This window comes from Achroia grisella, unplaced genomic scaffold (genome assembly GCF_030625045.1).
Source record: "Achroia grisella isolate CSIRO2021 unplaced genomic scaffold, CSIRO_AGI_Agris_v1 utg402, whole genome shotgun sequence".
Taxonomy (NCBI): Eukaryota; Metazoa; Arthropoda; class Insecta; order Lepidoptera; family Pyralidae; genus Achroia; species Achroia grisella.
The window spans coordinates 3,967,378-4,089,607 of NW_026712841.1; the positions used below are offsets into that span (position 1 = coordinate 3,967,378).

The window sequence follows — 122,230 nt, forward strand, 5'->3', positions numbered from 1 at the left end:
TATTTAAATTGCAGCGATGTAGGAAAAATCATGGACAATGTATACAAACATTGTATTATTGCCGTTTCTATTAAGATAACACTAGAGTTTCCTACATACTATAATGAAAATCGAAGTTAATAACTGCTTTGTTTACTATGGCTTAATAGTTAAAATTATAATTAATAGAAATAGATTATCTGTGCTTGTTGTAACAGAAAATCAAATTATCAGATTATCATTAACAGTAACAGTATATATATATATACATATTGTATTGTATGTGGATACTGTTATATTTAATTTAACAGTTATTTTCTAGATTTACGTTGACACTTATAAGAAACATGTTTTTACCCACCCAAGTTTTCACATACCCATTATTTGCATCCTTTGCTGACTACTTAAGGCTGTTCAGTGAGTCCTTCCTTTATTATCTAGAGGCTATAAATAGTTTACCCCAAAATAGAATATACGATATAACCAAAGGTGACCAATAGACATGCAATGATGGATTTCGTTGTCTATTTATAGATCTGAAATTGCATTCACAGCTAATTTACATATTTGAAGACCTGTGGTTAAAACAGTAAATTATAATCTACAGACGTATTGGAATATAATAATGGCAACACTGTATTATAAATTTAGGTAGACGTGCGGTATGAATTACGAGAGTTGTAGTGCAAACACAAAACGCACGGTTCTTACGTGTTATTCCACGGCCAAAACAAACTACTGAACTGATTTTTGCCGGGTTCATTGTTCGATAGTAGACGTTAGATTTACAAAATGAGGTTTTATAACAAGAATTGATAACAAGTCAGCCTAGGTCTAAATTATATTTATATATTAATACGTCAAACAAAAACTTTGTATTCCTTTTTACGAAAATTGCGCGGAACGAGTACAAAATTACGCACAATACAACACATTTCGTACAAAATTTATGTTGAGACGGAGTGCAGAATATTTTTTTTATATGCAAGTAAAATACATTAAATTAATAAGAAAGACATTATACATCATGTATTTGACACACACACGCATAGAAATATACTTAGTTTTTGACAATAAAACCTTAATAAATACAAACTTATAATTTAAATTAATTATGATCGAATTTCGACTATTTGGGCGCCGATTAATTATAGTAGTTTGCCTATTTTTCTTCTAATAATTCTTGGGAATTATTTGAAACTGGAATATTTCACTAAAATTGAAATAAATTCTAAAACCGGATATAAAACACTCACATTTCATAATAATTTTAGTCCACTAGTTTCTTCTCTCAAATTTTCGGAACCGTTGTAATAAGATAAATATTTTAAAATAGATAAATGCTCTTTTTATGTTTCATAATACAGAAAAGATGCTATAAAATTAATAAATTAAAAAAAAGTGCTAAGTTTTAGACTATAATAACATAAATATTAACCTATGAGAATATACTCAATTTTCTCCTACTATAGTTCATAAAGTTAAAGAAATTTATAGACGTTTATAATGCTTGTATGCTGTTAATTATCCATGGTTTTTTGTAAACCGTAATATTGAATGTCCTTCTACTTGAATTCGTCCAATTGAATATTTTGATAACGGTTATTTTGAATGTCACACTAATTTTAAAAATTTAACTGCAATGATAAAACATGCAGTGCCGTACAAAAAAACCGGTCTTTTAAACTTACGTAAGGACATTTTAATGACGTCAATTTACTTCTAATTGCAGTTTTTTCGTTAGCTAGGTAAGTTTGATACAAATTAATTGCTAGATAATTGTATTTAAATGGAACATCATTTGTTGTGTTGTAATTCCTGTAGGTAAAGATGTGTCATTTCTAGCTATAATTTTAACGACTGAGTAATGTAATACCTAAAATGTGTACAATTAAACTGATACCGCAGGAGGTTTACAACGAAATATTCAATTATGTGGAGTTAAGGAAAATTTGTGAAGTTTAACGTGTCTTCATAATGAGTATAGTTACAAAAATAGTCGTCGGGGAGGTACAACAGAATGTTCCTGGCCCCAAAAATGCCGCGTTTCAATGGCCAGGACTTCATTGTCGCTCATGTTTTCCACAATTCACTTTTGTAACTTTCTAACCCTATGCCGTAGGAGAAGAGGCAGGGAGGGGCGCGCGCGGGTGCCAGAGAGAGGGTACCGACCTCATTGCCCATTGCCACTCCTCCCGCCGAGGCGGCAGGCCATTTTTATTAAAAATACTTCCGAGTATTATCAACGCGCGCGGATTTTTTTTGTCACGTCCTGAAACTTTTGTGTTTTATTTAAAACTTTATTTTATTTTATTACAAAGTGGACAAATATATTATAAATAGACTTGTGTATTTTATTTAGACATTCTCTCATGAAAAACTTTGGTGACAGAGCAGTGAATTTTCAAATTTGGAAAATAAACACAAGTGCGCCCCGCGTTCTATTTTCCGTGCAAACTCGGGTCAATTCGGTTGCGAAAAGTGGCGGTGTTCGGACATCTCCGGCGGCGATCGCCGCGAGGAGGGCGTCCAACCAACCCCGCCCGCGAGCAACAGAGACGGCGCGCAGTGCTGACATGGCGACAACACCAATGGATTAATGTTTTTCACGTGGAAAACTCATCCCTTGAACATATTCATGTCAAGGTAGGTTAATAGCGCCGTTTAAGAACTTTTATATATAAAACTTATACCAGGGAACCACAGACGACATTTTTAAACTGTTTTTTTTTTTTATTATAATTGCTACGTAAAAACATTCACATGAAACTGTATAATTTAAGCGCTGTTTAATCAACACCCCAATGAATAACTACATGCGAGTTATTATAGAAAATAGGTAGATAGTTTATACAATTAGCTCATATTACCTAAGTCACCTAGATTTTCTAGAACGGCATACAGAGTACCAAGTTTATAGGTAATCATGTAAACATACTTTATTTTTTCCCACCCTATGCATAATCATGTATGGTCATTGATTATTAGTAAAATATAAAAGCGCATTTTTCTTCTTTTACATTTTAAATTAAGGTTATTTAAATAGTTGTACATAGTTCAAGCTAGTCAGATCGACATATCCACCCCATAAACGGCGTGGTGTTAGAATTGAAGAGAACAGCGGGGGCGATCTCCGTTTTGAGAGAGGAAATCAATAAATTTCAATAAATCAATATTTTACCGTGCACCCTGCGCTGAATATATCCGCTGCCGCCATTTCGATGATGACGGCGTATTTTTTGTGAGAGATATTCGAGTCGCGGTCGCGGAGCGAGTCGGCGTTCGTGGCGCGGCGCGGGGTTGCTGGCGGGCGGGCTGCGGCCGTCAGTCGTCGGGTGAGCGGGGTGCGACGTAAACGCGGACTCGGACTATGGCGGAAGGGCTGATCCTCATTCCCATAAAAGGGTCGAGTTGATTGTGGTGCAGATACGTGCGGTATGTTCTCTTATGTTAGTGCAGTGATATAATTATTCTGAAACGGTGCTTATCTTGACGTATCGGCCGAATTAATGTGAATATCGTCGGTAATAATGCCATTGTGATGACGTAATGTAACGCGCTCGACTGGGTGCGTAGTAATAATTCGAGCGCCCGTTTGTACCGCGATAACGTCTGTGGTCACCAGTCAGCACCTGTGGATGGCCACTCAATAATCGTGTTTCTGTTTAAGATTAAGAAACTAATTATTCCTATTGGAATCCAATAAGAATCTATTAAGTTTTTATTTTGATAGTCGTTTTCAGTGATGAAGGTATTATGTTACTTTAATGTAATAATGTTAGCCAAATAAAGCCGCTTCGTATGCAATAAATAAGTTATAACTTGGCTATGATACGTACTTGTTTTTTACGTGTGGACTGCGCCGTCCGTCGGTGCACGGAGTTGCCTCCCGCCGCTAGAGGCGCCCTCGATTTTTTAACCTTGATTGGATTGGATACTGACTGAATTCATTCACAAACTAGTAAAGCAGTTTATATCGATAATAAATTTATTGTATCTCTTTACTTCGTGTTTCTTTCGTAAACTATAACGTGCAAATATTTACTAACATTTATGTGTACATACAATCATATTTAAAATTTATAAATTTATATTTCTAAATATCTATACATTGTGAATTTTCTTAAGACAATCGTGATTGAACAATTCAATTATTAAAAGCTTAAAATAATATTATTGATGTTATTGATAACATTGGGTGTATTATACATAATTTGTTTTTTTATGTATATTATATGTATTTTTTATGTATCTTCTGTTGTTTTTTATTATCATTTTAATTATTATAGTCACTAGAAAACTCATAACGCTTTTGTAACGGAGAAAATTATTTTAAGGTATTTTCAAGCGGATGTTTATGGAATATTTATTATTTTTGTCTACTCTGCCCTGACAGTAATAATAAGTAGAATAATCATTCCATTTCCATTTCTATTCCACCTGTGCCCGAGATTGAAATTATATTATTTAGATTACCGTGGAGAATTCATCACGACTTAATTATGTTGGAGGATGGCAGGACTTAGGGCGCCTGTTCCAACAAGGAATTAGTTTAATAATTAAATTAAAAAAAATTAAAATAAAGTAATTAAATTAGTTTTTTAAGGACGACCTGCATCTCTTCCCAAAACTATTATAATTAGGCCATGATAGATGAACTAAACCAATATCTTATGCCTCGGCTATACCACAAAAATCCTAATAAACCACGCCAGGTAGGATATGGGCCTCCCTCAGTTAATCGAGCCAACCCACTGACAGAAACACCATTATTACCGCCATATTGCAATGTGGGGGTGGCGAAGGGGGGGGGCGAGGGGGGTTTGAAGTCGCAGTTATCCTTAACCTCAAATACTCGCATGTTGCACATCCTGCTTTAACGCCAGGGTCGTACCAATTGAAAATGGCGTCTAGGATAAACGTTATAGGTAGTCGCGTCCCTTCGTAAATTACATAAATACCTAAGGAGACTGTACAAATTCACATTTATGCTGCTAGGCAGCTTGCATCTTAAATGTGAGATTAGACATTGAATACAGATAAATTACAGGGTACACAGGTATGACACTCAGCCAGTTCTAGTAATGGTGGAATGTATTTCGTGAATATATCCGGTATATCATCTTTACATAGTATAAAACAAAATCGCCACCGCTGTCTGTTCGCTTATATCTTCTAAAATACGCAACAGATTTTAATGCAGCTAATTATATATTAATAGATAAATTGATTCAAGAGGAAGGATTTATATACACATAGAGAATAAAATTATGTATCAATATACATGATATATATAAATATATATATTTAGTGAAATGTTGATAGAAAAAAAAACAAAGGCGAGCACCATATACAATATATTACCAAATATTGATAATACGTGCAATGTGTGCTTGCATAAGCTTAATTCTGCTCGTGGTTGTACTGTGCATATAATAATGTTGGTACACAACTGAAATATTATTTCTGTCACGTGACATGCGCAGTAACATTGTTACAGCGCACGCGGATAGGTATATAAATACATAAGCATAATGTAAATAAAGTATATCAATATATATGCATAATGCCTATAGTAAGTTAACTATTAGGCCCCTCAGAAGAGAATCAGTCATTTAGTACTTATCTTGGGGTAAGTACTAAATAACTCGTTCTCTTCTATTTTACTCATACCTATTAACTCAGTCCAGTAACTATTGTATATGACAACTAAGGCTTTACACAGATAAATTTCTAGCAGTGAAAGAATTTCAAATTTGTCCAATAGTTCCAAAGACTATCAAGAGGTTATATATGACCGAACAATTGGAAATAATTGTAAAATCTATGGATACTGAGGATAAATACAGGCTTATATAAATTTCCAAACTACAGAGGTCCAATAACGTTTATTTGTTTAGTTTTAGCCTACCTACGCTGAATTGTTCCAAAGCTGAATCCTAATTTGATGAATGATTGATTAAATTTATAATTTCGGAAATGATGGAAATAACTAAGTCTAATTGTAGAGCTTAACTCAAAAAGTGCAGACCTTTATTCAAATTTGTATGAAAGTTAAATATCTTATATAATATTTAGATACACTCTTCGCCAGAGAAGTTAAAATAGACCAGTTAAAAGTTAAAGTTTTGACCTTAATTTTGGACATGAATGGCGTGCTAAATCTTGTTGAAATTATTTTAGAATGCATCCGTTGCGTCAAAATATCTTTTCTGCTTTGATTAGTTGAGTCGTTCACCCAATTAGCACATTCTAACTTGAAAATTTGTTTCCTGTAGGTAACTAATGAGTACCTAACATATGAAGTTTAGTATCCTTAGTTAATGTATACAGTTATCGTAAAACAGGTTTACTCGTAAATTGACATAAATGTAGTTGTTTATTATTACAACACAGACGTGTAAAAGGGAAGTGGATTAGAAGGGTAAATATCCCTCATGCTTTCAAGACTTAAGACATTATTCCTCCATTCCCAGTAATTTTCCTATCAAGTGTCATGGCAGCTGAAATATGTGAAACTGCGCATTCACGCAGACGACTTTGTAAAAAGTGTACCTCAGTGAATTAGCTGTAATGTGGACATTAGGATCAAAAAGGATTTTTATTAGATCCTCTCTGTGTGACGTTAAGGTACTATGTATTTAATTAACTACACGACAAAGATAAAAATTTAATGATGTTTACACAACTACGCAACCTTCAGATTTCGGGAGATGTGATCCATCATACACGAAGAAATCTTTGCTATCTACCTATGTGGATCGAAGGAGTATTTCATTATATTTTAAAATGAATTATGCCTAATTTATTTTATATCGACATCAGCTTACCCATACCTATCAAAACATAATTATTATTCATAGGTTACCTACTTGTATACCGGGCCATATAAATCTTTTAAGTTTTATGGTACATTATATATAGCTGTTTTAAGCTATTTACCATACTTGACAAAGTATAAGTATCCATTATTTTTTAATCCTAATATGTAGCTATAATATAGATATAGATATGGGATGAAAGTCTAATCTGGAAAACAATATAAAAATATAAATACACGGTGAAATGTATTTAAAATGTTACAACAAAATCTTAAAATGCCTACATGGAAATTTATTACTCGTGATAGGTACATATATTTGAGAATAAAACAAAATATATCTCTAAATCAAATACATGCTTTTATTTCTTTTACGTAATCTTATTCTACGTTTTGCTAACATATATGTATTTCATTTATGTTTAAAAACCATCGTTTTGTATTATTTGTAGGTACCGAAGCCTTTATTTTTATTTATTTATACACCAACTATAATTTGCATTAATTAGGTGTCTTTTATGGCATATTTACACAATATTACTAATTTAGCTGAGCAAGTTAAACGTTTACTTATTTATTCAGCGGTAAATATTTATTGTATAGGATTTATTATTTAACAAAGGGCGTAATAAGTTTATACGTCGACAAATTAAATAACTACTTGGCTTTAGTTTAGAAATTTTTGTTCCAAAATCTTTACACATATTAAGTTTATTTTTTGGAAAATATTTTAAGGCATTTATATATATATATATATATATAATATATATATATATAATATATATAACTATCACCGTTTTTTGTCTGTATTTTATGTATTTCATAATAATAGTTTATCATCCTTATCCATTATTTCCTTCCATACCTAATCGTACCTATATACATGTGTTAACTACATAAACAATTCACATCTTACAATTTCTATATGTAATAGCAGATTCCAGCAGATCGAAACCTAAATAATTTTTTTTTATGTTAACCTACTTCTTTTAACGTAGGTAGGTATAAGAATAAAAACATTTGAACCCCATGACATATAATCGTAACCTTAAAGAATAATTTTGCCAGGTTGATATTTTCAGATTGCGTGAAGCCCTCAGACGATACATAATAGCGTGACAGAATTAAATAGATTTTTTATCGAGTAAATTGTGTAATCACATAGTGTAATTAATCATTTATAGACTGACACGAGACTGGAGAAATCAACAATCGCAGAGTAACTTTCTGTTGGTTATACCATAAATTTACGAAGAACAATATTTTTTTTACTAATTTTAATTCTGTTAATAATCGCTGTTTAACCAAATTTAGGAGCAGCATTTATTCTTAAAAAGTTAGACAAATAGAGATGACATTGTATGTTACTTGTTGGCTCTCACATCAGAAAATTATAAATTCATCAGTGAAAATTATTATAAAATATTTTTTAGTGCATATCAATCTGTATTTACTTTAGGACTTCAGCGTATAGTTAGTAACTTTCATAATAATAATATCAATATTGTTTGTTTATTTCAGAACCCTGCGCCCATCACCCAAAATGCACTAACAGTATGAAACAAGTTGAAAATGACTTTTAAAAAGTAAACATTATCTATTGTTGACGTTTTATTGTATTGTTCATGGAACAAGAGAGAATACTTATGTATACACTGATAAATTGTTGGTATATTAGCTTTTAAACCTGGACTGGTTAATTCATATCTTCCAAAGAGGAAATAATACGTAATAAAAATGGCGACGCAAAGATTCTGTTTGAGGTGGAACAACCACCAGTCGAATATGTTGTCTGTATTCGACCAATTACTACATGCGGAAACGTTCACGGATGTCACTTTGGCTGTCGATGGCCAACTGCTAAAAGCACATAAAATGGTTTTATCGGCTTGCAGTCCTTATTTCCAAGCTCTTTTCGTCAATCACCAAGAAAAACATCCTATTGTTATACTGAAGGATGTGCCCTACGCAGATATGAAAAGTTTATTAGATTTTATGTACAGAGGAGAAGTGAGCGTAGATCAAGAGCGGTTAACAGCGTTTTTAAAAGTAGCCGAAAGTTTAAGGATAAAGGGACTGACTGAGGTGAACGAGGAGAAGTGTGACATCCCAGCTCTTACGAACTCCTTAATTCAACAGCAGTCTGGTGCGACACACACGCCGCCTCCACAGCTGCACAGAATACATCCGTACATGCATCAAAAGCGGCCTGCTGCTGGTATGCCCAGCGGTGGAGCACCTCCAAATCTACTAATGCCTCTATTGGGCAATGCATTAATGCAACCGAAAAGAAAACGAGGTCGGCCGAGAAAATTAAGCGGAAGTTCTAGTGACGCATTAAACACGGCGGCCAGTCCCCCCGGTGAATTCATTCCGGAGACGGCATCCCACGCTCCATCGAATAGGGCGGGTGATCAATTGATTCGTGGCTCTCCTGAAATGCTGGAAGTTAAAATGTCGATGGACGGCTTTAGCGCTGAAGATGGTGCAACATCCGGTGGCGAGGATGCTGGCGAAGCTCTATTAATAGACGAAGGTGATGATGCTCAGACAGAAGCTCCTACTGGAAAAGACTCCGAATCTGCAGGTACGTGATTATCGCAATTATTGTTAGTTACAATCTGAGCGAAAATCTCATTTTAATTATGTATAATAATGTAAAACGTTAGTTTTATCGTAGATAATACACGTTGTAGCATATCAATATTTAGGTGAATTGTGTACAATATCTCAAATGCGGCTAAGGATTTTGAAGACAATTTTCACATTTGCTTGTCTTTTGTAAATATATTAATCTTCCTTTCCGTCGGTCTAACACTGTTCAATAACAGTAAAAATAAAAAGAAAATAAGGGAAAAGCTAATGGGATATAAGCTTTGATGTTAGGATATCTTATCATTTAAGTGAAAAAGTGAAGTGTATTTTGAATATCTACTTTATGTATAATATTTAAAGATTCTAAAGGGGTAAGTGATAATCTATCAAATTATTTTTGATATATCAAGTAACAGATGCTTATTTCTTCTATAAAACAACAATATAACTATTGCTTGCTTTTGTGCTTTTGGGGAGAGCTATTAGAGGAATGGCCAGGGGCAAGTTCGGTGTGGTACTCAATGGTTTCAGTAATAATTTCTTTCTATTTAAACTTCCTTACAATATACTTTATATAAATGAGAAAAGGGAACACAAACAAGGCTTATTCCCAATAGCTTTCCTACATATAAAGCAATTGGAAATATTATAGTGACTAAACATATCTATACTGATTTCTAAATAAGTATTATCACTTTACTCAAAACTACATCGCTAAAATATTTCCATAAACAGTATTTTTATTCAAATATAATTAAACAAATATTAAATACGCAAAATTGAGACCTGAAATTGTACATTTCAGATCCCGATAAAGTGCCTAAAGAGGAATCACATCAAAACTATCCAACAAACGGGCCCGTTTTATCTATAGAAAATGGATCAATTAAACAAGAGCCTGCTGCTGATGCTACCGATGGCTACAACGAGCCTGTCGAGTACAAATATAATCCGGATAGAAGTCGCGAAAACTCTAATTCGCGAGACGGTTCTATAAAAGATGCAGACGATAAAAGCAGACTAGGTCGTAACTTAAAGCCAAAGAATAATAAAAAACTACTACCCCAAATGTCTAAAATTAGAGCACGAAACTTATTCAATCAGCTCTCTGGTCTATCTAACTTGAATCCCGCACTCAACACTTTTGACAAGTATCCGCCTGAAGCTGTACTCATGCCCGCTCTTGCCACGCAGTTGTTCGCTGCTGAACTAGAACAAAATAATCTTAATTTGGCTAACAACGACGTTTCTGATTTAGCGCAAACTAATTGGGAACATCGCATATTTACATCGCCTATTAGAAAAAATAACATTGGTAACGTAGCCAATTATCACGAGGAAACGAACGAATCTGTAAGGGATTTTTGCATTAAAGAGGGGGAAAATGTGTTCAGATGTAAAATTTGCGCACGAGTGTATACCCATATCAGCAATTTCTGTCGACACTACGTCACTTCTCATAAGAAGGACGTTAAAGTTTTTCCGTGTCCAATTTGTTTCAAAGAATTCACTCGGAAAGATAATATGATTGCGCATCTAAAAATTATTCACAAAAATCAACCTAATGCTAACGAGCAAATGGCCAAACAGGAGTCTTAATTTATATAGTACTCGATTTATGAGCGAAGTAATAAAGATCTGATTATAGTTAAAGGTAGGGTGTAATAAGTATGTCCATCCTAAATGAAAAGCCGACTACATAGTTATTGGTAACCTTTGGTTGCGATTGAATAGGCATTCGAGCTCTTGGTTTCACGAGTATATCAATAAGTTCGTTGATATTTTAAATGATATCGTTTGTTGTTATATTTATTTATTTATTTATGTTGTTCCATTATTTTCTCAAGAGTGCTGATTACAAAGAGATTTATAAATTTTTCTATAATTTACTTGTTATTTTGCACTTACTTGTTACTTAATTTTATTACTTACAAAATTTTCAGGGTACAAAGTAACTACTCATGGTGATCGTTAAATCAAAGTAGTCTTATTCGATTACTTTATGTGCTGATTATTGCATACAATTCTCATTGAACTGAATTAGTTAGTAATAAGTTTAGTAGATATATTTTATGAGTATGACAATGGCGTGGTCTTTTTGTAAAACGAGTAGTAAAGTAGTTGTACTAACTGCAGACGACTTATTAGATTTTCAAATGAGGCTAAACTCTTTGCAAAAAGACAAGATTTCGGTACGCCATTGTGTAGTGGAGTAAAATGCATTTTCATTAACTTGCCTTATTAGTGATCTTAGTTGTAAATGATGATTTGACTTCTTCGAAGTAAAACTCAACACAGGCTATGATTTTATTTTCTAGAACTTGTTAAGGTTAATTTAAAATATTTTATCAATGTTGGAATATTTGTTTGTAAATGTTATGCTATTCAAATACGTGTTTTAAACTACCTACATCATAATATAGAGAAATTATATAAATAGAATTGTTAAAATCTCATTAACAGCGAAAAGCGTAGTAATAATTATCAGTTCCTGATCATTGATGAAAGCCCCAACACGTTGTGACAGTTGTCAGGTAGATATTTTAGTAAATAAAAGTTTTCAATTCCTATCTTATAATATAAATAGATGCATATTTCTTTAGCATATAATAAAAAAAATATTTATGTAGAAAAATAACTGTTATGACAATCTGTCAAAGACAATATAACAATTTATACATTGTAGACCATAATAAAATATATAGAAGAAAAGTTTAATATACATATTCGTGGATTTATATTATTACTACGGTCGTATGACTAGATAAGATAATTTTGGAGGTGTTATAATAACATTAAATTGAAATTTAAGGCATAAATCAAGTCTCCGTTAACTTAAATTAGTGCTATAGTTGGTTCAGTGGGTGCTAAGTATGTTCCAATTATAATGAGCTTTAAATTAAGATACATATATTTACATAAAGCTGCATCATGCCAATAGAGCGAATAGCACACGGTCGTGATTTAAAATCACCACTTGCAAGTATTTTCCAAGAGAGCAGAACCTAAGGTTTTCAAGAAATTATTGTACTCCAAATATAACGTACGAGTATAACTTTATGTTAATTATTCATAATTCGGGTGAATCTGATGATGCTAAGAAGCGTCAGGTATAGGTACACTTATCATTAATTTTATTATAACACAACCATATTTTCTTTATCTTCACCTACCTTATTTATTTACATATTTTAGAAGATCATGTATATATTGTGAACATGTAAGAAATGTTATTAATGTTGACAGTTTTGTAAATAATTCAAATGAGGCAACAAAGCGTTGTTGTCAGAGTGATCTTAGCAAGGTGCTTTGAAAGATGTTATATTGATAACTGGAATCATGAGATGATTTGTAAATTCTATTTTAGTAGAAATCAAAATGCCTTAATTATTAAATAAGGGACGATACTTATAAATTATTTAGTTAAATTTAGAGGCAAAAGTAGTCTTCCATTTATTATTGATAGCGTCACGTTTTCTTTCAATTTCTGTGACAATTTACGAATGTTCACCTAATGTAAGTATCTAAACTGTTGCAAACTATAAAATAATTTGTAGAGTACATTACGTTGTAATCCTTCAATCAAAACTCTCCAATACATTGAAATGTAGGTCCAGGGAACGCTTGCCTATTAGTGTGCCTTTACTTGTATTAATAAGTTAAATATATATCGACTACTAGCAAATTAAGAACTTCAAAGATTGTTATGTATTGTTTATTTTCATTATTCGGAGTTTACATCTACTTTAAGATGCTTCCTTAGGAGTTTAGATACCTTTTAGGCCGAAGTAGTTAAATAAAATTTGTAATTTATAATAAGAATATCATCTCATGGTTTCCCATTACATTTGATAAATGATAAAATAAATGACGCAGCTATGAAATTTATATGACGTGACATGCGTTCGAGGCGATTAAGTCTTGATAATTCATATTAAGACTGTTAAAATTCATAAAATAAACGAATTTATTGTACCTACCTTTCATAATATTTATATGAAATTTACCTTTGAAATTGATAGGTACTTAAATGGAAAAATTAGACTTAATTAAGGTGAGGCTATTATTGAAAGATTAAAATCTCTTAATTGTATAATATAATAGTCAATTTAGCCAGTGCCTAAGCTAATGCGTACGAATAATATTCTTATATTACCTAAGTTTCTTCAATAGTCTTCTACTTAACTATTTTCTTGCTTCAATAAAGTTTTTCCTAAACAAAATATAAACAACTGAAAGTCATTCAAAATTATATTTTATTATATCAATCCAAATATTATTTATTAAAATGTTATATCATCAATTGGTGCTAAATTATACTTAAGAAATGTCACATTTGATGTGGCATTAAGTGGATTGTCTCTGAACAAACTTGTTATATTATTTGTTAATAGTGTTTTGTTACAATTTATATATCTATCAATGAATGAATGTCTCTATAGCATCATTGTAACGATCGTAAATGAAGTATAAATTTTGATATGAGGAAGATACGGATATACGAATAAATATATATATATATATATACCTATATATGCTGTTATTAAATGAGAATTTTGAAATTTAATTACTGTTAAGATACATCAATAGAAATGTTTACATATTTAGCAATAAATCCATAAATTAAACAGTTTTTTTACAATTGTTGTAAAACGTATAGATTTGCGGAATTCTAGAATTGTTTAATACGTATTGCTTTACAATACTAGGATGTTACAGGTACTTATGAATTCTTAAATCTTAATTTGTTTGTAATAACATGAAATAAAAATAATATGTACAATAATTTCGGACCACTTGAATGTGTCGCCTCTGTAGAAAGTTGTCGAGAGTACTATTAATTAATGGATTGAATAATTATTCATAAATCCGTGTACTCATCCATAATATTATATGATAATATGTTGATAAGTACATTTACTTACCATATATTGCTGAAATTATAGTGATTTTATTTGTACACATTCAGGATGGTACGAAAGTATTAAATAATGTAGTACCTGTATAATGCCTTTTATATTTCCATGTCACCGAGACATTGTGCTCCGCAATTTATCATCTCTTATAAATATTTGTATGAACGCAGTTTTATAGATTCTAATTAAGTGCTAAGTATAAACTTCACACGATAAATTACCTACATGAAAAAAAAACAATCTCTAGCCAAAATGTTAAGTGAATCGATATTTTTTCGTTATTTGCACTTAGACAATAGCAAATGCAAAGAGTAATGTTTAGAAACATTTAGTATTGAAAGTTACACGATATAGCATTATTTGTTAATGACAGAAATACATTGGTATACAATAAGGTGTTAATTACTATTTTTAGAATCTTTAAAGAAAATAATAAAAGTTACAGCAAAATAGCAAATCTTATCTATCATTAATGTTACTATTTTGTTTTGTTATTATATTATTTTGAACCCTCTTTTTGTTTTGAATATTTATTAAGATAGAAGTTTATATTTTCACGTGTTCCTTAACCTATTGTCTCACAATGTGTCTGTTTATTGAGTACTTATCGTTGAATAGTCTTAAACACTGTCTTTATTATCTTGATACTTAAATATAGAGAAATTATATTAATATTGAAAACGAATTATCTTGCCAGCAGTTAACTACAACTTTCAACGTAAAGTTACGAGGTGGTGTAAATGTGGCAACTGTAATAGAAATAACCTGTCACTAGTGATATTTGTAGCAACGACAACTGACGGTAATGTTTTCATATAATTAAACAATATTACTTAAATAAAATTTAATTTATAATTGTAGCAAAGTAACAACACGGGTTATTAGTAAAGAATAGTTTAAAAGTTAAGTTATTTATAATATTATTATGTTAGATATAAATAGTGTTGTTATAACAATGGAGTGAATTTTCTAAACTGTAGAATCTTTGTTAGTCACGAAGAGGGGACTGAGCAGGTATGTTCTCCTATGATACTATCACATGTAGATGGTGTGGTTAGCGCTAGATTACGTTTGATTATGCTTTCTATGTTGCTCAAATTGACGATACGCAAACAACAAACTATGTTTTATCCAGTACAAATTGTTGCTTTTTAAATTTTTATTTTTTATTTTAATACAATAGACATATTAACGCAATATTATGATTATGTTCACATTTTATGAGGCTATTCTTTTGTTATTGATTTCTTTTAGAGTACGACGTATCATGTACACTATGGCAGCTATATAACAGTCTGATTGTGTTTACGTCTCAGTTATATATATGTAATTTTTAACTGTTTTCTTTCTATTTTAATACCCACCTTTTGTGATCTTAAGAACTAAGTTAACTGAAGTGTTATTTTTATAATTGTGTACCTATACATAACTTGCCGAAATAGTTCCAAATGCAAACACTCTGAGTCCTATTATATCGTAGTGAAATCTGTTCTTTTTTGTTATATTGTTTTTAATTTATTATTAAATTAATAAATTATGATTACTTTAAATAGTTTATTTAAGCCGTTTAACAAGGTGCAGCTCAAAGTTGTTAATTTATTTGATCCTCAAACACAATTTAGTGGTGTTACAATATATTTTATTTTGACACCAGAAGGTTTTGTGATGTCTATTGAATTGTAACAATGAACGACTGATATTCTCAGTTCATTAGATTCCAAAAGTTATGTTTCTATTTTTCATTTGTTTCTAGTTTTAAATGTTTTATTTTAGGATTTATTACATGGACGAGATTTAATGCACATTTATAATAAATAAGTATATATAAATATCTTAAATTGTATGGTGCTAATGATCATTACCTATTTAACTCTAGTAATGGTACAAAATTACCAAATTTCTAACGACATGTCGCGAGCTGTGTCGACAAACTTGTCCGTGAAGTAATTCCATCATTCGTGGTTTTCTTTTAATCATGGTGTAATCACTTTCGTCATTCAATTTGAACAAATAAAGGTTAATATATTTTCTTTGCTTGTTTTTTTTTTGTTACCGACATTTTAATTTAGATGCCCGTTACATTTATTTATTACGCTAGATGTGTATGTGATCCATTAGACATAATATTGAGATGTTTCTCTAAATTATAATTTCACTTGTTTTATTTTTCAGAACGTGGTACGCCAGATTCTGAAAATAAAGATAAGTATTCACAATCACCATCCAACGATGGAACAGGTAAAATTCGCGTAAACCCGGCAATTCAGGCGTCCACGTCAAATGAATATCAAAATGATTCGATAAACAACAACACGCTTCAAGGTGGCTCCCAAAGGCCAGTCGCAAGGAGAAGGGTACGACGAAGAGCGAACTCCGCCTCCAACGACCCCGCGGAGCAATTAACAGAAATGTCAGTCAGAGGGCTCAATCTATTTAGATACGCCTCGGTCAACGAAGGTGTGTACCAGTGCATAGAATGTGCGAAGGAAAACATACAGAAAACCTTCAAAAACAAGTATTCATTCCAGAGGCATGCGTTTTTATACCACGAGGGCCAACAGAGAAAAGTATTCCCCTGCCCTGTGTGCTGTAAAGAGTTTTCTAGGCCGGACAAAATGAAAAACCACATGAAGACCACGCATGATTGTTATGTACCCAAAGACTGCGTTTATCCAACCAACGCATACTTTATGATACCAGGCATTGAGGGGCAACTGCCGCCGGGCATCAAGATGGAGACGATGGGCTCGGGGTCACCGCGAGGGTCAACGCCCTCTCATTCATCACCAGATCCTACGCAAGTTTGAGTTATACTCTGTGACTAATAAAGCGCAAGTATTATTAATTCCAAGTAAAACATACGAGGACATTTGAATTAGTGCCTTAGAAATCGTCTAATATAAATATCTTCCTATATTATAACTAAAACTTACCCACGTATCTACGAGATCGGACTTTGGCTAATAAATATTCTATTTTTGGAGTTAAATTTTCATGTACACTTTTATATACTACGTACTATATTATGTATATTCCAATGATACTGTTATGCATTTAATATCTAATGTTTGTTACACATAAAAGCTCATTATTATAAAGTTGTTTAAAAAGTATGGTTGTGCAAATATTAGACAATAAATATACTTACAATTTTGAAACATGGCCAGTTACGCAATAAATATGGCGTATTAAATTTAATCTATATATTTTAGAGTTAACGGGTGCTGTACAAGTCTGAATCGTGCCTTCCATTTAGACCTATACAATTCTGATCATATAAATAAAAGTATAGACATAGCACATTGTTGTTGCCGTAATAGAAGCATGAGAATATATATTTATTGAGAAAGCCCGCAAGACACCAACCAAAGAGTTATTCCCTATAATTGTCTTCGCATATATGGTTATATAATATTGTCTATGGATATCAAAAATATTAGTCTGCAGTGTTACGTGCTGTTTTGTTCAGTTGTCAGTAATATTGTAACAATACGGCGACAAGAATGTTGTTCACAATTTATTATTCTGTTTATAAAAATGTCTACACCGAAACTTATTATAATTATATCTAAATGTTAATATTATATTTTCTATTATAAAGACTTATAAGTTTAAATGTTTTAAATTACTATTTGAAATGTTAGTGAGCCTATCGTTATGATATGTACCTATTTGAATCTTTATTATTATCAGAGAGATATAGAAAGTATATTATAGCTCGAGAAATTATCAATTAATATGTTAACGTAAATCCTATAAGTGCCATAGCACGTGTATTAATTATAAACTGTTCCAATTCTTATAACTTCACTTTTAGGTATATGTTTAGTTGGTATGGAAGTGTTCTAGTTGTTCTAGAACCGTAAAACGAAATCAGCAGTTCTTCCATTGATAAGGGAAATCATGTTCGTTGATTGAGAGGCCTTCCTTGCTATGAATCTTAATATTGTGATCTGTTGTCTTATTTTATGGTGTCATTTTTTAAATGTACGATTACAATAAACAACGATATGACGATAATTATTGTAATATGACAATTATAACCTATTTATAAGTCAATAATAAAATATTTTTCAAAAGCCGTAATTATATGCAGTGTGTGGATAAATAATCCAAATCACTATCTTAATACATCTAATGTTTTATTAAAATAGTGATTAATTTTTAATTTCAATAGCTTAGAAGATAATAGTTCAGTTATACAAATTAACTTTCTGGAAGAATTTAACTAAATAGTGATCGTTGCCTGGTTAATTGTTATTATATAGAAGTAAACGGTGAAACGAGCGGTTTTTATACTATAGTAGATAAACCGCTCGTTAAAAAATACTGAGTAGTGTTTTTTTAAATATGGATGATGAAAAATAAAAATATCACATAGTTTATGATTTTAAGTACTATTCTTAGCATGGAGGGCCTGTTAAGATGGCGACTAATCTCCGTGGCGAGTTCATGTTGAGATGATTACTACTAATCTCCACGTAATATTAAGTTCATGTTTGGGATATATCTATAAGTACCTACCTATGTAAGGGCAATTTTTATATATAATTAGATGATTTGACGCCGTAAAAGTATAGATAATAGTTATACTATATCTACTTAAAAGATTTATTGGTTATAAAATGTGTTTTTGTATTTTAAAATTTAGCGCACAATGGTTGATATAGTTTATGTTAAGTTTTATGTAAGATTTTGTTAGATCACATTCTTGTAGATATAATTTTATGGTGGATTACTTGAATCCTTAGATTTAAATGGTCGCCGAGAAGGTATTAACAATTATTACAGTGTGATTTATAATAAATAATTAGTTATTACATCAGAGCCAGTCAATCGCACAAACTAATTCATTTAATATATACTTACCTAACTCATTTCCAAGTTCAATTCTGACATGTTTCATTTTTTATTTCTCTAGTGATTCTTTGAAGTTCACTATTCTTTTTATGAGTGTCTACAAACGGACTATATTTGTTGCCAAAACATTGTCATTTGCAGTTTAATCAACTCCAACGCTATAGTAAGATATCACGCCCAAACAGAGTATATAATAGTATCTACCTACCTAGAGACACAGAATTAGGCATTACTTATTTAATTTTATCCTCATTTAATACACCTTAAAAACATTTTTTAAATGAAAATATATACTCTACATTTCTTTTAGAATCATTACAAGTTGCTACTTAGATTCTATTGGCATTTCGTTCTCATAAGGGCAATGCCGACTCTTATAAAACATGTTAATTGCTCTGTGACGAATATGTCTCTAGTTATTAAGTACAGTGTTTTAACTAAAATTAATAATTTTGGGCTGGCTTAACTAGAGTTGTAATTCCAAAATTAAAACTTGTAATGAGTATCTAGTGCAATACAGAGTACATAAACTGCAAGTACCAAGTGGCATATTATCCAACTGTAAGTATTTCGTTTGTACGTTTAAATATCAATTGGCTTTCCACTCTGTGTGATCACATATACATACCTGAGTATACATAAATAATGCAGTGTATGTTTGTGTATCATATACAATTTAATCATTTATAAATAGAGTAGTGAAATGTTATTTCTGTTTTTTTTTTAATTTCTTCTCTTGTAGTATTTTTATTTTGTGATATTAGTGCTAACTAAGTTGGCAACCATATGTTCATTGTTGAGTTATTATAATTCTTCCTTCTCCTTTCTTAACACGTGCTGCAAGGCAGCGTATTTTTTAAAATAATATGTAAATTAATATCATTTTACATTATAAATAAGTATTATGGGCACAGGACAGGTGCGTGTTGGTGGTAAGTACTAATTGTAACTTGGTTGAACAGTTCAATATATGGTAATACTTATTAGACTGTATTGTAATATTTTATTGCATACAAACAGCTGTTTGTTACTTGACGACTTCTGTATGTAGTTAATCGATATGGGTACTGTTAATTTGATATTGTAATTCTAAATCCTGTCACAAACCATTTCCGGCAAAATGTACAAATATCTATTACATTGTAAAAAATGTCGTATATATAGAAAATTATAGTTTTCATTGAAATATATTTCCTAATTAGTTAGTCAAATACTAAATATAATGTCCTATATTAGTGCGAATTGGGGTGTAACAGAATTTAGCATTATAGTAACATTGTTTCAAGTCGAAACCCGGTAATAGGCATTCGTCAAATTTCAGTAACCGTGAATTTGGTTTCCTCATATAGGTAATAGTTTATTAGAATGGTCTTTTTCTGTACATTATCAGTATTTACAATATATTTTTAATTCATATTAACTAGTTATTTGTGCCGAGAAAGCTATCCTATACATAATACTATTACTGAGTTTCGGATTGGCGTAGAGACCCTTTGAGACTTTATATCTGTAAACTTTAGAATCATCTCACATAATTACAAAAATTACTAATAAATATATTCATATATTCCTTTACAACTCGTCCACCTACCACCCACCTATTTTTGGTCGGGTTTGTTGCAAATTTTAATAATATTTTTAAACATAGTTTTACAAGACCGAAAGACTTTGGGAATGTTGGGATTTGACAATTGAAGTTGGGGCCAAACAAAGCTTGTCTATGGTACCTAACTGCGGCGCCCGGCTCTATGCAGGCACTCATTGCTTTAGGAACAATGTAAGACTGATTGCCCTATATTGTACCTATGGATTGTAAAACTATGGTATAAAGACCTAATTTTAGAATATCATGACAGTTTTGACCTACCAATAAAATCAGAGTTATCGTACTGTGAACCAATCAAGTTGTTACTTTTAATAATAATATAATTATATAATTTTCTCACTAATCTTCTCATATTTTTAAAAGTTACAGAAATCGTCGATCTACCTACATATATTAGATAAATATTTTAGATTACTATGTGCAATCTTTAAGAAAGTGTTGATTTTTTCACTATATTCTATTAATATCATAGTTTACTTGCAACTATTGAAACGTTTAATTACTATTTACATTTGTAATTTGTTCTTGTAGTAGATATCTACCTACGTATTAAGTACATCTTATAATTATTGTTTCCTTTGTATTTGAAAGTTTTAAGAATCTTATTTTCTTTTTATCTCAGAGAATGTCTACATATCACAATAATATTATATGTGGCTCTTTATTATATTAAAAGTGTTTTCTTTTAATTATACATCTAAAAATAGAGACGAGAGCCATATTAAAGGTTATTTTATTCATATATTTCGACTATTCCTGTAATATTTAATGGTGTATGAAAATCTAGAAAATAGGACCATTAGATACTTGATAGTCTTTATTTGTAACGTTTATTAACAAATTTAATAGCACAGTTTTCATATTTGATATGTCTAATTATTATAATTAATAGATATCGTATAGAACATCAAAGCTTTAACAATAAATTGATGTGAACGAGAAATACTTTATTTTTATTGTGACTAAAATAGTGTTATCTCAAAAAAGGAATATACCATCATTTTATGTGAACATACATAATATGTATCCTAAAGTAATCCAAATAAAATATAAAAACTATTATATCTTGATCATTTGTTTTTCACATCTATTTAGGAGTTGTCCTCCTCCTTATAATCCGAGAACCCAGGGTCACCAAAATTCATTTATTGTCTGGTAAATGAATTCATTTATTGTCTGATCGAATGCCTACTTGATAACTTAAACAGGTAGACATTTTCTAGAAATTAAGTAATGAAGGTAGGTAAAAATAGTGGTAAAATCAATAAATTTTCAGACGAAAGTACTCATAGGTATATGTAAATACAGTAACGTTATAAATCAGTCATCTACTAGAAGTATCTAGAACTAATACTTCTAGTATAAAATAAATTACTATTAATTATCTACAAATAATTTACTAAAGGTGTGGGCATAATAAGGACAATACGTAGTAGGTACTTTCATGTTCTTTACACGTTCAAATATAAACTGTGTACTTCATTCCAGTATTCATGTATGATATGACGGAACATATATTGACGGCATCGGTGATCTAGCGCTTTAGCACACCGCCTTACTTCCGATAGTCGCGGGTTCGATTCCTCGCACGGCGCAAACATTTGTATTCTTGAGTATAATTGTCGGTCTGGGTATTTCTCTCGGTAGGTACGTATTTACGAAAAAAAATCTAGGTATTTATCAGTTATCTACCCCTATGGGTATAAGTAAATTAGGACACTTAAAGCTTATGTTATCACAAGCTGTAGGTAGCTTAATTTGGGACTAGATGGCGCTGTGTGAATTGTCCTGAGATTATTATTAGAATTATATTCCTTGTCATTAATGTATTGTCTCATTTTTACTAGTATGTCTGTTATATAGGCGTTGCCCTGTTTATAGCACAGGAAGTGGGGGCCAGGTAACTTAGGTTTTCGGGAGTGGGGGTAACTGTCCTCCCTGCCAATCATCCTTACTTGGTTACGTCATCTCGTACTCTGACTGACGCAGTTTATTGGAACCGTACAACCCAATAAACTGCGCCAGAAACCTGAAACAAATGTACTGTATGTACATACAGTTAACCGAATGCTGAGAATTGTATTATATACAACGGAAAATGCTGAGAATTATTTTAATTATTACAATAGAAAATCTGTTTTAGTTGAGTAGTCTGATTTTTTATTATTGAATTTGAGTATATATACTTACATAATATATATATCTACCACGTGTATATTACAGATTTCCATTTCATATACGAAGACGATGGTGATTACAGTATGCCGGTAATTACACTAGAGGTAATGTCGGATTCGTCCAATGCGGAAAGTCCTCAAAACATCATAATCAATGAAGTTCCAACAGTCAGCGTCATGGAAAATGAAACACACATGGAAGATGTAGTCACTGGCATACATTTTCTCACTGAGAAACCCCAAGAAGAGGCCACTCCGAAAGTCGAAAATGACGTTAAGGAAGAGAACAACGATTTTCCGAAAGTAAGAAACGATTTACTTGAATACATGACAAGGAGTGATGGTAGTGTCATTTGCAAGTTATGCGGCGAAATACTACAAAGTCGAACACATTGGTACCGGCATAAATATAAACTGCACGTTATGCAACCTCTAAATCCCGCCCCTCTCTTCCAGTGCGAACAATGCCTCGTCTATTTCAAGAGTAGAAAAGGTAAATAAATAAAGAATATTACATTTCATACAACAATTACTGATTTGTTTAAGATTTTAGTGGCCTAGTTATTTACTAACCCATCTTCGAATTCTTAGACTTGATTTATTAGACGGTAGGTTAGCTATTCTGAGATTGAACATATATGCAACTAAATGTGAAAATAAGTGTTACGTTCAGCAATTGACATAGTCTCACATTCTAATAAACTACACCCTATCTAAATACATTTAAATATAATTCATATAACTATTTTTGAATTTTTTTTTATGTAATTGGAATGGCAAACGAATTTAGCACTACGCATCACGTTATTCAGTAACGCTGTAAGGCTGAGAAAAGCGGTAAGTATCAGGGACTTACCGCTCAGGCGTTGCTCAGCAAAATGTCATCTTATCTTGTAATGTCGCTGCCTTTTGTCATCCTTCAACAACATACAACAATTGTTAATATACTAGCTGACCCGGCAAATGTTGTTTTGCATATAAATTTAAATCGCTATTAAAAAATAGGGGTTGGTAATAGAAGAGTGAAAATTTAGGGTTATATGTATTTTAATGCCAAATTATAATAAAACAAAAAATAACTACTTAGGGTACTACTAACACTTAGGGTTATAAAAATTAGTTATAAACCTATTCTCAGACCTATAATATACATATAAAATTTCATAAAAATCGGTCAAGCCGTTTTGGAGGAGCATAATCACAAAACCTTGTGACACGGGAATTTTATGTAGATATTAGATATTACAAAACAAGCTGCTTAGAGGCAGAAAAAGGTGAGATTTTATTACCTTAGTCTCACCAATTTCAACGGCTACGGAGACAACGTAGTATAAAGTCTACCTTACGTTTACTTAAATATATTAAATTTAATATTCAATTTAATTAAAAATACCGACATATAAATTGTATGCGTAATTCCAATTCTGAGTCGATAGGTAATATTGATTTAATTTAATATTACAGGTTACATCGGCCATTTAGCTAGCAGACATAGTGAAGTCCTAGCCGATTCCAGTCCAGTGTTAACTAACACACAAGTGGAGGCTATGGCCAAAGAGTTGGCTGCTAATCAGCAACCACCTCCCGAAGTGAAAGTAGAACCTGACCCTGAGCAGTCGATACCAAAATCTAGTGTACCCAACTACCAAACATCTGTTGTCAAGCAAACATGCACAAAGAATGCAGAACCGAAAAAATCATGTCGAAATAAAGGTAATCCATACTATATATAATATTATATATAATAATATTATTAATAAGAAATTATGACAGTGTATTATGATTGTGTCTGTTTGTTACACTACTCTATTGAAATTAAATTAAATACAAAGATAGTTGGTATGGATATTATTGGATCGATGTGGGCTAAGTTTTATGTAAAAAATCAGACGAAATCACGTCTAATTAAATTTGCAAGTTTATGATCAATTACAAATTTATTATTTTGGTTTAGCCTCTACAGATCAACCAGTCAACAAAGCTGATTGGGAGGAAAGGCGTTCAAGAGAAGAAAAGTTGGTCGCAGATATTATAGACCGAGTGCGGAGGGAGTGCGAGGCACAGGGTTCCGGTGGTGCTGCCAGGAGGGGCTACACGAGGCGAACCACAGTCATGAATACATAGTTTTAACACTCAACATTATATTTAATCAAATAAATGTTCCTTTATGTCGGTTCAGTGCAAATTGTGTCAAATCAAAATATCTTTCTTCATATAGGTCTAACAGAGAATTATGATAAGTCTACCGTCAGTGTTTTATGTGTACCATGTTTAAATAATAGCAGTCTAAAACAATGTAGTAGGTGTGTCATTTTAAAACTATAGTAATTATTATTTTTAATTAGACAGTAATACAATTCCGATCATCGTTGTAATAGTAAAAACGCTAATGTAGTGCAGCGTTTTCCTATAGATCAGTGTTGTGTCAATATAAACAATTTTATCTTCTATTTATCTGGTTAGATATCTGATTGTTACGAATATAATAGGATTACCCGAAGTTTATAACGTATAAGTGAGTTTGGTACACCCATACAGTTATTGTAACTCTTAACGGCACTAAAATCGAGGGGAATATTGGAGCAGTTGTTATAGGAAAAAATATTTAGCTACACAGAATCTTGGACGCGAAGAGTTCCCGATACCAATGTTCCGATATTGCCTCTTGTTTTAGTATCGTGTTTAGGCCATTTTGTTAACCATCTGGTTGTTATTGTATTAATAATAGGATTTCCTGGGGTACAATTCACCACCTTATACCTTCTGTCGGCACCCTTTCGCTACAATAATCTAGATGACGTCGAGGCGACTACAACTGTTGCCATTATATTGAACATATCAATTTATCATTGTCGAAAAAGTTCGAGCCTACTTGTATTGTATGGACCAGATATAATCGTCGTCAGCAATGTGTTGGATACAAAGTTTAACCAAAAAATAATTTATTTACTAGTGAAATACTAAAATATATTGATTGATAAGTAATCTACCTTACCTCTACTCTACCGTACCTTTTCCATCCCAAAAAAAGTAGGTAACCTACCTTTTTCATCCCAAACTACTAAGCACATCCCCAATTTCATGACAATTAATTGAGCAGGGAAAGAAAGTACGAATGGCATAATATTATATTAGTATTGAAACATCACGAGTTTTGCAAGTACATCGGAACCGGCATTGAAAATATTTTATTTATCTCAATGAGATATTATGGCCTAATAGTGCAGATTAGGAATGTGCTCATTTTTGTGCCAAATTGTCTGTAAATAGTGCCAATCGATATCGAAATTAAGGTGCCAAAAATTGTCCACGATGTAAATATAATTTTAATTATATACATACATATTTATGTTTTTAAAATATATGTAAATTGAAAAATTGTGCTTCAACGTTGTGAATTAATTAGTAATAAGATATTTTAAGGAATTGTATACCGTCGTCCGTTGAAAATACCCAATCAGCGGGAGATGGTAAAATACTATGATGTCAAAGAGTTGAAGAATCTCCGATGTAAAAAGTACTCCAGTCATGTGCGAATCGGACAAACTCAGAACTTCATCAGTATTTTAAGACTTATAATTACTGATTATCATGAGACATTTTAACGATTATTGAACTATTCGAACTAAACTTTTATTTAATAGTTGTGTATGTAATAGTAACGTAATTGAATAATCCTGGTGTTGTTTAAGTAGTATCTTTGAAATATTTTATTTACTCATAATCCTCCACCAATTTTAAAATGGTCTGTAATCTCTCAACTTATATTTAGTGTCTCCGTGTTTATAATCGAGTACTCTGAAGTCATATATAATGCGCCCAGCAACTGCCCCTTCCCAGCAGTCTCGAAGAGGGATCTTTCATTAGTTTACAGTCTCCGGTCACTTTTCTCTTTGCGAGCTACATTCTTGTCACTTTACCAATGATTCTCTAAGTCTTGAACTTAAAACTCTTTAATTATTTAATCTAATTAAGACATTACTGTCTACTACTGCCTACTATAGATTTTGTCGCTATCTGGTATTTACCTCTTCGAATCTTCACATTTCTTATTATTAGTTCAGTTGAAGTCCAATATACTTACATAAAAGTATAAAATGTCTCAGAACTAATTTTATTAATACTCACAGATTAAAATTATTTTTATATTTAATACCTTACCTTTTTAGAATAAATGTGCAATATTTTCTATTAATATAAATACGGGGGTCGATTCCGAAATGCATTGCGTCTTGTATTATTCATATGGAAAATAGTCAAAATGTACTGCTAAATTACATAGATACGGCAGTATGTAGACTCTACAGGAATATTTGTTTTATTAACTTATCATAGTATAGTCAATGTATACCACTTCACACCAGGTTGCCCTTTAATTTGTTTGCTATTCCTTCATTGTCCATGTTGTTTTATAGGTCACAGTGAACTATTATCGTTATTTCTTTTTCGATTATCGATTTAAATTTTAAGTAATAACTTTTCAAAGTAAAAGAAAAAATTATCATATGGAGATTATAATTTTTATATATAGATTTAGAAGATAGCGTCTCAGAATCGACTCCATGTTATATGCAATATAATGTTAGATACTTTACAATAATTAATAATAAAAATTTTTGAAGGCACTAATTGGTCAAGTGCCATGTTGTAATCAGCAAATTCCTAAAAGTCTTTAGGCCTAAAATCTAATTAGGTCTTGTATCATACTCACTCCGCGAGATGCTTATGAGAGGAAATACCTATATTAAAAAAGATCTAAAACAAAACATCTTAATGACTATATTTATTCCTAGTAAATAAATGGTATCTATATTTTATTGTAAATATCTATGTGTCAAACTTGTAAAATAAAATATACGAAAACTGTGATGAATGTGGCTCAGTAATAAAATATCAATAAGATTGTGCTGATGTATTATTAAATCCTATTAAGTATATATATGTGAAGAACGTCACCGGGTAGGGATATCATGTAAGGAAATTGTTGGATAGCGGTTTACTGCCACGACTTATACCGTAAACGTGAATTAAATCAGACCGACATAAAAAAAACTTTGGCTCAATTTCTGGCCAACTCTACAGATAATAACATACGAAACTATCCGAGAATCAGAGGTACACTTACATATGTACTGACAATGCCAGGAAATATGTGAGATTGTCAAGTGTTGCGTTAAACAACATTACTTTAAAAAAAGTTAAAACATTTTTGAAAGGTAAAGGATAACTGGTAAAGTAAGAAGTGAATGGAATTATCATATACTAGCTGTTACTCGCGACTTCGTAGGCATGGACTTGCACTTTCTTTTTAGTTAAAATAAATAATATTTTATTAGTTAAAATCTGTCTGGCCCGATTTTAACGAGTTAGTTTGTTTTTAACGTCAGTTTATTCTTACTAATCTCTGAACAGCCGACACTACACAGGCAGACTAAATCTTTTTTTTTTATATAAGTACCGTATATATTATTAAAAAGCTATTAATTTCAAATTACAAAAACGAGACGACATAATTTCAAATTAAGAAGACGGAAGTCATTCCCTCCTTATATGTACGTCATGAATGAAATCACATTAAGTTACCTCTGTCATACTTAATTTAGCCCTTCAGGAACTTACTTTATGGTTGCTGTGTCTGGGTTGTACGGTAATATTGAAATTATAGCGTACAGAGACATAACAAATGAATCCTTCGAAACGGCAATGAAAAAAGGGTGGCACAGAGGCCATTCGATGACGTAAAGTAGGTACGTAGTGCTGCTCCTACTAATGGATGGTGACGGTTGGCTTTTAAAATCTCTATACATTTTACGACTATTTCTTAATTTCATTTTTTCTATATTTCATGTATTTTGACAATTTAGTCCTGCTATTTTTCAATCCCGTGCCCTTTGTAAACCAATTAGAAAAGCGTGGATTAACTGTACTAAACGCTAGGGGATTACGATCCCTGATATAAGCTGACAAATCTGAAGGAGATCTTTACTTATTTCAATTCAAAAATTCAATCCTTTATATTACTTTCAGTGAAAAGTAAAGTTTATGGGTTACGCGTAATGAACAATATTGTTTTTGATATTATTCTCTTAACCTCTTCCAGTTATGATGGCAAAGGAAGACTGCGTCCATACAGCCGTCTGTTATCTGACAATATGTCAGTTTTTACAGTTCTCGTTTTCACTGTCACTGATAATCAAGTCATTTCATTTTTTTTTTTTTTTTTCTTCTTTATGGCTTGGCACGTCTGTGCATTTGCCAATATACAAAATTTGGGAAACAGTAGTTCAGGTAAAGGAAATTTTGGACGATAGGTTTAAAGGATCAGGCAAGTTGACAATAGGATTAATTATAAGGATTAGACTAAGGTACTACACTATACATATTAATTATATACAATATGTCATTATACTTATATAAGACCTTAATATATTAACAGACAACTATTTACATATGATATATTTATATAGAGGCAGTCAGTTTTATATTTACAATTTTATATTATTACTACTTAGAAAAATCGAAATACTTTTATACACATCAATATCATTAAGATATAATAAAATTGGAATTGATGTAGGTAAAGGAATTCGGTGAGATAGGAGATCATTAAAAGTCATTTCATAATTTTTATGTCAATTAGAATGTGTCAGTCATAACTTTTATAATATGTAACTGAAAACAATGCTTACTTAATTTATTTTTATTTCAATATTATATAAAATACTTTACTTTAATTTAAAAAAAATATAAATAATAGGAAACGAATAAAAAAGTTATTTAATGATTCGTTATGTTTAAAATTGTTTGCTAGAAATATTATTTATTTGTACATACTGTAGTTTCAGATCTGTTTTGCTAGTTTTACTTTATTTTGTTTACAGAAAATTTAAAATATGCCACAATATTTTCAAGTATTAAAATGTTATAAGTGTTTTGTATTTCAAGTAAGATACATTTAAAATACATATTTTACCTTACGTTCCAACTTTAGTAATAAGTACCCAATTTTTACACACATCTTTCTATTTATATATTTCCTTACTGTTTTGTTGTGCTTTAGTCATACATATGGTATAAGTTTCTATAACTTATATTCTTCATTGAGGTATCCAGGAATTCATATTCTAAATATTATAAATGCGAAAGTAACTCTGTCTGCCTGTCATGCCAAAACTATTAAACTGATTTAAATGATATTTGCTACTCAGGTAGTCTAGATCCTGACAAAGGACATAATATACTTAATGAAAAATGGAACTGTAAGGGGTTGAAAGGAGAAATGGAAGGTTATACTAAGATTATGGAAGTATCATCATTTTTACAGCTACAAGCTTCAAACTTATTTGCTGCAGCTGTTGATTAAATATCAGCAAATATGACTTTCAAAGTTTGTAAAAATTTTACTCTTAAGGAGCTAAAGTAACATAGGGGATCAAAGTTTTTATGGAAATTCCTTATTCATCATCTATTCCATGTGGTTCCATGTGGAAGTTGCGGGCACAGCTAGTAGTTTATTAAAAGAATGTTAATAATATTTGCAGGTACATCAAATGAAAAAATCCAATAAGTTTGAGTGTAAATTATGTGGAGAAAAGCAATCAATCAAGCGCCACTATGGCCTAGGCACTGGTAAAGAATGCAGGGTACACGTACAAAAACTTAATAGTATAAGGGGTGAAATAAATGAACTGAAAGAATTACATACCGAAAATTTCGACAACGATAATGAATTTGAAAATTCAACAACTGTGCATGATAATGATACTGATAATGATGCATCTATAAAAAGAGAAACCAAATGGGCACAATATGTTAATAAAGAACCTGTCGAAGTTAACAGTACTGAACCTATGTATCTTGGTGATACTGAAGTAGTGTTAGAAGTGCCAAAGAATGTTTCCAAAAAGAGAAAAAGAATTCATAATAGAGATAGAATTAGTCCAATAAAGTCACCTTTGAATAATTTTGATGAGATGGATAATGTTGGATCAGGTGCAAATGCATTGTTTAGTATGGAGTCTAATATTAATAGAGATTATATAGAAAGTGATGAAAATAATGTTAATAATGAAAATGAACAGACTACAAAGTTCTTAAGTTCAAAAATCAAACGATCGAAATGGGGTCAGTATAATAATGACAATGCCTTGTTATCATTAGAAAAATATGAAAAACTAAATTATTCTCAAACTGGTGAAAATGTTAATGACATAAATACATGTAGCCAAAATGAGAATTCCTTATTAAAATCAAAAATAAATTCTATGGTAAACAGTGATTGTGCTACTAAAAATGTTCCAGTTATTAATAGGAAATCTAAATGGGCTCAGTATATAGATGAAGAAGCAAAAATATTTGAAAATTCTAACTTGTCTTTATCTGAAAACAGCCAAAACAGAAACCAGGGCCTTTTCTCACTATGTGATGACAATGATTTGGATTTTGTTTTAAATGTTTGATTTCATTATAATAATTTAAATGTTTAATTTCTCTACTATATTCATTCCTAATAATGCATAAATACCTTTTGTTCCACAACAATAATCCTCTTTGTGTTTATTATAATTTAAGCCTTATACATGAACAGATAGTACAAACTTGTTTGAATATCTCATAGATTAGATATTATATAATACAGCAATATTCCTCTGCCAGGGCTGTCAGTAATAATATTTTATATATAGTCAATAAGTCAATATGGTTAATATAAGAAATGGATACCATAAATAATAATTATAAAACATGTAGCTCTTGAATAATTTTATTATTACAACCAGTACACAGTAATCATCACAATGGCAACAGTTTAATATCACTTTGTAACTTCTACTGGATAAATAGTAAGCTACAGACATACTGACATGAGTAAATCTCATATAACCTGACCAGAAATGTATAAAACAAAAATTTCCAAATGCACATTATATTTATAATCGTAAATTTGTTTAAAAATAATATATACTGCATTATTTTATATATAATAAAGTCTATTTTCGAACAAGTATAGTAACTAACTTCAGTAAATATAAATATTCCAAAATATCATAGATACCATAAAATTCATTCGTTGTATTCTAAGGTATTTATATTTTCTTGTGTGCAGGTATTTTTTATATATCCAGTAAAGAATAATTATAGTCTAATTGTTAATTTAACACATTTCTGGACAGGATAACTCTTACATTCAACATCTACCAGAAACTTCGAACTCCGATGAATACAACATCAAGGTTGCACGTCTATTACTATACAAACAATATAATATTTAGAATATTCAATTAAAGCTAGGTATTGTATATAATAATAATTAAAACATAAATATATTGTAGATACTAATAATTAAAACATAAATAGCAGTCCCTTTTCTATTTATAACTCGCCAAAAAGTTAACATTTTTGAAAGTTACGTTGTAGTACTAGTAAATGCTTCTTAAATGTTAAGATTTTGAAGAGACAAGTTTATTAGCAAGCACAAAAGTCAAACAATCACTAATAATAAATAACTATCGTCCAAATCTTACATATTGAAAAAAGGAAATTGGTAGATTATAAATTATGAAACAAAACAGGTAGGTATTAATATGATTTGCTAGTGAAGTAAACAATATTTATTACATTAATATAGAATGAATAGTTAAATAGGTTAAGTATAATTAGAATACGATACTCTGGCAGTGATTTACCTATTGTTAGATAGATATTGATCAAAACTATTTCTATTAGAAAGTTTTAATAGTTATTGTAGGTACTTAGGTTTTAATTAGCATAATTATTACTTTGTCTGGAGAAATAAGTCAGTCCATAATCAGTCATAGACAAAATTATTAATTCATTATTTTACGATGAAGAAGCCTCTAATCTGATTACTTAAGTTTTATAATCTTTCAAAGGGAGGTAAAATCTGTAGGTTCCCTGAAAATTGAATGCGTTACCAATGTAATACGCATTAACGTTTGAAAATCTTCTTTCCCGGTCCGCCCGGATCATAAAGAGTACAACCAGGCCGATTGGTTAAACAATATTACAATTAGTTCAGGGTTATCAAAGATGCGAATAATGACCGATTTTATAATACAGACGATTTTGTTTTGAGAACGTGATCTAATCATATATTCTTATATAGATACTCTAATAACAATTTTATACCTACCTATAGATGGTATACTAAAGAAAACTGGTTTAGCAATCATTAATTTAGGTATATATACTTGGAAAATATACTTGTTATAACTTAACACAAATTACTGACTGTAAACTTTAAAACTATACTTGCTTCCCCAGATCTCTTAATATAGAGTGACATTTATATGTAGGCACAGAAGAAATGAAGTTGTAGTAAACAGCATATTATAATCACACTAGTAACTGTATACATTCTATATATATAGCGAAGATGAAATTATGGGAAGCCCTACATTTCGATGCCTATTTTAAAATTATCTTACACAACTACCTATTTCTGTTACATAGACTTAAATCACATACAATGAGATACCTCTTCCTAATAGGTACATAGATGAAGACTACATTATTTCAATTTTTTAACTCTGACTACTTGAACACGTCTGATATAAGCAGATTCGTGAATAAAATAGATTATTCCAAGAGAATTATATAAAACAGACTAGAAAGCCATCATGTGTCGACGACGATGTAATTCTCTCGCTCTTGCGTACCGGCGGCTATACGTATTCCATCGCCAAGCTCTAAAAACAGAATTAAAAAAAATATTACAATTAATTTCATACGTTGTAAGTAAAATCTTGTATCAAAAGTTATTTTTTTAATTTTGTTGTCAAATAGGCAGACACCAAAGGAAGACTATCGTTTGCGTAGACAGTGGATGTGGACTACCTGTCCAGATTTAGTAGTGAAATTACAGAATAAGAGACGTGACAATATAGATTTATAAGTCAGCCATTGCGATTGAATAAAAAAGTATCATCTAACATCTAAAAGAAACTAAAATATATAACTATTTTATTGTATTTTAATTTAAAATACAAGTAATTCGACGAGCTCGGTGGTCTAGCGGTCTAGCACACTGCTTTACGTCCAATGGTCGCGGGTTCGATTCCTCGCACGGCAGAAAAGTTTTATATTCATGAGTATAATTGTTTGTATCGGTCTGGGTGTTTTCTATGTATAATATATGTATGTATTTACGAAAAAAAAATTATCTATGTATCTGTATCTAGTGCCCATAACACAAGCTTTTAGCTAGCTTAACTTGGGACTAGATGGCGCTGTGTGAATTGTCCTGAGATTATTATTATATAATAAACCGGAACATCTGGTGAAGTATTATTTGATGAAAAAATTACAGAAATTAAATTCAACTTATAATAATAAATCCATACTAAAATAATAGTGTTTATTAGTAATAATTTGTGTGTGTTTGAGTTCTATTTCTCATAGTATAATAACATTTTACTTACCCAATGGGTTCACCCCTGTACATTTGTTCGTCATCAAATCTTCTGCTATAATTCTCTTCGCTGGCTCCTATAAAATTTAAATTATTATTGTTATCATGGATAATACCAATATAGTAGTCATAATAACTTCATTGTTGCAGAACGAAATATTAATGGCCTCAGGTATCTGCAGCTGTTTAGTACACCGTCTTACTTTCTATAACTTCGCGAGTTCGATTCTCACACGAGACAACTGTTTGCAGTTATTAAAGTAGATATTTTAGAAATATTTTTGGGCATTCATTTGTATTGATGAAAATTTTAATAATTACCGAAATTCGAATGTGAGTATCGTCGGCACGACGGGCCGCGGCAACTCAGCAGCTGTTGTAATTGATTGTGGAAATAATCTTTTTCTGCTGCGGTTAGATATTTAACTCTGTTCTGCGTTTCAAACGGATCTGTAATAATGTGAATAAATGTATAATAATACTACCCGGCGGACCTGTCGAAACCTCGTCTGGCCTACTAGGTTCTATTGTATTTTCAAACCATCCAGGAATCCATTGAATACACATACAATGAACATACCGAAATTCATCCAAATATGTATAGGCATTTAGAAGATGTTAGGTGATAAATACACGTATAGAATAATTAACTATATTATGATTTATAATTATATTATTAATATAAAACTTTATGTTTTTTAGTAAAGAAAATTCAAATCATGCGTTAGAATCTGGCAATATATCTGATATTTAATTTATGATCATCATCATCATCATCGCAGCCCGGAAGACGTCCACTGCTGGACATAGGCCTCCCCCAAAGATCTCCACGACGATCGGTCCTGCGCTGCTCGCATCCAATGCCTTCCCGCGATCTTGACCAGATCGTCGGTCCACCTTGCTGGAGGCCTTCCCACGCTGCGTCTTCCGGTCCGTGGTCGCCACTCGAGGACTTTACTGCCCCAACGGCCATCTGTCCTACGAGCTATGTGCCCTGCCCATTGCCACTTCAAAGTCGCAATTCTATTTATGATATTTTGGTCTAAAAAATAAAAAGTCTGGTATCAACAGACCTATTCGCAAGTTGTAATACGTGACGAGACCAGTAACAAACTCGCAGTAGAGTAGGTTATGGGTAGCATTGATGGTCCTCACACAGTTGTACGTGTTGTTAGAGGCGCTCATGCAGAAGCAGAAAGGCCCAGCGGTCCACAGAGGCGCGGTTCGCCAATGTTCGTTGTCATGACGGAAGCAGTTCATTCGCTCCGATTCGCATAGTTTTTCCAACTCGGCCTGCAAAATAGAGAAATATTTTGTAAACTAGCAATGTCCGCGGTTTCATTCGCGTGTTTATAGCATATATGTTATTCTGATGTATAAACCATATTTTTGTAAAATTCCATTAACATATCTGGTGGTAAGGAGTTAGACCGGCTCAAGGCAATAGTCCTGCTGAAATCATGTCATAGTTATGCTTATCGGGTTTCGGTTTTATTTGGTTGATATATAAAGGTATAATAACATTTAATAAACATACCTTCTTTTTTGCTTTTCTCATCTTTTTCCGTAGTTTTTGTGCTTTCAGCTTCCTGCGTAATTCCCTCGCCTTCTGTGCTGCTTCCCAATAACTGTGGCTTGGTCCTCTAGTTTTCCTATAAACATTTATGAAATATTTATTATTATTTAGTATTAATATGCTTTTTTTATTTCTCTAGTCCATTTTTGCGCCATCTACCACTTTCTGTCTTCTCTCCTCTACCCAAAGGTTGTCTGGAAGAGATTGCTTAAGCGATAAGACCGCCTTTTGTACCTTATTACTTATTACTTGTTTGTTCTTTGTTTAATTGTTTGTCTTTCTGGTGCAATAAAGTGTTAATAAATAAATAAATAAAATAAAATATCGTTCCAATAGCCATATTATTTTTATATCAACATAAGACATAAGAGGAGGGGCAATTATCAGTAAGGGCTGTCTATCATTGCTAGAGATATACCATATTATATTAACCTCCAGTATATTTATCCACATCAAAAATAAAATATTAGTCTCACCGATTTTCCTCGCAGTAGCAGACATGTTTATCCTCATTTTCAATATACAACGGGTGTAATCGCCTTTGAAAACTGTCACTACCATTATCTAGAAGCCCTTTTAGTCCAGACATACCTTTATTGGGATTTGTCTGTTCGTATTCGGACGCGTCAAGTCGCGCTGGTCCTAAATTACTACTATTTTGAACTGTTGGAATTGTTACAAATGTAACAGGGGTGGACGGTGTAGTTTCAATTGCTTCAATTTTAGTAGACATTTTTTCAGTGGTCAACATTTTGTCAATTTCCGAAGTGTAGTACTGAGCGTCCTTTGATAAATCTACGTGATATGTAGAATTTTCCTCATCTGGCAAGAGCTTATTCCTATTAGATATTTCGTATAACTTAGTAAATTCTGTTGTAACCATGTCACCGGTTGTCAATATACTGTTATGAACAGTAGTTTTGTCTTTATCCAATTGTTTGCTGTAGTTATCATCTACGGTAATTGTAGTAGTTCGTAGATTTGGTGATTCTGTATGTATATTTAGTTCAGTCGTTGATGTGTCTTGCAGACGAAACGTTGTGCTTATATTTGTTGTATCATTTTTTATTTGTGTATTAAAAATATCATCTTTGGCATTAGTATTAATAGTCGGAATGACATATTCATTTGATTGTCGAAATTTTTTATCATACGATGTGACATTTCTGTGCTTTGTTCTCACTCTATGTAATCTGCCTTTCCTTATATGTTCTTTTGAACTATTGTGATCGTGTGTAATATTCGTGTTGTGTAAATTTACTGTAGTTGGAGGATGTGTCTGTGGTTCAACAATGGGCTTTGCAGTCTTTAAATGCCTTTTTATTTCCTTTAAGTCTTCTAATTTTGTACGTAATTGTCTTATTTGGTCTTCTAAACTTAATCTATTTGTCATCCAAGCTTGTAAATCATTATATATAACTTGTGAACAATTAACTGTACCATCTTTTTCTATTTTACATTCTAATGATGATTCGTTATTATTCGTTATTGCATCATTTCTACGTTTATGTTTATTATGATTAAAATTTTGAGCTCTCCGTTTACTTCTCTTATGATCTAGATTATCTTTGGTACGTTCATAAGCTTTAAGAAACGCTTCAGTTTCCTTTATAAGTTTATCTATTTTTTCGTTTATATCTTTATCTTCTATTTCATCTAAGGGCTCGGTTTTGAAACCCAAATGCCCAATGCTTGGATTTTCATTAAGAATACCTTCTACTGTATTTGGTTCGAAGACATCGTTGTCAATAGATCTGCGAGTTCGTGTACCGTTCTCTTTATTATTTGGGTCAACAGGTCGACGGGCTATAGTTCCATCTGTTTCTAGTCTTGTATAAACAAGTCCACTAGGCGTGAAACATGCGCATTTCTTTGTACTCATTTTTGGTGTTGGTGTGCTAATTTCAGCCTGCAAAAATAATATTTATTAAACATTATATCAATCTACTACTACCATTTATTTATTATTTATTTTTACAATATGTGAAGAATAAGATTGACTGCAAAAAGCGTCGGTATCTCATGCAGTCTCACCTATTTCAGCCGACAAGCGGCTTGCTTTGTAATTTGTAAGCAATGTCGGTTGAAGGGTTGAACAGTCAAATTACAGAACAAGAGTTACTTAATAAGCTATAAAGGACTACTAAACTAAATAATACAAACTTGCTATTTTTATACCAAAACTACAAGTATAAGTACTATAAGTACCTCATATTTGCACTTATGCCTTCGCCATCTTCCATTTACCAGTACGCATTTCCATTTTCTTCTAGAGGAGCACGGGGCACGAAGTTCCGCTTTTGAGCATTCAGCTGCTATCCGTGCTGCTTTGCCATCTACCAAGCCCGTGTCACCATCATCTAAAAATAATACAATATATTGCCAATGTTATCTAACTTTTTTTTATATATTAATAAATAATATTTTTAATGACGAGGACTCGTCAATTTGGCACACCGTCTTACTTCGGATTGGGTTTGATTTCTCGGATGATATAAACATTTATATTCATGAATATGATTGTTTTTAATAGTATCTATGGTTGTTTTCTATGTAGGTATTTAAAAAATAATGTTTTTAAGTATTCTATCAGTAGTTTATTAACGATAGTACAAGTTCAGCGTAGTTTATCACAAAACCGTGCTGTGTGAATTGTTCTGGGTTATTATTATTATATTTGCTCTTATAAGCAACGCGTGTTTACTTACCATCAAAAAACTTCAAGTAATTTTGTTGATTATTTGTACTGCTTTCTGCTAGATCTAGTGCTTTTTCCAGACTCGCTTCTAAGATGGGATTATGGCTCTCGTTGTTTAATAGAGGTTCTGATGACTTCTTTGGTTCACTATCGGTTTCGAAACTTACCTGTAATAAGAAACAAAAATAACGATCAAGCATTACAGGAATGCAATTAACTTTAAAATAATACGGCAAATCACAATCTTGCCAAAATTGTAACTTTTAATTCCCAATGCATTAGGAAAATTTACAAATTCATTCTTATTTCGGCCATAGCCTAGATTACCTTTGATGCGTTCTTCAACTTTAAAAACTCATCAAGTTCCTTTATACATTTATCTACTGTTTTGTTTACATCGTTATTTTCTATTTCATCTAAGGGCTCAGTTCTGAAACTCATATGATGGATACTACTATATCTTCAAATATGGATACCTATATATATGTATAAATTCTTCAAGATAATGTTTTGATTAGCACAGAAACCAATATAATATAGTGACTAGGATCAATCTCACCTCCTCATCATCCTCGTCGTCCAGCTCCAAGAAATCATCATCATCAAGATCATCATCGAAGTCACTGCTTTCTGAAGACAAGTCATGCGGCACCGCTGTAGTTCGCTCATTCATCTCCCGACTGTATTTCTGCCGGAAGACATCCATCGCGTGTGTTTCTCGGCGGCCAGAACTATAATTTAAAATAACAAGATCATGTTACATAAATTATTAAATGTTTAATAACAATAATTACGCTTTTAGAACGTTGTGATGACCTAGTGGTACACTACAAACACAGAAAGGACATGAGTTCGAATCTTGACAAAATCTTTGTAAAAATCCATTTGTTTTCTGACTGACTCATGGTGATTCAAGATACTCAGCAAAATGTGGACATGGTAACACGACAAGTGAGCTGAGTAGAAATTAATAAAAAACAGTGGAATAAACATAGATTCTGTTTAACAAAAGAGTAATAAATTATTGTTAACACTACAATATAATTCATACTAATATAAATTCAAAAAAACTCGTCTAAAACTGTTTCTATTAAATATACCTTGGTATATAAACATAGTCTAGTTAGTATTTGTAATATGCTATTTGAAGTACTAATTCTTCTATTCTTAATTTTTCGGTACAAATAAAGTCTCCATGACAAAAAATAGTAACTGGCCGGCTTGATGAATGCTATAAAAATAAATATAATTTCTCGTACAAGGGAGCCGTTAGTGTGCTTACTATTTATATTAAAGAACCGAAATAGTTTCGCTTATTAGTTTCATATTTTCTAGACATGCAAACTTTTACTTTGATCATTATAAATAAAACAGATTAACTACGACTGTATATTACTGCTAGTAAAATACTATATTCTGAAATAAATCAATATTAAAATTAATATGATCACAGTTTAAAAGAATATTCAACATTGTTATATAAATGTTTTCACTCATAACAACATTACCAACGAATAAATTTTTTTAAAAATAGTTCTCTATAATAATTATACGGGTAGAAGACGGAAGGGTCGCTACTCAAAATAAATCATTTAGGTATATGGAATCTTTGAAATTGTACAAAAGTTGATTCGGCAAAACACACATAAAAACCACTTAGTAGACCTAAGATAAGGCATTACTTGATGTCCTTCCTTACTACTTTTATTGTTGTGTTAAAAACCCAATGTCAGTACTAGGTCAGTGGATATTGTTACAAAAAAAAAACAAAATTAATCTGTTCAAGACGGGTTGTACACTTATCTGTGCTGTTTCTTATAGCATAGCTGACGACCAGACCAGACCTTCGTTACATATAACCTCACCTCCAAATACTTCGTCATATAAAACACAATTCTTACATTTCCTGCCATTCCTTTTAAATAAAATAGCAGGTGAAACCGTGGTATACATCTAGGACATCACAATATAATAAATAATCATACTAAACTATTTATAATTAATGAGCAATTATAATTAACATTCTGAATGTGAAAAATGTAGACAAACATGAATATTAAGTACTGGTAGAGCGGGCAACAAGTTTGTGTCATAAGAAAAGATCCTGACAGCGTACTCAGTCGAATACAAGATGGTGGTCATGAAATGATTACGATTGCAAGTTTAATGGAAATTAAAAATTCCTTTATTTTATAACTGACCCGCGCAAATTTGCGTAACAAACATACTTGAAAATCTAAAGGAGTAAATTGTCACAGTCTGCACCATTTTTCATCGATCCTTCGCTTCTGTCTGCCATACGTAGCGTGGTGTTATATAGCCTATAGCTATTAGATGACAATTGATATTCAACACAAAAATAAATGATAAATTGAAGCGTTTAATCAAACAAACTCTTCTTAGTAGCTAGATAACATACTACGGCTTTAATAGATCCATACCTCTCAACAAGGAACGTGTCCGGCCAGTGTTGGGTTGCCTGCCTTCTGCGTCGCGGCTGCAGCAACGGCAGCAGTGATCTTCCGTCCATGTGAGGTGGTGGATCTACGCCGCCCATGTCCAAAAATGTAGGTGCCAGGTCAATGTTCAAAACAATGTCATCCACACTAAAAATAAGAGGTATACACGGTTAATCATAAAATACGAATACATATATAATAAATAGCTTTATAAACGGGTCTCTGAATACTAATTTCAGTAATATTTATTTTAATTTTTAGTATGCCTTTGAACCAAATCACTATTCTTAATATTATACTAATTATAATTCACGCGCCATGTTCCCTACAGGTATATACGGAAGCATCTCGAGGCGTTTCTCTCCAGCTTACAGTAAGGAACTAGAAATTCTAAGCTTATACTGTTATAACTTATACCACATTTCAGGTATGTATGAAAGTACTTAGGAGATATGACGATCTTCTTCCCCCGTCCCCCTAAATAGGCTTATTTATAAATTATGCCTTGGAGTAGCATCCTATAACCTATAATCCATCCGACAATCCATCTTCTATTCATCACATCACTTACCAGGACGCCTGAAGCCCGCAGTACGAACTAAGCTAATTCTTACTCTAGCATAGCATATTATTAGGTTATTAATGCCAGCATGTTAATTTAAATAAGTACCGATGGAATCGCCAAGTAATGACATGTCTGTTTTTCTAAACTTTAATTTATTAGCGCCATTTCATTAACTCACATTCACGTAATATCATTTCGCAACGACCACTAACTCACTTAATTGAGTAAAGACACAAATTAAACAATTTACAATTATGTTAAAGCATTTTAATAATATAATAGTCCCGATAATTAGGTAGGTATATATATTTTATTGAAACTTCAAAAAGACACAATTTGTATTACGATTTGATACCATGTTTTTGTTTTTGCACTCTACAAGGTAGGTACATATTTTTATAAGAAGTTTAAAAACAATTCTGGCTGAATGAATGTATTTTAATAGAATACTTACACAGTGCCGGGCTCCACACCGGGACCACGTACTAGAAACGGTACTCGAATATCAAACTCAAATGGAAAACTTTTCCCTTTCACTAAGCCAAACTGCCCGAGGTGGTAGCCATGGTCCGATGTGTAAACTAAATACGTATTATCCAACTCCCCCAGCGCTTTTAGCTCTTGATAAACTCGTTCTACAGCCTGGAAAACGTTAATTAACTTTATTAACGTTAAAATTATTACATTAATATTCATGATTACCAACATACAGTACTCGGAAAGCTGCACAATTTTTACCTACATATTAGTTTAAAGCAACATTCAAGTTACAGTTTAGTTTTGGTTTCAGCAGAAAATTTAATATAGCTATAACCAAAAACTTATACCTACGTACGTAAGTTCGTATGAAGTTAACGTATAAATTTAGTAGTGCATAATTAAATCATTCTTAGAACGATTGTTTTATTAGCAAAATCTTTTATTGCACCAAAGTAATTACATTAATAAAATATTAAACAAAAATGTAATATCTACAGAAACCTATAAATGACTGAAGAAGTTCTCTATAACTTTTGTTAGTTTTGTAATATATACACAAAATATATAACCTAGATCACTTTGGAATAATGTATTTCAAACAGCGAAATACTCGTAATTCGATGTCGTAATGCGATGCGAATAGTTAATAATTTTAATAGCTGTATATTATACACAGCGTTGCTATTGTAATATGAATAGATCTCGGGGATCATAATTTTCCCACGAAATATATATATATTATATCACAATGCCTGAACTCAACTATTTCCGACTGCTTAAGCGTTCACTTTAGTCTGTGAAATATTGGTTCCTGGAGCGGCTTGACAGATAAATCTCCAATATGCCGTGAGCTGGCCGTCCTATTTCAACTGCTTGTAGTGAGCGTGTGAAATGATATAAATAGACTGCGAATATTGCCGCCGGCAATAAATTTTTACTTTTTGTTAAATTTGTAAAGGGTTTACAACATTTATGCAATTATTACAAACGCATTAATACTGCTGTAAGTGTTATATTTTTTATGTTTGTGATTTATATATAAATATTATACTTTTAAATTGAAGTAAATTTCTCATATTGTAACTATTACTGTCATATACAATAATCACAAAGATTCATTAAGATTTGTCTTTAACGAATCTTTGTTAATAAAATTAGCCATTGTTTTATAAAGATCTTGAAGTCATAATTAAATCCAATAAGATTTGATTATGATTTAGAGGCTCGTAATTTTTTCAGTTTGTGATAAACTTTAGCACTTAAAGCAATATTATACTTAAAGCAATGTTTCGGAACTAAAACTACTTTTTATTTCACTCGACATCGTGTAAATTTTTTTACTTCAAAAATAGCTTATCCGTTCTCGTGATACAATCTGTCTACACGTCAAATTAATTAAGTTTAATCGTGAAAAGGAAACTGATAACCAAACAGACACACTTTCACATAATAATATATACTGTAAAGCATGGAAGTATGAAATTAATAAACATATTCCCCTATTTTTGTGAGAAAAAGTATTCAAGTATATTACTTAGTTCTATTATAGATTCCACTTGAAATCTTATTCCGAATTCTATGCATAAAGAACTAGCTAACTTAAACACACAAAACAAACATAGCAGTACCTAAGTCTCCTATTCCATCCAATATCAAACATTAAAATTCGAACTTTATAGTTAAGAAAGAAAAGTTAATTTAAAACCAGAACTCGTAAACCGTTATTTCCCGTTCTCCTGGGACTTCCCAAGACTCCTTTGTTCTCGTCGAAATAACTATATTGAAAATGAGTCTACTTATGAAAATATATTAGTTTCTGAGTTTTCGTTAATTATATTAGTAGTCTACAGATTTATATTGTAATTTCCAAGTTTTATAAACATTCAGCAGTTTTATTAATGTGTAACAAAAACTTAGGAATTACAATATAAATTAGTAATTGCGAAATTTTATAACTACGTATAACTATAACACTGCAACGTATACCTATACTTTGATTTATTAATAATAGGATTATGAGATAAATTTATTCTAGTAATGCTATTAGTAACATGTAAATTTATACGTATAATTTTCCTAAAATAAATAAATACCTAATACAAAAAAACAGAAGCTCAGATTCTACCATTGATTCCAACACTGAAGTTTAGTAGAGCCACAGTTAATAGCAAATATTTACACAAAAATCTTACCATATCAACGCTTTGCAGTGTCTGCAAACGCTTAGTCATAAGTAAATCTGTGAATTGTCGATGTATTGGCTTCATCTTCTCAGTCACACGTAATATCCACTGCTTGTCAGGATTCGGGGCCATGTCATATGTGGGTGTACTGTAACAAAACTCTCACATAATTAGGTACTTACAAACACATTTTAATGAAAAAAATACATAGAGTGACACTGAGAGTTTTATAGTCAATTAATCGAACTAATATAATTCTGAAAGCTGAATCGCGAGCTTCGTCAACGATCACATAAGAAACAACGTCTTTGCAATATTTTTCATCGATGCTCCGCTCCTATTAGTTGTAGCGTAATATACTATAGCCATCCTAATATATATACTAAAATCAATTTTCAATTAAAATCAGTGCTTCAATTGTATAACCTTTATAATTTTATTGAGTTTACAACTATAATTTTGTAATAATATAAAATGAATATGATTATTCATTCTAAACATAGTACACCGTCACATACGTAGGTACATCGTACACCGTCTGTTAAATTTGAAATCCATGCTAATATTTATAAATTTGAAGGTGTGTTTAACTGTCCGTTTTAATAAAATTGAAGGCAGAGATAGATTAAATTAGTACAGACATGCGGGCATGGACATCTGTCTTAAAAATATTGCGGAAAACAATAAGTGTGAATAATTCTCCAAAAATCGTTGTTGTAGTCAACTATAACGTTAATCATTCAAACCAATTTAAATTGAAAAATCATATACATTTTTATTATGAAAATTCAGTAATAATTTAATGAAAAACTTATTGCATAATTAACAATATCTAACCTATAACCCATAAACGAACCAACTTTCTATGATGGCATACATAAACTTAAAAACAAGATGACTATAAGTTCAAAGGGATTCAATATATTCTTACATATAAATACTAGGTACCTATATGAATAGTTAACAAATAACACTGAGGAATCTATACCTATTGTAAAAGCGACACCACTGTCGTGAACTCGTGAGTTTCTATCAAGAATAGTTCCAGGGATGCCAACGGTACAAGGATCCTTTTACAAATGCGTAATTTTTCACCATTATTAGCACGAGCACATTTTCTTCGTTGAACAGGTTTGTAAAATTGAATTTTGAGTATTGGTCAAAAAACTGTAATTTGAGATCAAACTGTAATTTAGGATCCAAATGTTTGGAACTTTATCGGATTTTATAAATGTTCGAGGCTAAGTGTTTTAGGTTGGTAACCCTGAATAGCTCCTTTCAAGTTATATATTTATTTATATAGTATATACATATTGCGATGCAAGTTCGCCGGCAAGATGCCCGCCGCCGCACCGCCCCGGTACAGGTTTCCGACCACACAATACGCCGATGGCTGAATATTAAACTTGGTCCCAGATTTGGTTCTCGATGCCGGGTGCATTAGACCAACCGCCGCTTCGCGAAATTTATTCATGTTATCTTCCATAATAAAATGTAAAGACACAGTAGGTATAACATTTTTTTACTTTTAAACGAATACGTATTGGTATTTAATGATTCGTGAAGTTAATTAAAATGTTACTTTTTAAATATTTTAATGGTCGGTTTGGTGATACGGTTTATAATTGTGTGTGTGTGTGTGTGTACTTTGTTGTGTTTAATTCTATGTGTATGTGATATGTGGTGTATCTGAAACTGCAGGTATTTTTGTTAGAATACAACGAAAAGAATATAGATGTTTTTTATTCTTAATTTTTTCCTAAAGACAACCAATAAAAACATTTTAAACAGTACCTAAAAGTACATTTTTGTTTAAAACTTTTATTAGGTACATAGATATTAGTTAAATACTAATTAATATTATAAATTTTTACTTTAGTGTGTCTGTATATTTGTTTGTTACATTTTCACAATAAAACGGCTGAACGGACCTTAATGAAATTTTACGCGATACCTATATATATATATATGAGTGATACAGTTTATTTCAGGAAAACAGTTATAAGCTATCTATTATTAATTTTAATAAAAACAAGACGACATGCCAATTAGTAATAACATACTTATACTGATATCATACATGAGACCAAAGGTTCTGCGGACCATCGTATAAATTACCGGTGGTCAGACAACGCATGTTAATTGTCGGCACGTGAAAGACTCCAACGTCGCAGATTAACGACATTATGTCGATATAAAACTCAGTGATAAATGTGCCTATTCATATTTAAAGAAATCTTTTTTATTGTATTTCATTTCAGTGCACATGTAGTCTTTTTTCGTATAATTTGTACTTCTTTATCCATATATTATAGATACAATGGCCCATTAGTAGGCATGGTATCGTTTTTGTTAATTATATAAATATTGTCGTCGCTTTTATACTTACATGAACAACTCTACTAACATCACGTTATCATGTGTCTGCTATTTTCATCGTAAGCCTTTTCCATTCCAATTGCATAAAATAACCAGCCTTTTTACAGGACAGGTTGAGTACTAAGTATCAAAATATTATATATTCTTGAATCAATTTTACACGCATGCCTATTGAAGAGAACTCTATCAGACAGTAAGAAGGTTTGTATTTATTTTCCAAAGCCTTAGAGATCGCTATATTCATTGCTACCGTCCGAAGTCGGGGCGGATTGCTAGTGCAAAGTAACGTACCGCAAGAAACTGGATATTGAATACATTGACGTCCCACTAGAACCCAGACGACATGTGACGTACAAAAATACCACCGCGCAATCCAAGTCTCGTTGAGAGATTGCTCCATCTACATTATTCTGCGCCTACATCATCCGCTGAATACACAAGTGAGTATGATGCCCCCAAAATCGTAAGAGACCAGAATATAACGGACGAGTCTAAACATTCTTATAAAACATAAATCAGCCCAGCGCGGACCAAAGTGGAGGTAAAATTATTCAGGGCGTCGGTCGTAAGTGTACGTGAAATTTCGGGGCTCTCGCGAAAAAAGGCGAGTACCTTCGTACCTGAGGATGACAGAACACTTTTTAATATTTCAAGGTTCTGTATGTATACTTTTAAATATATACATAAATTAATCGAACTCTCCCAAAGAATACATACTACATGTGTGGTAAAATATAAGATTTTATTTATCGAATTCGCTGTTTTTCTAAAGTCCATTTCAGTACTTAATATATTATTTTATTTTACCGATTGCATGTGTGCATGCACTAATGTAAATCAATTAGCAATAGCAATTTTGACATGTGCTTTTCATTCCAAGTTGGAGTGTGAGTTGTGTGAGATATTGATATCAAATAGTCCGTCAACTTGTTTCCTATTATTCTTTACATAAAAAAGTAAGTTGAATGAAGATTGATTTGATTTAAAATAATACATATATATGTCATATTTATCATATATCAAAAACTACAAGACAGAAATTATTGGGAATGGCTTCATCATTATATTTGAGGACTCCAAAAATCCCGGTCAACTCCTTAAATATTTAAAGAGGAGCAAGATGGCCGCTGCACGCTCTCGAAAACGCCGCACCAATTAGTGTTTTTATAGAAAATATAAAAGAACGTTTATTTTAATCTTATACCTATACTTATTACAAACTTAAAAGTATGTTTAGTGAAATATTCTTGATTCAAGGGCAATTAATTACTTTCATTGTATATAGTGAATAGCTACATATAAACTAGCTTTTAGAAACCAAATCTCTCATATTAAGTTGTATTTAAATACCTTACATAAGATATAATTTTACTACAATAAAACGTTTCCGTTTCATGAATCAATGTGGAAAAAATTATATCAAAAATAACTTTTGTCATGTTACTCTGGCGAGAAACTATTCTTGTTACCACGTTTAAAAATGGGTTAATTATTTAGATAAAGACTTTCATAAGTAAATAATCTATGTATCTAGTATATCTAACCTAAACCTAAGTATTTATCTATTTAAATATTGTACTTACTGATGGGTGGTGACATTAAAGAATAGATGTGAAAACTGCGGCGCAGAATCTTCAGGCCCGTGTGGAGCTGGAAACGACATTACAAGCAACACCGGCTTCCGCGAGAACCGCCTCTTGGACGCACGCAGAAATGCTATTGAGTCGTTAGCAATTAGGTCTGGATAATAATCCTAAAACGAAATATAAATAATAATATTACTATTTATGTCATTAAACTATAATATTTATTTTTAGCTTTAGTTTTGAATTTGCAAATTTGAAATAAGTAATTGAATTTGCCAACAATATTAAACTCGCTATATACCTAGTTCAATTTGAATTTAGAATACCATTTTTTTTATTAACCAGCTACGTACGTATTATATTATCGTTACTATAATTTATAATTAATCTGTAACGCGCGAAAAGTGTAATTCAAATTCAGAACCCAATATTAGTTTTTTCTTGAACAATTAGTTTTTTTTACAAATAAAATAATTTCATTGACAAAATTATTTAATTTATTACTTCATTTCTATTATGTTATCTTAGCATAGCTCCTGCCACAATAACTTATGTCCTTTCTCCTTCTGCTCTCTGTTGTAAGCATTTATTCGAGAATGTTTTAATACTTTATACAGTAGATAATAAAATTAATATATATATATTAACATAATATAATTCCTTCGGAATGAGAGGTAGATTAAAAAAAACACTACTACTCCGAAGTGCTTATATAGTATAAGTTAATTTGAATAATGAATTTTAAATATTGTTCTATTCTATTCTATATATCATAATCGACACTGTAATTGTTTCAACACAGTTATTGGATATGTTTCTCTGTTAAATATGATATCAAAATTAGGCAAAATGTTAAGTATCTTTAAATAAAGCAGATTGGTATTGCAGTAAATTTATAGCTGTATAATTATATTACCCTGTGATAATCATCTCCGTGTTTGATCCTCTTGCCGTTCATATTGACACTATAATTGTAGTACTTGGAGTTCATGATGAGGCCGCCCCACTCACGCCAGCCCGGCGGGATGTACGACCCGTTGTACTTGTTCAGATATTTTCCGAAGTAACCTGAGGGCAACACAGGGAGTCAATTACTGAGCTACATAGTCCACCTGCGTCTAACACTGAAAAGTATTTGAAACGTCGAGATATTATAGGTACATATTTAATTATTCTCGACTAAGTCTTGTTAAATATTTCATTGACTGTTGTATTTTCTTCCATATATCTAACGCTACTTATTACCTATAGTGATGTCTATCTTTCTATATTACCCAAAGGTCAGACAAAGTCGTAGAGAATTGATGGTACCATTCAACTCATAATGGATCATTTCTTGATCAGTAACTAAAATTTAAAAAAAATCAAAGAATTTTTTTTAAAACAGTAGACGATTGCTTCTTGGCGGTGTAAATGAAATATAAGTAGAATGGAATAGAGTAGACTAAGAATATGATAATAAAAATTGCAGTGTAGGCAAATACCCGTAATAAAACAACTTATTTTAAATCTAATAGAATATTATCATTGCTTTCTTGATTCAATTATTTTAGAAATATGAAAGCGTAGCGGGTTTTGTATTAATTGCCGCATGCATTCTTATGTGAAATGTGAATACTATAAACATCAGATGGCAATTGTGAGTAGCTATGACGTGGTCTGGTGTTTTGAGTAGTCATGCTCACTAAAATGTCCAGACTTGTGGCGGCGTGGTGGGCCGGGTCATTGGGCTCCCTAAAATATGGTCGAGCGTAGTGGTGGCTGGCTCATCCGTCATACTCGTGAACGGGTGCTGCTTGTGTGGACTGGTCTGCTCTAATCACTATGACTTATTTTCTCTTATTAATTGTTTAACCAATTGTTGTATATTGAATGTTTTTTTTCTATTTTATTATTTCATTGAATTAGTGCTAATCGGTGGTTTGTATTCACACACTTAAACTTAAATTGTAAGTAAGAATAAATTATTTAAAAAAGCAACACACAAGTTTCTTGCTTGTTCTTCTTGTGATGAGACAGCATTCCGAATGAGCGGTAGATTAAAAAAAAAATGTTATGACTATTCAAAAGTGCTTCAATGTAAGTTTATTTGAATAAATGATTTTCTATTCTATTCTATTCTATTCTATTAAATAACATTGTATATGACATTCAAATTATGATCTTTCAAAATTTCAATTACTGTTCAGGAAAAAGCATTGCCCGGAGTTGAATGGAAGTGCTACCAGGCATGAAATTATTGTTCGCCAGTAGACAATAGTTCTCGAATTTTAATTCCGGTGTCATTTATGCAAATGCAGGGAGGATTTTAATTTTCGCGCGAGGCTTGCCACTGCCAGCCGCCGTCTCTGGCGTCACAGCTCAAATGAAGTGGATATAAAAACGATGATTACTTCAGATGCAAGAACTATATAATGAAAATGTCCTAGCTTCTGAGAGTAACATTTTTTATTAGACTTAAAAGTGATACCCAAGACAAGTTAGTAAAGTAAAGTAAGTAAAATTAAAGTAGTAAGTAGTTACTTGGAGTTAGCAATTTTAGATTAAAGATATATCGTTAATACGATCGAAAATATTTTTACAGTTATGTAACTAGAAAATAATAAAACTTTTTTGCTGACTGTGTGGATATTATAATTTCCAATAAATATATGTATGTATCGACTGTTACACATGAAATAATTTAAAACATATATGAGTAAAACATTATATTATAAATGATCGTTACAATTAGATCATTTAATAAAATGCAATTGAATATATATAATTTTAAGGTAAGGTAAGGTAATTAATTACAAGGACTGTATTGATAGTCTGCTTTATGTCTAATATGTATATATGTAATACAACATGTAATATGATAGTTAAACTAGACAAAATTGTATCTACCATCTAGATAGTATCTATTCTCCAAAATCAATAAAATCCTAACATAATTATTTGTATCAGGCAGATTACAAATATTGAATAATGTTCAGTGTGAATAGTAACTGTTTATTATGGCAATCATCTCACGTTACATACAAGAATAAATCGTTTAATTAACTAATAACTTATGAAATGCAGCGCCATTGTTACGCAAGACACAAGAACGCGCCCGGAAGACGTTAACTGAAGAAAAGACATAACAATTTTCAATTTCGTTACACAACTTCCTTTATTCAAGCATATCTTCTAGTTGAACATTAAAAAACTGTTTAGCTACATGTTTTTCATAAATTAGAAGAAAATAAAATTTCCGTATGAATCTAATTAGTATATTTCGATACATATTTGATGAAGGTTTAGATAGAAATCTATAAATATCTTGAAAGGGGTGCTTTTAATAATAACGCTACCTAGGGCACTCATATTATTACTTAGCTTTTGTATCATGTAAAAAAAGCAATTTTCTCTATATATATATTGTATATACATATTTCTAGGGATTCAAAATTCCTACTCCTACTACATAATCCTACATAAGAATATATATCTTGAAAAATGTTTAGTGTTTATAGATCAACATAAAATATATACATAGGTAGAACCGTTGAATTGAATACTTCCTTCTTTTTTTTCCTTAATCAAGGAGTTTTCTTTAGTTTAGTTTAAAGAAAAACAGATGTTGTTTATAGTACAACTGTACTTATTAGTAGAACGTTAATTATAATTATTTGATTGTATTGACCGATGTCTGTCTGTCGTTGATAACAATGACATGATTGATGTACTCGTATATACAAATAAAAGCATACTAAGAGAATTTTATTCATCTCTAATTAAAATAGACAGTACTGACAGTATTTTACTTTAATAACATCCACTTAGCAATCTATTTTATTATCATGTACTAAATATGACTACATTGTATGAAACATGGACAATTTCTGAATACAAATATAATGATTAGTAATTGTATCGTATTGAAAATTTGCTGTGCCCGCGTTTTTAATAATGGCGTAATAATCTATTCATTGCAAATTCTTCTGAAGCCCGAGTTGTGCTCTAGTTCCTTTTCATATAAAAAAACACCGAAGTTGACTTTGTATATTGTCGAATGTACTGGTTTTTTTGTCTCACGCGTTTTATATCAAGATTGATAAGCTTTGTTTCTATTTAAAGGAAAGATAATGCAGTGAAATTTCAGAACAAGAAGCAAGACATTATAATTCTCCAGATTGGTAACGCATTTTTGATCCCAGCTCATGATAAGGTGACATCTGTACGCTGTTCATGTATATAGGTGACGGTTACCACTTACCATTAGATAGACCGACAGCTTGTTTACCATTCCAATTGGATTAAAACAAAATTTTTAAGAATATTATGTAATAAATTTAAGAATTCTTGTGTTCACGTCCACTTGTGCGCCCTATGTCCTGGCACCCATACTATTATGCCTGCTCTATACTATGTTATGCTATAATCTTGTTACCCTACTGCATATATACAATGTAGCTACTACCTTCCCAACAAAGTAGGTAACTGACTATTCTATATTCCCTTGTTATCTCTGGATGTCTGTCGAGTAGCTGTTATCTGGCATTCTATGCAAACCCTCAAGGAAGATAACTACGTAAAGTATGTTAATATAAATTAATTACTCCTACTTAAATCTTCAACACTGAAGTTTATATTGAAGCTGCAAGAAAAGTATAAGGAGTAGACAAAATAACACCCCGGACAAACGCAATAAGTGGGTTCGAGCTATAACATAATAACTGAGTTAGTTGATTTCGTATGAGTCGGGGTTCAAATAAAGATGTAAATAAATTCAATTAGAACCAGAGAAAACAATAAATTAGAAGTTTGTTATAAACTGGACTCGGTGTAAGACAGTTCTAGGTCGAAAATCCATTATCTTCGAATTTCACGTAAGGAGAGGTAATCTTAGTCGGGATTAGTGTATACGGAACTCGAACATCTGTACAAGAAGTTAAAGGGGATCAGAAGAATTATTACTTATTTACAGATAGAGCTAATTAACATAAAATCTCATACTAAGAAATTGAATGATATAATCAGATTATACCTTCTTCAAAAAGAATAATGATATCTTTCTGTTCTAGTCAAAAGTATAAAGTACGGCTATAAATACAGGATTAGTGCATTACCGCTTAGGGTAGGTATATTGTATTATGTCTGTGGTATACTCCGTATGTTATAAATACTAAGAAAGATTTATGTGATCGTAAGAAATAAAAATGATAAGTAGAAATAGATTTTTAAAACGGTCAATTATATTAACTCACAAACAACAGTTGCACATTACAACCTTAATCATTACCACTTTTAGACCAATTGAGATGTCTGTAAACTTCCAATAGACTCTAAATGAAATTGTCACTCAATGTGAACACAGTAAAGTCTGAAATACTTTATACTGAAAACGTTATTATAAACTCGTGTCATTGGAAGTTGTCTCCCCTTGTCGTTACATTGTAAATTGTCCGCAACATAAACTCAAAAGTTAAAGTGTGTTTGTCAACGTCACTTACTACTGCCTACACATTTCACGTAAACGTTTAACACGTTTTATCATTGTCACCTTTCATTATTGTCACCTTTGTCTCAGCCATAGGGTGACATGTTTAGAATACATATATAAATTACATACATGGACATAGTAAACATATCTTCTATTCCCAAATTAAGTAGAATATTTCACGTGGGTTTCTGACAGACGTACTTGCGTCATGATAAATAGAAAAAAATTAAGAGTACCTCATATATTTAAAGGCCTAAGTAAGCTTAATCTAATAGAAAGTCTTCTAAAATTCCTACGAACTAATTATGACTTAGTTGTGAATGTTTAAATAGTAATAAATACTCACAAATGAAAATGCTGATGACTAGTTTTAAATATAAAAATTATACAACATGTGGTTACTGAAATATCAAACTACTATTACTTTAATGCCAGGTACAATGCCTTTAGTATTCAAAATTACAAAAGCTTACACTTTTTTGCATTTTGAACACTTATAAATTATATTTTATTATAATTTTTTTTATTTTATATTTTATCACACAAACGCAAAAAACACAAAAACAAGCAATAAAAAATTCTAACAATCATTATTTTGTGTTCTATTTCATTGATAAAGTCCCTCAACAAAAGTTTTTCTCATATCCCTTTCAAGTACGGAGAACGATTTGTTTTTATTTTTATTATACATGTGTAGGTAGAAGTGCTTTATAGTACATACAAAATGTGTATTCTAGTATTTTTATTGTGCGACCTGCGAGCTATACATGTGACATGTGACCTCGTCACCCTACGTCACAACACAACTGCGTTTGACTGCGGAATTTCATTTTGTCAACGGCACGGCGACCTTAATCTCTGGCTGACAGGCGTCCACCATCCTCCCACTATTTGCGTAATTACCTTATGCCAAACATTTGCAAACAGCCGACGGGTGCGCCAAATGAAGTTAATTCGTTGAAAGATTCAACTAACATACACTATGACGTTTGATTCACTTGCGTCATATTATTAGGCACACAGAATATACGATGGCACATGCATTAGTGTCGGTAGTTGTGGTTTGATACCAAAATGAATCCTATATGGCCGTTCGAGTTTGGTTATTACCAATATATATGCTATATTTATATAGTTCAATTAATGAATTTATTTATTTTACTGATGATGATATAGTACAATATAAAATTTGTTTTTTCATATATATAATTTTGAATAGTCGATATCAATGTGCAACTAAGTTAGAAAAACTGCTGAAAACTTTACTAAACATAGTTAACATAAAAATAACCACTATAAGTTAGAGAAACTATAATATTATAGTTTAATTAAATATTTCAGAAGGAGCTAGATATAAAATGTAATATAAGCTCTAATTTAGTCTATTTCTAATTTAATTAATACAGTAATTGATAATTTTACGATCATATCAATATCATTTAACTTAATACAACAATTGAATTATAATTAAAAGAAAGTAAATACAGCTAAATTGATAAAATGAATTACTATTACACATATGTCGTATTCCTTCTGGACCTCAAGCATATCACGCATAAGCATCTTCAGATTATCTCAAATCTCAAAGTCAGTATACTAAAAGATTTTTAAAATGTAGAGACCATAAATTTTGAAAATACTATATTGTAGACGTACAAATAGTACCTAATTATATAAATCCTACAAAATAACTAATTATGTTACAACTAGAAAATGTTAACTGCGCCAATCTGGAGTCATTCATAACAGGACGTTTCCTTATTACTAGTATGTAAATAAATTTAGATACGAGAGCTCTTCCTCTATGAGCAAGGAGAGTTAAATTACAAAATCTGTTGCTTAAAATAAACACTTCATCATATTTTATATGATGACATAGTTAGTTTTAAACAAATCCCTGCTTAATCGGTCTATTTAATTCAAAATTTTGCAGTTGTACTGAAAATAATGAGACATTAACTTTAAATACAATAGACGGATTCTATAAGTATGTTTTTAATAACCAATAATAAAAATATTATTGTCCTAACTATGAAACACAGTCAAAGCCACTAAGTTTAGAATTTTAAAATTTTAAACAAAGATTCATATCATTATTATATGAAAAGATTTTTGAAAATAACTACACCATGTGGACAATGCCGCGGGCAATAACTGGCTTATTGTAACATATTCTACTTTTTCTTATATTCAACTAGTAGGTATACGAAGATAAGTGTACCTGTAATGCCTTATTTAAAGTCAGCTCGCTTCCCTACCTTAATAAGGGAGGAAATGAGCCTGGAAATGGGCATAGAGATTAATGTGAACACATCACTCGCCCTGATACTCCTCTTCCCGCTACTATTAGTGCCGACTGGCAGTATTCTACTTAATATAAAAAAACATTCACAACCTTTACCCGAGACGGGGTAACCTGGGACATTATCAACATTATGATATACCGACACTTTAGTATCAGATAGGTATATTTGAATTCAACGTGATAGAGGACTAGCCTATCGTAATCTTTCCGATTAGTAACGTGGATTGTTATCGGTGTTTCCATTATTAGAAAGGTAGAAATACAAATAGACACACAAAGTTACAGTTCACATTTTACTTTATTATACTACATACATAATATCGCTCGTATGAAGTGGAGTGGACGAGATATAAACATGTCTTATAAGCTGTCGATATCTAGTAAATTTATAGTAGTATTCAAATGTGTTTAATCTAGGACAGAAGAATAAAGTATGTATTTAGAATTTTATGTGACTGTGGGACAATAACAAAATCCGTCTATGAAATTTATACTCGAAACAGTCACAAATGTATGTATACAAGCTCTAAGACAGGGAACACTGCAACCGCAACAATTTATGTCTGACACTGGCGGAAGTAAATTCCCCGTATAAATACGTATGTTGCCGTTCCTTTTCATCCCCAGGATGTCGTAAGAGCTAGGGGAACAAACCACATCTATCATATCAGTGTAATAGAGGAAAACTCAAAATATAAATAACTTGGCCAGCGTAGTAACTACTCATACACATGGTATTTCTGCAATAGGGTTTTTAGCTTAAGACTTCGGTTATAATTTTGCCTTAATAGTTTGACTATAATCGTAAAATACACATCTAGTAGTCGAAAAGAAGGAAGTTATAGATTACTTTTAGGTCACTTTTGATCCGTTTTAACACCGATCTGACCGATATGATCGCGGCCACATTATTTACGAAATGTATGCAAGAAACTTGACAAATACTCAAAATAATTTACAAGGACAAAATTGCTTAGATTACTGTTTACGGTATTTGTCATAGATGTAGTTATTTATAACCATGAGAATGACTGTTTATATTATTCTGAGAGTTTTGTATTCTTTTAATTATTATACTGCATATTTTTGGTATCCGCGCTCCCAGCCGCCAAGGTACAGGTCTGACCTAGTTTCGGAACTGCGAATAACAGAAGTAAAAATTTTATTGTAAAAGAAAATACTAGATATTTCTAACTCGCACAACTTCGTCTGCATCACATTTTCGCCATTGCACATGCAACATTTTTCATTGCACCTCCGTCTCTATTGGTTAGAGCGAAACGTTTAATCTTTAGTGACACATGGAATCAAATGAAAATAAATCAAAGCTCAACAACCTTTAATTTTGCCACGATCGAAGTTCGAGTGTACTATCTTAAAATAGTTCGCAATCGGCGACAGTGAATACTAATGCACGTTATTTACAGTGGCTATTCATCAAAGCTGACAGTCTTACTGGGCGGAATGAACGTTATCTACATAGCTCAGTTTCGGAGGCATTCTCAACAAAGACCCCGCGATACCAAGCACGCGATTACTATTTTTAGACTTACAATATATTGTGCCTGCGAATTCCAAGGCATTTGATGATACCTAATAATTTTGTTATGGGTACCTAAATAGTAATGGAACTATTGGTGCCATTATTGATAACTAGCGGAATGTTTGCATAGAAAAGGCTTCAAAGGTCAGTGGTTACATTTCAAATTACTATTTATGTGAATTGAAATTATTTTCTATTGTATTTATAAACATTGAATAAATATTTTTCTTTCTTCTTTCTTTACGTAGTCTCCCTAAAAATCAACAATGCATGAATATACAACTATATATTCTTTCATTCTTCACTTCCTAGTAAGCGTACGCGAAAACGCAAGTAGATTTTTGGGGATGTCAAGTTACAAATTCAAGTTTACTTAAAAGCTTGCTTACCAACTTACCTGAATAATAGAGACATTAATTAAGAGAAAAAATACTATTAAAACGGATGGTTATTTTCAAACCCTTTCCTCAGGCGAGTGACACAGTTTCGTAATTGTCGCTAGACACACCACAGTAACAATCCCGTATCGCCCGAGGGCATGACACCAATAGCTTACCTATCTCTAGCATTTAAATATATGTACACCATTTCAGAGTTACGTCAATGGACATATACCTCTCAAAATTGTAAGTACTTAACTTACGTAAGATCGATCTTTCAATCTTTACTAGTAACCCGTGCATCAGCGTTGCCATTGGTGGGTTCCAATGTTCATTCTTTATTAATATCATGTGGGTCACCACCACCAATCACCATACAACACTATCGCCACCAATAGTGGGTTCACTATTCATTAATAGTCTCAAAAAAGAGTAAAGTAAACTACCACCTTCTTCTTTAAAGTACAACAACCACATTGTAGAGTTCTACATAAACTCTTAGAGCTCGTACTAATTGGAACAAACAAATGATAGGATTTATTTAGATAAAATAAATAAATACCTTATTTATTTTTGTGACTATGTTATTAACCCACTAACCCAGTAACCAATAAAGTATCCACACAACACACTTCGCCTGTGACACATTATGCCCGTTTTTGCATTTTCTTTAAATACCGTTTTTGTTTTTATGGTACTATTATATGATGAGATATAGCCTTCCTCAATATATTCTGTCCAACACTACAGGAATTTTCAAAATCGGATAAGTATTAGATACCAGGGATTACCCCAAACATACAAACACAAATCCAAGTACAAAACCTCTTTATAATATGAATATAAATTATCTATTGTCAACATCGAATGAATAACTATAGGCAAGTAAACGTTCCTTCGTTTTGTTAGGGCGCATTAATCATTTCAACACGTTGTTTGAGGCAGTCGTTTGTGATATTTATCGGCTCTTATTGATAATACATTAAATGGAATAATTTTGACGTTTATTTACGAACGGAAGGCAATAAATAGTTAATCGAACTAAATTATCACTATTACATATTTTAATTATCTTATTAAATATGTTTATTAGATATTCCAATATGTGTAGAGACAGAAACAATATGTTGCAACTTAATAGCTAGTAGTTAGAATAAATATTACTAGTAGGTATATAATGTAAGTATTCCTTTAATAAAGCAATAATAAATAAAATAAAGCGGCTCTTTGTCATTTTTAAAGCACTTTTATACTTATCTATCAACACAATCCTACACAACATTGCTTTAATCACATAGCTTTAAATAACATAATAATATACATAAATTGCCATATAATTCCATCGCACAGGTCATTATAATTATATTTTCAAAGAAAAACATTTTACAATATTATTAACTTTATTTAAATAATTACAATAGCAGCGCAATGTTTTATAACTGATATTTTAGCGCTAATAGGTATTATTTACATTTTCAACTACAAAATTTAACATTGATTATTTTTGTTTTATTTTGTTACTCAAAATTAACTCGATAGGTATTATTAATCTGTATTATTTACAAAAACAAACTATATATAATACTGTTACATTTTAACAACATGTTACCACATTGTGCATGAAATGGTCAATGGAGGTCCATTGACAAAGTGTTTATGAATGACACCAACGCACAGTCCGCGTGAGGCGAAGAGGCGAGGCAGCGAGGCGCCGTTTCACCCACGAACGAAATGAGAAGCGGAGCGGAAGTTGCGTCCGATTTGTTCGTTTGTTAAGCTACTGAAGCCGGATTGCTACAGCGTAAGGTACAAGTCATAAGTTATCGAGGTAAATTGTGTATAAAGTCGTCTATGTCTATATCTTCCGCCAGTAGCTTACCTAGTAAGCAATGTTGAAGGGTTGAGATACTGTAGTGAACGGACGGTTACAGAGAATGGAGGTATAATATCTTAGCTGAGTAATAGCAATGCATAAGATGCTTATCATATTAATTAAAAGATAGATCTCCAACTTCTAGCTAATTTCATTCTTTCCAAGGAGTATATTCATAAATTTATCAATTTCTTGTATGAAGTATGCAACATTACACGTACACACATCTTTGATACTTTATAATTGGTGTTTATTTATTTCATTGTGATGAACAAATTACATATTCATCTTCTATTCACCAAAGATACACAATATAATATGATATTTCAGAAAATTTCTAAATTCATTAAAAAATAAGAATTTACTTCCTCTATGCATTTATTGGAATACAAACGGATATCCGCGACTTCGTTTGCTCTCTTAAATAATGTATAACCCATTTACGTCCACGTGATACACTTTATATTTAGCTCAAATTCCATTAGAATCTGTTCACTTTTGAAAATGTTACAAAAATAAACTTTTTCAATAATTAGTGTTTACTGTAAACTCGTATCACAGTCTTGTATCTTTTAGCATGCACCGTGTGTAAGTTGTAAGACATTGCGTGACCTGCGTAGGCGCACGGGACCCGGCAACTGCCTGCGTCGTGTTATAAATCTTTACAATATTTATAGATGATAGCTTTGACACCACCGCCTATTTAAATTAATGCTGCAGTGTAAGCTATAAATCCTAGTTGGGATAATAGAATAGGTTTATTTGGACATTGTACAAGATACGTTAATAGCAATGATGAAATTTTTAAAGATCCGATCGTTGATTTATCGTCATAGTATTTTTACATTCTTGATTCGTTTCTACTGTCCATTTAGATGTATTTTAAATCACTCTCGGTATTCATACATTTTCAAAATATCAATTTTCACTGTTTGTTTTATACACAAAACATTTATTTACGATAGACAGCTAGGCTCATATGAGATAATATACAAATTTATTAAATTCACATGATGTTCTCATGACTAGAACATCATATTATTCCATGTAGAAATCATACTGAAATCATAAACAAGTTAAGTTGATTACATTACGTACATTATTTTTTTTTATACAAATAAAATTCTAAAAATTGTGCATAGGTTAATGATATAAAAAAAGATAAGCTGAGCATGAGGTCAGGTCATTTGGCCCATCGTGGTAATTTACCATTAATTTATCAAGATGATTTCCAGGGGGAACCACGTGATCTCAACCTATTGTAATCATTGAGAGTTAATTTATCAGGTCTACCTCCACATGACCTGGAAACCATTAATGCATTCCTAGTGAATGTCCAATATGGTCTAACTGATCTAACTCACATTCATTCTCCACAGGTATCTTGTAAACTTAAGCCATTAGCACTAGCAAGCACTCTGGCTACTATCGACGATAAAATCTCACACGATAAAACCTATAAATAAATATATCTTACATGATATTACGCAGCACATCCATGGGTTACCTTATTTTTTCCTTAAGTATGGATGTTGAAGTATCCAAAACATCGTATAGTTGTAGATAAGACAGAAACATAATATTTACTTATTTGCAGATTCTAAACATTTAAATACTACAGAACTAGTTAGCCCACTACTGATTCATGTAGAATAATAAACATCAAATACTGGCGAGGCGTCCGAAAATAAAATAAGCGTGGTGTAGGCGATGGTCGATCGAAGAGTTATCACGAAGTCAAGGACGGTCTCATATTGACAGCTCAATTAGGAATACAATGGACACCGACGCGACGGCAGAAGAATGACGGTAAAAAGTGGAACAGAAACCGTACGGGCTTGATGTGGGCGCGGTGTATTTTTTTTTTAAATTTAATTAATCAACAAATGACAAGCGTTTAGAAAAGGTTATTTTGAAATGGATTTTTATGGCATTAAATTATGGCAGCACAAAAAGTGAATTCATGCGCCTAAAGTATATATATGTACTATACTATTTATCTTAAACGCATATATTCATACTTTATACAGACATTACAAAGGCATAGGAAACATATGGATACGTTTTATTTATTCGTAAAACGATATCCTTTTTATAACAGGCCTTTCTTAAAATATCAATTAATTTTGTAAACAAGTATTCCGATTTGAGGTAGACTAAAAAGTCATATACCTCGTGTGTACCTCAGTCTCACCTATTTCAGCTTGCTTTATAAAGACACGACTCATTTGTTGCAATTCCGCGGGTGTCAAAAGATAACTTGATGGTGTAGTACTATTCATATATATAGTTACAGCTTAGGCATAAGATGGACCATAAGTTTATATGCCATTCCAGTGGTAGAATCAAAATATGACTATTCCAAAGTTCTTGTAATGAGAAGATTATTTCTATTTCTATTACTGTAAAAAAATCATAACTGTCAAGTATCATCATTAAACTCTTAATATGTCCAAATTAGAAAGGATATTTGAATATCATGAAAATTTTCCATCTATCTTTCTATAACTTTGATTTCCTTCTCTGCAATAGTAAATATTATATTAGGATATTTTACTATGAATACATAACAGAATAAACAAATATAAAATTTCTCTGTTCATCAGCTATATATTATATTATATATTTCCACAACTAAGAGCTGAATGGATCTCAATGTTTGAAGTGAAGCTCAAAAAAAAGAGACGAAGTTGCAATTATCAGGTAGTCTTTTAAATGTGTTTTTCTATATACCTACTATAAAACATTTACAGACTATGCAATAAATAAATTATAGCTCTATCTAATCAGATCAGTCTTTGACATCTGCTGTCGCCATGTCTGTCTGTCTGTCTACAGGTCGTGACGGGCGCAGCTGATCTATTCATTAGCTTGCTTTCCAGTTTTGACAAGTACAAAACAACTTAATGCTTATCGGTAGTAATTCTTTATTAATGAGCCTAATCATTTACCCGTGGGAGTAACAAGTTCGGACAAAAACATAATATTGCTTTATTAGATGGTGTGATGGTCATGAAAATTGATGTTATAAATTATACTTTTAAATAACGTGCTGAACATCTTTATAACACTAGATACCTAAGTTTTGTTACATATTTATAATGACGGTGCATTCTTTGCTGAATTTACTATTTTAAACATTCAGTCATCAATTTATTAATCCTCATTAATAATAGCATAATAACAAAAGTAAACTATTATTTTTATTTAACGAAGGACTCTCCATTAGTCAAATAATGTATTATGTATTGGACATTTTACGGAGAACTCATAAAATATGCCGGACGACTGATAAATCATTATTTTATAAATGTACAAATTGTAACCAATAGTAGGAAACGAGCATTGGTAAGTTATCAAGTTTATTTCAAAGCTACGAGTGGGTGGAGCAGCGTCGCCCATTCATACATAACGAATGAATGAACTATCACATAAAACGTTTATTGTCAATAATTTACATAATATTACACGTTCTATCGAGACATATTAATGGCACTTGATACCTCGAAGACTTTGATCAAAATGTCGTTGAAGGTATTACTTGTCAAGTAATTATAAAAATGTGAAATATTTATGGTAATAGACAGATAAAAAAATCTTACTTGTAAACGGAAATTAGATACTTACACAAGATATTAAGAGAATATTTTCGTTTAGTATTGGTATCGTAAATGTGGAATGCTAATTGTAAAACGGACACTGTGTAATTAGAGGCAATTATAACATTTCTTAACTCGGGAAATTGAGTATCTTGTTGGTGGACGTTGTAGACATATAAATTAAGCTCTATCCTGCCCATAAGCAGGACGTGCACGCCTCACAGGGCTTTTTCAACACAATTGCTACAATTGGCGCGTTATAAATATATAACAAGACATTAGTAATGGGTATAATTATGAAAAAGTGGAATTAGATTCAATTAGCCTCCATAGCTATGTGAGATAAAATAGACGCTTCCTTGATTTAACGCTCATTTTCAAATTAAGAGAACATAAATTGGTCTGACTTTTTTAAACATTTTCACATTATGTTTTTTTGTACGCATGGTTACGAAGTTATATGAAGTTTACATTTTTATATTTATAATGTTTTTAAGGATAGACAGATAAAAGAAACCTTATTTTCGCAAACTGAGAGCACGCACTTATTTTATATGTGACACCGAGCGTCACCGCGATCGTCAGAATCCGACTACAATATTGTTAGTTGTAAACGGAAATTAAATACTGACACAAGATATTGAAAGAGAATATATATATATATATAGATTGTATGAAACATCCCAATACATATGGTAAGTATTTCATGCATCTTTGCTGACTATCAATAAATCACATAACCAAACGCTCTCTCGTGTTTTTACCTACTTATCTGACCTATACGTTAGCGCCCACAACCTTTTAAAGGGCCAATCAGTTAGAATGGTACCTACGCAAGAGATATTACGAAACAGAAGGAATTTGTATTCTCCACAATATTCAACCTTATATACCAAAATACTCTGTCCAATGTTTATCAGTTTAGAATTAATAAATTAATTTACAAAAACAATATTACGAAATCCGCCATTGAAATTTAGAATGACGTTATTTTCTTATTCGTATTATTCTCAACAATATGTCCCACTGGATGCCAATATGGTTAATTTCTGGTAATTTCGCAACGACCATAACTGACTGGCTTCATTTAAACCCCATACCGTCATCTTCCACTGTTGCCCTTTCAACATATACGCATACACCGCAACTTAATACAACATTATACCCGCGTGCTGTAACCATTACCTACCATTAAAATAATATGTATTTACTTACACACTTATAAGTGCTTAAGTTTTGTAGATCTTGTTCATCGCCACTACCTACGCACGTATATATACATATATAAAAACATGATTTATTAAGTAATATATAAATTCGTCGATGCTCTTTTAATGTCTATTATTAGTACTATAACTATAAGGTCGCTTTTTTGGAAAGATTTATGTAAATGCTAACTATCTACTACTAGGTACATTAACATCGACATAGATACCACGGATTACCCTGTGTGATTTGCGGTAACTTTCATTTGTAACCTTTCCTATAGTTTAAGGTATTATTCTTCCATATCCCGTAACTTTCTTAAACAATTAATCAAATGTATGGTTATTACAATGTACCTTTGTATAAACCAAACCTTATCTTTCTTTAAAAATTTATAAAAACGAGGCATGGCGAGGCAAAAACTGCAAACTGTCAGTTTTTGTGTTAAAGTTTCACGTAAATACTGCTAAATGAATTTTGACAAATCACAGGCGTTGTTTAATACGAGTAAACATACAACAACATATAGACTAAAGAAAGCTGATAAAATATGCCCCAAGGGTTGAAATTTAAATTTTATCAATAAAATAATATATGGCGCCGTGCCGTACTGATATTTTATGTCTGATTATGATCAATAGATGGCGTATATAAATGTACACGCGGGATAGTAATGTGGACTTATGATAAATTCTTGATGAATTTGTCATGATGTCTAACTGACCTGACCTCATGTTCATCAACTGGTGCCCCGCCAGCGTAAACCGTTAGCGCAGACGGGTGCACCATTCCATTACCTATATATTCTATCTGAAGATGTATCTTGCCAACAAACTGTAGGTACTGCAGTTAGGCGAGTCATTTAATAAAAATAAATGTATGTACCTATCTTTATTAAATAAATAAAACTAAAAAAAGTAACCTCCATTAAAAAAAGTACGCACGAAGTCGTGGTCACAAATAGTATTATAAAGAAGCTAGTTTACAAACATACATATCATACAACTACATTAGCATCGTAATGTAAGCAATATCGTATAGAAACGGTATGCCGTAACGTCCTCGTTGGACGTATAGAAACGGGATGCTTTGTAGATCTTGCGTAGAACTGTCGCTTTGTAAAGGATGGAACTCGTTGCACTTATTTTATATGTGACAACGTCACCGCGATCGCATCTATATATAGATTTATATTAAATCGTGTGCGCACCCTCATATATATTTATTAAAAAATGTGTGTATATTTATGCATATATACGTACATATAATAATAAAATTAATTTTATAAAAAAATTGATAACGTAGTGCGTCGCCTACACAGATAAAAGAAACCTTAGTTGTAAACGGAAATTAAATACTGACACAAGATATTGAAAGAGAATATATATATATATATAGATTGTATGAAACATCCCAATACATATGGTAAGTATTTCATGCTCTTTGCTGACTATCAATAAATCACATAACCAAACGCTCTCTCGTGTTTTTACCTACTTATCTGACCTATACGTTAGCGCCCACAACCTTTTGGGCCAATCAGTTAGAATGTATATATACGAAACAGAAGGAATTTGTATTCTCCAAATATCAACCTTATATACCAAAATACTCTGTCCAATGTTTATGTTTAGTAAATAATACAAAAACAATATTATCCGCCATTGAAATTTAGAATACGTTATTTTCTTATTCGTATTATTCTCAACAGCCAATATGTTAATAATTTTAACTGACTGGCTTCATTTCAACCCCATACCGTCATCTTTGCATACACCGCAACTTAATACAACATTAACCCGCGTGCTGTAACCATTACCTACCATTAAAATTATGTATTTACTTACACACTTATAAGTGCTTAAGTTTTGTATCTTGTTCATCGCCACTACCTACGAGTATATTACATATATAAAAACATGATTTATTAAGTAATATCTAAATTTATGCTCTTTTAATGTATTATTAATATAACTATATCATGTAAATGCTAACTATCTACTCTTTTTTTATTACTTGTGTGATTTGCGGTTTTCATTTGTAATATATTTAAGGTATTATTCTTCCATACACTTTCTTATAATATATATTACAATGTACCTTTGTATAAACCAAACCTTATTTTTCTTTAAAAATTTATAAAAACGTGGCGAGACAAAAACTGCAAACTGTCAGTTATTGTGTTAAAATTTCACGTAAATACTGCTAAATGAATTTTGACAAATCACAGACGTTGTTTAATATGAGTAAACATACAACAACATATAGACTAAAGAAAGCTAATAAAATATGCCCCAAGGGTTGAAATTTAAATTTTATCAATAAAATAATATATGGCGCCGTGCCGTACTGATATTTTATGTCTGATTATATATGCCCCGCCAGCGTAAACCGTTAGCGCAGACGGGTGCACCATTCCATTACCTATATATATATGTATCTTGCCAACAAACTGTAGGTATGTAGGCGAGTATAATAAAAATAAATTAAAAAAAGTAACCTCCATTATTGAAGTCGTGGTAGTATTATAAAGAAGCTAGTTTACAAACATACATATCATACAACTACATTAGCATCGTAATGTAAGCAATATCGTATAGAAACGGTATGCCGTAACGTCCTCGTTGGACGTGAAACGAGGATGCAGATCTTGCTAGACAGGCTGTCGCGAGTCGACTCGACCGACTAACTAGCATCTATATATAAATAAAATCTGTATATGTGTGAAAATGTACATATTATAATTACAGTACTGTTATAAACGCCCTGTTCATGGGTCATTTGTGTAACAGCTTTGAAATATCGAGAGCTCATTATGGTAAATATAACGTTTATTTCATGTACCATTCATATAGATGATTTTAAACTTAATGTTAGTTGCATTATCTATACATTTTTGTAATATTTACAAAAAATCGTTTTCTATATATACACCTATATATATAAAATATATATACATCTTGAGTCTCTATTCCGCCGCATTCCGATGGTCGCGGGTTCGATTCCACGCACGGTGCAAACATTTGTATTCATGTGTATGATTGTTATTATCGGTTTGGTTATTTTCTATACCTATATGTATTTACAAAAAAAATATCTAAAAATTTATATCAGTCTAGTACCCATAACACAAGCTCTGCTTACCGTAGCATTACATGGCGCTATTTTGTGTGTCCAGGGTTATTTATTTATTTTATTTATTACAAAAAGAATTTAGCTTAGATCTAATCAGTACTCTTAAAAATATAAAATAAATAAGATACAAATTAACCAACATTTTGAAACTATTTTTTTATTATTATTACGGCATAATGGTTAAAACAACGTAGTTGATCCAAGAAACAATAATATATATAATAGATACTGTGCATATATCTGCAAATCATTCTAAAATTGGTGTAACTAAAAGTTTATTCGTTGAAACGAATTAATCATCACCGCATTTACGTTGTCATTGCCAATAATAGTTTGTTTATGAAACTATCTACAATTTACTTATGTTGAAAGTAACAAATGTAATCATTAAAATATACATACAAAAGTGGTGTTTAATCCAGGAGCAGAACATAAATTATAAACATGTATTGGTACTTACTGTGCAGGTAATTTATACGAGCATGTGATAAAGTACAGGTTTCCTAGACAGAGCGGCGCGCGAGTCGTGTTTAGGGATGTGAAAAATAAAACTGTTATGGAAAGAATCCATTTATCTAAGAAATATTTGAATAGCATTCCCAAAAAACGATTAATTAGTAATCGTTAATATTCATTACTAAATAGCCGATTTTCTGTCATCTGATTTTGTCATCCAAATAATCTAATCTAATAAACAAGACTAAGAGGTGACCTTAACAAAAACACCCATAGGCTTGACCTAACGGCTCAAAAGCTTGGGTTGTGCGAAAATAATCCAGTATGAAGAAATCAATGTCTATTTATTAAACAATCGATTATTATTATAACAACCATAATTTATTTATTAATAAATCTATTTTGTATACATAAACTCACATCCCTAGCTGTGCCCCATTCGATGCGCCCACGCACACTCGCTAAAATACTATTTATAAAGTTTATTTACTGACTCGCCTTTATCGACAGACAAGCAATGGATGATAGATATACGATGATGTCGATAGCTGTTATACAGTATACTTATATTTGTACTCATATATTGAAGAGCAATGCGGTAGTCAAAGTCAATATTTTGAGTACTGATTATCTATAGACATAAAAGTCCTATTCAAACAAACCTACTTGGTATGCAAACAAGTAGATCCTGTTTTATAACAAATATGTATCATAATCCAAACAGGATATACCTTCACGGCTGTCATACCAGATGTGGTAATCCAGTATGCAACACTTTACATGCTCACATTTCGCTGGACATATGACCTCAACGTGGCAGGGAGCGAGTCCACCCTATTAAGATTCGTCTTCCATTTAATATTTCCATCCGCCGAATCTACATATGAACCGACAAAAGGTAAATAATTATAGAATTATCATATTCCCAAATTGAACTAGAGGACAAGTCAAGACGACAATTGTAATGGTCCCAATTTAACTTCTACAATTTAAAGGCCACGTAGGTTATTCAATCAGACAGGAGTCACGCAATTCATGATTGATAATGTACATAATATTCCATCACTGTCAAAATGGATACACAATTAGGTATTTAGTAGCGTGGTCTTTTACAACCGATGTAATATAAAGAAACTTATTAATTATAACATTTTAATCTTGTAAAGTCAAAATTCCAAACATTAGTACAGAAAAATTTCATTTGCGTAAAATTACTCGTTTGACGAATAAATGAAAGTAATGTTTTTCTGGCAAATGTAAATATGTATAATACATTGGGCGCAGTTATCTAAAAGGTTTGATCTTACTTGTGTGCTTTAGACGGCATTATAGGTACACGTAAAATAATTATGACGCCCATAAACTGTCAAAATTTATTTAAGTTTATATTTTGTTCAGTCGATTTTCGAAAATTACAGAAGCCATTCAAAAATATTCTACATTTTTTTTTGTTATTTTATATTGTTTTTTTTTTTTTAATTTTGTGTAATTATATTATTATGTATACCTACTGTACTAAGTTGCAACAACTTTGATATGGCTAGTCTGTTATGGTGTTGTAATATTGAAATAAATAAATTAAGAAATCCATAATAATAATTTACTATAATTGTAATAAAATATATGTATATTTAACATATATATAAATAAAAAATCATAAAAAGTTTGCTCCATTTTATATTTTGTACAATTACGGACAACATTATATTACAGTTCATAGAGCTAGTTGACCATCAGCTAAAAGTAAGAGCGTCGACCAGTATACAGCACAATTATTCGCCCACTTCTCGACTTTCATCTTCAAACGGAAGAAGCAATCTTTACGATTAAATTCTCTACTCTCTGTGTAGACTATCTGCCCATTGCGATCTTTGATCGTGTAGGAGTATGTATCGCCCACGATCCGGAAGGGAAAGCCGGGAGCGAATTTATGGTAGCTCATTTAGTACATAAATTTACAAGCCAAATGGACTTTAACAACGCGCCAATAAATTGACACCACGTGCCTTGCCTCATAAAACAGCCACAAATATATCTATTTAACCACAATGTAATAATGAGTATCGTATAATGCTACCACACACACTTCTATGTACACAGCATAGTATAAATAACTTTGGAAATAGAGAGTTAATGTAATAAAAATATTAATATCTAATATTACATGATTATATTAGAAAATCAAAATATAATATGATAAAATCATTAGAATAGGAAATAAACTGACGGTAACCTAATTATGCGATAACCACCTCCTATATACATATGTACATTATCTACACTATGTATATGACGTCATTATGTGTCACCCATGATACCACTTAGCGTTGCCATTCCGAAGCACTAAGATAATAATATGTTATGCCTCTTACTCTGTAAACTTATTGTCTATTTAAAGCAAGTTGCTTGATGGCTAAAATATGACAAATAAATAAAAAAATAAAAATAAAATATGGCTAAAATATATGGTGACACTGCAGATATTTTAGTCTATCTCAGTAAACAAGAGTAGACATACTTGATAGCCTATATTGTATTTTCAATGACAACACTGACAATTCACGACGACAAAACATTCATAATCTAAATATATGTATATAACTCAAAGGTGACTGACGTAGTGATCTATCAACGCACAGCCCAAACCACTGGACGGATCAGGCTGAAATTTGGCATGCAGGTAGATGTTATAACGTAGGCATCCGCTAAGAAAGGATTTTTATTAATTCTATCCCCAAAGGGATAAAATAGGGGATGAAAGTTTGTATGAAACTTTGTCAATTATAAACCGATTGGGCTGAGACTTTGCATGCATAAAGCTACTATAACGTAGGCATCCCCTAAGAAAATCTTTTGATAAATTCCACCCCTAAATTAACGTGAGTGAAGCCGCGGGCAAAAGCTAGTAAGGAATAAAATAATAAATAAAATTGTTCTTAATAGCAGAAATTTTGTAATTACCTTAATAAATTTATTAAAATATTTACACACAGATTCACAATTTGACAAATTATATTATTTTACATATACCTACCGCAATTTTACCGCAAATTATTAAATTACATCATAACGCAAGAAATTATTAGGTCTTGGTTATTAATTGACCAATATTTTTTATTTCTTTTTATTTTTATTTGTTTATACGATTAAAATGTCGTCTAAATATATAATAATATACCTACTAATATTAGATACCTTTTATCCTGCAAAGTTTCTCTCAAATAAGAAAATAACAGAGGCAAAATATTCGGAGACAGGGGTATACGCTATTGATACAATGGTATGAGATATAAAGGCCTTATTTGCTACAGTAGGTACAATAATTTTTGCATGTCTATCTTAAATCCCAGCAGAAGTACAACTGGACCGGTGGCCGATCGTCTCCCCAAACGATCACAAGGACACTTCCATCTAGATTTATTCGTACTGACGGCAAAGCGAATGTGATCCGGACAAATAGCCGACGTCCGGCGACCCACGTGCGCCCACACCAACTTTTTAGAAGTTGATAATGCATAGTGCAGTTTATTACTACGGTTAATATTTATTTGGTGAGAAATGACCTGCCAACAAAATGGAATTTACCCGGTGATCTGGGGGTAATTGCCTCCGAGGCAAAGAGGCCCCGAGAGCCCCAACTACAAACTTATAGAAGGGTGAAGACACCCGGATTGCATACAATATATATAATTCGTCATTTTTTTATAATATACAGACTCGCGTCACTAGAATCATGTAAATGTGTGAAACTGTGATATTTGCAATCAATTTCATATATATATTTGTTTTGTCGGTCCGTGCTAACTGTTATAAAATTTGATTTTAATTAAATGAGGCACACCCGTGATTAAATGAAAAAATTCCCTTCTTATCTAAGCGAAATAAAAAATGTCTAATATTAAATTGCAAACTGAAATAAATACGGTTATTTTTATTTATTATCAGAAAAACATGCCAAACACTATTACCAACCTCCTCGAACGAGGGCTTGTGGGTTGTGTGGTATTTAACCCACTAATACCCATCATTGCCGACGTGAACTTGAAGGTAAATCAAGTTGTGAAAAAAATTGGTGAGTTTATCATCTCTGTATTTAGATATTAACCGCGCCGCTCAACTATTTTGTCGGCTCATTAATTCTACTATTATTTATAACTTGCCTATCAAATGCGACTCGTCAAATTAGGTTCTCGAGCCACATTAATGATTTATCATACATACCAACAGCCACATGACAGCGTCTATTAGTTACAGCAATTAGAAAGTAGTATTTATTAGTGCTAAAGTGGACACACTCAATAAAATATTGTCCTAGATTCAACGGAATTATTGAAATACAAATTATTTTCTTATGAAGTGTACAAAATTAAAATAAACAGTTTTAGTTCAGAGTAGAGAAAGATTAAAAATAATGTATATAACCGTATTTCGTATCTAGGTAAAAGTATACTATATACATATTAAACTTGTAAATCAAGTTATGCCTTTTCAAAAGGTAATTCTAATTTTATAAGTAATTTGCATTTTTAATATTTTTAAACTATTTTATCCGTACTTAGCAAAAGTTACTCAATGTTTATTACTTTTTCTCGATTACACTACTCCACGGACTTTAATGAAATTTGACATGAAAATAGATTACATCATTAACTCAGATATATGCTTATGTTCTATTCCACAAACTGGTCTGGAAAGGTTGTAGTAGTGAATAAAAGTTTGTGCAGACGAAGTCGCAGGTATCAGCAAGTATAAATATAGTTTCATCAGGCCACAGCAGCTGCGTCAATAAAATTTATTGCATTAATTATAGCACACAGCTCATTAATTATTATCATCTAGTGATGTCGACTTAAAGAGCTCACTCAATATGAAGGCATGAGTCAGGCGGCATTCCTGACCTTATTACTGCGCATTATCTACAGATAAACGTGCAATGCTCCTTATGTAACATCTTAATGTAGAACTAGCAGCCAACTGTGACTTCGTCTGCTTTTTTTGAGTTAAAAGTACATCTACATCCATTGTTCTGATATTCATACAATCTATACATTAAATTTCAATAAGATTGTTTCAGCCGTTTAATCGTCAAATGCCACAGACACGACATATTTTCGCATTTATAACATTTACTGTAACCAGCGACTTCGTCTGTTATTATGAAAGTCCTCAAGATAAAATCTATTTTCATACATAATCTTATTTTCTATCAAATATTATAATAATAACAATTCACATAACGTCACCTACTCCCGAGATAAGAAGAGCTTGTGTTATAAGTACTAAACAACTGATACAAATACATTTTTTTTTGTAAATACATAATATACATAGAAAACATCCAGACAATACAAGCAATCATACTCTTGAATACAAATGTTTGTACCGTGAAAAGAATCATACCCGCGACCATAGGAAGTAAAGCGGTGTTCTAACCCGCTAGACCAACGAAGCCATAAAACAAATAGATACATATTGTTATAAATGCAAAAGTATATCTGTTTATTAAGTTTTCACGACAAATCCGTTTGAACGGATGTTAATAAAATTTGATGTGAAGAAATTGTATCACAAGGACAAGCATAGGTTATTTTTTAAGGAAACGAAATCACGAGTGCTTATATTATTATAAGTAAAAGTCAACAGAAATTAAAAACACTTATAAACACGTTTCCACGAAATTATATCGTCATGATCATGATCATGATATACCTTTACTTAGCGTTGAGTTACATACTCAGGTGCGTACATATCGTGTTACGAGAATCATCAGGTGTCATCATGTTTATAATGGCGTGATGACTGGTGCTATTTATGACAACTAAATACAGCGATGTTCAATTGAAGTGCTGTAGGTAGTAATAAACCGAATTACATATAAATTTTATTAAACCTGTTTTGTTAAACATTTAAATATAATTTTAGTTACAATATAGTCTATTACAATATACAATAATCGATACTCCGATCGATCCCATAATTCACACGAGGATGGAAATTACGACGGCCTGGGCCGAGGTTCAAACCCCTAGCGGTGGCCTCAAACTAAAGTCGTATCCGTTAGGCGGGAGTTGGCCTTCAACAGCTCTATAATTCTTTCCGCGGGTTTCAAGTGTCATCTGCTTTCACCCCCTATCGTCCGGTAAAGCTGTAAAGGCTAGTTTGTATGGGAGTTTAAATTGTTGCTTTTACTATTTTCCGTGCAATTTCTTCATTCTTTATCACCACTGAAATCTTCCTTAGAGTTGTACAAATATTTAAAAACCAAAATTTGCCAAATCAATTCAGCCGCTCTTGAGTTTTAGGAAGCTAATAAACGTCATTTGATTTTTATACATAAGAAGAAAAAGTTTTGTATTTTCTACATTAGTATTGCAGTTATTTAAATGACATTTGTTTAATACACGATATTTATGAATTTAATCATAATGACTGACCTAATCGATTTAATTCTAGATTTTACTGCGTTAATAAATTACAATTTGAGTAAGCCGACTTAATAAAACGGCATTGGCACTGGCGCTCGCTTGAAACGGCATGCATATTATTATTTGCAGACACAGACGCAAGATATGAACTAGGTGCAAATTACAATTTACGATACACGTAAATTGTTATTATTATAGTTTTGTGTTTCATTTGTCTATATCCTTAATAGTTCTGTTATATTCGAATAAAAAACATGCCTTTAATGATGCAAAATTGGGAAATAGACCACTACATGTACAAGTTCCATTGTTAATTTTTTAGACTTACTCGTAGTTCAATATTTTTTCAATATCAGGTTACTCTGGAAAAAGTAATACCCAGTTATTTATCAGAACTATCTTCGCTTACAACCAACTTAAAAAAGAAGGGTTCCTCAAAATGACTGAATTTTTACATGTGTTTTCATGGTGCTTCACATATGAGTCCTACTGGCAACTTGCTTAAGATCCGACCTGAAGTTTTTGAGTAATCATTAATAATGCGATTAAAGTATTTTATAGATTTTTATTTTCATAAAAGCCTTGACAGTCATTGATGGGGATGTTGTAGCGATTGGTCTAACGATTTTGTTCGGTAGAACTTGTTACGTCACAGCACATGACAGTCTCCCACGAACATTAAAACTGAGAAATGCATTTTACTTTTCTAACGCAAAGTACACAAAAGGTGTGTATAATTTATTTTATATTGACAACTAATTACACACATTGTGTTTATTAATTGTAATATCATTACAAATTAAAATCATAAATATTTCACATTTTTGGAAATTGAACAACCAAAATTGTCAAACGTATAGTTCAGTTATATTATAGTACATATATTGTACAATAATAATTTTATTACTTTAATTACGATAATTAACAACATAATAAATACTACTTAATCCTATAGTCATTACTTCCAGCAAACTGATATATGTATATTCAGATACCTATCATTAAAATCGCATAATCATGTATTATTATACATTATTTTTCTAATGAACCACGTTATAATGTGTTAATAATAATAATTAATTGAATGCAATTGGAACTGGCTTGAAACTGCAAACAGACAGCAATTATGCATGCCCGTTTAAATATACACTCAGTGTAAAATACGAGTTTCGAACCGTTCCGTAATCTAGCAGATATTAATTAAATTGTTGACTATAAGGTAAATCATAGTAATTTATATGATCACGACATTTACTATACTATATTGTGACTTGTTCAGATATATATTATCCATTATTATAAAACTAATTATCATTTTAATTATTCGAAAACTATCAGTATCAGTTCTTGTTTCATCAATTATTGAAATTTTATTTAATTTTCTATTTCAATGCCATGGTGTTGTAATATTTCCAGAATATATAATATGATTTATCATTTGACATTCTACAATAGTATGAGTTTTTTACCGTCCCATGAGTTATTTACAGTTATATTAGCAATATGATTGTTTATAAACTTTTGGTGTTTGAATAGGTCAGTCAAGAGTGAGGCCACGACAATTTAAAAAAATTGTGTAATCCTTATGAAATAATAGAATTTTTATAGAAGTAAACATGCCTGTAAAAACAGTTATTTCATACACATATTCTTTATTAACTTTAAATTGATACAGTATCATTTTAACGGACTGTATCCCATTTCATTAATCTTGTAATTATTTGGATGAAGTGTTTAAAAATAATTTTCATGTTTATACTTTATTTCTTCACTTTTTGGGTTCGGCTTCATACCGTTTATAACTAAACCAATATATTTTTATCAAACGAATACCATATTATGTAGGTATAATAGACTTACCTGTGCGATACCCAGCATTGGAGAGGTATGTGGCGAAAGTGTTAGTCTCATGTGTTGCCTGCCACTGCGGCGAAGAGCAATTGTCGTTATTTGTGTACACATTGTGGTTATGTACATAAACCCCCGTGAGTAGAGAACTCCTGCAACAATAATACAGAAGCAATCCTTTACTAATCTATCCAACACTAGCTAATTTCAAAAGCATTTTCTTTGATGAAAAGGTTCAAACCAAGTAAGTCAATTTAAAAAACTCTTTTGATTAAAATTTAAATTTCGATAGATAGAATATATCAACTCAAATTAGATAAAAAAGATATCGTGTAACATAAATACTAAAATACAGTCAAATAGGGAAACCATTTATATTTGATACTAACAATTCCCGTGACTTCGTCCGCGTGGAATATAACTTTATTTTTCTAAAATAAAAGTAGCCTAAGTTACTTCTTATTACATCAGCTACCTGCCAAAATCAAAATGGGTCCAATCATTTCAGAGATTAGCCGGAACAAACAGACCGACAGACAGACAGACAAAAATTATAAAAAATATTATTTTGGTATATGTACCGTATATATATTCATATGCATGTAGTAAAAAACGGTTATTTCAATATTACAAACAGACACTCCAATTTTATTTATATGTTATATGAATTTAAAAATAATACTTCTAATTAATGTACAAATTGTAATCGAATAATTTTATAGCTAATAATGTGTTTACTTATATGTAATTACATTAAAATTATCCATGTTAAAAATAGCTATGCTACAACTAGCTATACTGTACAACACAACAACTGTACTGTATTGTACTGTACAACAAGTTAAACAAACATACCTTGATGGACAGCACATAGGTGTTGTAGTATACGCATGCCGGAATTCTGCTCCAGCACTCCTTATCGTTTTCATCGTTCTTGGCATGAAATTCAGACTTCCCAGTTCTACGTCCTGATCATCAGTCAAGATAAGGATAATATTAGGTTTTCTTTCTCGTGGCTGGGGATAAGGAATATAACCACCACCCTGCCATTTATTCATAACTCTCAATCTAGACCTTGTCGAGTTCTCCTTTACTGGTAAAGGATGAGACGGTCTATCCTTGCTTTGGTTTACAGGTCTTCGGTTTGGAGTTTTCTCCGCGTTGCTTCTGTTCCAATGTCTATCATTTTTTCGCGATTTGTCATCTCTTTTTATGTCAGACGGTTCAATGGTCGGATTGGGAGCACTATAATCTTCATTAGAATGACTAGCTGACAGTTTCCTTCGGTCTCGCCTCGTTTCATACTCCCAAGCCCTATGCCTATCTCCTCGAAATTTGGAACTATTTCTATGCCTCAAGTTTCGTCGCTCAGGAAGGTCAGTCAATGTGCCATTGAATGTTGTACGATTTCTATTATTCTCTCTATTTCTTAACATCCTTGCTCTAGCAGTATCCTCTTCTTCAGCTGAATCAATTTTAGCCGATATCAATATAAAATTGCATGTCAAGAGTAGTGGTATGATGTTGATATTCATATTGAGATTTTTATTAATACAATTTTATGATAAAATGTACTTCTATGAAGTTATTACTGGCGGCTAATCAATGTAATATTGGTAATCTATGTGGTTAATATTTTTAGCGACCAACATCGATTTTTTGTTCGCGGGCACATCTTGAGTCAGCACCTACGGAAAAAAAGCATTACATTAATAAATTGTCATGCAATAAACTTGCTATTATATCAGAAAATAGTAATGAACTGTCAATGCTTCGCATTTATAAGGTAAGTATGCCTATTCCATGTTTACTGTGCATATTGAAATATGTTCTGTTTGGCTAGCAATCAATACGGAAACTATTTAATGGCATTCCTCTAGCCAGCAACTGCGAGTTGCTTTTAACAGAATTAGACCAATATAGGTTGATTCGTCGATTGAGAAATGCGAATTACTTTTTACATGCAAACATTAAAATGGATTTTATGCTTACTAAAGGAACATTCATATATACGAGTATAAATGCCTTAATAGTATAGGTAACTACAACATATTATTTTGGAAATAAACTTAGCAGTTTGTGCTCTTCTCTTAATTTAAATACTTACAAAACTAAGCTAATAAGTGATTTCGAAATGATTGCGTTTAATATTTGATATGAAAAGGACTTAATGATAACTATAATACATTTAACCATATATATATATATACACATATAATAAAACAAAGTCCCACCATGTTTGTTCGCAATAACCTCAAATACTACTGAAGGAATTTTAGTGCGGTTTCTATCCATGAACAGAGTTATTTCTGAAGTAGGTTTAAAAGTACCACTATTACGGTTTTGGCGTGAGTGCGGGTCCCCAGTAAAACAATATGAAACAACCCACTTTTTTATCATTCATTAATTTCTGTTCAATCACAAATCAATGTCGATTGCACGTCAAGGGTGTATCAGTTGATACAGTGAGCGTTTCATCGTGATTTATACTCGTCCAGTTTGTATGTCTGCACTGTTGTAATTGATAGGAGAAAGACGACAACCGATCGATATCTATACATACGTATGTATAACAAACAACTGACCGCTGTCTGCACATAAGAGACATATTAAGACCTATTAAGTACAAGAGAACTATATCAACGTCTTGGAAGTAAAAACAATGATCGTTAGAATTTTTTACGGCAGGTTGTGCGTTTGGAGCGCTAATATTTAACTTAGATTGGGTTGTGGTTCTAACTAATGTATTGTATGTAATTGTAATTTAGTTTTAGATTAATTTCAACTGATTTACAAACAAAAAAGTTATAAGGGTGCAAAATCGCGGTGTTTGGCTAATTATTATTTTATTTGAACCAGTAAACTTCGTAAGTAATAAATTATAGTGTTTATAGACGGCTATTATCAGTAGTAGAAACGTCGATAGGTACTATTATAAGCGTATTTTTTATTTGTTCGTTTGTATAATAATTATAATTTTAACAAAAGTCTAGGTGCCTACGATTCCTAGAATACATATCTTATTATTTTAATATTTGAATGAAAGTTTGTGAGTATGGATGGATGTTTGTTACTCTTTAACACAGAAAGTACTGAGCGGATTTTGATGAAACTTTACAGTAATATAGCTTATATATCAGAATAGCACATAGGCTAAAAATATCAAGCGGGCAAGCCGCAGGTACAGGTTGTTTGAAATAATGTGTAGACAATTCAAGAAGTATTTTTATACTTTACGTTTTCGTACCTACATCAAATTATAACAGCTCTTTTGTCAATAACAAACGAACATACATAAAGTATACAAAGTAACAATTTCAGTTCTAAAACAATTTGCATAAAATATTAATAATGTTGCTGTGGCTTATGGTACAACAAGTTCTGTTCTTATTTAGACGATGTAAGCACGCTGAGTTCACATTACGATCGCTACATTTAGCGACAGTTTAAACGTTGGCTAGCGTTTGTTTTATTTGAAAGAACATCGACCCTTCACGTTGTTTCAGTATCAACATATTTAGGTCTGTTAATTTAATGACACAGAAACAAAATATCTGTCATTAATATTCTGTTACTCCTGGTAGAGTACCTGTGGAAATGTATTTTGAAAACAATTTCACTAAATTAAAACTATACCTAGAAACTATAGATTATATTAAAGCTGAACAAACAACAGTTACATTAAAAAATAAATTAAAAGAAGTACTAATGCAAAAAGATACAAGTCCATTAGAGAATGTGATAATCAACATCATTATTATTATTACCAAGTATAAAATAAAGTCGCTGTAGCTGTCTGTCCCTATGTGTATTTTAAATCTTTAAAACTACGCAACGGCTTTTGAAGCGGTTTTTTTTAAAAGATAGAGTGTTTCTAGAGATCTATTCTATATGTATATATAATGTACACCCGTGCGAAGGCGGGGCGAGTAGCTAGTCTAATATAAAGTAAAATTAACATGTATCTATTCGCAGGTATTTATAATTACTTGTGACTTTTATGAATTGTATAATTTACTGTAAATATTTATAAATTTAATATTTACTGTAGCAAATTGCAACACACTTCCAGGGCTCATATGATGTGAGTAAATTTAATTGTAAGATCTTATTGTAACCTACGTTTAGTAAACAAATATGCAGTACCTCTTACGAGTGCGATAAATAAATTAATTAATTAACAACAAAGATTCATGATATATATTCATACTCGCCGTGTACTAAAGTAAATTTAGTGACTAAGTACTTTGTAAAGTAGTTTAATTCAAAACCGTTATTCAAACTTTGCAATTTCCAAATTTAAATTAACCTAACTGATTAGTAATAAGTGTGTAAAAGCTTTTTTTCGGGGCGTAGTATATTAATTTAGTCATTGATTACTAAAGCACCGTGATTTTTGAAGTGAAGACGTTAATGTTCAATTCAACATCACTTTACTACCTACAATTTCATAAACGGGTACAAATATTTCAAAAACACACTAAATTGAGTTATTATAAAAAGGGTTTGTAATAAAAATTCGCAGTTCCAGTAAGTATCTGCACACTATTCCCCATTATACTGAACTATCTGTAATCCCTACTCTATATATTTACGAACGTGCACTGGAAACCAATCTAGAGCCAAAGAAATCAGCAATCATGTAATCAGCATTAGGCGCGACTGACGACATTTTAAAAAGTCCTCCATTACCTATGTATTGTTTATTTTTAATAAACTGGCATTACAAATTTTGATAATACGTATTTTAATTAATTTCTAAAGAACCTCGAAGCGTAGTACGTAATGTTAATAATGAACCCTTATAAATTAGAAGCTAATCACCCAATTCAGAAGTTTTAGCAGCCAACGGTGGCGGATGCTTTATGTAAATCTCCCTAATGGTTCCCGGAAAACAAACTTCTGATTCTTCAGTTTTAGAAACATTAATTCCCTTCGAAAAGAGGGAGAGGTAAGTGTGCCGCATAAGGGTCGATTTTATAGACGGGTCAATGCGCAGAACGCTCGAATATTACTCCAGCCCCATAAACGGAAATTAAGTTTAAAAGTCACATATATTACAGGAGCATAAAGATAAACTATTATATTAATTGAAACGTAAATAATTTATAAAGCTACGTTATAGTTTTCTGAAAAATTGTAATTTATCCGAGGTAGATTACATAAAAAGTCGTCTGCATGGATGCTGCTTCAGTCTCACCTATTTCAGCCCGTAATAAACTTGTTTTGTGAACTGTTTCAGTTGGAGAATTTAGGTAGTGATGTTACAGGATATGGAGACATAAGATGTTAGTTCTCCGGAATAGCAACTTGTGCATAGTATCACGGCATCACATGAAAACGTCATGTCCGTGGTGCTATTCATGTACTCGTATATATGGTTAACATTTTCTATTTAGTGGGTTGTCAGCTCGTTTTCCATTACATTTACATTACATACATAAAAATAATATTATTAACATTTAAAACTATTTATCATTTTACATTCTTTAAAACTAGATTGAAAACATTTTATTTTATTAAGTATTACTACACCCTATTATATTTTTTTTTGTTCATTCATGTATTTAATTCCGGACTTTATTGAATTTGATTATTTTTATTTTCAGGAATTTATTTAATTATAATTACTTCAGTGACCATATTGCAATGACCATAAATACTTCAGTTGATCTATTGCACTATGCTTGCTGACATAACAAAATTTATTATTAACATAATAGTAACTTTATTATGTTATCCCCCACAATTTATATTGTTATGGATGAATAAATAAAAAATATACCTATAGCACGTAACGATCAGTATTCATTATTTCTACCCAATAAAAAAATCAGAGTTTAAAGTAGAATGTAGTGCGACTGACATGCTGATCATTAATTGAACATTTAACCCTTAAAGAAACTAATGACCCAATCTAAGATTAATCTGAAATTAAACGAAACAGCGCTTTGTAAAATTTGCAGGTACCTATTAAACTGTAATTGTGTATTATTGTTAGTATACGAAATAGAAATGATTAAAAGTTGGGTACAAAGTTAAGACATTCATCGTTAGAATTATACATTAAATTAAATCTGTGGTTATGCAGTAAATATTCGCTTGACAATTTTATTGCATTCTTAATATAGTTAATCGCGTCTTAACACGAATAATTTTATGGTAAATAAAGGTATTTACCTTTCTCGTAGTTTCGACTAAAATGTGTTTCAAACACGAATGTTATAAAAAAAATATTGGAATGAAAGTTATAACTATATAAAGATTACTTAAGACTTAAACAAAGAAAAATACAGTATGTGGATATTTTATTGTCATTTAATTGTGTGCAAGAAGAATGAAATGTTTTTTATTATTACCATAGAGGTTAGCCTCCTTTTCATAAATATACCAAACGTATAAACTTGTTTTACCTATTTAACTGTGATGTCCTTTCCTTGTTTTCTATTATGAAAAACCAAATTTAAAATAAAACTGTACAATTTATAAAAAGATTCTTACTTTTATATAAATTTGAAAATAGTAGAATTTTTAATTATGCTTTCTGCAATTACAAATTGTTAATTGCAATTTTGGCATGTTTATCTTAATTTCCCATTGGTTACTTAATCCAGATTTAACCACGATGGTATCCAGAGAGAACTACGTTTCGATAATAACAATGCCCTCACCCCTATACCTATATTATATGTATCTATATACCTAGATAAAACACTTTTACATCCACAATAAATAAAGATAAGTACACTTTTTCAATCCCCAACAAAACAAAAGTCTGAATAAAAACTTAATCACGAACCGAGGGAGTTTAAAACTTTCATTATTCCCCTGTTTAATTTGCACTAAACTCCCCGACGCTGGCGTCGGCCTCGTTACATTAACGCTATGCATTCTCACGCACAGCTTCTTAAAACTGAGTCTTCGTTATCCGACTTTATTCGTCTGCAAACTGAGTCGTTCTCTTAATTCAAGCTTAATTTCGTGTTTAAGTACACTCGTTTTACTGTGTTCATTAAATACTTCCAAACGATCACCTGTAGGAGACAATCTGTTCCATAAAATTAGTATGGAAAACTGCTTTTAAATTAGTTTACCACATCCTACGGCGACAAATTAGGACATTATTTTTTCTAAAGTTTCAATCTATTTAAATTGTATTTATTACTGACCAGGTGTAGTTATGGTTCTTTTTATATTACTTTTTATAGTTCTTTTTTGTATGCCATAAATTCATCATCATATGTATTGAAGTTACTTTATTACAAAGGTTTTCCAAAATATTAAAATAACAAACTTAGACTTATAAGCATCTATTCATGTAGGACATTTCAACCATTTACGCATTACGCACGAATTATTTATATTATTTTTAACCTTCACATTGTATGAATAGAAAGCCTGTGAATAAAACCTGTTATAAAATAGAATTGAAAATAATAAATAATTTGTACCTATGCGTATATCACATAATTTATTATGTCTAAGGAAATGATAAAAAATAACCAGTATGACAAGGACATCCACCGGTCTCATTAGTGAAGGTCACATCAAAATAATATTAGGTATTTTAAAATATTAGCTCTCCTATACGCAGATATGTTCTAAAGGCATTTTTAACCGAGTCTATCTTATCTAGGAATCGTCTGCAAATCAAGAACTGTGTTTGGAATGATATATTCTATACAACTGTGTTGTATATACATATGATTCCAAAGAAACGATTACATATATTATTAACGTATTTTACAAATATATGTAATATTATATTACAACAGAAAAAAAATACTAATAATTATATACGAATGTTGTTAAAAATTTTAAATGTAATTTAGGTATTCTTATCCATACAAACTATTATATTAAGAATTCAATAGCAAGAAACAGTTACCTAAATAAATAAATGAATCACGTCTCACAACGAAATATAATTCAAGCTTTAATTTAATAATAAAGTAAAAAAAAATAGTAGACTCTCTTATTGGCTTCATACGCTCGTGATCACGTTTAGTCGCCCGCCCCAAGAGAATACTGAAGTAGAATACGTCTAATAAGAAGAACACGTGTACGTCATTCTTATAATTATGAAAAGTAATATCTAACTCTGGTTAAATATTTAAGTTTCCGCTCTTACGAAGATAAACTTCCTAAAATATTTGTACACCGAACACAGAGTTGTGGAAACAACAAACAAATTTTGCACGTTCAATTTTAACAAATGGAGGTTGAATGAGAAATTAGCGGAGTTATAGTACCTACTTACTTGTTTGTTCGCTACGTACTGGATATATGGAAATAATTATTTTAAACTCCCTGCTTACTAATTAATGAAGGTATAACCACAGATAAGATAATATTACATAGTATAACTATATATATATATATATATATATATATATTTATATTAACGATGGCAGAGTATTAAGATAAATTATTACCAGATTAGATACCAACTATATAACATTAAAACATGCTTTAATTACTGATTTTCAGAATAAACCGTACTTTATGTAGACTGAAATATATAAAAAAACTAGCCGACTCAGCCAACGTTGTTTGGCCATATAAATTAATATCGCTACTAAAAAAGAAAATTTAGGTTTGTATGTATTTTTTAATGAATATATATAAAAATATTCATCAAAATCGGTCAAACCGTTTCTGAGATCTGAGTATAAACATATATATTAAATAGTTATATGTGTTATGATAAATTATTATCCCCGTCCTAGCGATTATATCGCTATCATTAGCTCTGTGATTATAGATTTTTTTTAAAGGATGATAAGCGAATGGTGCACACGCCTGCGCTAACGGTTTACTGGCAGGGCACCAGTGGTGGATGATAGGATGAATTTGAAGTCAGATCAGTTAGCCCAACGTGACAAATTCACCGGGAATGTATCACGATTGTTTCCAGGGGCAACCGCGTGGAGGTCGATCTGATATGGTACATTGCTAGCAATGGTATCATTAGTCCAAATTACTAACAATCCCCGTCCCCCCAGTTAAGTATATTGACAGTTGTAATATAAGCAGCTTCTAGTAATTCTAGTACATCAATTCTACTTACGATCACGATAAAGTTATGTTGCCTCGAAGAGATTGCCCATAACTAATACAGCCAGTTAGCAGCCGATGGCACTACTGATTACTAGTGATGCGAGAGCAACGGCCACATTAGTTAAGGACATACATACGTCTACATTACCCTACTCATATATCTGGATAACTACAAGTAATTTATATCTACTCTTATATAACGTCAAGCGGAATTCTCGCAAAGTGTTATGTAGAATGGTAATTTTATTTCAATAGAATATTGTTTAAAGAGATCTCTTTAATTATACAAAATATTTAAGTTTATAAAATAAGCTGGTACCCGTGGCTTAGTAGGCGTAATTTTTTATATATGTATATTATTTTTAAACTACTACTACCACTTTTAGTAGTCTAAGTTACTGTTTATAACATTAGCTATCTACTGTGAATGTGAAAGTCCGTCAAAATCGGTCCAGGCGTTTCAGAGATAGATAGAGTATCGTATCGTATCTCATATACTTTCAAATGGATTTACTGCAAAACTGTTCGTTTATTAAAATTATTAAAAAAATATTATTAGTCATTTATATGCAAAATATTGTCACCAATCCAATCCAAGATAATTCCATTCCGTAGGACTATATTATAATGCTTCTTATCCTGTAATTTCACTACCCAATCTCACCCAACCGAAACACAGCTTACAAAGCAAGCTGCTTAGCAGCTGAAATAGGTGATATCAAAAATTATTTGTTACAAAACATACCTAGTAGTAGAGTAATGTAGTATATGCAATATAATGTATTACAGTATGCACCCACTGCGCTATGCTGTGATCTTAACGCAATCCTAAAATAAGAGAACGTGAACGGTTCGGAACAAGATTAATCTGAGACGGTTACATACCAACATTCCAATATCTGAATAGCTAATGATAAATGCGTTAAATAATGTTCTACTGAATCTTACGAGCTGAGCTATCACCAAATTGATATAACTGGTTTCTATAAATTCTAAGGTTAATTAGAATTATTAGAATTAACATAGTTCACATTTTCTGTATTGAATACTTATATATGGTATATCTATATCATATTTTACCTTTTCAACCAACAACTTCATAAAGGGACGTTTCGATACTGAATACTGCGGATTTCATAATGCGAAACGAGTGAGATTTTACAACAAATAATTTCATAGAATTAGTTATTTTAGTTTGTAGAATGCATATTTTTATCTCATATATATAAAACTAGCTGGGCCAGCGGTTTCACCCGCGTTAAATATTAATCGATAATTTTCAATATAAAATATATGTATATTTTTATGTTATATGTTATTCTGATGCATAAGCTATATTGCTATAAAGTTTCATCAAAATCCGTTCAGTAGTTTTTGCGTGAAAGAGTAACAAACATCCATAACTACTTACAAACATTCGGGTTTATAATGCTATTAACATTAAGATAACGATAAACTAACCGCTTTTAAATGTTAATAATCCTTTTCGAATGATAAACAACCCGACGGCCTGCCTGGTGGTAAGCGGTAACCATCCTACATATCACCAATATCACGTTATCATGCGACACCCTTGATACCATTCATATATTCATATTTTCCAGTTCCATATGACTAATAATTTAACGTATAATTTCTTCTCAAAAATTCTCTCTAAATCAATAACTTTATACCTAACGTACGTACAAATATTTGTTTATAAATTAGGGATGTAAATGATTGTACACAGGTTCGCGTGCGGACCACAAGGATTCACAAAACGTGGCGTCCCTCCATTGTGTCCTTCAGAGACGTAGCCACTGAAATGAATAAATGATAGCACCGCAATTTCATATATAACAACAGATGCATACGGCACAACGTGTACATACGTGTGAACCACGAAATACTCTAAAACCTACTCTATGACAGTAGATTACATTGACAACGTAATTTGTCTAATGAACTATTAAATTTATATGTCCCACATATCACACTTAACTATTATAGATAATTGTTAGGAGAATTTTATAAGACAAGTCACAACTATATATTACTTTTTTTATTTAATTGGAATAATTGAAAATGGAAAATGACGGGCCACCTGATAGTAAGTGGTAACATGAACAGTATCACGAGCATCACGTTATCATGTAACACCCGTTATACCACTTATTCTTTTCTATACTTAACACTAATACGTCATGCTTCGTACATTTAATCATCACTCCCAATCGCACCCTGCAACCAAACAAAACCTATAAAGGAAGCTTCTTGGCGGCTAAAATACATAGGATGATATCTGCTGCAGTACCGAGGCAAAGGTCTATTACAGTATGATAATTAAATAATATGAATATGTATAATATAAGAAACCGCGAGAGTGTTATTATAAATATAAAAAATGGAAAATTAATTTCAGTAAATTTTCTATTGTGAATTTGAATTTTAACGTTTACAATAATTTTAAAAATAGTAACTACTAAATTAAATATTTGAATTAGTCAATCCTGTAGTTTTAGAATATTGCTCTTTAATATAAACGAAATCAGGTGTATATAACTCACCATATCATAATAATTAACGTGCCACAATTGGGACCGGGTCCCATAAGAAGAGAATTAACCTACTATTATCACGCTGGTTAAACGGCTGGTTGTTAGAGTTTTATTCCGAGATTTCTTTCTTTTACTCGTGAGATATGCTTTATTGTTGTTCCTGGTTATTCAAAATATTCGAAAGTAGTTGTTAAATTGTTAACTGCGACTCCTTTCTGTATTTTTGAGTTAAAAGATCTGTACAATCTATCTTCACGTACAATTTGTTAATATCCGTTCATACGTTCAATCATGAAAACACAATGTAACAGCTAGACAGACACACATTTGCAAATATAATATTAGTCTAGATTTATATTTACGCTTTTTTATTGTTATTTCGTATTATGTTTTCTTCGCTCTCTTTACACTTTTATTCAGTACCTATATCTCTTGTGATTTAAAATATAGAATATTGACATAGACTCGGATTACTATAACACTACAAATTATTTGTAATTTGATTATCAAATTAATGTACAAATTACTTTTACGCTTTAATTATTTAAACAACGTAAAATATTTGCGAATTAGAACTTATTAATACCAACATAATAATATAATTTTGAATTCTGTATTGGTACGGAGTTTGGATGCTAACATCACATATTTCGCTGTTTATACGCAAAATTTTACGAGCTTTCCTCATAACGACCGTATTGCTATTTTCATCGATGTAGATGGTTCATTGGAAAGTTCATTGATATCAATGTATAATCTAAAACATAACACGAGCATTATATGGATGTACATATATTTGTACCATGAAGAATTTATAAATAATGAGAATAATGAAACACTTTGCTTAGGTAAGTACTTCGTCTCACAATTATATATTTGATAAACGATACGATACGATGATAGACGACAATAATAAATAATGCAACAATACGATGCAACCTATTGTCTGTTTAATGAATTAATTAATAAAATTGTATATGGCGTATTGACAATTCTAACGAAACTCATTATTGCCCACTTCATGGGGTATTTTTAAAAATATCTTTAGCCTTCTTTTAAAATATTTCATCGTGTTTCCTCCAGCCCTTTTTATGAAAAACATTGACACAAGAACAAATAAACAGACACACTCCTCACTATTTTCCAATTTAATATCTTAAAAATAAAGAAGTTTGCCTTTATTTTTACAGTAGGATACTTTTTTTAAAAAGAACATTGACTTCCATCTTTATAAAATTTGTAAGTAAGTAAAAGATAGACAGTTGTATGAAACCTATCGATTAAAAAATATGATAGTACCTAACCAGTTATTTTTTCAATTAGTGGGAAATTACAAAAATAATGTTTATAATAAGTAGAGAATTAACTATAGGACTAGTAAAGCAGATCCAATTTAAATGTGAAATTTTCAATTAAAACTACATATTTACTATAAAAACTTAATGTAGGGGAAAACACAATTATTTACTTGATCACTTACTTGTTAGATAAATTATAATATTTCTTATTTGTATTCCTACAATACCACGATACAATAACGACAATAGCATTATGTTTTTCATGAGAATAATCGCACTGTATTCTTCATATCGAGAAAGTACTATAAATACATCATTCCACTGTCAATACCTCTTTTTCAATGTTTATTGTTATTCAAATGAATTTGTACAATCTTAGACTATTACAATGGTAATAGTCTAAGATTGTACATTTGCAAATAATGATTAGACTCGCAAAGTTACATGTAACACTTACACATCTCTATAATTTCTAGATCAATGATCAATGTAAATGTAATGTCTGATTTTACATGGTTTAATAACCATGTAAAGTCAGACGGATAGTCTGCATTTTTTTAGTATAGGGGACAAACTTGCTTTACGCTTGTGGCACACCTGATGGTAAGTGATTACCGCCGCCCATGAATACCCGCAACTCCAGAGGAAGAGCAAATGCGTTGGCGGCCTTTTAAGAAGTAAAAAGCTCTTTTCTTGGAGGTTTCAATATCATATCGGTTTGGAAATACCATTGCTGAAAGGTGATTCTACAAATGGTTATGCGTGGCATAAAAAATCTGGAAATTAGGGCCGATATTCATCCAGATGATCAGGATGGCATTTTACTTATATTAGCATACGTACTCTATATTATCTACTTTTGCCGCTAAGCAGTTAACTTTGTAAGGATACTCCTTCATCGGATTAAAAGGTGAGATATGGCAGTAAAATCACAGGCTACGGTAGCATGTCAACTTAAGCCTTAGTAATTGTAGCGAGCGCTACATAACGACGCGACGTGACGTCCGTAGTGCTATTCATGTTTATACTTAGACAAGCCGGCCAGCTAGTTATCCATCCTAGTTACATTAAAAATAAGCAACATATAAATTTTAAATTAGACAATACAATTAATGGCTTTGTAATCTTTCGCCATTATTTTATTTCTTTCACAATATTCTACACAGTTCGGAGAGTCGGAGCCGGCGTATCTGTAATCTGTACGCACTCCCCGTGGAACTATATTTCGTGCACAAAGCAACGTATCTCTCACAATTGTTTCGACATTAATGCCTCTAACAGCGTAATTTAAAGAGCCTGTACCCGTCTAAGCGCCCTCTTGACATTTATGTTGGCCTGGGACTAGGCTTGCCAACTGGTCTGATTTAATCTGGATGTCTCGACTTTAGACCTCTATGCCCCTTTTAGCGATTAGGGGACACTTGATACCCAGATCATGCCGATTTATGTATATTTTTTATTCAGATTTCCGTCGCTGCTTATAACATGGCTGTTCGAATGTATGATAGGTGGAAACTAACTTAATAATCAGATAGGGAAGTGTAAGTAATGGCCCTTAGTGACCCTTGCTTTTTGTGTCAGGTAGAGCTCCACGTAGTACCTCTGGATCTCATAGTGGTGAATTTGTCTTGATGGGATAACTGAACTAAATGCTATATAATTGTAAGTATATCTATATATAATAGTACCTAGTCAGCATATACCATGAAAAACAAAATGAAGAAAAAAATAGTTTACGGCTATTAAAGTTCAACAGTGTTAAACAAATTATTACAAACAGTTTTATACACTCCCATTTACTGGAATTTTTCCGTCTTATTTTTTCATCCATTAAATTCTGAAATATTATTATCAGAGTTGGCCAGCCTACTTGGGACCTATAGGTACATCTATGTTGAAATTTCCGTTGTTTATAAAGGAGCTACATATATTGATTATAGATACAGAAAAGAGCAAATATAAAAAAAAATATTACTGAATATTCTGATTGCAATGAAAGGTTGATTAAAAGGAAAAGTTGATCGCAAACATGAAATGCTTTCAATATTATATTAATGTAGTAGAGAATACAACCCACGCGAGTTGCTTTGAGTAAATAATTCATAGAGATTCAATTCAACTTTTACAATAAATGATGGAGTCATTTTAGAAAAATAGGTTTATATTATATAGGTTATAACCACTTTACTTAGAAATAAATATTTATGTCTATATGCTCCAGATGAAGCTGAAATTAAAAAAATCTTGGATTTAATTTTGCCAATTTTGTGGGTTTTGCTGCTGTGTATAGTAAAAAAGTGTTACGTGTATATTTATTTCTCTCCGTAAATAAATCTTATTAATATTATAAACACGAATGTTTGTGAGTATGGATGGATGGATGTTTGTTACTGTTTCACACAAAGTTTTCACATACTGTTTAGCTTATATCTACACCAGAATTACACATAAACTATAAATTTTACACGGCTGAAACCGCGGGCACAGTTAGTAAAGTATATTATTATTTCAATATGTACTAAGAGCGATATCAAAATATTATATATACTGGCTAAGGAGGAGCGGATCTCCCGTAAATTCTCCTCCACCGCTCTAATTAATTAATGTAGTTAAAAAGCAAATTAACAAAAATTCAACGCTTTCAAAAATCTACGATGACTTTTTATTTTTTAAAAGTTAATTGTTGTTCGGCGGAATATGGTATCAGGACCTATATTTACGACACAAACTCGTTGCCCGTTCTAAGACTGCTTGATATTCATATATGTCTACATTTACCACATTGAGAATGTTAATTCTATTTGCTTATTCCGATACTAAATACCCAACCACGGCATTAAGTTTTATGAGTGTAATTGGTGATATGATAAGAATCTCTTGATTTATAATATCCTAATGAACAGTTAACATTAAAACATTAATTAATGTTTTAATAATGATACAAACATGTGTAGTAATATGCGTTAGATTATACAGAGTGTCGCATAGTGAGGCGGTAGTTCAAATTAATTAATTTACAACAGCTGTTTAAATTCATGTGCGAAATAATTGAAGCCATGAAATGATGTTGCTATTATTTGCTACAATGATTTTATTAAATTCCTTAATTTTGTAGATTTAATCCATGTAGGTTGCAAACACGTATGCACACACTTGTATAAAAAACGAAGAATTAATTTAATTTCTCAAAACAATAAAAAAAATACAACTGTTTTTACGCGTACAACTATAAACCCAGAAGGTAAGACTGTAACACAAACAGATATAAACCAATGTCTCGACATTCCCACGAGTGCGCCAGCCATGTGGTGTATTCGGCCATTCGGTAGTTGATACCTATGACATAATAATGTTATTCGCTAACAGAGTCGGATTGAATTCTATTTTTTTGTAACCAGCAAGGCAAACAAGCTGATGGAGATAGTAAATGGCAACCATCGCCTATACAAAATATAAGACTAGCACAATTGATACCACACGATCAAAACAACAAGTTTTTGTACTTACACAGACATATTTAGTTATTGTAAATTAAATGACGCCGATGTGTTAAAAATTCTATCCTAAATAAATCAGTACAGTAAAATAAAATGAAACAAATATCAATGTCGTAGTAGCCTATAAATAAGGTTGGTTAGTATATTAACTACGTATATTGTAATCCATGATATCTTATTATTTTAAAATTACAAACGTGAAAGTCTGCGAGTATGGATAGATGTTTGTTACCCTTTCACACAAAAACTACCGAACGGAATTTAATGAAACTTTCCAGTAATATAGCTTATGCATCAGAATATCCTATAGGCTATAAATTTCATGCAGGTGAAACCATGGGCACAGGTTAGTATAGTATATTTGTGAAGGCGGAAACCTTGTTGGCGACCTAAAAACATTTTTAATTAAATCATATGGTGGCTATGGTAATCCTCATGAATAAATATAATTCTGGAGGACTAAGATTTCATTTCACGTCGGTATTCTGTAATCTCAATCATCATATGATTATTTCTATGAGGAGCTTCTTTTCAATTTCGATAAGATCTGAAAATAGGGGGTTTTGGCCTGTTAGTACGAAATAAGAGATAGATACTAGCAATCCCATTGCAAGCAATCTACCATGTTACCTCCAAGTAGTTGTCCCTGGAAACCATCGTGATTAATTCCTTCTTAATTTGTCACGATGGGCTAACTAAGCCGGCATCATGCTAACCTTATCATCCTCCACTAGAGCTAGGCCAGCGTAAACTGTTGCATCGCACTGGGTGTATTTTTTTTATTGAGTGTTTTGGGCCATTGTTAGGTGCTATCCTGTAGCACTACGACCTGCATAGACATTTTACGCTCGCCAATTTTTAAAGCTTTATAAATACGTCAGGGACAAGCATTGAAGGATATTCTTTAGGAGTGACGGTCTGTATATCCTCAGAATAGATTGTAAATTTTCCAAACAATATTTCGTTTATAAATACATGGATGGACCATCTATTAAAAACCTGAAGACACGAAAAGAATCTCAAAAATTCATTTCTTGTTTGTTTACTTGTTTAAATTTTCAATTATTGAAACCGGTTTAATTTTAGTTTGTGGAATCATAATGGATAAGCACTTTACGCAGTGGGCCGCACAAACAATAGAGATAGGAGATGCAAATATCTACGTTAATTAATATGAACACTATTATTTAACGTGCCACTATTAACCTACTTTTATTATAACGGCCTCGCTGTTGTAGCGGTTTAGGACACCGCTTTAGTTTCGATGATCGCCGGTTCGATTCCTCGCACGGTGCATGCATTAGTATAATTGTTTGTATCTATCTGGTGTTTTCTATGTACATATATTACGTATGTATTTACAAAAAAATATGTAAAAACTATTTACGAGTATATCAGTTCTCTAGTACCCATAACACAAGCTTCGCTTACCGTGAGACTAAATGGCGCTCTGTGAATTGTCCTGAGTTATTTATTTATTATTAATTAATTAAAATATGAGGTCCTTAGTGGTCTAGCGATTTAGCACACCGATTTATTACCGATAGTCGCGCGTTTGATTCCTTGCACGGTGCATACATTAGTAAAATTATTGAAATCATATTAGATTACCCCTAAATATGGTCCTACAAAATAAGTATACGTATATCATGTGTGTATTTTGGCAGCCTACATATCTGAGTTCGGCACTGTTCACAAAAGAAAATAAATATTAGATTATGACGTATTTGTACGCGGCATACCCCAATATGTCTTGTTCAGACTAAACAATGATGGACGCGGAAATATTGAAACGCCGCACAAATGTCGTAATTATTATTAATTCTATTTGTTTCAGATCTTCAGTGACGGTGTTGAAGATGTAGCGGCTTACACACCATCTTACTTGTGATGGTCGCGGGTTCCTTGCATGATACATAAATTTTTATCCATGAATAGGTATAATGTATTAAACATTTACAAGATATTTACTATCTGTAATACTTGTTCTGCTGAGTTTGGAACTAAATGGCTCTAGAAGAACTGTCATCATCATTTTATGTAGTTACAATCAATCATTTTTGTTCTTCCTAGACTATTCTTATGTTAAATATATATTTTGGTACGCATTTTAAAATAACGGCGTAAAAAACGTTGGATTAAAACTACGTAAATGGAAGTAGTTGTACTGCGTAATAATTCAGTAGATCATTACGACAACATTAAACTAAAAATATGTATAACTTTTCAATATATAGATATCTACTATAATAAAGTAATAAAGGAAAAATAGAACTTCCATTATCCAACAAGAAGAAATTCCCTAGCGACTTTTCAAAGGAAAATAAAAAACGTCCCTGATAGTTGGTTAACAAAATACCATTTACATAAATAATGATAATAAGAAATGCTAAATACACGGCAGTGACAAAGACGGCCTTAAGGGTTAGATTTGACCTTTAAGTCCCGGTAGATCAACTCCGGACCCAAATTAGGCTGCGACGACCTTTTATAAGCCCGTTAAAATCAATAGTTCTTGCGAGCCGCTTTATTCCGTACATAAAACCTAATGATCCTTACTATACGTCTATAAGTACTTTATTTTATATTTATTATTTTATTGTAAATGCGCTCTACTTATCTATACCTATAACTGTCTATATTAGAGTAATACTTTAAAGGCATTTTGTCTGTACATAATATATTTTTCAAAATTTCTATTGGGCGATGATAGTCTATAGTCACATACACCGAACCAATTCTTTATAGAATTCTTGTCTGACTATGTAAATGAATATCACGTAAATCCCATTGATCGGATTTTGATCGGGTTTTAATCTAAAGACTGGAGAAGGGCCTGAAATAATCTACTGAAACTCGATTTCCTTATCGAATTTATTATTAGGCACGTTATATGTACACGAAGACTACGTCGCTATATGTTAAAATAATTCGTTTGTAAATTTATATAATTGCAGAAAAGTACCTACTATTTTAATTATCCGTTGTTTGATAAATCTTATAAAGAGACTTATAAAAAAAATCTATGCTTAATATATAAACACTTACTGCATTTGAAAATGGAACGTAGAAGGTCTTTACTGTGTAGACAAACACTATTAAATACTTTTTAGTTTAATATTAGTCAACATTAGACAGGAATAGCGGAAGCGAGTATGATGAATTTAATATATATGTATAATATATAAATACACATGTAATATATGTATATACGAGATACCGATGTCAGCATATTGCCTAAAAAAATTGTCATATTAAGTAGTATTAGTAGTATTCATAATAAGTAGTTAGCTCAAATAGAATGCAGCGCAATGTAGGTACTGTTATGTAATGTTACTGTCTTAATAGAAAAGTTTAAAAAAAAAATTATATGTATATCATAAACTTATCATATTGTCTGAATCAATAAATAAATGAGTAGATTTTGCAAAATCAAAGCATTAATAGACATTGATAAACATTATTCGACTATTTCGAGATTGATATTATTATTATACAACCACAGATACCTAATAGAATATTCGAAAAATGAATCATATGTTTCCATAATTAATCATGTTATATCAACATAAAACGCTACATATTCGTTGCATATCGTATCATATCTTGCATTTTATGTATGGAATAGACAATGTAGCATACATCCGCTTCCGCGTTTTCACTCAAGTCGAGCCGTAAATTCACAGATATAATTTTAGATCTGAGATCTAATCCTCTTTTAGTTTGTAGTTGCGTTTTCGTTTCTGTTTTGCTGCCAGAACTTAATCCTCGTTAAAACATACTAAGATACTTACGCTTAGTACGTGCGTAAACTATTATTAGATGCAATAATGTGCATCTGTTAACTTACTAAAAATAATGCACCCTAGAATGGAATGGAATATAGGTGCCACCTGAGATACATTATCGTTTTATACTAGTTCAGGTATATTCTGATATATCTTCAGAATTATGTATCGCTTAATTTTGTATCACAATTTAAGATTGCAATAAATTTTTATTGTTATTATTATTAACTGAGTATAATTGTGAGTTTGTTTTAAAATAATAATTAAAATTAAAATGGAAATAGGTAATAGTTTTTATTAAGAATCGCGATCTTTATACATAAGAGGAATTTTTGTAATGGCCAAAAATATATGAATATTTAACTGATTTTCGTGAGTAACAAAAGATTTTTTTAGAAAAACTTTATTAGAAAAGAAAAATAATTCTTATAATATTTGAACCTGTGACATGTTTTTAGTCTATACTAAATAGTAAATAGAAAACATTTAATATTTTATATATTTGATTATTTGGAATAGAAAAGTTCAGAAAATAGTAGACAGATTTTAAAAATTCTTTCAGCATCATACATGATCATCTAGTAAAATAGTCTGTATTGAACAGTCATGCATCACTCGTCGCTGTCTATAACTAGTATATCATATTCTTTTAATAATAATTGTAGTATAAAAAACAAATTGTGGTATAAAAAATAACAAGTGAAATGTGAATGTAGATCGAAACCCAACCAAACTGTCACTTCCCATGACAAAGTGCTATGTACATAAATTAACGACGTATTTTAGATCGTTTGTTGGCATTAAGTTCTTTGAACTTTATAATAACGCTGCAAACAGTGAACTTTAAACAAATGCTTATCTGCCAACAAATTGCTAACAATTTTATAGTAGCGTTCGTGGGTAACTACTAACTACTACTAGTATTATTTTTACGTCATTTAATAGTGGGCTTTTCTAGGTTACTAACTTTTTTCCGCGACTTAGTATGTATAATATTAGGTAAAAGATAATATATAACCTACCTCATGTGCTATTATGTAAAAACATCGAGATCCGTTTAGCCGTTCAGTTCAAACAAACAGACAGAACATAGGCATCTCGTCTTTGCTATTGGGTGGACAGGCCCCTGAATATTAGTACATATAGTAATTATTATAAATATTATTGTTTATTACTAATGTTTGATTATTTTTAGAGCAATTTTTTTTTATTCATATAACTTCAATGCTCAAAATAAATTGTACACATAGCAGACTTAAAGTTATTTACTAGTTAAGTGAGAGTTAGGCAGAGAAAGATTGTTGGCAGTGCACTAATATAAATGAGACATGTAAAAAAAATAAGGCAATGGGCATAAATATATATATATATCAATTTTTAAAAAATAACAATACATAAATACAGATAAATACTATATAAATATTTAATGATCTGACAATCAATTTATAAAATTTATTTAAAGTATGTTTTAGATGTGAACACCGAAATCAAACCAATTATTATATAGAGAGTATGTTTAAGAAGATTTATGTTAATTTATTATTGCAATGACACGTACCATCAAAACCGGTTACAGTAATAAATTAAATTTTAACATATTATATATGCTGATTAAAAAAGATATAAACCTGTTTAATTTGTTATATCACGCATAAGTCACAAACCTAACATTAATTATAATAAGCGTGACTCAACCAAGCACTCCATAACCAAGCAAATAATCTGATTTTTCTTTTTTTCTACCAATTTATGAGTATATATATTATATACTAGTAATAATATGACGTGGATCGGCAAGGGCAAAGTATAGATCATGTTATTAGCCGGTACTATAGCTATATATCAGGTACATAATGTACAGGGAGTAATGATTATTTTCCTGAAGAATTTTTAAAATCGCTCAAACTCATTTTCCTAGGTAACAAACAACCATAAAAAAGCAAACGTTTTTAAATGGTTTCGTTTACAATAAAAGTGTGTAGAAACTTCTAAATAATCTACATAGTAACTTAGTACTGAATTACCGACTTAAATAATTTCCCAAATATTCAGAATCACAATTGGTATTAGAGATAATAATTATTTGCTTTATCTTTATCTGTTCATATATATAAAATAGTAAAAAGTCGCAATTTGAAAACAGTCTGCGGTAATTGTCTTTTTTTGTCATAATTTACATTAATTCTAAAGGAATTAAGACGATGAAATTATCACAGAATATGTTATTAAATATGGGTTAATGTACACAAAATAAAGTTGAGAAAATTCCCTCCGTAGCGGTAAATAAATAATTTCGTGAATATGTATAATAAACTGCCTATTATTCTATTAATTATTTTTTTAACAAAATATTAGTTAATAATTGTTGTTATTTCATAATAACTTATCAATAGATACCATCTAAATTTACACTAACACGAAATCACAACTACAACTAGTCCATAATAATTCCAAACATTTTGTTATATACAAATATCATTATTCCTTTATGTAGACTTATTTAAAATCTATTTATATATCTCGAACATACAATAAATGAACTCATACGAGTATTTCACAACATCACCTCATTTTCTCGAGCCAGTAATGTAAATCTTCTTTGATCAAATATAATTAGCGCGTTTGCAAACAAATGACCGTGTCTGTGAACACCAGTGTCTCATATTGCAATTATTTTCCGTTATTCATACCCAACTTTGTCGTTTCACTTATAAAAAAGACTATTTAATTTACATAAAACTTTGCAAGGACGTTTCTATCTCGTACGTTGAACGCAATATATTTTAATGTAAACTGTTGAAACTTAGCAAACACTCTAATAATTTCTAGTTTTTATAAATTCAACTTAGATACACCGCATATTTTCCGTTTTAAAAATTTCTCGACTAGTGTAACAGGTCTGGGATATTTTTTTACTGTACAAATTGTTTACCGATTTCAATTATTTTTTAAATTAAAATATTCAATATTAATATGCTCTCGTTAGTGTTATATTATATATATGGTAAGGAATGATGTTGTTTGTATAAAAATATATTAATTTGTGTTATGGAAAAAAATATTTTTGAATGTACTTTATTAATTATCAAACTATTTTTAATATATCTTTTTTAATCAAAAAGTTAGAATGTTTTTAATAATTATGAAAAAAGAAGTAGAGTTTTTTAGGAAAAAAAACATTTCCATATTCTTTATAGAACTTTTAAATACATAATTTAAATAGATATTAGAAAGATTGTTAGCAAGGAAGACTTATTTTTAAAAGTGACTAAATATTTCTTTAAGATTTTATTATACCACGGCGGTGGAAAACAAGCTAGTTGCCCATATCTGAAATAAAATGAATGTTGGAAATATTTTTAAAAATCATGCAATACCTAATCAGCTGAGACATATATCGTGGAAGCTTCTAAAAATATAATTTAAGTAAGAATGTGTGATGGTGCAAAATTATTATTTATTCTGTTAACTATTTATTTATGAAATTTTATTAACTACACTTACAATTTATGGAAAATTAATTATTATTTAAACAAGAAAAAGAACACCAAGAATGAACTATATTCACATACAGGAAAGGTCTTATAAAAGGTTGTTGCCATTAAACAAAAAAATGTAGATTCATAGAAGTTACATAGATGATGACAAACATCTTCTCTGTCGTATATTTTGGATAATTTGATATTCCTGAAGGAGGCATTGTGTCGCATACAAATCGTGCTCAATATATTTCCGTAGCAGGGGAAAGGGAGGCCATTCTTTGGAAACCCTTCAAGGTTTGAGGGTAACGGGCATTTAATATCTGCCGAGTCGTCGCCTCGTCGCTAAATATTTGCGTCGGGATCTGCCCATGACGTATACTCTGTTTTTGTTGGATGAACAATGGTGCTTACTTATTTTGTTAACATCCAAACAAACTGAACTTACTGAAATTATCACTCAAACTCCCGAAACTCTCAATGCATTTTCCGCCATTTTGAATTTGGTGCTTATAGAATTTGTAATATTTTTTATTTTAAACTACAATATTTATAGTATTTATATTACTATTTGAAATTTAACCTACATAAGTACCTACATATTCTTCACTCGTGTCCATGGTAAACCTACTTAATCAATATAGATGAAAATTAAAATAGAAATAGTTTGGAATTAAAAAATGACTATTTTTAACACTTAAACTCTATTAAATGTATACTTAAAGTACAAAAAAAACTCATTAGCAATCCCTCTTTCTTCAACGAAAATAGGATAAAAGAATGACATTCGACGACATTTCCACAGCCACCTGCCTTCCAATTAAACCAACTTCTAAATCCTGCAATAAATTGTTCCCGAGGTGAATTTACCTCCGTACATTTAGTCCAAAAAATACATTCCTAAACGGACCCTTCGATTTTCAACTCTATGGTCTTTGGAATATATTGGTTTTTACAGTAAATTCATTTCACAGTCAATATTCTACCTCTAGACATGATAAAGTTTATATAACCTATCGACCATATACTTTTTACTGACGGCATCAACGCAAGCCCAAATAGTACTATCGTGGACAGGGTGTTTCTTATTTATTTATTACGTCTGTCTGTCCATACTGACAGGGAGGAAATGGACAGTCTAGATAATATAAAATATGTACAACTTACCCACCTCAGAACAACATTTCAAAAAATAACCCAAAGTAAATCAAACACTTCACTAGGAACTTCCCCTGATTATCCTACCACTCAATATTTTACAAAAAATAGTTTGATTTTATATTAGTAAAGGCCATTGTTGGAATTATCTCTACACATGTCAACATATATAGAGATAATTAAAATGAGGTAAAAAGACTAAGAAAGAAGTACTACTTACTCTCAAAGATAAAAATGCATAATTAATACAAATTGATAAATCACTATTACAACATAATCTTTAGTATGTTACATTATAAAGTATGTAATATGAACGTAGTTACACTACGTAGTATTATAAGTACTTCATATAATTAACATTCTAGGAAACTGGACTTTTAAATGCTGCCTCGTTTTTCACTACTCAGAACTTTATTGTATTTACGTTGCTGTTCAATACAAAGCTGGTTCTGAATGTTATAAATTGCAGGCGTGCAATAGCGAAGCATTCGAATGTATTGGCATCGAGCAAATGATCAACTACCAAATGTCAACGTAATTGAACAACTTCGATATCAGTTGCTGTTAATAAATTGTGGTCTGTTCAGAATTTTACCATCGTTCATTTTAAATCTACTGATGCCCATTATTTGTTATATTGTTGCTATTCTTATTATTTTTGATGTGGCATATAAATACATGACATGACAAGCGGAGCAAAAAATGCCGAAAAATTATAAATTAATAAATAACCCTGACCAATTAACACAGCGCCTAGGCCCACAGTAAGCAGAGCTTGTTTTATGGGTACTAGACAACGATATAAATACTTAAATACTTTTTTTTAAATAAGATGGGGCTGGCTTTGTCTTATAATTTCATTTAAAAATCTGTCCCCATGATTATCCTATGACCTACGGCAACCAGAATGTAATGATAACTCTCGGGGAGCTACAACGGAACCAGGTCACGTTTCAAACGTGTAGGAGCCAGTGCAAACTGTCACGTACAGCAGATAGAGAACATAAAGATGGTAAATAGCTTCTCCGTCTCACTTTTACGTTATTTAACACCTAATTCTCTTTGTCTACATAAGAAGGTACAGGTAACAGCAAGATAATTAACTGTAAAGTTATTCCCCATATTTCAAACAGAATTACTATGACTATATTTTAGATAGACGGAAAAAACAGATTATAAAAATCACTAAGGAAATATTGATGTAAATTTCTATTATACAACATTGCAGCTTCGTCCAATTAGCGAATGTACACATAAGATTGCACTAAGTTGAAGGCTGGGTGTTGGTAATTTAAACGATAAGGTTGTAATTAGACAATCTCCATTAGATCTAAATTACGCAAGATTGTTTTAATGACTATCATTTCGACTAGATGATTCCCTGTGGTAATCATTATTACTGATATAGACTTTGACAAAGTTTTCTGTCCTAAAATTATCTGTGTTTATATAAAATTTGCTATATTTCGGTTGAAGGAAATGACAGTAAAATTAAAAAGTATAGGGTATGACATCTTAATCATCCTGGATGGCAATGGATGATGACTTATCGCGGGCGTTACATAATGTCCGTGAAGCTGTTCTTGCATTATATGTATATTACGGCGAATAAAGTCTATATATAGTATATATAGAATTTATTATATAGGTGGAACATACATAAAATATTTTAAAGTCAATTTAATTAAAAGCAAAAGCAAAATTTTTTTATAAACATAAATTTTTGTTTTCTTTTAAGAGTTGTAATTAAGCATTTGGAATACTTTTGGATATAATTAAAGTATACATAACCAGCTGTAGATCTCTACTAATCTTATAAATAAGTAAATTTTGTGAGTTTGAATGTTCGACGTAAACTACAGAGCTTCTGATCCGATGTTGTGTATTTTTTTTTAATGTTGGATAATAAATTAATCGAAAGACTATAACTACTTATTTAACGTCACGCTACGACCGACAGGAACTACAATTAAAAATGTTATAAAGACGGGGAAAATGTAAAGCAGACGGAAGTTGCGCGGGTCAGCTAGTACATATACATAAATAAATAATCTCTATAACATAATACATATACCTGCTTACATAGCGATTAGTTATAAAAGGCAGTTCATAAACTTGGCCATACATAGATATAGTAACTAAATGCTTATTAAGGGGTAAATGCCGTTTTTACCATTATTAAGGTGAAGTTCCATCTCGTTCGACAGACGTATACCAAGTCGACACCGCTTTTCCATTACATCCGAGCACCGTGGATGGATCGGTCGACCGATAAGTACTGAATGCTTTCGAGGGAATACCCCTACCATGAACTAACATGACGATTATGTCACGATTGCGAATAATGAGAACGTCATAAATGCCATTGTCTAAAAATAGGACTAATTAGAAGTTTTTCTTATAAACTCAAATGGCAAACAAGCTGATGACCCATCTGATATAAAGAGTTAACCTTCGCATACGTACATTAATATTACGAGCATCTGCCATCACAAAATACATTGTGACGCCTATAGCACCGCTCATGTATTACTATTTCTGAGGTCTAGAACCACGTCTTCTAGCAATTAGTGAAATCTGCATAAACAGAGTAGGGGATATGCGGAGTAGTAAGTAAAATCTAAAAATGGGTTATCTCGATCTTATTCCAAATTTTAAATTCTATATAGGGGGAATGCATGATATTATAATAGAATATACATTAATGTAAAGTAATTCTGTTGGTTCTGTTACGTGTTGTATATGTGTATAAGAGCTAGAATAAATGTGCTGCACGCTTCTATATTTATTACTGGATACTATATGACTTCGTAACTTTCTGCATTATCCGTGTCCCACGTTTGACATTAACCAGTGTCCGAAGCTCGACGACACTACCGCATAAATCTTTTATACTCGCACTAAACGTCCATAATGAAAATTTATCGTAAAACGATAGTACGGGATAGCTTAAGCTTAAAGGAAATTTTATTATTATCACACACGTTAGCGCAACGTCGAGAACAGTGGACATTTCGCTAAAATGGAACCCGTTCTAGGCAATTTCCTTAAAACGGACGAAAAAGAAAAGAGGCACGTCTCGGTCGCAAAGTGCTAAAAAGATTTATCGTAGAAATGAGAATAAACATAAAACCTGTCATATTTTATTTATATCCTTTGTTATAGTCGTTGTATATTTTGTTAATTAGCACAGTAGTTTCTTTTACACATCTAAGGAAATAGCATAATTACTTAAAATAAATAACCTCAATTAGTATGAGCAAATATATATAATATATAAACTGGAATAATTACGTCATCAATTATGTTTATCTAACTTCAGATTCAATTCAATCAATGATATAAATAAATTCATGAAAATAATGTTCTATTTTCAAGCCTTTATTTAACATATTTCTTTTAGAAAATCTACCGTTCATTTTCTATAGTCCATTTATAACCTTTTGTTGAAGGAGTGACTGGAATTCAATTGAGTTAAAATTCTATATAAATAACTTCTGTTAACAATTTGAATGAACACCGGATACATCTCTCAGTAACGAAAAATCATGAACATTTTTACAATTTATAATAATGTTCCCAAAATACACATAAAAATCCATTGATATAAAAATCCATTAAATGAATAAATTATATCCATTTTAGGAACTTCTTGCCATAATATAGACAATAATTTATTTATTTTTTATTTATTTATTTAATTCAGGCTACATGGCCCATATTATAAATACCTTATAGACTAACATACATAAGAAATAATAATAAAATAAGTAATATTACTAATATTATAAACGGGAAAGTTTGTGAGTATGGATGGATGGATGTTTGATACTCGATCACACAAAAACTACTACTATATGGTTTATATATCAGAATAACGCCTTTAAAAATATGTTACGTAAATTGGGAGTAATATAATGATAAATGTCAAGTAAGTCGATGCAGATGAAGCAACGCGGATTAGCTAGTATTATACTAGATAAGTATGCAAGTTGTTTTTACATCATGATCATGAATACTAGATACTTGTAGTCGACTATTCAGATATATCAAGGAGCCTGTTTGTATGTCTATCATTTGTAACAAAAAGTCCGGCTTAAGAAGTTTCTTATTTGGACATAATTATACAGGCATGTTACTACACCCTTATACAGACAGCTATGTTTAGTGTACGATGCCTTATTGGGACTCTACCCTTACCCTCAGATGAATTATAAAAAAATCAACAAGCATGCGTTGAATATATTATATAGCGGTTCCGTGCAATACATGCTAATATTATAAATGTTTAAATATGTCTGTTACAAAGGTAACAAACACCTATTCACTAAATAGCTGAACGGATCGGAACGAATGAAATTTGACGTAAACATATTGTATTACGAGGACGGAGATAAAATATATCTTATTTGAAAAAAAACAGATAAAGTAGCGTATATAAAATAGTTTATAATATATAGTATTAGTGTGAATTTACAAAAAAATGCAACACTGATTGCGAAAAAACAATAATGTTCTATACAGAATCTACTTCTAACTCGAAAAATAAAAAGTGATATATTAAACGTCATTTTACTATTTATTTTTTTTAGAGGAAGGAAACTACTATTAGGATTAGCAATGGTAATTATTGTCCCCATTATAATGGATTTTATACTTTGGAAATACATTAAAATTATTGTTAAATAAATATTTTTTCTATTACCTCGCATGTTAGGAGAATTCATAAAAATAATTATTATGAACTTCAAAGGTAAAACCACAACAAAACCATTCTAAGTGTTCAGTAACATAATTAATTATTCAAAGAAGCTATAAAGAAATATAAGAATTTTAATAGATCAGGGAACCCTAAAAGGACTCAGTCACAAGCTATAATATGCAGCAGCGTCCCTGCGAGGCATAATCGTAAAACTGGACATCTCACGACATGACAGGTTACTATAGTAAAATGCCGCCTGAAATGGAATCCCCTACAAATAACTTTATATTTCTTTCATATAAGTACAGTATTGTTTTTCTTTACTTTTAATATTATAAGCAGTGTCGTCGACCTGGTTGCGTTTTGTTTGGAATAAGAATTGAACTTTTGAACTATTCTAATGCTGTTGCCGGCAGCTGGCCTTTACAACTTCACCGAACGATAGGGAGCTACTGCAGGCAACACTCGAAACTCGAAGACTCATGAAGGCTAACTCCTGCCTGACGTATACGGCTTTATTCTGAGGGAACCACTAGGGATTCGAACCTCGGCTCAGATCGTTGTAATTTCGATCTCCGATTGAATTGAACGGGGAATCGATAGGGTAACTTTAGTTTGTTTTACTGATTGCAATAAAATACTACACGTTAAGGAAAACTCGCAATTATATACTTAGGTACAATACATCAGTGAAAAGCTCATTTAAATCTCAATCAACCGTTTCTGTGATTAGCGTGTAATAACGCATATAATAGACTCTGTAAAGTCTTTTATACCGCTGACTACCTATTTCAATTGTTGAGTAACTTGCTTTGTAACTTTTTTTCGGTTAAAAGGCAAGAGAGACAAGGCAGTGAAATTACAGGACAAGAGGCATAACATCCTAATCCTCAAGAATGACAACTTATGAGTGGTATCACTCGCTCCACTTGATGTGTGTGATGTAGTAGTGCAGTTAATGTATATAGGCCACACCGTTATTATCAGATGGACCGTCAGATTGTTACCCATTATATAAAAATTAGATACCCAGATAAATTCTATATAAAATGTTTACCTTAGAAACATATCAGGAACATGTACAAATTGATTTCTATTTTAATATTTAATGTTCAGACATTACTAAATTAGAATTTTATTATGCGTATGACTAGTCGAAATTGCGTCTAAATTTGCGTGAAAATAAATGAATAGATGCCACATAGGAGTGTTTGGCATCAATAACAGGAAAATATGATTATTTTAAAGTTGTATTTCAGTAATATATTCGGTAGGGATACGAAATTGCTGTCTTACTCAGTCGTTAGTCAAATATCAAGTCGAGTAAGTCTAAAACTAATATAAATTAAATTCGCTGTATTCGTCTGTTTGTTTATTTCTCTGCTTTTTGACAACTTCCGTAGACTTACTATTTAGCACACCACCTTATTTCCGATTGACCGAGGTTTCGATTCTCTCACTATATACAATAATTTATGTACATGAGCATGATTTTTTATTGGTCTGGATATTTTCTATCTATTCCATGTCAGTATTTACAAAAAAATATTTTATTTCAATATTTCTAGTAGCGATTCAATATCTGTAGTATAGATTTTACTTAGAATATAAGTAGACAGGAATTGTCCTAAGTTATTATCATTAAGTTAAGCCACCCAACGGATTTTAATACAGTTTTTACTATCGTTTCCAGAATGACTTCCGGAAGGATTACATGTACAATTTAGGTATATAATTTTATATTCTCCGTTATATATATTATACACTCGTGTAAATCCGAGGTGCTACTACATAAGTGCAAGATGCTCAGTGGCGATCTCTGTCAGCAGTTAGTTGAGTTGCGCTAGAAACTTCCAGAATGCAATTAGAAATGAAACCCGACGTTCTAGACTCCCAATTAATTCATTGTCATGCTCTTAATATAACAATACACACTACTGTATTATTATTATTATTATTTAAAGATCATTGCCATCTAATCCGACATTATTGTAAAACGCCAGGATAACAAACGTCCATACTGTAAATGAGATCGAACTCGCGACCATCGGATGTAAATCGGTGTGTTAAACCGTGAGACCACCGTGGTCGTCGTATTTTAGTTTGTTGTTAGAATTGTGTAGATATTGGAATAATCTGAACTTTTCAGAGAAGAAAAGAGAGATATAATCGAATACAAAAACACTAAACAAAGCTATAGACTAAACATTTGTGCTATTATTAACTTAATATTAGTGACTTCATCAGTAAACAATTCGGTATTCCATAACCACAAACAGTAATAGGAACATTAACACAAAATTTACACAAATCTCTGCTAAGATCAAAGATCTGCTCGTAGCTTTTTTTATGTGGTTGGAATGACAGACAATCAGTGCAGAAACAACTAATAAGTGTTAACTGCAACCACCTGGTAAGTGATAACTGTCACCTATATATAAGAATGCTACCAGGTATATCACGTCATCATGTAACGCCCGTGATAATACTCATGAGCTGTCAGTCCGAACGACTAAGATGTCATGTCTGTTATCCTGTAATCGCATTCTAAAACTGAAACAGCTTACAAAGCAAGCTAAAATAGGTGAGACTCAGGTTCCCAAGCAGACTCTATACAAAGTTTGTTGTATGAGAAGAAATTCTGAGCTATAGTTATTGTTTAGTTCAATTCATGCATAAAAATCAAATGTTTCCTATTAATAATAAATATTGACAGACATAAATCTTAGTAAATCTTTTGTTTGTGAATAATACAATGGATAATTACGAGTATATCTATAGAAACAATTTACCATTGCTTATAGCATATATATGCATTATGCTCCTTATGACCTTATGCTCGTCTACTTAGGTTTATTTTGAATAAAATCTGTACTTTTTTTTATGGGATCACCAACATACGACATAGCAATACAATATGTCGTGCTGCAATAATACTGGTTTTACAACTAACTGTTCTTACATTTACAGGTGTAGCAACAGATATAGCATGCTTTGTGCTACAAGATTACATTAGTACTACTTATTACACACATTTAAATAAGCTCAAAACTATACACATTTACATTTAATTTCATTGTTAGTAATATGACAAAAAACGTCTATTTTTATGTTTGGTCATGAAATGAGAGAGACTGTAAAGTGAACATCCAGTTCTGGATTTTTCACTGCGAGATCGTTGTACTGGCGCTGTAAACGGATGACAGGTGATTCACGAGCCAAATTAGTTCTGCAAGCTTCGTTTTTAAATAGGTTGCAAGGATATTGTGGTATTCTTGTAGGTACATTATATTCAGTTTTTTTATTTAGCAAAGGAGGACATTCAATTCATTAACTTATATAGAAATTATATGTCAAGGTAAGATCTACGTAAACAAGTGTTCAATGGTCAAGGAGAAAATTATTAATTTTGTCATTATATGATTTAATATGCCTTGATATTTTGAAAGGATATACCACTGTACGTTGATTTTTTTAAACATCTATGTATGCCTTGTATTTTAAGTAGGAGACCAGATCTTGCTGCAATATTCTAACTTACTCCTCACAGAGCTATTATAGAGCACAAATATATTGGTTGGTTTGCTGAAACTTCTTGAATTTGATAAGATAAAGCTGTGATTTAACATCGCATAAAATTGTGTCAATGTGATCAAATTCTGTTAATAATATAACCGGCACTAGAAAGATTTTAAAATATACAACTATGTATATACGTGTATGACGTATAAACATAGTTGTGTATATATATATATATATATATCGTATATCATCATCAACTTATAATATATAATATATAACACGTGATAAGCAGACAAATCCTGACAAATCTTGTTTGTTTTACTTGTGGGTCTCTAATACGGTTGAAGTCCTACTTTCTTTTCTTTATCTATATTAAAATGCAATTGGTGAAGAGCTTAGTTGCGTCAACAAAGCATTTAAAAATACAGTTATTTTAAAAGTAACAAAGTAGTATTGTAGTTTTAGTCTACGATTACAGGAATTTCTGTTAATGGCAGTAAGTAAGTACTTGACTTCTAATTCTACAATTTTACTACACTACAGAATGGTAATTTAAAATATTATTTTTATTAATTTCAGTACTTATTGGCATATCATGTTATATATATATATATATGTAACATAAATATTATCAATACTAGCACGGATTTTTTTATATAACTAAAATTGTAATTGGTAATGTATAAAATATTATTAAATGAAATAAGTTATATTGTTCAAGTAATATCTATACATATAAATAAAATTGGGGTGTCTGTATGTAATATTGAAATAACCATTTTTTTCTATATGCATATGAATATAAATACGGTACATACACCAAAATAATATTTCTTACAATTTTTGTCTGTCGGTCTGTCTGTTTGTTCCGGCTAATCTCTGAAAAGGCGGGACCGATTTTGACGGGACTTTTTTTAGCAGGTAGCTGATATAATAAGGAGTAACTTAGGCTACTTTTATTTTAAAAAAAAAATTCCACGCGGACGAAGTCGCGGGAACTTAGTTAGCTTCGCGGGAATCTAGTTTTTAATAATTTTAAATTCATAACGTCATGTTTCTTTCTATTATATTTTATTCTACTACAATAAACAATTAAACATTTAAATAGAGGTGTATAACCTCAAGCATATTCGGCTATATTCACACTAGTACCTACTATATAATTTAATGTACTTACCTGCCTGCTAATCTGAGTTACAAAGGTGCTATTGTTTAATATGTATGTACCTATTCCTAGTATTTAACAGGCACCGGCAGTTCTCTAGCACTGCATCCAGTGCGGGGCGACCGTAATTAGTTATAATTACCCGTCAGGCGTTTCTAAATTGCGAATTTCATTCCTACATCTATGCAGGTACCGTATGGAACAGTGGGAAATATACCATAGCGCACAAGTAGTTACACAAATCTCTTGAAACTTACTATTCCAATATCCCATATTTCCCTACTAATATTCTTGGATATATAATATTGACGGCCTTACGGTGGTCTGGCGGTTTACACCGCTTTACGCGCTTTTTGATGATTGCGGGTTCGATTCCCCGCACGGTGCAAGCATTTATATTAATTAGTATGATTGTTTGTAACAGTCTGGATGTTTTTATGTATTTACAATAAAAATCTAAGTATTCATGTCAGTTGTCTAGAACCCATAACACAAGCTCTGCTTACCGTGGTACTAAAATGCACTGTGTTAATTGTTCAGGGTTATTTATTATTAATATTAGGTATTTATTTTAACTGCGAAAGTGCGTCTTCTGTGTATTTGTCACCATGACACTGAATAGAGGGCTGAACAGTCTATCGTCACTGTTATAGATATATCTCTATAAAAGTGACCAGAGATTGTCAAGTCACTTTTATCATCTATCTGTTTCTCCTTGCATATTCTAAACGATGCAACATCTTTTGATACTATTTTGGAGAATTTCTTCTTGAAGGTTTATACGTACAAATCATATATATACAGACCTTTCACATACACTACACATCCGTACGAAGCCGCGACGGGTTGTTAGTTAGAAATGAACCATATATGTATATATATTATTATTCTTTAATAATAATGTAGATTTTACTTTTTAATCGCCATTCAAAAGCTGAATTCGTAAACTGCTATCTTATATTGTATTTTATTTTATAAGAAAAAGCAATGAATGGAACAAATGAATGTAGTCCATTCATAGTTAAAAACCTTTTGTTATGTTTCACAGTTAGGGTCGTAGATAAAAAGGGTTGGCGCCCTTGCCGACACCGTTTAAAAAAAACGCTATCCGTCACACATAACGATGTTCAAAATATCTTTATCTGTTCACCTCTCTAAACGTTTTATTACAAAAGCGTGTATATAAATTACTTTTTGCATAGTTAACACTTTTTATTACTTAGAAATCGTATGCAGAATTTGTAAAAAATCACCTGCTTGGTTATCTCAGTCTACCGCCAAGTTTTGTAAGTTGTATTTTGGTTGTTGGGTCTCATTATGCAGAGAAATTACAGCATAAGAAACATGTCAACATAGTCTTTTGAAAGGGTAACGATTAAATACTTTTTTTTTAATGGATGATAATGAAATGGTACACCCACCTGCGCTAACGGTATACGCTGACGGGGTACCAGTGGAGAATAATAGATAAACATGAGGTCTGGTCAGTTAGTTATCGTGATAAGTTTACCAGGAATTTATATTGATGGTTTCCACAGGGACCAAGTAGGATCCCTAGTCTACATTACTAATAAACTCTCTCCCATTGCATGAATGCTACCACGGGTGTACCACATGATAATGTGATATCCGTAGTTCTGTTCATGTCTATAGGCTTATCTTCAGCCGTCAGCTTGTTTATCATAGCAAATACATAAAAAAAGAACCAGAAATAGTTATTAATTGTAACTACAAGTACCTACCTACTGCAGAACAAGTTCTAACAAGTATATATTTTTGATAACATAATAACAATATTGCATCATATTCTCAGGCCATCAATTTAGAAATCGTAAAGCCTGAAATTCAAGGGAAACCGCCATAAAAGCCGACCACTACTCGAACTACTCGTACAAGATAAGGCAACATAAGATAAGGAACCCTTGGTAGCAAACACAACCCGGGAAACTACTGTTTGAAAATAGTTGTGATACTTCCCTACTTCTATATGCAGTGTATAACAAACTAACATAGTCTTAGAAACCGCACATATTGTAAATAACCTCAAACAGCTCAACAAAACATAATAATATGCAAAATCACAACATTATTATATTTGAATTAAAAAGAAATATATATTATTCATTTACGTATGTATATAACTATAATATAATATAATATACAATATGTATTTATTTCGATAATTTATCATCCCCTCCAGAGGAACACATTAAGCAATTAAAACTTTGGCCGTATCAAATCGCGGCAGAAGTACTAAATAATATATTTCTAATAAAAAAAAGTGGAAGAAAAAAATGTGATAATAAAAACAGTAGAAAAACAAATAAAATTAATAAAAAAAAAAGTCTTAGAAACCGCTGTAAAGATAGGTAGACAGTATTTTTTAGTTTCTCTATTAAAACAACATAAAAAATGTTAATTGTAAACAACAATATAGAATTCAGACCCGTTCATTCATTCATGAAAATGTAGCAAACAAACAGATATACATATGTATGGATGTTATGGTATAAAACCGTTTAAAAAACACTGTTTTTATAAAGGAAAAACGACATAAAGTTATGTATTATTACTGCAGACAATTGGATAAAAAATTACAGGATAAGAAGCGTTTAGTCAATACATTTAGTCCCCCGGAATAACAACGTATGAAGTGGTATCACTGGCGTAACATGATGTTGATGGCGATGATTAATCAAGAATATAGGCGACGTTTCCGTGCACCTATCATCAGCTGGTTCAATCTATTTTCTCATAAAATTTCATTAATATCCCTTTAACTGCTTAATCGTGAAAAGGTTACAGATAGTTATATTTTCGTATTAATATGAGTATGTGCGGCCGTTGCCACTTTCCATCACGCTCTTTGCAATCCCCGATTGAATATGACTATAAACTTAGGTCAAAACTTACTTTCGTATACACATGTGAATGTCAAAGAAACTACGCGCCTTAATGGAAAGCGACGATGTCACGACATGCTGTACCACCCATAGTAACGCCTATACATTGCCAGATTTAAGGATTAATAATCAGTGATATAAGAGGCGTACATCCTATCACAAAGTTCCTTGGCTATCTTCAACCCTATTGTTTGAACTATGAATTATGTACAAAATTTTACTTCTCACCAAAACTATTTAAAAATGACAAATAAATATGAACAACAGATTCTTTTCCAACTATTCTACTGCTGGCAGCAGTTAGGCTATACAGCTATACACGACAAAAATGTGGACAGGTGCAGAAGGAACTCTAAGACTTATGGAGCGGCTAAAGACCAGAAGATAGTCTGTCAGATATGACTTCAGTTAATGAAACTGCTTAGTAGATGGTTTGGTTTAGTTCAGGCCGTGTTCAAGCATGAAAGCTTATCCAGAAATCCAGCATAATAATAATTAGTGCATGTCTTCACATTATGTAACTTATTATCCTGATTTATACTGTTTTTTTATCTCAAAAGTCCCTTAATTTTCATTACATTTTTAATGAAATGTTAACTACGTTGGAACTTACTTCTGTATTCCATCTTTACGTTAAGATTTAATACAGATATGAAATCAAATGAACTACCTGATGACAATATGATATAGAGTTTTTCAACAAGGTTTCTATGCTATAGAAATGTAACTGCATTGTTATTGCATTTTTTTTATTTTAAGCAAAACAAGATGGTCCATGCTGTTTTTTATACAATTAAATTAATTTTAAAAAAAGTCAATAAAATGGTATTTATTCGGCTGACACTTAAAAACACGTCGTGGCAAATCATATGCGTAATAATTAACCCGGCTTATCTATGTCTAAGATTAAAAAACTATAATAACTGAATTACTGAAATCAAAGCCTATTATTAATATATTTCTAAATTCACAAAAGCAATAAATACAACATGTTTATCTGTCTGTGTGCACAAAGATGACCTGTCTAGATGGCATTGGCACAATGTATCCACGCCACGCTATAAAGCTATTTGCCCGGTTTTATTACAATTGCCTACTACTATACAAACATTTACCAGGCATTGTCTGCGTACAAACTACCTACCGTACCTTATTGCCCATAAAATATAGTGATTTATCCCACACATGCGTACTAGGTATTATATTTTATTTCTAACACTTATTGTTAAAAATCTTATTATTATTTATTCAAAGTAACTAAACACTTTTGTATGAGCCAGCGTACTAGGTGATATATTTTATTAGAGTGTGGTATTATATTTTTATGTGTTATTTTTATTTGGATTATTTTTTCTAACACTATTGTTAAAATTCTTATTTTTTTTTTTAAGGTAAATTAGCGACTTTGTATGAGACAACAACAAGAGAATGAAACGCGAAATACCAAGTCACTTATCCGGTGATTAACACACTGGGCAAGTTTCAGTTGTGTGAAGATATAAATGATGATGAAGATAACTTAATGGGTTGTTTTGGTGTAGTAGTGGTATGCAATGGCATACCACGGGTCCATGGTATAGCAATCCCCCAGGTAAAAGCCTCGAGAAAAATCTAACATGTAACATCTATTACATAATAGGTATACCAAGAATTACAACGAGCAATTTAGATAAAGGAAGGGTTCTGTGCGATAACATTTGACAACCTCAGATGGTACAGTTACGCCACTGGTGGTAAAGTACACTAGCTAGCCGATACAATGAGATATAATGCATTGTTGTCATAAACAGAGCAATATAAAATATAATATCTACATTCAAAAAGCCTTTCCATGTAACGTAACATTTCTGCTGCGTAACGTTTTCATGAGTGATCATTTATTCTTTTTGTATTTACTCGATACATCAATAGCTGGCTTCCAGCTGTAAAATTTAAAAATCCATTGATATTTGAACTTACAAAATAATGCGTCCTCCTCATTGTTCCGTCCGTAACACTTTAAAAAGGTCAAAATATACATTTTTTTATACTATCATAGTGACAATCAAGCGTACGGCCCATCTAATGGTAAACGATAACCGGATGGACGGCTAAATCACCAGAGGGTGTCATGTGCGCATTGCCGATTCAGAAATCTTCTAGAATAACCCCATGCCATAATCTCTAAAGAAAAAGGCAGGTAGTTAGCGCCACTGGGTTAATAGTAAATCGATGTAGTATGTAGGTATATAAAACTATACGAAATCATTATGTGCCTACAATATACAAACATAAAACATCGTGATGAAATAATATAAAACATTGATGTCTCAACGAACCTTGTTTTGTAGTAGATAATTAGATTAGATATGATGGGGTTGACATGTCTTGTGATGACAACCCAAATTAAACGAAGAAATGTAATATATTTTTATATTTTATTTTTGTGTATATCGAATGGTAAACAAACAGATCAATAAATGATAAGAGGTAAACGTCGTCTATGAACAATATACTACACATTATGGTAGAAGCTACCATACAACGTAGTGGTATCGAGACCACTACGTTGTCATTCCGGAGGACTATGATGTCGTGCTTCTTATCCTGTAATGTCACTGTCTTATTTCAAGCCCTCTAGAAACAAAGCTTACTGCATAACGGCTAAAGATACATAAAAATACAGATAACTTTTTACAAAGTGTGTAAACACGGAAAAGGTTGCATCAAACTTGTCGAGAATGTTTGCAAAATATTCCCAGTGCATAAAAAACAGATTATATACCAAAACATGATGCTGCAACTACATTTTACAATGTGATTGTAAGCAATACTTTAATTATTCCAGCTAGCTCCCCGTGTCGAATGACCGGCTCCACAGGCAGGGCTGCAGCCGCCGACAAAGAGGCCACAATGGCCGATTGAATGACAATACTCCGCTACGGTCCACTGTGTCGTTACGCTGCCTCCCTGTTACTACGGGAGATAGCATCACCACATTAATTTATATTCACTCTGACCTAGTTACTTTGATGTTTTTAGATTGTCCACCATGACCACAAATCAGACACGGTACGTTCTAACATGTGAGCTAATACAACCTAGGGGCAAAGTGATTTTTAGTAATTCCCATTACTACCCATTGTACCATTATACCAATATCCTTTAGCTAGGAATATACTCCTTTAGGTCAACCTCCGCACTTGTCTCTCTTGCAACCATCGCAATTAATTTAATTGAATTCTCTATAATAAGCTGACTGACTTCATCCTCACTTTACTCGTAACTTTATTCGTAAGCGTATACTGTCAATGCAAACAATGCACCATTCCATATTTATCCAAAGAATAGCTCTAAATTCGTTACATAGTTATTCGTCGTTACCACAGTAAATGGTTAAAAAAATATAACTCTAAATTACAGATCTCATAAGGGAACAGCTATGAATAAGTACAACCGTATTAATGAATCTACACGATAGATAAAACAATAATTTATACTATAATAATTTTCTTTAGTAAATATAGGTCGTATATCTGTAATCAAAGCATTCTTCTTGCATTATCTACAGGAAAACCTGTTATTTTCGTATTTATTACATTATGTCACAACACTTGTAAACACGAGTTAAACAAATAATATGATAGAATTCTTGACTCGGATACGTGGTTCATTACTCAAATATAATAATTGTCTCTAATAACTATGTAATATCTCGTTATTTACTCTCTTTATATCCATATCATCTTTCACACAGTCCATCCATCTCTTTTTCGGCTTTCCTCTGCCGCTATTCAAATGTAAATCTTTCTATTCAATCAATGGCAAAATCAGTCCACGTTTAACCAAGATATACACAAAAAACATTGTTGTCAAATTGAGAACCGCGTCATATTTCGAGTTTTTATGGGTATATAAACTTCAATTAACATACGCGTATTGAGCGAAAGTGTACCTATTCAATTGGCATTGTACGAGTATATGTATTCTTTACGATCTGTCTTATTATGTTCATGCACCAAGGAACGCAGTAAGCCACAATGAAACATTTACATCGTACATATTACCTACCACCCATAACGCTGAGAAGTTATGTCCTCTTCTTACCCTTTGTTTATTATTGATGTTTCTGAGAATACAATTAATACCTACGTTGTACCTTATATTAATATCTACTATTAAATGGGAGGGGGGAAGGGGATTGTTAGGAATGAGGAGGAATAAGGGGGGTACAATGGGTGCTAGCAATGTACCATGTCAAGTTGACCTCCACGCTCCTGGAAACTTTGAACGTTGAAAATGTCACGATGGGCTAACTGACCTAACATTCATCTTATAATCCTCCACTGGTGCATCAAATGCATTAAAAAACATACTAGTATGTAGGAATAAGAATGTGCATGTCATTATAAATTTCCTATAACGTCGGGACATCGTAAAAGACTAGTAAACTAAAGAACAATATTGCAACAAAATAGTTCAAAATAAAATCCAATACCGATGGTCAGATTGGTAATAAGAGGTTAATCATCTTCTTTTGGAAAAGATCCGTGCACTGCCGTACCAGATTTGAGTAATTATTATAAGTAAATATCTACCCACATTATGTAAGGATCAGATGGTAGGATAATTTTAGATTACTATTAAATTGATGCACTTATACATTATAAATTTATTGATATATTTTAAAAATTAATTACACCTACTAAAATACTATTTAAATTTCATTTTATTATAATTCAACTGTACATACGTACCTAGTATTAGATTTTGTTTTGTTTTTTATTTTGCAATTTATCATCGGAAATTTTAATTTTTTAAATAACGTTTATTTGAAAGGATTATATTATATCGTATTTTTATACAGTATATGATTATAATATTTTTGTTAAGTTTTAAGGATATGCTTCAAACAGCGTCTTTTCAAAACACGACAGCTACTTAAAATTATTATACAATTGTAAAATAAAAATAATATCGAAAAATAATAATATTTTAACACTCACCGTTACTAGATGGTGCAACAGGATCTATCTCACATGCACTTAAGTCACTGCTTTCCACAAAATTGAAGACACGATCTTAAAAAAACAGGTCAGAATAAGCAGACAACAAAAGTCTAAGCGTGAAACTTAAACCGCTAAAAAGTGCATGATATTCTTTAATATAATTGCAACAACGGGACGATTTAACGCTAATCTATGTGAGAACTACGTAAAGTTTTTGACGTTTCAACTTGTTAGAAGGACGAACGCAACGAAACGGTCGACACCGGTCCGAGCCAACGCGCGACTATCTCGACTCTCGGAGTCGGCATTCTCAACTCAATTCAGTCCTCGAGCTTTCGTTCATACGCTAACATTCGAGAGATACCCATCTCGCTCTTGCAATTGGTCACCTGCCGGATAAAAAATATGAGAAGTCTCCGATTTCGGCGAAATATGAACCAGGGTCCAAACCAAATATTGTACGAAGACAGGTAAAACAATATAAGTGTGTACTTAATCCAGATTTCAAATATTCCTCTCAGTCTCACGGGACGGTTGAACGAATGATATTTATTCACGCCTCAGACTATAATTTAGATATATTATCTATCATTGAAGTACTCGTAAATTGCAGCATCGCTGAGAGACATGATTACCCACGTTCAGAGCCCAGACGTAAACATACACGTTACAACGTTTGGTGAACTGTTAATACGATGTTTAAACAATGAAAACATTTTGGTTGCCTGCGTATAATCACTGATGCATACTGACCCCCTGTGCATAATGTATCCGAATCAATTATCCGTTGTTTTCACACGGCGAGATAACGCTTCGTACAATCCTATGTCAATATTTAAAAATACAACATGAAGAAGCCTGTTTTATTTAACTAAATATTTATCAAGCCTCAATAAATTCGTTGTAGGTATATCGGTAGGTACCTACAATTTTATATATATACATGACAGTATAGCTTACGCAGTCATATTTATATGAATCATGTTATCATCATTTACTATTAATAATATATATTTCCATTATAAAGAAAGCAAATTGTGCTAAAACTGTTCGAACACAACTGAATAGATTCCTGTCTCCTACAAATTGCTATAAAGAACGAAACTAGGGGGCTGAAGTATACTCGACTGGCACTGAATTGATATACCCGTATTAATCGCAAGTACCTATTTAATGATCTAAAGTGTTGTTCAATGAATCTGGAATATCCTGGTTTAGTGGATTGCACAGGCCACGCGCATTATTTAGATCCGTAGGTGTGTAGTATCTTTACGTGATATATTCATACGATTTCTAATCAATAAATAGGTATACAGCAATTGTAACAAACCGTTTAGATATGCCAAGAAAGAGAATAATCAACTAGATGACTGCGAACAGGGATTAATGGAAAGACATATTACGCTGACCGCAAATAAATGGAATAAGGAAGAAGCAGATGATTGTAACAGTACTAAAAGCTAAAAACATAAGTCTTATTTTGCCATTATTGTCTAAATAGTTAAAAATGATGAATTTGCTTTGTTAATCCAAAATATTTAATAGTATCTTTTTTCGTTCAAATGCGTTCAACGGTTTAAGTGTGTAAGAAATGTCTAAATGCTGGAGGAACGAGTTTTACAGTAATGGATGCAAGTGGCTTCATTTCTAATAATATACCACGTATGGTCGACCTCCACGTTGTCCCCCTTGGAAGCCAATGTTGTTAATTTCACCCTGACTTCATGCTCATCCTATCTTCAAACAGTGCTCAGCAAGCGTATAAGCCATGTATTCAATTTAAAATTTATTTAAAATATATCATTATATGTCTAAATATATATATATTTAGATTTATTATAATATATAAGTCTTCTAATTATCATCATACCTACATAAGACGAACAATAAACCTTCACTTCACAACAAGTTGATAAAAGATAAAACTTTAATTATTATGTTAAGACAAGCCTCTTTATAATTATATATATGCTATGATAAAGCGAATGCTTGCGTTTATTTGTTGAAAAACAACTAGGTATTTACGGCGGTACAGCCAGTTAAGAACTTTATTTTATATTAATGCATGATTTCAACACGCGATCAAAAAAGAAATGAAAGTGGGGTTTCCAAATATCACGCACATCAATATTCGTGACCTTCAGAAATCACACCCTTTGGCAAATATCATGGAATTTATCTACTACTAACAACAGTGGAAGAGCAGTATAGATATATTATGTAATTTTATCCTTTGCATATTTTAGAAGCGAAACTTCTTTTACCTGTCTAATTTGTTTTATGCGAACTATTCTATCCATATGGATTTGATAGGAATTGTATCTTACAAAAACTTTCCTTAGAATCCAAACAAAAAGAAAAAAATGTTAGTGGATGCTAAGCAAAATAGAAGTAAAAACAATGCGATGCAGTGGGTGGTGCGGATGAAACCGCGGAGCACAGTTAGTGTTGTATGAATAAGTAAAATTGCGCAGCCAAATGTGTCCACTATTAGGTAACAAGCAAAGCAACAAAGCGAGTTCAAAGCACCAAGGGCATGACATGGCAAAGCACTCAGAAAGTCACCCTGGCGCTTTAAATAGAGCCGGGCACCCGCACGCCGCGCGCCGCCACTTTTAAATCCTATTAAAGGAGCTGACGACTCCCTATTCATAGACATTGGTTAGGGGCCATCCATAAATTACAAATTTCATGACTTTTGATCCTAACACCAACATTGTGCCAAATCCTTGCCTCTGTTAGTCACATTTTTGAGACCTAGTAAGATATTTTGGGAAATTTTAATTGATTTCATAAAAAAGTCGAATTTTGTGTTTTAGTACTTAGATTTATTACATTTTACAATATGATATTACGAAATTTAGGACTCCTTCCACTCCTTTCCCCCCTCACCCCCTTTCCCCGCCTTAGCATCTGAAGTAAATTCATGGATGGCCCCTTACATCCTTACATAATTCAGTACCGGTCCTTAACGGGAATTTCATAGCGGCGGAACAAAGCTAAGTTTTCCTTGAATAATGACTGGATAATTTTATGGAGTGACATAATCGTTTATTGGAACTCCTATTGTATTACGAACGTGATAAGATTAAAAATTGCAATGATATTTACATGTCAACGTGCGAATTGTCACATAAGCACTATAGGTAGCACAAACAAAATATTTTTTTTTTAATCTATTTATTATTTATGGTAGTAGGTAAGTAATAAATCATTATAAATATTAAGGTAAAATTTGCAAGATCGGTTTCAATATATCATTATATTAATTCTTTATTATTTATTTTGTATGTATATATGTTTTTGTATATATGTTTGATATATATTATTATATGTTTACGTCTATTATAATTTTAGCATTTTGTTTAATTCCAATCATACTTATCTGCCATATTCTGTCTTTTCCACCCAAACTTTCTATATATATAGATTGCTTAAAAAGTAAGATCACCTTTTATACTATATTCTAGAATATTTTAATATTAAGATATAATATAATGAACATAATATTTAATTTCAGGTGCAATAAACAGTAATAAATAAATAGATGTCTTTATACATTTTAAGATAAATATAGTCCGTAAAT

At 31.5% G+C, this 122,230-nt stretch overlaps 3 protein-coding genes across 7 annotated transcripts; 2 read left to right on the forward strand and 1 right to left on the reverse strand.

The window, feature by feature from the left end:
* The first annotated feature begins 2,193 nt into the window (after positions 1-2,193).
* Positions 2,194-27,824, forward strand: LOC131844597 (protein tramtrack, alpha isoform-like). 5 transcript variants are annotated; one of them, XM_059193526.1, is made up of 5 exons: positions 3,307-3,414; positions 8,321-9,386; positions 23,000-23,446; positions 24,418-24,666; positions 24,908-27,824. In XM_059193526.1, exons 2-5 carry the CDS (start codon positions 8,537-8,539, stop codon positions 25,075-25,077), a joined length of 1,716 nt encoding a protein of 571 aa, XP_059049509.1. In that variant the 5' UTR covers positions 3,307-3,414; positions 8,321-8,536; the 3' UTR covers positions 25,078-27,824. The 5 variants fall into 5 exon arrangements, with proteins under 5 accessions (XP_059049506.1, XP_059049509.1, XP_059049508.1 ...); XM_059193523.1 differs by lacking the exons at positions 3,307-3,414; positions 23,000-23,446; positions 24,418-24,666; positions 24,908-27,824 and adding exons at positions 2,194-2,625; positions 10,200-13,912; XM_059193525.1 differs by lacking the exons at positions 23,000-23,446; positions 24,418-24,666; positions 24,908-27,824 and adding an exon at positions 16,483-18,614.
* Positions 27,825-29,700: 1,876 nt separating this feature from the next.
* Positions 29,701-31,497, forward strand: LOC131844187 (MRN complex-interacting protein). Its single transcript, XM_059192994.1, has 2 exons — positions 29,701-29,897; positions 30,495-31,497. Exons 1-2 carry the CDS (start codon positions 29,847-29,849, stop codon positions 31,410-31,412), a joined length of 969 nt encoding a protein of 322 aa, XP_059048977.1. The 5' UTR covers positions 29,701-29,846; the 3' UTR covers positions 31,413-31,497.
* A 1,360-nt stretch (positions 31,498-32,857) lies between these two features.
* LOC131844186 (extracellular sulfatase SULF-1 homolog) lies at positions 32,858-118,938 on the reverse strand. The gene is made up of 17 exons (XM_059192993.1): positions 118,642-118,938; positions 77,403-78,235; positions 76,560-76,699; positions 49,224-49,375; positions 48,305-48,474; positions 44,352-44,490; positions 42,134-42,321; positions 41,097-41,261; positions 39,215-39,386; positions 38,666-38,822; positions 38,166-38,317; positions 36,434-37,866; positions 35,919-36,033; positions 35,455-35,674; positions 34,703-34,831; positions 34,392-34,458; positions 32,858-33,659 (listed from the first exon to the last, which is right to left on the reverse strand). The coding sequence occupies exons 2-17, from the start codon at positions 78,080-78,082 to the stop codon at positions 33,578-33,580; spliced, it is 4,161 nt and encodes a 1,386-aa protein (XP_059048976.1). The 5' UTR covers positions 78,083-78,235; positions 118,642-118,938; the 3' UTR covers positions 32,858-33,577.
* Positions 118,939-122,230: the final 3,292 nt, after the last annotated feature.

Excerpts from the sequence above, each read along its gene's own strand:
- LOC131844597 (XM_059193526.1), top strand. The coding sequence starts at position 8,537 with ATGGCGACGCAAAGATTCTGTTTGAGGTGGAACAACCACCAGTCGAAT. Across the intron at positions 23,447-24,417 it reads CTATTTCAAGAGTAGAAAAG|GTTACATCGGCCATTTAGCT; the intron begins GTAAATAAATAA and ends TTAATATTACAG. Across the intron at positions 24,667-24,907 it reads AAAATCATGTCGAAATAAAG|CCTCTACAGATCAACCAGTC; the intron begins GTAATCCATACT and ends ATTTTGGTTTAG.
- LOC131844187 (XM_059192994.1), top strand. The coding sequence starts at position 29,847 with ATGCCACAATATTTTCAAGTATTAAAATGTTATAAGTGTTTTGTATTT. Across the intron at positions 29,898-30,494 it reads ATAAGTGTTTTGTATTTCAA|GTACATCAAATGAAAAAATC; the intron begins GTAAGATACATT and ends TAATATTTGCAG.
- LOC131844186 (XM_059192993.1), bottom strand. The coding sequence starts at position 78,082 with ATGAATATCAACATCATACCACTACTCTTGACATGCAATTTTATATTG. Across the intron at positions 38,823-39,214 it reads ACGACGAGGATGATGAGGAG|GTAAGTTTCGAAACCGATAG; the intron begins GTGAGATTGATC and ends TTCTTATTACAG. Across the intron at positions 38,318-38,665 it reads TTACTTGAAGTTTTTTGATG|ATGATGGTGACACGGGCTTG; the intron begins GTAAGTAAACAC and ends TATTATTTTTAG.